Source organism: Astatotilapia calliptera, chromosome 7 (genome assembly GCF_964374335.1).
Source record: "Astatotilapia calliptera chromosome 7, fAstCal68.1, whole genome shotgun sequence".
Classification (NCBI taxonomy): domain Eukaryota; kingdom Metazoa; phylum Chordata; class Actinopteri; order Cichliformes; family Cichlidae; genus Astatotilapia; species Astatotilapia calliptera.
In genome coordinates, this window is record NC_137428.1 from 24,677,748 (window position 1) to 24,821,926 (window position 144,179).

General features: G+C 39.8%; 5 protein-coding genes and 1 long non-coding RNA gene across 9 annotated transcripts; 4 read left to right on the plus strand and 2 right to left on the minus strand.

Moving 5' to 3' along the window:
- Positions 1–7,948: 7,948 nt before the first annotated feature.
- On the plus strand, positions 7,949–31,360 carry LOC113025728 (splicing regulator ARVCF-like). 2 transcript variants are annotated; one of them, XM_026173817.2, is made up of 16 exons: positions 7,949–9,584; positions 17,647–17,823; positions 18,441–19,057; positions 20,394–20,872; positions 20,945–21,128; positions 21,228–21,345; positions 22,932–23,097; positions 23,890–23,907; positions 24,034–24,105; positions 24,917–25,044; positions 26,369–26,519; positions 26,605–26,797; positions 27,067–27,178; positions 27,509–27,596; positions 28,658–28,737; positions 30,418–31,360. In XM_026173817.2, exons 1-16 carry the CDS (start codon positions 9,564–9,566, stop codon positions 30,508–30,510), a joined length of 2,697 nt encoding a protein of 898 aa, XP_026029602.2. In that variant the 5' UTR covers positions 7,949–9,563; the 3' UTR covers positions 30,511–31,360. The 2 variants fall into 2 exon arrangements, with proteins under 2 accessions (XP_026029602.2, XP_026029603.2); XM_026173818.2 differs by lacking the exon at positions 24,034–24,105 and having other exon boundaries at positions 7,950–9,584.
- A 1,516-nt stretch (positions 31,361–32,876) lies between these two features.
- On the plus strand, positions 32,877–35,741 carry LOC113027307 (bone morphogenetic protein 10). The gene is made up of 2 exons (XM_026176923.2): positions 32,877–33,325; positions 33,572–35,741. Exons 1-2 carry the CDS (start codon positions 32,998–33,000, stop codon positions 34,618–34,620), a joined length of 1,377 nt encoding a protein of 458 aa, XP_026032708.2. The 5' UTR covers positions 32,877–32,997; the 3' UTR covers positions 34,621–35,741.
- Positions 35,742–42,441: 6,700 nt separating this feature from the next.
- smad4a (SMAD family member 4a) lies at positions 42,442–49,689 on the plus strand. 2 transcript variants are annotated; one of them, XM_026173821.2, is made up of 11 exons: positions 42,442–42,807; positions 44,157–44,449; positions 44,555–44,729; positions 44,965–44,994; positions 45,074–45,277; positions 45,509–45,616; positions 46,068–46,118; positions 46,228–46,411; positions 46,512–46,680; positions 46,842–46,980; positions 47,726–49,689. In XM_026173821.2, the coding sequence occupies exons 2-11, from the start codon at positions 44,210–44,212 to the stop codon at positions 47,935–47,937; spliced, it is 1,512 nt and encodes a 503-aa protein (XP_026029606.1). In that variant the 5' UTR covers positions 42,442–42,807; positions 44,157–44,209; the 3' UTR covers positions 47,938–49,689. The 2 variants fall into 2 exon arrangements, with proteins under 2 accessions (XP_026029606.1, XP_080160407.1); XM_080304281.1 differs by having other exon boundaries at positions 42,468–42,807; positions 44,094–44,449.
- A 4,126-nt stretch (positions 49,690–53,815) lies between these two features.
- rfx3 (regulatory factor X, 3 (influences HLA class II expression)) lies at positions 53,816–71,640 on the minus strand. Of its 2 annotated transcripts, none has more exons than XM_026173820.2 (17): positions 71,500–71,640; positions 65,872–65,984; positions 65,664–65,752; positions 62,954–63,212; positions 59,215–59,289; positions 58,720–58,901; positions 58,466–58,585; positions 58,219–58,343; positions 58,011–58,126; positions 56,617–56,732; positions 56,309–56,463; positions 56,097–56,194; positions 55,524–55,673; positions 55,204–55,412; positions 54,945–55,098; positions 54,739–54,781; positions 53,816–54,606 (listed from the first exon to the last, which is right to left on the minus strand). In XM_026173820.2, exons 2-17 carry the CDS (start codon positions 65,977–65,979, stop codon positions 54,326–54,328), a joined length of 2,280 nt encoding a protein of 759 aa, XP_026029605.1. In that variant the 5' UTR covers positions 65,980–65,984; positions 71,500–71,640; the 3' UTR covers positions 53,816–54,325. The 2 variants fall into 2 exon arrangements, with proteins under 2 accessions (XP_026029605.1, XP_080160406.1); XM_080304280.1 differs by lacking the exon at positions 71,500–71,640 and adding an exon at positions 71,040–71,171.
- A 1,036-nt stretch (positions 71,641–72,676) lies between these two features.
- Positions 72,677–89,098, minus strand: glis3 (GLIS family zinc finger 3). The gene is made up of 9 exons (XM_080304282.1): positions 88,681–89,098; positions 87,874–88,051; positions 86,647–87,793; positions 79,592–79,753; positions 79,380–79,490; positions 77,895–78,036; positions 77,621–77,699; positions 75,764–75,921; positions 72,677–75,071 (listed from the first exon to the last, which is right to left on the minus strand). The coding sequence occupies exons 1-9, from the start codon at positions 89,045–89,047 to the stop codon at positions 74,950–74,952; spliced, it is 2,466 nt and encodes an 821-aa protein (XP_080160408.1). The 5' UTR covers positions 89,048–89,098; the 3' UTR covers positions 72,677–74,949.
- LOC145430027 (uncharacterized) lies at positions 82,028–86,506 on the plus strand. Its single transcript, XR_013910403.1, has 3 exons — positions 82,028–82,095; positions 83,641–83,701; positions 85,927–86,506. It is a non-coding gene; the product is annotated as an uncharacterized LOC145430027 (long non-coding RNA).
- Positions 89,099–144,179: the final 55,081 nt, after the last annotated feature.

Below are 144,179 nucleotides of genomic sequence, written 5' to 3' on the forward strand. Positions count from 1 at the left end.
ATTATATAACAATTAATATTCAGTACTTAAACTATTGAGCTGTACTCTGTAATATATGCTTTGTGCCTCTGGATAAATGCTTCTTTTCTGCAGTGCTGCTGGTCTTCTCACATACATGTTATGGGGACTCGTGCTAACCTCTTTACATGATCTGATTTGATCCCAATCAATCCGGAAGTCGCCTAAATCTTTGATGAAACTTCTTCAATTGCAGCTGACTGACCTACATTCGTGCCAATGACTGTGGAGCGGTATCTTCCTCCCTCTCTCTCTATTTCTTTCCACCTCATTGATATGCCTGATGATCAGAGGCATCGCTGAACTAGCTGATTGTCATTTTCAGCTGCAGTGGCACTGATGCATTTCATTTCCCTCCCCGGGCTCTCTGTTGGTGTGATTAAGAAGTCGCTGCAGTGACACTCGACAAGGAGGATTTGGATTAATAGCAGCACTTGCTCTTTTTCTTTGTCAGACGGGGGCACATTTTATAATATTTACATTATTTATAAAGTCACTGGGAAGGGGATGCCACGTAGCACCGCTTGAAGCAAAGTTGCTCTCCGTGCAGGTGATGCTGGGAGGCAGCTATTGCTGTTTCTACAGGCTGCCAACGGGGCGCAGCATTTAGTCAAAGTGAAAAGTCAGGACACAAGGTAAAGCTTTGCCATCTATAGTCTGAAGACAGACTCTCAGTCTGACAGGAGCCCCTCTAGAAGCAGCAGGATTTGCACAGATTTTTTCTTCTTCTTAAGTTTCACTCGCTGAAAATAAATGTGTAGATCATCTTTAAATATTTGAATATGAAAATATGAAAGCTGACCTTTCTCTCCTGGAGCCGAATCGGTGACCTTTTCTGGTATTTCCAGCGTTATTATGCGCTCTGGGTGGCACCACCATCTGAAATATGAGCAGCATTCAACACTGCTGGCACCAATTTCCTGTGCTTTTTTTTTCTTTTTTGTAAACTCTTATAGATGTTTTGTCTCGGTATTGAAATGAATTAGCCTCAGCTGCACATGCCAGCTGAACAGAGCAGAGGTGGGTAGTGCGGGGGTTTAATTAGGACAGAAGTCTGCGTTGAACGTGTGCCTCTGTGCGGCTGCAGGAAAAGGTTGTGAAATGCCCCGCTGAGCACCAAAGACTGTGTGGGCATTTCATTGCAATTAATGTATCACAATACACAATGTAATGTAATATGTTTTCTTCTCTGTGGGTGTTTGTCAGCAGACCCTTCTTGCTGCACTGTACTGCTCAGCCTCAGTGTGTTTGTGTGTATAGATTATGGGCAGCAATAATTACATTCATCTCTGCCATACTGTAGAAGCAATTTAGTAGCCTTCATCACATGCACTTAAAGGTGGTGTGTGTGACCGCAGAAGTGTGCGTGTGTGTTTCAGATGAAGTAATAAACAGTGCAGAACAGGGTTACTATTCACTCTTTACTTTAGAAAACATAGTTTCATGTGCATATTTGTGTAAAGGTGTGGGAAATTAATAAAAGATGTGAGAAAATCTATGAGATGAAGATATTTCCTGGTATAACAGTTGGTCAGAGTCTTGGCAAATGCTCATATATTAAATAGATTCTAGGCACTCAACAATGACCTTAACTGATACTTTGTATTCGCCACAAAGGGTCCCGGCTTTCTGAGTTTCAAGGAAAGTCTTGTAATTCATCAGTTTGTGACAAAAGAATAAATTGCACTTGTTAGACTATTAAACTATCATAAAAGGCGTGAAAAAAAAATCGTTAAACCTTGAATCTGTGGAAAGTTTTAACCCTTTCATGTTGCGATTCTCAAAGAGGGACTTGTTTGAATGGCCTGTTTGTGCACAAAGCTGCAACAGGTAGAATTAAAAAGGTTTCTGATTTGTCATAGTGCAGTGGTAGTGTTATAAAACAATGCAGCTCAGTAGAAACATCTATTTATCTGACCCGAGTATGTAAAATAACGCATTTACCTATTGTTAGGTATTTTAGTACCATGGGAGCATTTACTGGATATTGTTTTATAGTGACATTATGCAGGAAAACTCTGTCATTCAATAAGGCCCCTTTGTTTCAGTGTTTTTCTCTTTGACCCAAGAATTGATGTGTGAGAATCACAGGCTGGTACAAGGTTGAAATACCACAGAGATCACTCCCTCAGCTACATTAGTTTCTTAATCTTTTAGACGCCTGTTGAAGGCCAAATGGTTTGTTTCAGATTTCACTAATGTACGAACTCTTCGTTTTGTGCCTTGAAAATATGTCGCTGAGATAATCACAATTGTAGCTGAACTAATAAACTACACAAAGGATGCTTCTTCGCCCAAGGGCAGGAAGACGCTCCCTTATCTTGGTCTGTACTGGTTTAAACTGATAATCTGCTGTCTCATGAATTTTACCCTCTATATAAACTGTTGTACTTGTGAATAAAGTTGAGTCACTTTGGGAAGACAATCTAAAGCAGTCTCTGTTTTCTTGTTCTCCCAAGCTGCTCCCGAGCTCGTACTAACACGCTGAATGGCATACTTGAATATTACTTGAGAATATATTTGACTGTGTTACAGACTAAGGGACATTCTCTGCTGATAGGTGAAGGTACATTCTCTGCTGATAGACGTCCACGCCTCGGAGGAAGCCGATCCACGGAGTAGGCCCTGGAAACAGTTTCCTTCACCTATAAACACAGATTGCCCCAGTTTTCAGTGATTTGTCTTTGTCTGATAGATGTGCAAACTGGATACAAATTTCTGCATATAGTGCTGGCTGTTGTATTTTTAGCAACGATAGAGTCCAGTTTTACATTCTGTTCCCAATTGCACTCATTGAATAAAGAAATATTGGAGACCATGGAAACAAAGAAGAGAGAAATCTCCTATTTATCTCAGAAAGTCAGTTCTCGTATTTCTAAACAACACAGCAAAATGATGGATTATTTAAACTCTCATAAATGTACTGTAGTCTTGCTATTATGATCTGAGATGTGCTTCAGGTTTAAGAGCAGTGTATCCCTTGGAAACTAAAGTAGAGTCACTGAATACAAAACCACACTGATAGCTGAATTCTTGTCTAGATGCATGGTGCAGTTTTCCACCATGATCCACAGACCCTGAGGGGATACTGCGAGACAGGTTGATGAACGTTAAAATAATGCGGCTGTTATTGCATTAATCAGGGTCACTGAATAAAGAAGTATAAACATAAAACATGGGAAAAAATGCAAAAAGCGTTTGCAAAGTACCAAAGACACATGAATAAATATGGCGAGGGAGGACAGTGAAAATTTATATCTAGTCCATGGACTAACACAGTATTCAATTTTTATGTATATAAATATATACTTGTGTAAGGCATATGCAATGTTTATGGAAGTCTATGGAAAATGGGGGATTGTACTTATAATTTTATTTTAGCATGGCACAATAACCTACTTTTCCCTCCTTTTTTGACTTTTTATTTGCATAATATCTAATATAAATACACTGACCTGTCAATAAAAGTTGTACACTTGAATATTTCATTAGACAGACTTTAGCTTTCATGGTGGCACACATTCGCTGTGGCATCGTTTCAATTAGCTGATGCAATGTCACAAGCTTGTTTCACCAAGATCTGCCATCGCGATTGGAGAATTGGGCCGCTGTGTAAAGTCTTCTCCAGCACATCCCAGATATTCTCAAATTTCCAATCCTCTGAGTCTCTTCGCTTGGCTGTGACTTCGCTGTGATTTTTACAGTTGACTTTTTACAATTTCAAGATTTTTTTCCAGAGCACATCTCTTCTTTGAATCTGCCAGTTCAAAACGATTCTTCCAAGTTTTAATAATGCACTGATAAGCTCTTAATCCAATATTTAGTTCAGCACCCTCCTTCGATTTTCCATTTACTTGATGCAGGCTAATAATGTGGCCCTCCTGAAATCGAGTAAAATCTTTTTCAACCCACCAGGTATGCATTCAAACATAATTAAATAATCTGTTGTCAGCAATGTATATTAATAACTCCAGTCATTATTCAGTGGTATACTTTCAGTTACTTAGTTAAATCCAGGCGGTGGTTTTACCACACAACACAAAACAAACCCACCCATTGATGGGTGTGTTTAAAACCCTTGACGGTACTGTTTATCTATTGAATAATAAGTAAAACAATGAATCATCACTCAAATCATGAGATGCAGGATTGTATATTATTAATGCTTTTCAAAAATAATACCAAATAAGTAACAGGAATGGAAACAACACTAGTAAGCTGTTGATTCAGGTTGTGCTTAACTGGTTCACGTCCTCTCTGATTAAATGAAAAATGTTTATTTAAGCAAAAAATGATCAGTCCAAGCTGGCCAGAGTGAGGCACTAATTAGGGGCAGCTCTGCTATGCTGATGACACCCAGGTTTATATCCATTTAAAGCCAAATGCTGCTCTCCTCTCTCTACCAGCTGTTTTCAAGCAAATTGTAAGTCTTGATGTCATTTTTGACAGTACAGTCTCCTTTGATGGTGTCACACCCCATCTTCATGCACCTGTTCCCCTGTTGATCAGACCTTGATTTCTTTTTTTCTTGTCACAAATAAAAGTCTTGAATAAAAGTATCCAAGAAAAAACATAATATTAATATAAAATTTCGTTAAAAACTGACAAATTGAAAGTATTTTCTTCAAAAATCTGCAAGCAGGTGTGTTGCACGCATTTTGCAGTGATTACAGCAGCAACATCATGGAAAATTCCTGAATGTTAATGTCCCCACACCCCCGCACTCTCTAATATTTAATGGCACTCTACAGCGTTTATGATCTGTTCACTAATTGATTAAACAAATAAAAATGCAGAGCAGCATCAAGACTTTGCTGATGTTATCGAGGAATTTGGTAATATTTCTTTTAGAATCAATAAATTCATGTCCCTTTTCAGTGTACCTGGACTACAGGAAATACTTTTATTTTGATGTTATTCTTAAGTAGGTGATTTATTTCCTACACATGAAATCTTTCAGCAACACCATTTCACACCCCCACGTGCTGTTTTATCAACAGCTGCTGAAGTATTGACGTCTGCACATGTTTGAGCTGGACTTTGCTGTCTGGGTCAAAGCAGAGAAAACTAATTTATTTAGCTGATGTGGCTTATTTATTACATCCTCATCCTCTTTTTTTTTCTTTTGCTGCTACTGTCATTATGTTTTGCTGTAGTACTGGATATTTATTTGGTGCTTATTTTCAAATGAATGTCATGGTAGATGAATGACACCTGATGATTAAACATGTGGCAAACCCAGCGGAGGAAGGTCTCCAAACACTGAAAATGTCTATGGTAGTTGGTGTGCTGAGGCTCAAATGGGTGAGAGAGGGTAAATGGTCACTTGGGGTTTGAATCCAGAAAGGCCACTTAAGTGGACGGACTGAGTAATGAGTTCACTGTAGGAGGGTTAATTCAGGCTGAAGTTAACGGCTGGAAGTTAAAAGCAGTTCAGTAAAAATGAAGGAGCCTGCAGGCAACACATGCTGTCACACTGAAAAGATGTGTGTATATCAGGTGGGTACAGACTCTTTGTGCCACAGCAGCTCTTACTGTCATTCAGCAGTGAAGCAATTTCTCTATTCAGCCTGTAGACAAAATACAGAAAAAACTCCTTGAGTGAAATTTGCGGTTTAGACTTATTTAATGCTTATGTGCAATCTGTTGCAAGTTTAAGATCTGAAATATGGAAAGAAGCCCACAGAAAAAGACAGATTGGCTCACAGATTAATACAGCTGGCATTCTGTACCCTTAAGTGTAGTAAAGTCAAAGTAATTTCCCAAAATTCACAACCTTGTAAATGTCAATAAATGTCATCAAATTCATTTTAAACATTAAAAGGCCTCATCCATCATAATTCACATTTAAAGAGCTCAGCAGCGTCATTCTCTCACACTAACTCAAATTCATCTGTCAGTATCAAATATTAAATCTGGTCACTTATAACTTGAAATAGGCCTGCATATATTCATGTTTTTTTTTAAACAAACTGGAACAAATTGAGACAAGGTTTGGTCAAGATGTAAGATTAAGATTTAATAGGTGTTTGGTTTAAAGAGCACTCTCTAGGTTTGTGAGCTTTTAAAAAAATCCATCTCCGTCCCATTCACAAAGTTTTGCGCCATCTGCTAACTGACTAATAATCATGTTTGGATTTGTGACCAAACCCTCTCTGAAATCCTGCACCATACTTTTCTTTGTCATGATCCCTGACGTGGTACCAGGATCTTGTGTTTTTATGGCTTGAATTTTTGTTTACTATTTGGTTCTTAGTTTTGTTTAATATTTTGATTCTGATTCTCATTCATTCCTTAGTATTTCAATTCCTTGATTATCTCATGTGTATAAATAGTCCTTCCCCCGAGAATTTGTCTTGTCATATGGTTACCATTCTGTTTGCTTACTTGGTTTTATGTTCTTTACTTTATTAAACTGTGTGTAGGACTTCATTAGTTTTGTTCATGGATTTTGCAAAATCCACATTGATTGACTTGTACGTTTATATCAGTCTGCCTCTTTGCACTCCTATCCAGACTCAACAGCTGTAATAGTTTTCATATCTACAGTGGATAGTGATAGTGAAGATTATTTTAGGGGGAAAAAAATTGGCAACAAGGGCATGGAGTTCACTAGAGTTTCACAGGGTGCCACTGGAATCCTCTTCCACTCCTCCCTGATGACATCATGGAGCTGGTGGATGTTAGAGACCTTGCGCTCCCCCACTTTCCATTTGAGGATGCCCCACAGATGCTCAATAGGGTTTAAGTCTGGAGACATGCTTGGGCAGTCAAGTACCTTTACCCTCAGTTTATTTAGCAAGACACTGGTCTTTATGGAGGCGTGTTTGGGGTCGTTATCATGTTGGAATACTGTCCTGTGGCCAGGTTTCTGAAGGGAGGGGATCATGCTCTGCTTCAATATGTCACAGTACATGTTGCCATCCACAAATCCATTCCCTCAATTTACTGTAGCTCCCCAGTGCCAGCAGCACTCATGCAGCCCAAACAATGACATCCTACCACCGTGCTTGACTGTAGGCAAGACACACTTGTCTTTGTACTCCTCACCTGGTTGCTGCCACACACCCCTGACCCATCTGAACCAAATAGGTTTGTCTTGGTCTCATCAGACCACAGGTAATCCATGTCCTTAGTCTGCTTGTCTTCAGCAAACTGTTTGCAGGCTTTCTTATGCATTATCTTTAGAAGAGGCTTCCTTCTTGGAGGACAGCCATGTGATGCAGTGAGTGGCGTACGGTCTGAGCACTGACAGGCTGACCCTCCACATCTTCAACCTCTGCAGCAATGCTGGCAGCACTCATACATCTATTTTCAAAACACAACCTCTGGATATGACACTGAGCACGTGCACTCAACTTCTTTGGTCGATCATGGCGAGGTTTATTCTGAGTGGAACCTGTCCTGTTAAACTGCTGTATGGTCTCGACCACCATGCTGCAGCTCAGTTTCAGGGTGTTGGCAAACTTCTTATAGCCTAGGCCATCTTTATGTAGAGTAACAATTCTGTTTTTTTCAGATCCTCTGAGAATTCTTTGCCATGATGTGCCATGTTAGACTTCCAGAGACCAGTATGAGAGTGTGTGAGAGCAATAACACCAAATTCAACACACCTGTTCCCCATTTACACCTGAGACCTTGTAAAACTAACTTGTCACATGACACGAAGGAGGGAAAATGGCTAATTGGGCACAATTTGGGCATTTTCACTAAGGGGTGTACTCACTTTTGTTGACAGCGGTTTAGGCAGTAATGGCTGTGTGTTGAGTTATTTAGAGGGGACACCAAATTTACACTGTTAAACAAGCTGCACACTGACTGCTTTACATTGTATCAAAGTGTCATATATTCAATATTGTCCCATTAAAAGATATAACAAAATATTTACAAAAATGAGAGGGATATATGTATGTACGTGTATGTATATATATATATATATATATATATGGATGTTGCTTTGATTTTCTTTTGCTTTTTTTTTTTTTTAATTTCATGAAAATGTTGTATTAAGCATAATCTGTTGATCTCTGAGACATAAAAACGAAGGCTCCTCTGGAAGAGCCACATGAGTGATTTCAGTAGATACTCCACTGATGTGTATATTTTAAATGAAATTGCACACGACAGGTTTTTCACTAACAAAGGATTACGTGAAATGACAACGAGGCAAGGATGATTGCCTTACTGTTAAAAGAAACACACTTCAAAGATGCAGATGTGTTAGATTAGAGAAGGACAAGCTGTAGACTGTGAAAGACTATGCAATATGAAAGATCAATGATAGCGAGGGGTTCTCTTAAATCAATAAGACAGACAGCTGGAGAGCACTGGTCTGTGGATGATAGCAAATCATTTTTTATGTGAATTACTGCTGTCTCAGTACAAGTGGTCTGGTGGAAAATTGGAAGATGTCCTGGACTGCTTTTTTTTTTTTTCATCTGAGAAAGTAAGTAAGACAGAGGACTTTATCATGATCTAGTCGAGTGGTGGATTATGCCTCAGATCAGCTGTGATATTCACAAAGGACATCTGCAATGAGTAACTCAAAATTTTATGGCGATGACACCTAAAAAAGGTGCAGCATTTACCTCACCTGCTGTTTTAGTGTGCTTTTTCTTTTTTTTTGTGGGGGGGAGGGGGGGGGGGGCATATAAACTAAATGATAATGAATTGAGCAGGTAAAGAATGGGGTGGCTTTGCTGGCAGACAGTGATAGGCTGTGAAAAGGGGCTTGATTTGTTTGTTTCACTTTTCTGAGCTAATCTTTTAGTTCACTAATCACGGAGCCTGTTCCTCTGTCCAGCGCTGCATGCAGTGTTTAGCCATGCTACCATCCCTCCACTGCTCAAATCCCCCTTGTTCCTTGTTATGCTGCACATGGGTGACATAGTACTGAACTAGTGCGGGCTGCTCTGCTCCAGCTGCATCAGCTTGTGAGCCCACAGGGAATGGTGTGTAGCTGCATGTGTGTGCATAATACACACTTGTAAGTGTGAGTGCATGTGTGTACACGTGTTTCCTTGGACCAGAGCTGGCAGAAAATATTGGGGAGAGCACAGGGATTGCGGGGCTCTGCACTTACCTAAGCTCGGCATCACACAGTTGATTCAGCACCTCGCTAATAGCACACACATTAACTGCAGTACAGATCAGAGGAGGAGTGCAGTAATGAGAGAGAGCCCCGCGTTCATTCTCGCTCAGAGCATGTGTGCGTGCATTTGTGTGTGTGTGTGTGAGAGAGAGAGCGCATGCGAGGGAACGTCTGTGTTGAGCAAATGTGTGCATGGTGCGTCTAGTGTGTGTTTGTGAGAGAAAGAGTAATAGAGGCAGAGAGAGGGAGAGCGGGAGGGAGAGAGGGAGAGAGAGAGAGAGAGTGCGCGGACGTGTGTTAGTGCAAGCAGGGAGGAAGGATGGCTGCTCATGTCTGAACTGCCTCAGATGCTGAAAGAGAGTCAAGGCAATATTCAGCAGAGGCAGAGAAACAGAAGTCTCACTGGGGGACGCATCTTGTTCATCATTTGTGGGGAAGCAGAAAAGGTTTGGCAATGCCTGCTGAAGTGAAAGAGGTAAGTGTGTGTGGTGGAATGGCTCTATTTGCTCTGTACCCTCCCTCTTTTTTTTTTTTTTTTTTTGGCCCATCAGTTTTTTTTCTTCCTGCAGAGAGAAAACTGTAGCAATCCACAGCTTTGCATTCTGCCTCTGTCATGATGAATGAAAGAGGCATCAGTAGCTTCACCTCCTTACCTCTCGCTGCTGGTCGGTGCGGTCTCCTTGCGTGCATGGGGACATGACGCTAAGGTCTTCATCAAGTGTGCGCATGTTTGTGAGTGTGCTCGTGTGAACATGCATGCTTTTTTTTGTTGTTGTAGGCAATATCATGAGGAGGATCATATCTGATTGCATTAAGAGGAAAGGTTGTTCCTCTTGAGGGGTGTGGGGGGTGGCGGGGGGGGGGGGGGGGGGGGAGTGATGCTGCACACACTCTGCTAAGTGCATTGCCATGATGTACTGTATCAGTGAGACATTAAATCTGACCATGCAGCATTTAACTATTTGAGGATCAGCCTGTGATCAGGAGTGAAATCTGGCTTCTGATGGAAATGTTGAGGAAGAATTTCCTCTCCCCATTTTTTTCACTCTGGATTGTCATTTTGAATCAGTATTTCTTTCAAACAGAGAAGCGTGGCTACATCAAGCTTAAACATGATGCATTGCATAATGGCCCTTCTGCAGGAAACTGGCCACAAATAAGAGGAGTTTATTAAAGCGTCTGCCATTTCAGTGCAATTATTCTGCACATTTGCGCTTAAGCATCACTGATTCAACAGATAGTAGAGGGCAGATGAGTTGTGACAAAGTTGTGACTAATGTCTTCTGACATCAGCAGGCTGATGTCATGTTTTATTATCCCGTGGCAGCATTACTGTTTCAATCCTCCGTTCGGATAAAGACAAGCTGTCTGTTTAAGCAAATTTATACCTCAGTTTGATCACTCCTAAATGACTTTGACCCTCACATGTAAATGCAATCAAGAATGCCTGTTGTTCTTTTTTTGAAATAGACCTGAGACCAGATTGAATCATGGCTTGTGTCTGTCATGCCCTTGAGCTGGTCACCAAAATCTGAACTTAGTCAGCATTAGATCAGCCTCTTCCTCCCAAAATAAAACCCTGAGTGCTGCTGCTGCTGGCCTCGATTCTGAGAGTTGATGGGAACAAGATTCTAATCATGTCATTCTGTCCCTGCACCACTGCACCTAACATCTATATACTATAACTCGTTTTTTCCCCCTTTAAATCTCAGTCGGATTCAGAATCATCATCTTGACCTATTTGGTTCTGCGAGCATACTTAGTGATGGTGCAGTGAGTTATTTAAATGAGCTTTGACTCACAGGGGCCTGGCCTTCCCTGGAGCTTGAATCAGACAGAGACAGCACACAGGCCACTGTCCAGCCTATTAACATCCTGCAAATCCTTAATCAAGCCTTCTGTAGAGGACAGTAGTACCCCTTCTGTCTTTTGGCCAGGCCTTCATTTAATGCTGCCTAACAATATCCAATCAGCCTCCCCCAGAGGTGTTCAGGCTAGGATCATCCCCTCACTGCCAGTTTCTCCTGGGTGACCCTTTCATCTCCACTCCCCACTGACACATTTTGCACATGGATATGAGGGGCTCTTGTGAGGTGAGGTGTTTGAAAGCGAATCAGGCTCTCTTTCGCCCTCTCCACACATTCAGTTAGCTGCTCACTGCAGCCTGATTTAATGCAGTGGGTTTTAGTTCTCGCCTCTTGTTCAGTTTAATGCCGCAGCCTCAGAAAGAGGAAAGCTTGGGGAGATTTAACAGTTTATTTTGTTTTATCTCAGTATATTGTGCATGTGCCGTTGAGTGATCACGGGGAAAATTGATTTCGATTAGTCGGAGGACTTGTTGAGGATGGTTCACTGATGATGCAGTTGAATGATTTTCTTCATTATAAAAGATTTTAATTGTACTCTACTGTTTTGATTGGGCGCTTTCATTATTGCCTGTATAATTTTAACTCTTCACTCAGAGGGTCTTGAAGACTCAAGGATGTACATTAGCCATTTATTACAATGAGCAGAGCCGTTAATCAAATTTCTGCAGACACATACTGAAATAAATGTGAAGTTTAAAGTCAGCTGAAAATGTGTTTACAGTCAAAAAGTTCCTCCAGTTATTTCTCAGACCAAGATGTTCAATAATTAATCCACTCTGCTTAATGAAACCAGTTTTGTTAAATTGGAGAGGAAATTTAACTTCTGCCTGAAATAAACAAGATTAAATTATGGAAATATCCACATTTTGTACCAGAGCAGTAGCACAGCTCAGGGCTCAGAGATGCTAAACCACGTTTCACCGATTTGTTTTAAGTAATTAACTGTCTGAGACTCGTACAGTGCCATTACAGTGTCGCTCTGCTCAGAGTTTTGCTAATGGGCCATTTCAAGAAATTCTTACTTAACACATTGTGAATAAGGTAGATACAGTTTTTAACAACACAGAGGAACCAGTATTACCTGCATGATGTTTCAGCCAGTGGAGCTGATCTGATGCATACTTAATTCTGGGGAACTCAGCATTATCCCATCCACTTCAGTTTGCAAGCACCGAAGATGGGGCAGTAATAAATATACAGTGCTGTAAAAAAGCTTTTTGCCCCCTTCCTCATTTTCTGATTTATTTATTTGCTGCATATTTCTCACACTTTCAAGATTCAGAATATCATAGAAAAAATAGTTAAGAATACATTTAGTCTAATTAACATTAGACTAAAATAACTTTAGTAAGCTCTTGAACTGATGGCTGGTGATTCTCCTTCAGGATTTCCTGGTAGAGAGAAAAATTCATGGGTCCATCAATTATAGCATATTATCCAGATCCTGAAGCACCAACACAGCCCTAGACCATCACACATGTATATTATTTTTAATATTTTCAAATCAGTCTTGGGGATCATCAAGATGTTTTTTGGAAAATTTGGGACAAACCTTTGTGATCTTTTTGGTCAGCAGTGGTTTCTCCTTGAAACTCTTCCATGGATCCCACTTTTCCTCAGTCTCTTTCTTATTGCTGAATCATTAACTCTGAACTTAGCCAATGTGAGCGAGGCCTAGATGTTATTCTGGGTTCTTCTGTGACCTCCTGGATGAGCTGTCCTGGAGTCATTTTGGTAGGCTGGCCACTCCTAGAAAAGTTCATAACTTGTTTTTTCCATTTTTTTGATTACGGCTTTGATTAGGTGGTTCGGGAAGTCCCAAAGCCTTAGAAATGGCTTTGCAACGCTTTCTAGACTGATAGATGTCACGACTTTGTTTCCTAGCGGCTCTTTGGTTTCTTTAGATTGTGTTTCCCCAGGTTATCTTTGTCTAATAATAAAAATAGTCTGATGATCTGAAACATTTGAGTGTGACTAGTATGTGAAAAACTAAGAAATCAAGGGCAAATACTTTTTCACAGCACTCTATCTTTGCTTAGTCTTTGAAAGCTTCCTTGTAAAATTACTGTCAAATATATATTTTTTTAATATTGAAAGATAATTTAGCTCCCTGAAGTCATAATGTTTTAAGTTTTCACAAGTGCCGAGAAAGTTGGCTGATAACTTTATCAGTTTAAATAAGGGGAGTAGTTTCTCAATTTTAACGGGAATTGAGTGTGAAAGTTCAGGAATTGCCTATTACGGCTAAAACAAATGGAAGCACACTCCAGTGCACATAAGTAAGAAAGCAATTATGCATATATCCAGGGATTCTAGATATTTTTGATTAGATTACAAGATGGCAGAAACAAGCCAACTGATTCTGTATTGTGCACTCTAGTATGTATATAAGGCTTCCTTTTAGGGTTCCTTATTATGTCGCTACGTTTCTTTTACTTTCTCTCTCTCTCTCTCTTTTTTGTGCATGATGGGCATGATCATGGACAGAACTGCCCTGAACCAGCTTGAGTCATTGTTTTCCCAGTGGACATTTTGCCCAATTAGATTACAGTTCACAAAAAAGCTCATACACAGAGAGATTGTTGTGTTTTTTTTCCTCCAGACTTATATTATTATTATTTATATTAGTCTAATTTAAAAAGTGAGTATATTTTTCATCAGGAATTCACAGTTTGTGTTTTGAATTACATAAATTACATGATAATTGAAAGGAGATGAGCTCTCAGCACTGACTCTGCTCACAACCCAACATTAAGTGCAGCTTCCTTATTATGTGCAATTGCTTTAATGACACAGTATGCTATCATAATGTTGTTTACTAAATTGCAATGTCCCTTTTAATGTATTGTAAGAATTATGTACATTAGAGCATGGACAGCAATATATTTCTCAATTTTAGGCAGTTGGATTTAATTATATACTATCAAATATGTATATGTAAATATATCCTATATATTCTTATGCATACGGTTGAATTTTGGTCAGACGTCTACACACTGTCGTCATGGGCATGAGTGTCATGATAATTTGGGGTGTTAAATGATATCTTCAAGTTGTTCCTTTTCCAGGGTGGAATGACAGCACATATCTTTAATCACTTTACAATACAAGAATAGGCTGCACAAGTGCACAAGGTTCTAAGTCTTTTAAATGGACAAGGCCAGGGCTTATTAAATTCTCATTAGTGATCATGATTTTCATGAGTGAGTTTCTCTTTGCCAGCATAAAAATGATTTGTTTGATAGCTCTCACTGGACTGACCAATAATCAGAACAATGAGAAATCCCAAGGAACTCAGTGAAGATCTAAGATGAAAAACTGGAGATTTATGCAAGTTAGGAAGGAGCCATTTCTAAAAAACTGCTTATTCCAAGATCGTTAGTGCAGACAATTGTACTTAAAACATTTGGATGTGTCACCACTTTCCCAAGGTCTGGAAGAAGACCCATCTAAGGAAATTGGTTAGATGTTCAGGAATAGCCAAGACTCAAGTGAAGTTTTATGGTCAAGAGACAATGGATGAGCTATTTGACAAGACGTATATTTGGAGGAGTACAGATGAAGCTTTCAAACCTAAAAACACGATACTAGCTGACAAACATGGTGGTGAGAGCCTTATACTGTTGGACAGTTTTGATCCCAGTGGACTAGGACTATCTCCAAATTCTTCAACTTCACCTTAAACCAACAGTTAGATAGCTAATAGCACTTTAGTTTGGTGTTCCAGCAGGAAACGATCCTCCCAAAAAACAGGCTTTGGAATAGATAGAGCAGGTTAGCATAAAGCTCTGGAATAGCCTTGTCAAAGTCTTGACCTCAACCTGTCATAAGGAGTGTGAAGGTGGAGAAAGCAGACTTCGAGGACTTAACTAAAACAAAGTGGAGCTTTTATTGGGGCTGAGGCAGGAAATTCACATGGCTAGAGTCCAGATATTGGAATAATGATGTGGAGGACACACAACAGTATGACACGACAAGGAACTAAGGAAAACTGAGGGCTTATATACACACACAAGGTAATTAGGGAGAGAAGACACAGATGAGAAAAAGAAGACACAGGTGAACAGAATCAGGTGGTACAGCAATATAAAGATAAGACAGGAAATGCACAAACAAGATAACATTGAAAACACTGGGTCCTAGGCCCAGGGGCCCAACCACAGTAAGTACTAAACACCAAGTGATTAAAGATGGAGAGCTGACAAAAAGACATAGGAAAGACATGATAATTAGAACTCAAGAACCAAAATATAACCTTCCAAAAAAACAAACAAACTATAAACTCCAGCACATAATCCAAAACAACATTACAAGAACATAGCAAATCATAAATATGGAAATTCTTGAAAAAGGACCAAGAATTACAAACTCAAACCCTAACTTGAAACTACAAAAATGTATGGACTACGCTTGAAAGCTGGACCAAACAATTTACAGTGGGGCAAAAAAGTATTTAGTCAGCCACCGATTGTGCAAGTTCCCCCACCTAAAATGATGACAGAGGTCAGTAATTTGCACCAGAGGTACACTTCAACTGTGAGAGACAGAATGTGAAAAAAAAAATCCATGAATCCACATGGTAGGATTTGTAAAGAATTTATTCGTAAATCAGGGTGGAAAATAAGTATTTGGTCAATAACAAAAATACAACTCAATACTTTGTAACATAACCTTTGTTGGCAATAACAGAGGTCAAACGTTTACTATAGGTCTTTACCAGGTTTGCACACACAGTAGCTGGTATTTTGGCCCATTCCTCCATGCAGATCTTCTCGAGAGCAGTGATGTTTTGGGGCTGTCGCCGAGCAACACGGACTTTCAACTCCCGCCACAGATTTTCTATGGGGTTGAGGTCTGGAGACTGGCTAGGCCACTCCAGGACTTTCAAATGCTTCTTACGGAGCCACTCCTTTGTTGCCCGGGCGGTGTGTTTTGGATCATTGTCATGTTGGAAGACCCAGCCTCGTTTCATCTTCAAAGTTCTCACTGATGGAAGGAGGTTTTGGCTCAAAATCTCACGATACATGGCCCCATTCATTCTGTCCTTAACACGGATCAGTCGTCCTGTCCCCTTGGCAGAAAAACAGCCCCATAGCATGATGTTTCCACCCCCATGCTTCACAGTAGGTATGGTGTTCTTGGGATGCAACTCAGTATTCTTCTTCCTCCAAACACGACGAGTTGAGTTTATACCAAAAAGTTCTACTTTGGTTTCATCTGACCACATGACATTCTCCCAATCCTCTGCTGTATCATCCATGTGCTCTCTGGCAAACTTCAGACGGGCCTGGACATGCACTGGCTTCAGCAGCGGAACACGTCTGGCACTGCGGGATTTGATTCCCTGCCGTTGTAGTGTGTTACTGATGGTGACCTTTGTTACTTTGGTCCCAGCTCTCTGCAGGTCATTCACCAGGTCCCCCCGTGTGGTTCTGGGATCTTTGCTCACCGTTCTCATGATCATTTTGACCCCACGGGATGAGATCTTGCGTGGAGCCCCAGATCGAGGGAGATTATCAGTGGTCTTGTATGTCTTCCATTTTCTGATGATTGCTCCCACAGTTGATTTTTTCACACCAAGCTGCTTGCCTATTGTAGAGTCACTCTTCCCAGTCTGGTGCAGGTCTACAATACTTTTCCTGGTGTCCTTCGAAAGCTCTTTGGTCTTGGCCATGGCGGAGTTTGGAGTCTGACTGTTTGAGGCTGTGGACAGGTGTCTTTTATACAGATGATGAGTTCAAACAGGTGCCATTCATACAGGTAACGAGTGGGGGACAGAAAAGCTTCTTACAGAAGACGTTACAGGTCTGTGAGAGCCAGAGATTTTCCATGTTTGAGGTGACCAAATACTTATTTTCCACCCTGATTTACGAATAAATTCTTTACAAATCCTACCATGTGAATTCATGGATTTTTTTTTCACATTCTGTCTCTCACAGTTGAAGTGTACCTCTGGTGCAAATTACTGACCTCTGTCATCATTTTAAGTGGGGGAACTTGCACAATCGGTGGCTGACTAAATACTTTTTTGCCCCACTGTAAATGAATTCTAACACAATTCTGCCAAGAAGAGAGTGATCAAATATCCACCTAGAACGATCCCAGAAGCTTGTCGTTAGCTGCCAAAAGCATCTGGTTGAAGTGCAACTTATTAAGGACAATTTGGTCTGGATGTACTACAGTTGCACTGTAGTACATACTTTTGATTGATTGGCAAGTATGTATGATTTTAACCTTTATGGATTCCACAGAAACTTCTGCACTTAATTCTTGTTTTTTTAGCATGACATTTGTCTATGATGAGTGTATTTAAGCTTTTGACCACAACTATATATAAAGATAGAATGCGCTATAGTTAGTATAGTGACAAAGCAAAATGATGGGCAATTGTTTAACAATTCATAAAACAGCCACTGCCTGGCTCCCCACCATCATCTGCTCAGCTGTGTTGATACACTGCTGCATGTGCTGCTGGACAAACTGTTTCACAAAACCTATTCTAAATTACTTTTTCTGAATAATGTTATGTATTTTTCCCCCATTTTTCATATTAATCAATGCATTTCCTAGTAACGCTGACTAATTGATTGGGTCGGGTTGTACACAATACACACCATTAATGTGATCACTGACAAAGCTTTACGTGGTTCTTTTTTTAAAATTATTTAGGAGCAGAGTGCAGAGGGGCCTCCTCCACTGTCTTTGTCCCAGGAAGCCAAAGAAGGAGCTCTGGATAACCCATCAGCCAGTGACGAACTGGACACGCCCACTTCCATTGCCTCTGTGATGACCTCGACCAATGAAAGCTCCACAGAAACCGACACCCCACAGCAGACAGACACTGAGGTTAATGACTTTAAGGTCACACTTTGCCACCACCTGGTAACTTAATGCACCTTGTTAATGTAGATTTTGATTGATTGGCAAGTCCACAGACTTAAAAGGTGTATTAATCATTGGTCATTGAATTGAATATGGTTAGTTTAATTTGACAATAAGTTATCGTACACTGTACAATCCAAGAGTTAAAGTAAAAATCAATTTACTACACCAGACAATTAAATTTCCAGCAATTGACTCTGCTTCCAAACAGTGGCTGGGCCTCAACTTCTTTTGCTGGATTCCAATCTGAACTCATTTTCAAATAAGGGGAATTCATTATCCTTTGGCAGAAACAAAGAAGTCATTATTTACTGTAGGCTCACTAAGCCAGGGATGTGCTAAAAAGATGATGATTGATCATCACTATAAGAAATGGGATATGCCGTAGAGTTAAAAACAAAATGATTAACACACTGCAGGTAACAGAAACAATTTTGTGCAACTGCAGTACATCCAGACCAAATACCTCCCGATGTTACTGTAAACATCAGTTTTCTGGGATTAAAAGGAAAGAGAGAAAAGTGGGAAGATTAACACAGATTCTGAAAAGACTGGGATAACAGCCGCGTCTATCTTTGTAGGAGTCCAAGGCTGTGGAACAAGAGGGTGAAAAGGCCACGAGTGAGACCCAAGAATCTACAGAGATACAGCAGGAGAACCTGCAGACATCAGCCTCACCTGATCTCACATCACCATCAGTGGTTCGAGATGACGCTACCACTGAACAACCTACTCCTGAAACAAGCACTCAGCCCTCTGAGGCTGTTACACCAACCACAACAACCATCAGCACTACCATGGCACCCCCACAACCCCAGCTGATAGTGCAGCCTTCTGAGCCTCAGTCAGCTAACCCAGACAGTCAGAGCGCAGTGTACGCCCTACCTGATGCCTACAGAGGTATCGGTGGTGACTTATGTGCAGGATATGGAAGCCTGTCCCGAATTAACCTCCATGGCTACTGGTCCGCCAAAAACTTCCAGTCAGGGGCTCACTACACCTTACCCTTCCTCAGAGACAGCTACGCCTCTGCAGGCCTGAGCAGCCAGCCAGAACAGGACGGCCACAGTGAACGGGGAGAAAACCCTGTGGATATGAAGACCAACCACCCACCTCTAAATTACCCAACACTGGGGGGAATCCACCAGTTTAGGCCAATCACCACCATGGAGCTTCTCAGGGAGCCCTCGAGAACCAGGTAGGTAATGATACATTAGATGACATGTTACGGATCCCACAGTGTGTTTCTATTTTTGCATTGTGGCCTACAGATGGGGACAAATACAGATCAGTCCTTATGTAGATAATTTGAGGGGAGAATTTGTAATTTGTAATATGTTCGTGTTGGTTTGTCAGTCAGTCTCTACACTATAGAGGTGAAGATTTAACAGGACATTCTTAAGTGAAGCAGTTGAGCGGGTTTGGTGTGGAGTGAGTTTATTTAGGGCAATTTATGTGTGTGTTTTGAGGAGGGGCTAGTCGGAGGTGAAGGAGCAGTTTGGTTTATTGAAATATCAAGAAGGTCTCTGGTAAAGAGTTCACCTTTTACAAATGGCCTCTACAAACTGAAGCTAATCTGAAAAGCCAGTTGACCTTTGACATTCATAGCAAGCATATATCCACACTACAACTGATTAGTTTTTCTAGCATGATTAAAGCAAAAGGTTATTGACACGTTTTCTAGAAAAATTCCTGACAATTTCCAAAAAAAATATTATAAATCTCACAACCTAACATTTTAAATATGTACATCTAATCTTTTATCAATGATAATACTATATACTAAATTATTTACCTGCACAAACATCCAGATTCTGTCTTTGCTCCAGTCTCGAGTCAGCCTGGATAATAGAAAGACAGATGGACAGCAGTTAAGTAGCAGCTGGTATCAATCGGTGATGGCAGCCTGCTGCAAAGTTGATAAATAAGGAGGTTTCACCTGTTATTGGCTGCCAGAAGCTTTTCCTTCGCTCGCGCAGACAGACAGAACTGTTTACCAAAGATACAACACTTGTAAATTTACTGAAGCTCAATCTATTAGACACAGTGATTGTAATGTGAATCTGCTTAATTAAGGCTGTTGAATTTTAAAGAATATGATAGTTTTTGGGAAATGGTTCACTTTCTTGTTGAGAATATGCAGACGAAAGATGGCACCTCACATACAGTACTATGAGTCTGAAGCTATGTGATTGTTAGCATAGCTAAGCATAAATTCTGTATGCAGGAGCAAAGAGATAACCTGGCTTTTGTTCAAAGGTGAAAAAAAAAAAGCTAAAGTTTTAAATTTGTGACCACTACACAATCAAAAGGCACAAGCAAATTTAGGCACATTGTTTATTAAGCTACAGAGGAAGAGGTAAGCAGCTACTGGCTAATTTTGGTACTGGTACTAGCTAAAAAAACGCTTATTAATAATCTCCACTTTTAGCAAGGAAGTAAACACATGTTCCAGATGACTTGATAAATGAGATGTATTTTTTTATCAATCCTGATACACACATGAATGTGTGTGTGTAAATCTGTCTCTATAGAAGTGGCTACGACGACGCCTTCATGGCACAGCTGGAGGGGAACCTGAATCCTTTCTTTCAGGCCATGTGTCGAGCGCAGACCCTGCAGTTACCCCACAAACGAAGCAGCATGGTCAGCCTGGACAGTATCCGAAGAGACCCGCGTTGGAGAGATCCCAACCTGCATGAGGTGATCTCCATGCTCAGCCACCCAATGGACCCGGTCAAGTCCAACGCAGCAGCCTATCTGCAGCACCTGTGTTATGAGAATGACCGAATAAAGCAAGAGGTCCGCCACCTGAATGGAGTGCCAATTCTGGTGGGACTATTAGACCATCCTAAGGCAGAAGTCCACCGCAAGGCCTGCGGTGCACTGCGCAACATATCTTTCGGGAAAGACCACAATAATAAGATGGCCATCAAGAACTGTGATGGAATCCAAGCTTTAGTTAGGCTGTTGAGGAAGACCAGCAGCATGGAGGTCAAAGAGTTAGTGACAGGTATTGCTGATTTTTTTTAAAGCTACTTCTTCAACTTTATTCTTTATTCATAATTGTATTCTATCACTGCAGGCACCCTGTGGAACCTCTCATCACACGAGCCACTAAAGATGATGGTAATCAACCACGGACTTCAAACACTGACTGATGAAATCATCATCCCACACTCAGGCTGGAAGAGAGACTTAGTAGACCCCTCGAAACTGCAGAGCGCCGAGTGGACCACAGTCTTCAAGAACACCTCTGGGTGTCTGAGGTAACCCTGCCGGCCGTTGTGGAACATATGACAAACAGCCGGTAAAAGCTCACTTGTGATGGAGTTTGTGCAGCTTTGCAAACAAAGTTGTTTCTGCAGGAACGTCAGCTCAGATGGGGCCGAGGCTCGACAGAGACTGAGAGAGTGTGAGGGGTTGGTGGCTGCGCTCCTTCATGCCCTTCAGTCAGCTGTTGTCAACAAGGACACAGACAATAAGGTCGCTGCAGTCACTACTCTTATTTCAAGTTTAAGAATAAATAAAAATCTAAATGTAGCTTCTAATGATGACAATTATTTCTCAAAGCTGCAGAGAAATGTAACCATGCTTAAAATTGTGACATCATAACTGGTGATGCTGGTGACTCCTAATATACAACAGTGTAGCTGCATATTTGTGACATTATCACTGACTGCATGTTTATACACCATATAGTTTTTTACCTTAATAACCCCTATAGCTACTTACACCTCTACTATACAGTCATATACATTTTTATCAACCACTGTTTATCAACCCTTTAACAAAGTAGTGAGGTACTTATAATTGTGAATCCAAACAGGTCTGTGGGAGTCACTTGATGGAATGATTAATTGCTTGTATCGCTCTTGGGATGAAAAGATGTACTGGACATGCCCAACAAACGTGCCCGACAGATGAACTTCAGTAACTCTTCAACACTACGAGTCATGCTCCAAACTTATTTAAAATGGCCTTTAGTATTGTTGCAATTCATTTTACCCAGCTGACCTGTCAGTGCTTGGGCCAGTTTGGTAAACTTCACATTTACTCCACCATTTGGACACAGAACCTAAACGTCTCAGCCATGTACCCAAGAAATGTAACTAAATATTGAACTATTTTTTCCACAGCTCTGCCAATCTTTGTACAGTTTTAGCCGCATAATTTTGACTTTTAAATTCTATGCCCTTTTCCTTTTAAAATGACTTTTCATGACTTTTAGCAGTAGAATAAACATAGCTATCTATAGTGTTCATTTATAAAATATTTATCTACTACTTGACTATTACAGTTAGTAAAGTATTTTGAGTTATTTTGAACCTGCACAGCACAACAAGTACACCATGGGTATAAATACCCCTCTTTATGAAATGCCCATAAAACTTAACAAGGGGGATTTCAAGTGCTGCTCTAAACAACAGTTTGTAGAAATTCCACTTAGGGAAAACTGTTTGTGTTGCTCTCAGTTTGTTCGTTTCAGTGTCAGTGGACAGGTGATGGATGGGGTATATCGGGATGTATTGCTCCGGGCCACAGATTTTTTTTTCTCTGATCCTGCTATTGGGAGACCGGAGCATAAAATCTTTAAACCCCGGTCATGTTGGCTTATTACTTGAGCTCATTGTTTAGGGGTAAAAAATGCTTTATTAGTGTCTGTCTTTCTAATTAAACCCGTGTTTAGTCTCTCTTACTGTTTAAGTGGAAGTTCTGCTTTTATTTTATTTTTTTTAAATGTTCTGTCTTTTAGAGTTTAGGGATGGTTTGTGAGTATATTTATTGAAGTACTTTAACTATAAAGTACTTGAAATAGAAAATCCACTGAAAGTCAAGTTGCTTTAGTCTCAAATTTAAGTTAATATTGGAAACAGCACCAGATTCAGCCGGTTATTAAACGTCATCAAATCTAGGTATGGATGAGGTTCTTCAAAGCTCTTGAGATTTTCTCAAAATTCTCCTTTTTATAAGGAGACTCTAATCTAATGTCTCTGATGTGGTATTTAAAGAATTATTTTTCTATACATCCTTTTTTAAACTGCAATCTTTCATCACTGCTCTTCACGTAGTCGGTGGAGAACTGCGTCTGCATCCTTCGGAACCTGTCCTATCACGTTCACAAAGAAATACCCGGAGCGGAGCGATTTCAGGAGCCCCACGGAAATCATCTCATGAGATCCATCGGGCATCCAAAGAAAAATGAAACGGACTGTTTTTCAGGAAAAAGACCCAAAGGTTGGTAAGATACATCATAGCATGTGTGACTCAAAACTAGGACTCTATATGCTGTATACAAGGTGAAAATGTCTAAAACATATCCGCAGTAATTTTATGAGGGATGGACAGTTTACTATCAAAATGTTTATTCTCTTCTTCCTCCCTTTTCAGTGCTTGGCACACATTTTCTGTACTAATATTCAGCGGGATACATTTTGTTTGTTTACACTTTACAGCTGTAATCTCTGACCAGATCGTTCGTTTTGCCTTTTTTGCTGTTAGGCCTCACATTTCTTTATTATCCCTTTATGCCTCTCAGAGTCTGAATATTTCATATTCCTGCAGACAGAGGAGCTGATAATAGATTTTACTTTTTGGCTGGAATGCAAGGTTCAGAAATTGGAAAACGCCTAGATATGTTTTGTTACATCAGTTATGCAATTTTTGCACCATGCCACTGATGCAACAATAAGGACAGCAAAGGCTGGACCATTATTTTTAACATTATATACCTAAATAAAAATTAGACATGTTGCTGAGAATTAATAGGCTGCAGCACTCTGTGGAGAAGGAAACAACTTAATGGGGAACCATTAGGGTTTGAGTTAACAGTGATTTAAAGTTTTATGGTTCTCAGCAATGCTAAAGCTGACAAAGACCCCTGTGAGCAAAACATTAGCCTGATGAGTTGCTCAGTGTCTCGCTACACGGAGGAGCCATGTGTTTTCTGCTGATGTGTCCGTTTTTGCGGCATAATTACATTGTTCTGACATTGTTCTTTCTTCTTTCCCTTCAAATCACATTAATCAGAAGAGTGGTTCAATCAAGGTCAGTCTGCTTATTCCTCCAGAATCTTTCCGTAGCGGTGATGTTGTGATACCATGATCAATTTGTTGACATTATCTCTGACTAAAAACCGGTGTTTGTGTGCATGTGTGTATCTGTGATGTGCAGGTTGGAAAAATGGATTTATGGACAGAAAATACAGTACATTGGATTTGCCAAAATGTACAGAGCTAATGAAAGGTATCCAATAATACAGTAATAAGCCTCACACTGCACTTTAAATATAACAAAAGTAGAGTACCTTTGCATCAGGCTTACTGTAAATAGCTGAAAGGTAACTGTATTGAGAAGGACTTCCACTGTCTATCATTATTATCAGTCATCAGTACCTGCTTTCTGCGTTACATTAATTGCTGTGCGAGCATGATTTTGGCATGGCCTCAAAGAGAATTCATTGAAATGCAAAGCCACACATCAGCACCTTTGCCACTTGTAGAAAATTTCATTACTAAAACAAAATAGCCCATCAACTCAAAGACTGAACGTTTTATCTGGCGTTTGCTCAAAACACTGGATGACCCACATGTCTTTATGTGGTATTGTATAAGATAAAAAAAAGAGAAAAGAACAGAAATCGCTATTGTACCGTATGCTTGAATACTGTATATGTGGATCTGGCTGTCATTAGGAAAGAGATCAGAGAACAGCTTATGCCTCCCACGCTGCAGTCTGTGAATGCAAATCAGAATGACAAGCATGTTATGGTTCAGGGTCAGCTTTATTATACTTGTCAGGCATCCAGCAGCCTCCGCTCTCCTGGCTTAGTACAGAAAAAAAAGTCTCTGCAGTAGGGAGTGAGCTGGAGTAGTAATTTTCTTCCACACTCTTCCATTAAACAATATATATTTAGCCCCTGACCTACCAACCTGCTGACCTGAACTGACCTACATAGACAAACGTCTTGAACACAAACATATATTTGCAAACTGGTTTGGGATCTTCTTCTTCTTTTTGTTTTTTAGAGTAATATTTCTCTGACTTTGTGTTCAAGGGTTGGAGCTGCTGTACCAGCCGGAGGTGGTGAGGCTTTACCTCTCTCTTCTCACCTGCAGTCACAACCAGAACACCCTGGAGGCAGCTGCAGGAGCGCTGCAGAACCTCGCTGCGGGACACTGGGCTGTGAGTAGATAGAAGAGTTATCTCTTATACGCACAACTACCTGGGTTGCTGTTGTGAAGTGTTTAAACTTTAAATGAATGCAGTTTTAATGTGACACTTGCTTTGATTATACTCTCTATTGTTATAGAGAAGCTATAAAGAATATAGCTAAAGAAGAGCCTTAAAAAGGGGTGTTGAAGAGGTTGGCACTGTCGCTTCGCAGCAAGACAGCTCTTGGTTCATATCCCAGCTGGAACCTTTCTGTGTGGAGTTTGCTCTCCATTGTGCATGCTCCAAAGACATGCATGTTAGGTTGATTTGTGTGCTGTGGATCTGGGTTAGATGAAGTACTGCGTGACTGTAATGCTTCAAACGTGACTTGCTGTCTGAAATGCTTTGAGTGGTCAGTAAGATTACAAAGTCACTAAATAAATGCACGTGTATTAGGAGAAGAGAAGAAGATGCTTAAAATAAAGTTCTATCCTAAAGAAATACCGTAAGTGAATTAAACTGGAGCGATCGATTTACCCTCTATTCCAATCACTGCAGCAATCACAATCAAAAGAGACAACCTCTTCAAGTCCTTCCTTGGGGATATGCGAAGCTTTCTTTTCTTGACTGGTTGGCTTTGTTTTTTCAGGCGACATCATTACGCAGCTTACTCTCTAGTCTGACCGTGTCATCGGCATCCAAAATAGCTTTTGCCGCTGTGTCCCCCCCCCCCCCCCCCCAAGTGGGTCCATAGGTCTTCTAACTAATGTGCTTTGTAACATATAGTGCACCATGAATGTCACTACCATTTAAGAAGAAGGCCGCTCCAAAAGTAAAATGACTTTTTTCTTTATTTTTTATTTTTTACAGCTAATCATGTCAAAAGAGAGCAGATAAAAGTGCATAATTGGATTTCTTATTCATTTATGTATTTATTTTTAGATTTTACCAGTGTAGTGGTTGGCACATTCGCCTAACCATGTTGATCCCAGCTGGAGATGCAAATCCCTTCAGGAAGGGCATCCAGTGTAAAACATTTGCCAAATCATGTATGTGGAGCTACCCGCTGTGGTGACCCCCTTGTGAAGGGAGCAGCCAAAGCTGTATTCTACCTTACAGTTTCAAAATTTATACACTTAAAAATCTGGTTAAACCCATTCAGTTTATACCAAGCATATTTTCCTTATTCAGTCATTATTTGAATAAACAAACATTTATTTTTTATATTTCAGTGGAATTTCACTGGAAAATATTGCTTCATGTTTATGAGGGCTAAGAATTAAGACTGACCAAACAATCAAAAACCACGACGTCTTCCCTCTGCTATTTTTCATTTCTGTGTTTCCATCTGAAGTGGTCCAGCTATATCCGGGCGACAGTGAGAAAAGAGAAAGGTCTGCCTATTCTGGTCGAGCTCCTGCGCTCAGACGTGGACAAAGCTGTGCGAGCTGTGGCCATTGCTCTTCGCAACCTGGCTATGGACAGAAGAAACAAAGATTTAATAGGTACAGGTTTCTAACGCCTGTATACGTTTGGCTCTATTCGCATAGCCGAGCTAACATTTTCATCTTTGTCTGTCTCTGGTTGCAGGGAACTATGCTCTGAGGGACCTCGTCGGTAATCTGCCGTGTGGGCAGCAGCATCCAGCGAAGAATCTCGAGGGGGATACGGTGGTGTCCATACTGAACACGATTCACGAGATCATCACAGATAACCCAGAGAACGCGCGGCTGCTCATTCAGGGTCATGCTGTGCAGAAGCTGGTGGCCATCAATAAGTCAAGGTTAAAAACCGAATCTTATACATCTACACATTTTTAAATATATAAGCTTAAATAATAAAAAAAGGCTGATCAACTAACATTTTTATAGATAAAACAGAAAAAAGATAGTATCATCGTAGTTTTATTGGCCGTAATATCTTCTTAGACTTCTGCCTCAGTGCATCGTCTCGCCGTGTTCCAGTGCATTTAGAGTTTAATCATTGAGACGTTACTGTCTTAGAGATTTCCTCTGCTTATTTTATACAATATCTAATATGATCCGTTGTCAGCCAATCAGCGCGGGAGACAAAGGCAGCCTCCCATGTGCTTCAGACAATATGGGCCTACAAGGACTTGAGAAACACTCTGAACAAAGCCGGCTGGAACAAGAGCCACTTTAAGGTATCTGTGTTGATTTTGTGCCAATTTAAAACTTCAAGAAAAGATTGATTTTAACACAAGCATGATCATTCAGACCTTTTTACATATGGCAATGCATGCTGCCAAATAGTTATAAGGAAGAAACAAGAAGATCTGTGTGGAAAAAAAGTAAAGAAAGAAAGGTTGAGAGTGTATTTTTGGCCTTGATTTATATGCAGAAAAGCAGTGTTTATAGTAAGCTTTAAGCCACTTAGCAGAGGATTTCAGTGTCGTGCCACTTTATAAAATTAGAACATCACAAAAAGCAAACCATCTGTCATCCAGTAATGTTACGTTTGTCGTCTTTCAAAGCCCACAACTACCGGAGTGCCAAAAAAACCCAAGAGCGCAAAGCAAGGAAGTGATGACATCACTTTGCCTCTCATGGACAAAACTCAAGGTCAGAAAATTGCAGCGTGCATTCCTTCAGTGAATTTTTATTAAATCATCATCTAAATGAGAAAAGTGTCCTCTAGCTCTGGGAGTAAAAAAGCTGTCAAACACACTGAGGTTCTTCTCATGTCACGGACAAAGACATAACATTCGCAGTCCTGGACTACATTCTTCTTAAACACTGCCCCCAAACCAGTGATGTGCCGCCAAGGTTATCAGTGCACAGACTCGGCTTATTAGCCTGAACAGTCTCTCCTGGAGGCAGGACAGGCTCATGCATCACCAGTCACATTTGATTTCAGAAGGACACCCACTTTCCCACGTCAAGAGCGACCTCTAGCTTCCCCTTAAACAGGTTTACTCTCTTCTCTCTCAGGGCTGTTTTGCAAAACATAAACACCACTTAAATATCCTTTAGGGGTTGGTGAAGGGTGGAGGATTTTGGGCAATCTTCTCAGTGAATGATTGCATTTAAATGTTTTTCTCTGAGCTTTTTGGTTTTAAATGGCACAAAGCAAATTTGTAAGGTAAAAGTTACACACCTTTTAGCGTGTATGTGCCCCCCCCCCCCCCCCCCCAACACATACTAAATAAATGAATAACATGCATAGAAATTGACATGAATATAGTTTATCTTAATTGCTTATTAGTAAAAAAATCCTGTTGAGTGAAGATTTATGCATTTAAGATGGGATTTTTTAGATTAAGACTGCCACACACTGACTGAAAACGTGTCTGATTAATGGTTATAGATTTTTAGGCTACTCATAAACTCTTATTATCACATCATCATGTCTAAGTGTGCAATTATCTTCACTTTAGTGGCCCCCAAAATGTCTAAGGTGAGGTTAAATTCTAGTGTTTGTGTAATAGCCTTGTCCTTGTTACTACTGGGAGAGGCTCGAGCCCCTCAGTGACCCTGGAGTGGAATAAAATGGATAGATGGTGTTATCGTAATGCTCACAGCACCATAATGATTACAGCTGTCACTGGAGATGCAAAACGAAGCTGATCAGTATCAGTTTCAAGAAATGATACTATTGATATAATAGGATTTTTCTCTTGCAGATGTTTATTCAAGCTTGGAGCCAAATGATAGAATTGGAGATGGAAAGGCGCCCATTGTTGTGGAAAGAGACACTCTTCAGGTAATCCGGCTTTTTAACATTTAACACTGACTTTGCTTGGACCCTTCTGGTGCTAAATAGATGTAGTATTGTGCAGAAGTCTTGAGTAACCTGTTAATTTCATTATATTTTGCTTCCAAAGAGCCACAGGGGTCTTGAGCAATAGTTCTCTGGGCTTTCCGAAGGGCCTTCATAGTTTTTCTTTGGACATTGGCTGCTTTCTCACTCGTTTCTAGTCCAGTCCTTGTACCTGACCATTTTCACAAGGTTTTTATTTGGCCCTTCATCAGAAATGGTCTCTATGGAAGGATAACTGTCAGGATGCTTTTCTTAAGGAAGGGAAACAATGAAGTATTTCCCAACTACAGAAAAGTAGTTGGGGAAACAGAAACAGTTGCCTGAAAGTCAGTGGAAACAGAAGTTATGGAGTCTCAACTCTGAATTGGAAATTTCGGTTTCATCTAGCCAACACACTCGCAACGCAGTAAAAACACATACGTGCATAGAAAAACAACAACAATGACACCCTATCAGTCGTGGATTGGCCACCCCAGAGCCCCGACATCAACGTTATTGAAGTTTGATCTATCTGACAGAGAACAGAACAAAAGGCAGCTAACATCCGAAGAAGAGCTTTAAATGATACTGGGCTGTGCATCTTTACAGGATAACAGTGCACAAAGCCTAAATGTTTAAGTTCTACTCATTTTAATGCTTTCATTTAATGCTTTTCTGATGCTTTAAAGAAAAAAGCATTATTAAAACCTTGCTCTGGATGCAGGTTCGGTTTTTCCATTTTTTGAGAACTATGTGAGTCCTGTAGTTACTAATCAGTTATTAAATCAGTTATGCGAATGTTATGTCTTTGAGCCCTGCTCTCATTCTCAGGGTAGCTGATGAAATGTTTAATAAAGCGAAAAAGAGAAGGATATATCATCATAGTTTGAAAAAAGACACGAAAATAAATTCAGGTTACTCGAGTCAGGTGCACACAGTCAGTTTTATTGTGATAAACTGTTTATGGAGATTACAGTAGGAACAATATATGACAACCAACCAGTTTACAGCACCTTACAGTAAATCTTGTATTCAACAGAGCACAGTGCAGTCATTTTTCTTTTACAGTAAGAAACTTTCACAAATGCACTTTGGACATTTTAGGAAGAATCTCATCAGGATAGTTTATATAGTTGTCCTTTCTCACATGTAACACACAGCTTCATGGACATTCATACTCCTTGAAATGCTGTTTGTGCTCAATCGGCCGTTTGCATAGACCATTCAGGAGGCTGACCACGTGACAATATAAAATATGTCTGCAGTAATTGCACATTGGCACACTCCAATATCACATTATTTTTTATTATTAGGTAGCTGACAGGTTAAAGACGTGCTAATGTTTGAGATCTCAGCACCAGACATTTGCATTCTCGTGTGCACTTTCTGTCATGTGATGCCTGGAAGCCTTCTGGGCTGTGGGCTGGGCTACTTGTGTGAACGGTGCTTTATGCAGTCAGTGCACTGAAAAAAACAAAACAAACGGTTGCAGCTGAAAACTGACAAATATATCTGCCATTTTACTGTAATTTAACAGAGTAACTGCTACAGCATGTAGGATTAGCAGATTGAAACTTGGTTACAGAATTTTGTTTTGAAGGATTTCTTTCTTGTGGCTTGTTTTTCTCATGCAAATCGGCCTAGGCGATAAGTGAAAGAAAGCACTTCATCAGAGCTGGCAGGCCTGCTGTGGGCCTCATGGATAACAAACCTCCACCACTGGACTCCTGGGTGTAAACGTAACAGCACGGCCAATCAAACCAGTCAAATCCTGCAGAGACATTTTCCACTGAGGATACCTGGACTCGTGCCACCTGAACATTCTTGTACAGAGAAACAAACAGATCCACTTAAAAATGATTTCCTTTGTTTACATAATAATAATAAGATGTGCCAAACGCCTACATGTATCCTTGTTTATTTGCTGATAGATTTTATGGCTTTTTGGGATGCTATAGGTGTACTGGATTCCTGAAATTTACGAGGGATTAAGTATGACATATGAAATAGCCCAAATATGCAAACTGCGGTGAATCATAACTCCAAAGAATATGACATGTGCAATTTGTATTTTACTCCTTAGCTACAGTATACTTCTTGTTTCTCAAGCTATTCAATTCTAAAATAATGTGGATTTGATGTTGTTCACATCAGTAGGTTTTGGGGTTACAATAGATTCTGATCTAAGTTCATTTCCGAACTATTTTTGTTAAGTGTTTGAGACATGTAGGAGGATTAAGGCTATCACTGACCTAACCATCAAAAATATACTTGGAATTTTGTTTTTCTCGATTAATCTGAGTAAACTGTATGGCTATTTGCCAATCTCTGTGTCTCTATTCCATTTGTTTCATGAGAGGAAAAATGGGATTGTACATGTGTAACAAAGGACTGTTAATATTCTAAATTTAGGCATTTATATTGTAATGTTTATTGTAATACTCATGTTATTAATTAAAAGTTATTTATGTGTATTAGCAAAGACCAATAAGCGATCCTACATTCAATACAACTCTGCTTTGCAGTGTTCCTTTTTGCATTGCGATGTTGAATGAAAATGAAAATAAATTATGTGCATAATTTCTCATTTCTGCTTTTCTTTTTATTTTCCAGACTGAAGTTTATGCCGTGTTCGGTTTTATCAGTGTGCACCTGTTAGATTAAACACCTCCCACTAGTCAGACAGATTTTTTTCCCGAATGCTTAAACAGTGATTATTGAAGCCGTCTTTCTGAAAGCATTCACACTATGACACTAATTTGTTTACCAAGCATGCCGAAACTGAATGCTCATTGTCTGCTTTGCACTCAGTTTGCAATTTTGCGACACTCTTTTCTACAGAACTTTGAACACAGCAGCACTCCAGGCGATGCTTATAATCTGCCTCAAGATATCATTACATATGATGGGAATGACATTTGGCTTTGGTTTTCCTTGAGGAAAGCTAGGAGAATAATTTAAGCAAAAAAAGAGTGCCTATAGTTTCAAAGATAGTGTCAAAGACATCAAAGATTATTTAAACAAGCCCATTAATAGCTGTATTAGACAGGTAACAGATGAAAGTAATATATAATATAGACATTAGTCTTTAAAATATCTCATAAACCAGCCTACATACAAACAGTATTTTGAATTTTTTCACACGTGTTCCGGAGCAGGGCTAATTCACAAAACTACTCCGCTGTGGATACAAAAATCAAATAAAACCATGCACAAAAAGGATTATGATTTCATCACCCTTGTAAAAATGTTTAATCTTATTTAAAAGGGCAAATCAAAATTGAGACATTTTGTGAAGATTGCAAACCATAAAATGCTGATACTTTTTATTTAATATTAATAACAATAATCGAATTTATATATAGGTGCCTTTCACCACACTCAAGGACACCTTACAAGGACTTCAAGAACAAAATCACAGCACAGATAAAATAACAGTAGGAAGACACAATAAAAATAACTGTCAATACATCAGTCAATTTGTAATCTATTACCTGCATTTAGTGGGTCACAGTCATGTTGAGATCAGTCTCAACATCAGGCAGGAAGTGGGGATAAAAACTCTCAAAGGCAAAAACTGAAGTCATTTCCAGTATATTTTATTTTTAATTCGTTTTGCAAGTGCAGTCAAAGTCAAATTCCACTTTTCTCTTACTTCTGCAATACGTACAGAATGTACAACGAATTGAAATGTTTCACGCAACTCAGGGGGTAAAGCTTGAATAAATAAATACAAGACATCTATGAGATTATAATAAGTATCAAGTATAAATATGGGTTGCGTCAGTTATATGAAAGCCTATGTGCTATATGTAAAATTCAATTTGTGGTTAAAAAATATGCAAAACCACCCAAATCACACGGAAGATTATTTGATTTCAAAATGGAACATTCTGCTCTGATTTTACAACTTTTTTTGGCCTAAATTCACTGCATGTAAATGAGAATATCAGTGGACTAAATGTCATAAGATCCTTGTGCAGAGAGAGAGGGCAGCCCATGCTTTAGCGATCTCCAAACATGCACAGCACATTGGTCAGCACAGCCCTGCCCTCAGAACCTAACCACCAGCTCAACAAGGGCAAAGCTGTTTTCCCTTTGTCCCCAACTGCAACCTGTTGGCCTTTAACAGAGAAACCTCTGGAACAAGGTGTTTTCTCCAAAGGCTCTCATCTTCCTTTCTGATGTCTACTCTTTGGAATTAAGCATTTCCTCCATTCAGCCATGATCACTTCACTTTTCTCCAACCTTGGGTTTATCTACTTGCTTCTGGTGATCATTCATCTGAGCTTGAGCAGTCCTATCAACCCCGCTGAGAACCATCACAGGGCAACACTTGGTAGTGTTGTGGTTGATAATCCACTGGTTGATGCACGGGACTTTCTAAGCCAGTTTCTGTCTACGCTGAACCTCACAAAGCTGAGGCCCCAGACCCGGCAAATTGCTGCTCACAAAGAGCCGCCAGAGTACATGCTTGAGCTGTACAACCGATTTGCTAATGACCGGACTGCTGTGCCATCAGCCAACATTGTGCGCAGCTTCAATAATGAAGGTACAAGCTTCTAAATATTACCACTTACATTTTTTCTTTCTGCACACTCTTGTCACGTTTAATGTTGTGTTCAGGAATTTAAATTATTCAACAGTTTGACTTATGGAGGAGAAAGTGATGTACTGTAAATGCTAATTATCATTGTTTTATTTCATCCTGACAGTTTATGAGTGAGAGTGCCTTAAGTCTGATCACGCACATTCATACAAAAAGTTTGAAGCACGCTTTTTCATCCTTTAATTTCAGATTCATCCCCCTACGGTATAACACCCAGGGGTATAAGGATATATCCCTTGCTGTTTAATATCTCCTTGCCTCACCACGAACGAATAACATTAGCTGAACTTCGACTTTTCACTTTGGTCTGGAAGGCCCAAAGACCATCTGCTGGCTTTGATTGCAAGGTGACAATTTACAAAATACATGAGGGAGTTGTTTGGACTAAAGAGGTGGGGAAAGAAGGAAGAAGGAGGGGTAAAGAGGAGGTGTTGGAGATGAAGGATCTGGAGGAACTGGTGACAAAGCATATCCATGCAAAAGATAATAGCTGGGTGTCATTTGAACTGACGCATGTGGTTACACTCTGGTGGAAGTCAGGGTGTGCAACTCACAGACTCGAGGTTCATCTTGCATGTATGGGGTCAGAGGATGAAGGGGCCACACAAGAGGCCACAGAGGAGGCAGAAACCTTGGTGGACATTGACAGGAGCTTGGACGGGAAACAAAATACAATAATGATTGTGTTCTCAGATGATCAGAGCAGAGACCGCAAACAGGACAAACAAGAGCTCATCCAAATGATTAACCACGAGAATGACCTTCCTGAGAACATGGGCAGGGGCCAAGAACCCTTCTGGGAGCATGTTAATCACAAGAACAGCCATGCTAAACAGGACGAGCTAAACCAGCAGTCTCTCATGCGACCGCGGTCCAACCTTATCTATGACGCACCTCCTCGAATCCGTCGCAATGTTAAGAGCGAGTCATGCAAAAGAACACCTCTCTTTGTGGATTTTAAAGACATTGGCTGGGATTCATGGATCATCCAACCTCTGGGCTACGAAGCGTACAAGTGCAATGGCGTATGCAACCCGCCTATGACTTCTGAGGTCTCCCCCACCAAACATGCCATAGTGCAGACGCTGCTGAGTATAAAGAATCCAGATAGAGCACCGCGTGCCTGCTGTGTACCCACAAAGTTGGAGCCAATCTCACTACTTTATCACGATAATGGTGCGATTACTTTCAACCACAAGTATGAAGGAATGGTGGTGGCAGAGTGTGGCTGCAGATAGTCCTCAGAGTATTACTTATTACTAAGACTGTGTTGTGATGGATCTAAAAGTCATCATCTTAGAAACATCTCTATCTATCTATCTATCTATCTATCTATCTATCTATCTATCTATCTATCTATCTATCTATCTATCTATCTATCTATCTATCTATCTATCTATCTATCTATCTATCTATCTATCTATCTATCTATCTATCTATCTATCTATCTATCTATCTATCTATCTATCTATCTATCTATCTATCTATCTATCTATCTATCTATCTATCTAAGATCTTATGCATTGGTGTGTAAAAAGCACAGGTCAGGACTTAGTTGTAAATTAGAAATGAACACATGATGTAAATTTGCAATTGTATAAAGATAAATCAATAATCCTTATATTAATGTAGACTATAAGCCTTTCGATATAATGCTGCAAATCATTAACCACAAACATCTATTAGTCAAAACAAGAGAGAGGAAATGATTGTCTGACAGCAAATATTTGAAAATCAAAGTATAAATGTTGTTCCCGTCTCATGCCACATCATGAGGAGTGAGCCAAAAAGCTAAATAATGCAGACAACAGCAATAACCTTCTGAATATTTTGGGATTCTTAGAGAAATTAAACAAAAAACTTCCTTTGTAAGTCTCCACATTTTCTTCAATATCTATATTTATTTCAATAATTTATACATATTTTATGCACTACATAAACTGTAATGCGTATTTTTTTAAATTATGAAAAGCCTTATGTGTTATTTGAATAGCAATCCTGCTGAAATGCTTTATATTGAGATATTCAGCCACAAATTTCTAAATGACATAATTTACTTCTTTGCCCTGTGGCATGTTGGAGCCAGCCAGATGATTTAAAGACTGACATTTTTTCTCCTATTTGCTTGCCATACTTGCAGAAAATGTATTTTCGATGGCTTTTGACCAGGAGAGGATTTTACGGTATGTTGGAGCTCTTCGGGGGCTTCTTGTCTGAAAAATGTTATTTCTCTTGCTTAATCTTGCAGTCGACTGCTGTGAAATCATGCTTTATACCAACCATTCATATCTTGCTTTTTGGCTTTCGACATAAATGCTAATACGGTTGGGAAAAAATAAATAAAATATCTGAAAACAAATATGTTCACTGAGCAGTTTTTGAGCTTGTGCAACATATTTCATTGTCAGGTAATCACCGCACTCCCCATCAGTCAGCCGTAATCCCCGTCCCTCTAGCGCCACATGCCTGGCGGGCCTCACTCTGCCTGCTTCCATACCAGAGTGATAAAGAGGTGTCAGAGCCTGGAGTCTTGTAGGCCATCACTCAGGATGAGACGCCACTCCAAGTGGTAGCATTTGTGAGAAGGTGGTGTCAGATTCCTGGTCTCGAGCGCCAGCTTGTCCGAATGACAATTCTGCCATCAGGTTCCCTGCTGCCCTCTGAACCCTCCCACTTCCCTTTTTTGACACTGGCATGCTTACACTCTTATCAAGGCCAAGGCAACGGTACAAATGGAAAAAATACATGTCACATCATCACCTAGCTTTTGCTGTTAACAGTCGGAAGTAGATAACAATAATGGAATAACACTGTGGAACTTAATAGGATCCTCACGCAATGAACAGATTTACATGGGCCAAGTGTGCAGGGCAGAGATACGGACCGGCAGTGAATGGATTAATTTATCGTTGTGGAACTTACAGTATTTAAAATGGATGTGAGAAATATTTTATTTTACAGTTTTTCTCAGTCGCTTTGGTGCTTTTCTCACATCACTATTAACATTTGCACAGCAGTTAGTGTAGTTCTCAAAACAATTAGTGCAAACTGCAAAACCTAGTGGATAACCTGCAAAAGCAGGTCACTTGCTCAAAATCGATGATCCATTCCTCAAAAGCAAGTATTCATGTCAATGAAACTGTCAGTGTCATCAAAATGAGAAGTCTTGACACCATCTTGATGAACAAGATAATCAAATGGCTTTGTCATGTTTTCATTAGGACAGTGTACAGTAGTCTCTCAGTGTCTTCCAATGCAAAAAAAGGTCAGAACTCGGTGACACTACCTAAAAATGCTCAAGAGAGCACTATACATTTTTTGCACAGCCATGTACAGTAAAATATACAGTAAAGTTAGACATTCCTGTAGTTATGGAAGTAAGTGAGTACAAGACACTGAATACGTATGTTTCACATTTTTACTGTGTAGGATTTTTGTAATTCTACAACATTGTGCAAAAGAAAAATACTCTACAGTCACGTATTTAGAAAAAACGTGAGAAACACCCTTTTGGTAGAGCTGTGCACAAATGCGAACAATATAACAGTACATATTGTAACTGAACATACGTAAATCATTCTGGCACATTCAGACGTTCCTGTCTGTCTGGCCACATATTCTCATCTACATCACAACGCATATCATCCCTTGCAATGCAGCGAGGAAAGTATCTCCTGGAGTGGTGAATCCACCCTCTGCATGACTCTGCTGTGATGTCGTCACATGCTGCATCCATGGCCATTTGTGCATGTGAGTGCCGGTCATAAACCTTCCACCTCCAGGCAGACAAAAACTCCTCCGTCGGATTAAGGAATGGGGAGTAGGGAGGGAGATATTCAACAGGTATTCTGTCATGTGCTGCAAACCACTGTCTGACCAGATGTGAAAAGGGACATTATCTGTTAGGTTTATAGCTTGAACCTATTCGCTGGAACGTTAAGACAATATAATTACACTGCAAGCAAGACGCAAGTAGGCAAAGTTCTTCATGGTACTCGTGCACGGGAGAGACTGGACAGAGCGCCGTCCCTTCGCTTGACCCCAGTAGCTCTCGTCCGTCCTCCCATACACTATCCTTTTATTGAGGTTACATGAATATGCATAGGTTCATTAACATACGACGTCTACATACACAAAGAGTACCTTGCCTGTGTGTGTGTGTGTGTGTGTGTGTGTGTGTGTGTGTGTGTGTGTGTGGGGACTGCTGATCAAAGGGTCAAACATCCTTGGTCAGGAAGAGGGTAGCCTCCCCCTCACCCTAGATGGTTCATCCTAGATAACACGGTGAGGAAGTCCTGCAGTTCATCTAAACAAAGAGCACTTAGACTAGAACAGACGCAACTACGTTAATCCTACCATAAAACAATAAGACACGGTATGACCTCTCATGCTCCCAAAGTGCTGTTTAATACACACAAAGTTTGCAGACTATCAAGGATCAAAACCTCTACCAATCTACAACTAATTACAAAACTCTAAGCATATAGAAGTAAATATTTCTAAGCATAAATGACAATCAACAATACAAATCTAACATTATCCCACACAACAAAATACTTGTTGAGTTGACATCCACCCCTCTCATTCTCAGGGAGTATGGCATGAGAGAAATTGTTCAATTTCAAGGACAGGAAAAAATAATGAAAAAAAGGTATAGCATTTGCTTGACAGCATTTGAAAACGAATTCACCAATTTTATATGTAATGACTCAAGCAATGAAATAAAGACTATTAGTTTTATTGGAAACTACTATTTAGCATCCAAAAGTATAGTTCATTTTGACTGACATGACATAAGCAAATGATAATGTTGTCGATGGCAGAGAATTGTATGAAAGCACCTGATACATGTCCAAGAGCATTTGCAATTTGTTCAGAGGAAGGAGAAATTGCACAAATGACTAAAAGTTGCGGAGGTTGCATTAATAGTTTTGAGAATTTTCATTTTGATCTGAGAAAAGCACCAAAGTGACTGAGAAAAACTGTAAGCATAAAGCATGAGCCACAAATATATACCAAGAATGAAGCCAACAGGAGAGCTTCAATGAAAATTCATGACAAGAAAAAGTCTTACTGTTTGTTTTTCTTATCATTAAGAACTTTCATTTCTGCAAAGTGTTTTTTTTTTTAATTATAAACATAATCTCATTAAGGTTAAACATTTTACATGTAAACACTTTCTACTCAGCCTAAAATATCTACGAAACATTCATTAAATAGGCTTTCCTTTCTTCCAAGGCAGCGAAACCCATAAAAGGTCAAGCTCGCTGTTACAGCAGTTGCAGATTAAAGGTACAGAACGTGACATTTGAAAAGCTTTCTGTTCATGTTAGACCATTTCTTTTATGTTTGCTCTCAGCTGCTTTGGCACGTTTCTTGGCCCCCTTTTTAGATTTCTCAGTACTGAACATGCACTTTCCACAACAGTTCATTCATGAAACAAAACACTATTAACCTCCAAAATGTTTTAACTGTCAAAGTGAAATTTTACCCGCTCAGTCACAGAATTACTTTGATGCTGTATAAAACCAGGGTTGTAAAAATGCATATTCTTTCAGAACAATAGTGGACTGTGTAGGTGTATTCTTCACCTTCTAATTCCATAATAATTGTGTGCTGCATATGTTGACTGACACTGAGTAGCTGCTATTACAGACTATTAATGTTGTGATGATAGCTGACTGCTGTTGTGTTTTTTATTGTATTGTACTCAAAGAAATACTCTTCAAGAACACGTGGTTCTGCATTCTGCTTTATTCTGCCATTATATTTGCATATAATGTAAAGGATACATCGTTCTCTCGTTCAGTGTAATGCTGGCCTAACAGCACTGTGTGCTTCAAACATCATCTGCAAGTTTCTATATATTCTTTTGATCGAGTTGCTTTCGAATATTTCTGCTGAAGTTTTCAAAATATGTAAAATCCCCCTAAACATGTGCTCATAATAAATAATAAGGCAAATGACTAAGTGCAATTGTTTACAGTGTGAAGAGTTACAGCCTGCTTATGTCTCTGTGAGCGAAACAGACATTTATATCAGTTCAATACTTTAATCGTCCAAATTAATGCAGCACTATCGCATTGTGTGAGTCATCATATTCAGAATAGCCTGTTTATTTGTCAAAATCTGCCAAACACGCACATTAGAAGTCATGAGTATGAAGACTGTAAAGCATTTTTATAGAGCTTGAGCGCAGCAGAGTTACAGTAATTTGTGGTGTTGGAGGAGCTGCTAAGATAAACATTTAATGCAGGCAACAGCCTGCCCATAAGAATAAGGATATGTGATGATATAGCAATGTAAAGGAAAGTAAAAACAGAGCACAACAGTATAAAGGAAGATGTAGGAGAAAAGATCGTGGATGAAAATCTGCTGCCCAGGCAAGCGTCAGGATCACCCTCAATTTCCAGTTGTTACTATAACGTACTATTGTACACAGTAGGCTTTGTGTCGACAGCCATGCCTTACATGTTGCAGATCATTAGGATTTTGTTCTGTGCTCTGTACAATTTCTGTCTTTTTCTTACTGTGTCTGTCGTTTCCATCCATGTAAAAAGGTTTTACCAGGATTTCTATGAAAAGCTAAGTATGGCCTGTTATTGTAAAACCACCTTTAGTATTAATAACTCGAGATGATTGTTTTCTGTATGACTGTATCAATTTTCACACTGTTATGGAGGAATTCTGGCCCACATCATTTTTAATATTGCTTCAGTTCATTAAGATTTTCTTGGCAACTGTTTATGCTCAGCTCCTTTAAGGTTGTGCCACAGGACTTCAGCCAGGTTGAGGACTTGTCTGGGACATCTTGATTTGTTTCTTTTTCAGATTTCTTTGTTAGATTTGTTGGTGTGTTTAGGATCATGTATCCATACACACTTAGCTGGTGTATGGATTTGTTTGTGTATGTGCTATTAATTTATGGAAACTGTGATGGCACTGCTGTCCTGCTTGGCCAGGACATTTTTAGTCTCAAGAGTTTTTTCCCCCGGTTAAATAAAGGTTAATAATAATAATAATAATAATAATAATAATAATAATAATAATAATAATAATAATAATAATAATAATAATAATAATAATAATAATAATAATAATAAATAACCCTTCCTGCTTCTCCAAGGTCATTGTTGATCTCTTTCCTCCTTGGCTTTGGGTTAGCACACAGCTGAATGTGCTCAAACTTCTTCTTTTATAAAGATGCAGCACTAAAAGAAGCAATGAAAATCTCCTTAGTTATTCACAGAATTGCATTGAGTCCTGTGAAAACGTTCTTTTTGACATGAAAGCTAATTTTTTTTTTCCTTTCCAACCTTGCTTTTGAATGCAACATTTCATAACTACTACAAAATGTCAGTTTGTTATACTCAGAAAATTAATAGTGTGGCACAGCAGGAGTTCAATGTCAGTGAAGCGTTGCAGAACAAAACTCTTAGGAAATTAGACAATGAGTAACACACTTCAAGAGTCATTGTGACAAAATAGCTAACCCCTGGTTAGCACTGTGCCAAAGGAATTTTTTATTTTGGCTGCACAGACTTATACGCTCATGCAAAAATCTTGATTTTGACACATGAATCACAGATTTGAGATGAGTTATGGTCTTTTGCAGTTTATATATACATAGTGCTATGCTGCATGTATGAGCTGTTTTAGGAAAAGTATATTGTTACTACTGTAAAATGTTTTACAATACATATTTGAGTTGTTAGCATATTGATTGATTTTTGTCATTTAGATCACCTGACTTACACAATTGATGATGTCTAATTTGGGAGGGTAAATGAATCAAAACAACTGAGAAAAACAACTGAGAAAAACATCACTAAAACACTGCTCTGTTAATAGTGGGAATTAGCTTCATGTCAAAGCTGACTGGGACATGATTGGTCATGCATTTACAATAATAGTGGATTGGATTTATATAGCGCTTTTCAAGGCACCCAAAGCGCTTTACAATGCCACTATTCATTCACACACTGGTGGAGGCAGCTACAGTTGTAGCCACAGCTGCCCTGGGGCAGACTGACAGAAGCGAGGCTGCCATATCTCGCCATCGGCCCCTCTAGCCAACACCAGTAGGCAAGTAGGGTAAAGGGTCTTGCCCAAGGACACAACGACCAGGACAGAGAGCCCAGGGATCGAACCTGCGACCTTCCGGTTACAGATGCGATTCCCAACCCCCTGAGCCACGGTCGCCTCTGCAAGGTAGAAACTAGTGGCATGCAAAAGGAAATAAATGTTTATTTGTATGCAGAACCAGAAAAGATCTTCCTGGAAAAACTAGTGTTTAAGTGTCCCAGTTATTTTTAATCAATTATTTGAAATCATAGCTTTTGTTTAATGATTATAGTTTGATCCACCATAACTGAAAATAGCTGGAGACATAAAGTAAATGTGAGTAGATACAATTAAATGATCTCTCTGTGTAGCCCATTTAATTTACCCCCAACCAAAGGTCATTTTTCACAGTCCCAGATTGAGACATGACTCATTGTCTCCAGTTTAACTCTGCATCTGAAAAAATGTTAAATACTTAAACTTATATATGTAGCAATGACAGATATTAATGTTAAACATAAAGCAATTTCACAAAATAAAGCCAGCATATGTAGCATACAAATAAACCCCAAGACTAATGTGTTTTTTCTATGCTTATATGTATTCTATGCATCTCTCAGGAACAGTTAATTGTGGCTTTGATCACAAAGCCATGCTGTTCAAAACATTGGTTTGCTAGGGGTAACAAAAGAAAGCCTTATGACAGGAAGTCATGGTATGAATAACATAAATAATATCTGATCAAGTACAGAGGAACACATCTCTTTTTAAAAATTTTTTTTAATATTTGGTGCAGTGTACACGTAGAATATCCTAGAACTCACTGAGACTTTGATACTTGAAAAATGAATAGGTTCGCTGTGACAATTTAGTCACTTTTCGCTCTCAGATATGAGCTTTAAGCTCACAGCAGCGCGGCGATTTTCACTGTCTTTACTGTAAAATAAACAAACAGCACCGCAGCGGCACGCCTGTCATCTCCTGCGTGGGCATGCGCAGATGGAGCGTGGTGGGTGGAGATTTTTTTTGTTTATTTTCGTGGCTAACTAGCTAGTAAAACGCGTTGTTGTTAGCATATATATTCCCCCTCACATTATCAGTGAAGTATAAGAAGTCGAACATATAAACGAGTGCGAGTTTAGCGAGTATTACACTGAAACGTTTGACGAGGTTTTTAGGTTTGGGTCCATCACAGGAGACCCTCGCGAGCTAGGCGTGAAGTTGATGAATGTTAGCGTGTGCTAGCAAGCTAGCCGAAATAACGCTAAGGCGAGCTAGTTAACGCTGCCACTTCGTAGATAAAGTAAACCATATATTATCTCCTGCATCCAGGAACAAGGCTACAGCTCGGTGGTATCACTGTAAGTGCGCAACATTTCCTCTTTGATTTGTGTTGTGATTTATATATAGAATTAGTTGACGAGTAACCCAGTGTTAGCTAATGCTAACAGAGGATGAACTGGAAATTGCTGGCTCTCCTTATTCTGTTCATTAATTGTTCATTTGCTAAACGTGCATTAATATGAATACACAGTTATTCATGATCACGAGCAGTGTAGTACCGACCAGGCTGGGCTGCATCATACTGGGGTATAAGGGATAGAGGAAATATAAAGTTACCCGCTTCCATTAGCTATATGGTGATTTCATCTTAAATCACCAGTTTTAAAAACAACAACAAAACAAAACATTTTTTTGCTCATTCCTCTCCGATATGCCTAAAAATGTAATGATCCATAGTTTGTACAGGTATAATTGTGGGTGTGAAGTTTTAGCTAAATATGTGTAATACTTTTAAAGACACATATTTTTCAAAAATCTGTCAACTTTCAGCACGTTTTCCCCACTTTGAAATTTGAGGCCTTGTTTGAACACGAATATATCAAAAACTATTAAAGATAAAAGCCTGAAATTATCACTAGCCTCTTTTAGCGTTATAGGGAACTAGGGGTTGTAATTTGTGACCGATACCAAAAACAGACAATTAGAAATGTGAACTTTTCTTTTATCTTAGTCCCAAATTGCAGACTCTGATTGGCTTTTATGGTAAGAAAATTTCATGCTCGTATCTCGAGCATGGCCCCAGAGTTCAAAGAAAAACATATAAACATTTAAGTTCAAATTTTACAAAGTGGTCAATCAGAATGTTTACACTGATTTAAGATGGAATGACTTTATTAGGACAAAGGCTAGTTACATTTTTTTTGTGAGACTGTAGAAATAAGTAAAACTTTAACTGAGTATCAATTTATTTTTTCAGAAATTGAAGTTATTTTGCTCCCCGTACAACACACTGTATTTGTCAATGCAGTGTTGCTAATGGATGAATGGGAACTTTGAAGCAATGGTTACAAATTAATTATGTGCCTTACAACTCAGATGTCAGAATGACAACATTGTTATCAGCACCTGTTCATATGTGCATAAAGTTTTGAATCAAAGATACAGAGACAACCTTGAGCAGTCTTCTTTGGAAAAGTTGCCAGAAAAACTCTTCTTTCTGTGGCCAGTACATTGAGTATTATGTCAGTTAGTTTTCTTCCCCACCTGAGGTGATTCACAGATTGATTTTTACTTTATGAATTGTGGTGTGAAATCCTGATTATCATCTCAACTCTCACTGAAGACAGTTCTCCTCCTGCTTTAGGTTGCTAAATTTGGGCAACAGTGACTCGACGGTAATTTTACCTTCTCATTTCTTCTGGTAAAGGTAAAGAGGATAGAGCTGGAAAGCCTCCCCAAGGTTGAAACCTAAGGAGCAAGATGTCAATCACAAGCACCCCCACGAGTAATGATGCCTGCTTGAGCATTGTGCACAGCCTCATGTGCCACCGTCAGGGAGGAGAGAGCGAAAGCTTCGCTAAGCGAGCTATCGAGAGCCTCGTCAAGAAGCTCAAGGAGAAGAAAGATGAGCTGGATTCCCTTATTACAGCCATCACTACAAATGGAGCTCATCCTAGCAAGTGTGTCACCATACAGCGGACTCTGGATGGACGCCTACAGGTAAAGTAGCAAATTCATACTTCTGTGTTTGTTGGTGTTACACCCTGTGATTGTAAATTGGAAAACTTAAGGACCTGTCTAATGTGATGCACCTCTTTGCTCTAGGTGGCGGGGCGGAAAGGGTTTCCCCACGTTGTCTATGCCAGATTATGGCGATGGCCTGATCTACACAAGAATGAGTTAAAACACGTGAAATATTGCCAGTATGCGTTTGACCTGAAGTGTGACAATGTTTGTGTCAACCCATACCACTACGAGAGGGTTGTCTCTCCTGGAATTGGTGAGTAGATTTTAATTTTTGAGTTATTAATATATATATAGAGTACTAATAAAGGGCTTATATAAGAATGTTACGGTTTATTCAACGTGATCATTTTCTTTGATGTCATATCTCATATTTATACATAATATTTAGTTAAAATATCCAAGTTTCTTGCCTAATTTTTACTCTTGATTATTAAGCCACACTTAGAGTGATGCTGATTAAAATGTCTCGCTGTTAAATGTGTTTGCAGACTTATCAGGACTGACCCTCTCAAGTTCAGGTAGGGTGAGCATTTTCTGTTTGCTCAACATAGATTTCTGTGAATGTTCTTCAGTTCTAACCATGTCCTGTTCTGCTAGGTCCACTCTTAGTAAAGGATGAGTATGACTACGATAACCAGCCATCTCACTCCAGCTCTGAAAATCACCTGCCGACGATCCAGCATCCACCGTCGAGGCCGGGCCCACAGGAAACATTCAACAGCCCTGCTCTACTTCCCCCATCAGAGGGCAGCAGTTCAGCTTCTACTTCTGCTTTCTCGACCATTAGTGCCGGACCCTCAAGTAAGTCACGAAACAGTGTCAGCACCTTCTGCAAAATTAAAATAATGCAGCTACTTTAAAAACACTGTGAATCTAAATGTTGCTGTTTTACACTTGGGGTTTGTTAGATTTAAATAAGCATTTTTTAAGGAAATGAATTAATTTGATTACTTATTTAGCCAAAGTTACTTTTATTTAGTCTTTTGTTTTAAGCTATTTATTAATGGAGCTGTTTTAAATGTATGCTTACAGATCCTACCCCGAACTGGAACAGAAACCCCAGCTTCACCCCAGCGGGGCCTCAGCACCAGAATGGGCACCTACAGCATCATCCGCCCATGCCTCACACAGGGCATTACTGTGAGTGAATATAAAACATGCACAAGTTCTGCACAGCTTGGACAAGTCAAATCTGATAAATTCATCTGTAATTTTCTGCGTTCAAGCCAGTGGAGACAAATGTGCTTTTAGGCTAATTAACCCTGTTAAGTAGTTTAGTTAAAGACTGGCTGCTGTAGCAGAACACATTAGTATTCTACAGAGACGTGAAGCCAAATAGGTGATGGTTTATTTATGAGTTATTGAAGATATTAGAGATAATACTTCTGTGTGAGTGGAGTTAAGCTTATCAAATTTAAAAGTTGATTTGAAAATTAGTAAAATAGTCTTCACCATCGATGTCTGGTCAGTGCATTATGTTTATGAGTTAGCCTCTTTTGGTCATTTCTAGCTGCTATGTGTTCAATACTCATTTCTAAATAAAATGTCTCTGTTTAAATACACGTGTAATTATTTTCAACATGATTTACAGGGCCTGTTACCAATGAAATTGCATTCCAGCCACCCATATCCAACCACCCTGGTAAGTACTAAGAAGAAGATCAAAGACAGTTTGCTTTTTAAATTTTTTTTTATCCCTAATATCCCCAAGTGAACTTGATTGACCTCTGGTTGCTTGCTGGTTGTTTCAGCTCCAGAATACTGGTGTTCGATTGCATACTTTGAGATGGATGTCCAAGTTGGGGAGACGTTTAAAGTTCCATCCACATGTCCAATAGTGACTGTGGATGGCTATGTCGATCCATCAGGAGGGGATCGCTTCTGCTTGGGTCAACTGAGCAATGTCCACAGGACGGAGAACATAGAGAGAGCCAGGTACTATGTCACACACTTTAAAATATATCATGATATTGTTTAGTGAAGAAATTCATGTCAAATATGGTTACTATTTACTTCCTGTCCTTCATGTCGTTAGGCTCCACATCGGCAAAGGCGTGCAGCTGGAGTGCAAAGGTGAAGGAGATGTCTGGGTGCGCTGTCTGAGTGATCACGCAGTGTTTGTGCAGAGCTATTATCTGGACCGAGAGGCTGGACGTGCACCTGGCGACGCAGTTCACAAGATCTACCCCAGTGCTTACATTAAGGTGCGAATAGCATAATTATGAGATTTGGACTAATGATAATCTCAGTAGATTATGTGAAGTGTCCCTTTTTCGTTGTACTGGTAGAGAATTTTAACCATATATACACGGAGTCTCTCAATATTTGTAGACAGATTTTTAGCATTTGCCTTGTCCCCTGCCAGGTGTTTGACTTGCGTCAGTGCCACAGGCAGATGCAGCAGCAGGCAGCGACGGCTCAGGCAGCAGCTGCAGCGCAAGCAGCTGCAGTCGCTGGGAATATTCCAGGTCCAGGCTCCGTGGGAGGCATCGCCCCTGCAATCAGTGAGTCTTCTTACTACCACTCTTAGCCTTGAACAAGTATATTGTTATGATTACTTGTGTTTTTATGACAAGCTCTATTTTTGTTTGGTAAATGTTAAATATCAGATAAGAAACTCTGACCAGAGCACTTTTGAGCTAAAATGTATTTATTCATAACCTGTTATGCACAGTTCGTCTTTTTATGCATTAAAGCAAACAATGTTTTCCTTCCTTTATTTGTTGGTTTTGTCAGACTGTTTTGTGAGACTTTTTAAAAACAACTTCATTTTCTTTAACTGTCAATGATAATGATGATAATGAAAGAAACGTCTTTATAGCTGACCGGTGGTGCAGTGGGTAGACTGAGTCTTTTCTGTGTGCGTCTTGCATGTTCTTCCTGTGCCTGTGTGGGCTTCATCTGGCTACATGCAAATTTAGCTCAATTGTGCATGGATGAAAGGTAGAAAAAGTGCTTGAAGGGTGTAGAGTAAAGCACTGTATGAATGGATGACCTTTAGTCTGCAGTGCTTTGAGTAGTCAGTAAGGCTAGAAGGCTAAATTAAATTTAGTGGAAATGCAGTACAATATGCAACCTGATGTGAGTGGGACGAACGAGTATATTAGTAATAGTCTCTGTGTGGTAACTGTACCTACTTAGTATGTTCCACACAGACACACGGATTCAGTTGCCTCACGTTTCTCTGCTTTGGTTTGGCCTGTAGTGCCACGTCGATCTAAAAATTGCCGCTTGTAATTTCCCCTGCAGGTCTGTCAGCTGCTGCAGGCATTGGGGTCGATGACCTGCGCAGGCTGTGCATCCTCCGGATGAGCTTCGTGAAGGGCTGGGGGCCGGACTACCCACGGCAAAGCATTAAAGAGACACCCTGTTGGATTGAGATCCATTTACACCGAGCCCTGCAACTACTGGATGAAGTTCTGCACACCATGCCCATAGCTGACCCTCAACCTCTTGACTGAGTTAAAGCATAAGAACTGTATTAGGAAAAAACTAAAAAAATAAATAAATGAAAAATAACAGTTAAAAACAGAACAAAAAAAAATCTGACTCTACTCTTAAGAGAAAAACTCCAACTATAAGCCTGGAGTGCCAAAGGAGGACTGCAAAGGAGTAGGAAGGAGGACATGAAGGCCAGCAGTATACTCCAAAACACACTTCTTTAAAATCCAGCACTGCAAGCAGTTTCCAGAATTCTGAGAGACTCCAGGTTTGCAGTTTCAGTGACTTCCAAACAGCTGGAGGAACATGTGAGTCACACTGGGAGGACTCGCAGCGCAGTGGAAGACGACGGCCATGAAAAAGGAGGCTGATTGTTTACTAAGTGAGGCTGCTTAACATCAAACGAACACGGCCTGTGCCTCTCTAACCTCAAGGCTGAGGTTACAAAAACACTCAAGGTACAATGATAAGAATTAAAGAAAATATTTTCACTGAGAATATTAGTGCAGCTTTAGTGTTGATGCTGTGCGAAGCCAATCCATCCATTTTCTTGCGTAAATTATTTAGTGAAATATTCGGCTCTCAAACAATTTAGGTGTTTGATCCCAACTCATCCTAAATGTGATTTCAGCTGGAGTATACGGCCGGTCCAGTCCTCCTCTTATGGCTCTCTTATACGGCTTCATGTACCTGGAGTTATTTCCCCCTCACAGATCTGGACATTAATGTAAAATTATGTTCTACATTACCCATGCTCTCGTAAACTGTAATCTTGCTTATTTTTCCAGTGCTGGCAGTCCTTGTTTGATGTGCTATGATTTATATTCTCCTTTTGAATTTTTTTTTTTTTTTGTAATAACAGAGCATTTTGAAAAGCCCATCTTAGATGAACTCTGTTTCTCTTTCAACGCCATAAAACTTTTCTTTTTTTTAACAACCAGTCAAGGCTGTTCTAACCCTGAGAAAGTAATGGCTTGGACTGAAAAAGCCAAATTTTCATTGAAATTAGGAAATAGTAAAAATAAAAATCTCACGCCGGTGTTGATATGTTACTGTATTTCTTTTACTAGCTTAGTGTCTTTTAGCACTTTTATTAATTTGTAATTAATTTGTCTTTTTCATAGTCTCATTTGTGGTTACTTGTCGTAATCATATAATGTTAGCATAGCTGAAGGGTTTTCATTTCAAACTACTTGCGGTTTATGTGCTATCTGCCCAAAATCTGTTTTTACTTTCAAACACTCACCCGCAGCAGGTTTGACTGGTGTATTTGGCTGACTTCAATACTTTAGAGACACTTTAGGTGGAGTATTTCTTTAAGATGGCTCACAATTACCCATTTTTATTTTAACGTATTCTAGCTGAGTAACTGAGGGGTGAACTGTGAGAGGAAGTGTAAGCCATATTGATGCCAAAAAGCGAAAAGGTTATTGGACCGTAGTCATTTCAGTATTATGTCGCTTGTACAAGCTCGGTTTAAATTATCAGAACCAGTCTAGTTTTGTTCAGCATTATTGATCAAACAATATTTTTATCTGGAGCTCTGTTTACCTACAGCTGTTGCAGTATTTTATACTCTTTTTGCTACTTTTACAGTGATGAACCACCCGTTCTAAAAAAAAAAAAAAAAAAAAATGCTGTACAATTTTCAAGAAATGCAACTTCATGCTTTTCTTTACAATTCTGCCATACAATCTGAATACATACAGAGTTCGAATGCTATTGATGTTTATATGTATGCATATGGTTGAATAAAATTTAATGGGCATCGCTCGGTGAGTGGATCAAGCTTGTTAAAAAGGACGCCGGCTTTGAACAAGAAAACGTTTATTACTGCAAAGACAAGTCACAAATTTTAAGAAAAACAACACTAAAGCTAGCCTGAGCTGAGATCTGAAATATTCAGAAAAACAAACTACATGTGTCTTTAACAGTTTCTATGATCATCAATACGACACACTAAATGATAATGTCGTAAATATAAAAGCCCCCGAATCATCCTTTTTTTTTTTTTTTTGCTTTTTTTTTTTTTTAATGCAAAATACACGATACAAATCATCCTACACATGTTGGTTTGCTTTGCCAATTTTGAAAAATATACATTATATGAAGAAAACTTAACAGCACACAAAAGGAAAGTCACATGAAGTTTGTGTGTATATATTATATCAGATACTATACATTATCCAAAAAAAGAAGGGGGAAATGTAATCACAAAAGCACTTTGAGCCAACATATCAGATAAAATGTTCACCAAAAGAACAAATGAAATAGTTAAGACACAAATAAATATACTTTTTCTGTTTTTGATATATACACACTTTTGTCTAGGGTGAAGCCAAATAGAAACCTTCCCTAAACGCCACTCCCAAATGCTTGTGCTTGCATTAGAGGGTGCTACAGATGGCCACGACTCACTAGACTGTCAAATGGCACTTAGAAAGAAAAAAAAAAAAAAAGAAAATTACAAATCTCAAAACGGGTCACAGCATTCAGAAAATATTCAAAACAAATCACGATCATGAGAAAAAAAAAAATTAATGAGAGAGCATTTTACTTACAGTTTTTATCATGGTTCATTAACCAGTTCTGTACAATAAAATGCAGGCAATCTACCATGAGCAACATGAGCGCGCGCGCGTGTGTGTGTGTGTCAAATCCAGTAAATAATCAGGAGTCCAGTCTGAGGACGTCTTTATGCTTCCTCAGCATTCTTAGTGGCAGCACCTGTGCAAGGAAATGTCTGCTCTGTAGCCTCTATCTGTAGCCCACCAGAGACCCAATAGTCACCAAGGCCCACTGCTCTGGCCAGGGTGAAATTAAAGGCACTGGAGTCCGCTATGGGTCAGTGAAGCTGCCATATTGTTCAGCTGAAGAGGCAATTCTCAGCTTTCACCAGGGTCTTATTTGGAAATTTGCAAACAGTGGTTACAAAAACAATCTTTATCAATCTCAAAGACACTCAGAAATAAAGTATAATAGTGTTGGCTGCATTAACATTGGTCCAGCTTTTGGGAAAGAGGCAGGCTTTGAGATTGAGAAAGCCAAATCAGCATCTGGCACAATCTGGTAAAAGTAAACTGGGTAAAGAGCTAAACTTAGTGAGAGAGATACAAAAATAAGAAGCTTCTAGCAGCACATGGCAGGGTGTGCAAGACCAGAAAGCACTTTTGATCCTAAAGGAAAACCAGTAAATCCATTTTAAGCCATTTTCACTTCGAATGCACAAAATAACTTTTCATCTCTGAGTGATAACATAATCCAGCTGGAGAAAGGTAAAAATGCCATTGCCAAGCAAAGAAGAAAAGTATTCTGCAAAACCTTTATTCCTAACAGTACACCCAGATTTACAACAAATTTGGACATTTTATAGACACAACCCCATGAAAGGAGCCTGTGGGAATGGTGCATTTCATTTTTTCAATTACGTGAACACATATTTATATAAGGATTTCCACAATATAAAAGAGATTAATAAATTCTCCATTTATTGGACATTTTTCATTACTTTCTCTGTTCTCTTAAGTTGCACTCAGTTTAATATTGAGAGCCAGGGCGTCAGTGTCTCGTCCGACGCTCTGTTTGCTTGGCTCTTTTTGGAGACTTTTCAAGCTGTTCCTATTCAATACAGTTAAAATCTTGGATTTATGTGAGCCTAGTTCTACAATACGATCAGTGACTTTTTTTTTCTTAAGCCAGCAGGACAAGTGCGGCTAGTGTTACACGTTGGCAGGGCAAGCAGGGCTAGTGTTACAGATGTAGCATAGGTTTAATTGGTGAGGAAGCTAGGTTTGGAAATGTCAGAATTTACTTTTCAGATATCCTCATCCCCAAAAGGCTGAACATCAAGTAGAGTCCACTGACCCAATAGCTGAAAAGACATTTGCACTTTCCCACACTTCCCTAATGTTAAGCATGTTTTCTACACAGGCACACAAGCAAGGCTAAAAACAGAAAGTACCAGTGTACTGCTAGCATCTAAAGATAGCCGCTGAAGGGCTGTGATAACAGCATTTTTTTTTCTTTACCCTTAAATCAACATAAATGACAAAAAAAGAAAAAAAAATAGAAAAGAAAAGAAAATCCAGCCTTTCTGTACAGGTCTGCTCTTTTTTCAGCGGAATAATCAAGAGTTATCATTAGTACCCATTATAACATATGCATAAGCAATTTAACAAAAAGAAAAAAAAATCACAATAAATATCAATAAATAAACATTTTTGCAGAGAAATTGTACAGAGCATTTCAACAAGCATGAAAAAATAAGAACAGATTTATTTTAGTAACAAAATGTTCCTATTTAGAGGATTAATCTCAATATTCTCCACAACATAGAAGGCTATAACAGTTCAAGTATAGATGTAGTCTAAGGAATCAGAAGTTAGTCACCATGCCTTTCCCATTTCACAGTCTATGAACTAATTACAGATGAGCTACCATAAGAAACATTCACATAGAAACAATCAGATCAACCACGTTAAAAAAACAAAACAAAACAAAAAAAACTCCAACAACAAATATATGTAGTGTATCATCATTATATATACTATACATATATATCTCTCTATATCTCTTTGAATATCAGAAAATATCTACTTTTGGTCCACTGTACAAAGATGATCTTTAAACAGGGAACAAAGAATGAAGCATGTCACGGGCTAAAAATTGAAAGGAACGTGTGTCAGAGGTGAGAGAAAAGCAATGCAGACTTTCTCTATCGCGTTGAGATTTGTGCAGTACAGTGGTGTGTGTGCAATAAGGTTAGGTGACTGTGCTGCACGCGTCAAAGGGCTGGCACCACTGGTTTGAGGTAGGGTGACTGATGGATGTGTTCCAACAAATACACACAAGCACACAGACGCACAGGCATAAACACACACATGCGTACATAAAAACGCAGCGCACACATAAGCATCCATGTTCACAAACACGCACGTTCACACACTTCACACAAAAACGAAGGCTAATAATGCAAGAATAGGCCTTGAGAGGGCAGAGTGAGGGCAGGGGAGAGGCTACAGACCACGATTCAGATAAGTAGCGGGCTAAGTAGAGCTGAGCTGGAGGAAACAACGGGCGTGTCTGCGCCTGCATCCCTTGGTCTCAACACTGATGAGCCAGCCCAAATCCAGCCACGAGTCACCAGAAAAGCCAAATCTGTGGCTTGGACAATGCAGAAGGGCTGTAGGCTCTCTACAGCACACAGTCAGGACTACACGGGCAGCTGCATTTAAAGATAAGGCACTATGATAAAGCCGAGGTACATTAAATCCCTGACATTCCTTCTGCTCTGCAACATGGCACTGTTGGACAGGAAACAACTTCTGTGCGGCCCCAGTTGGCTCACTCTTCAGTTTCCTTGCGTTAGTTTTTGGTCCACTGCAAACTTAAGGAATTTCATTAAGACAGAAATTGCAAAAACAGGGGAACGTGTCGGGTGAGTTGTTTTCAAGATTACAGCTTGTCACATAAACAGAATTACAGAGCATCTAAAATTAACGAAGGCAAGCGTTATGCACAGAGTGCATAGAAAAGCTAGCATTAGAGACTTTTTTTTTCCTTTTTAACAGCCTTTCTTCTCAATTTCCTATATACAAGAGTAGCAGCAGTGACATCTCTTTAGGGTTTTTTTTCCTTAGTTTTTAATGTGGCTAAAAGCTATAAGTGTCTATCGTTGAGTGGCTACTAAATCATTTTCAAAGGGAACGGAAAAAAACTGCCCCATGATCCTTAATTTAAAATCATATATAAAGTTTTGTTAGCTACATACAGAAACATTTTTGTTCAACCAAAAGTGTATCAGCAGTTGGAATGTGTGACAACATGAAATCATACTAAAATTAGGAGGATTAACTAGAAAATTAAGGAAAAACTAAACAAAAACCCAAAACACAATGATAGCACCATGATTTCTTTTTTATGTAATATTAATTGAAATTATAGCAAAACTATTATGTACAATAGGTAAGGTCTTGAGTCAATCAATGCCTTTGCTCCACTGGGACTAGTGACATGGATTTGAGCTCTGAGACATCAGTAGTTATCAGTAGTAATTTGTCTTCGGGATAAAACCCATCTGCATACACAGACAGAGGCAGAAACGGGAAACATTTAACGGGTCGAATTAGTCCTTTTCCTTCAGGTCCCTTCCATCAGCTGCCGAGCACAGACTTAACGAGCACATCCAGAATCTAAGCAGTAAGACAAGGACAGAACAGCGTGGCCGGTGTATCAGCACTTCATTGCTCCTCCACTGACCCGGCTGGAAGAGGAGAGCACATCCACACCGGTGCAAACAGAGACAATGTGTGAAAAAGGACACAAACACCAAGACTTACAAAGAGAAAGATATGTGAAGAGTAACAGGGCAAAAAGAGGCCAGACAAGGTCAGCTGTGCCCCCAGACCCTCAAACAGAGGCATAGGTGTTGCCCGTGGTGCTGCAGTGGCGGATGGTCGGAGTACCAACAGAGGGGGTAAGGATGTGCTCAGTGTGGTCCTGTGGGGGCTGCGGCAAAGAGTGAAGTACACCAGGCTGGACAACACCCACCACAGGGTGGGACCCATCTTCTAGTGCCCCGACCTGGATCACCTGGATTACCTCGTGCTCCGACTTCTCCCGCTTGGCAAGAGGCTCCCCGGACTCCTCCGTGTCCTCTTCTAAGTCACTGTCCATCCCACTTGTTTCATCTAGACAGGAGAAAACAGCAAACAAGCATTAAAAGGAAGCTTTAGAGACGACTGAAGATGCAGAAATCATCACAATTCAATGACATAAAAAAATCTCACAATATTTGTAGCAAATATTATCATTTTACATACCTTTGTCAATGTTAGTAAGGGATAAGGTGTTGAGACTGTCAAACTGCAAAGACAAACAATTATCATAAAGAATTTTCTGTTTAGTTGTTTTCTATGATTTTACAGGTTGTTATTTAATATAGTGTATGACAACGGCACTAACTATGAAACATCATTTTAAAAAGTCAGAGAGAGTAAAGAGAAAACAAGATATGCAACATCTTTACCTCCCCCATGACACCAATAGGTGTCTCTCCAGTAGCTTGAGCCACACGATGTTCCACCAGGTAAAACATGTATTCGTCATACAGCAGTCGAATCAGGTGGAAGGAACCAAAGCTGGCAGCACTGCGTAGGGTCAGGTCCCTGATCACCATCGAGCTGCAGAAATATAAAACACCAAAGTGTTTTTGTCTTTTCAAAACAATGCTGCACACTCTCATGTGTGTCTCAGAATACACTTATTTCCCACCCTCTGCCACAGACCTGTAGAAGGACCATTTTAGCAGGAACTGTCGAGCTGCCCTGGGGAAGCTGGGCCGGTGCTCGTAGGGCTTGAGGACCTGAGTGACCACATTGTCTAGCCACGCTGCCCATTGCTCCAGAGAGCTTTGCTGCTGTAATGTGGCCTTGAAGTCCTGCTCCAAGTGCTGAACCATTCCTTCCTCACACTGGCACACCCACGATGCCTGCTCCTATGCAACAGTCACACAGGGGTTGTATTTGGACATTTTCAGAAAACAATCGACAAAAAAATGAATAAGTGTCTATTCTTTGACACAGTAGTTAAGATCTTTAGTTCTTACCTGTACATTGGCAAAGTCAACACGATTGAGATCGCTGAGCATCTGGTTGATCTGTGATGTGTTTTGCAACACAGCACGTGCCGCCTGAGCCAGGTGGTTCAGAGATGTATATCTGCGCAATGTTTGCGCAAAGGCACTAACAGCGGCAATCTGTTAAAAGAAACAAGAGCCCAGATGTTATCTTTTTTAAGTACACATGCATACGTATCGTAAACACATTAGTCTGCTCTAGGTATTCATGTTATCTATTATTAAACCGTAGTGTTATTACAGCCAGGCCTTGAAGTTACGCTCAGTGCCAGCCACCATAATTCAATTAAGTTTTATTTATGTACCTGATAAGCTTTAATGCATCCTACTGCAAATCTTACTTTGTTAGAACTACTTCACCTTAGTTAGCCTGCACACAATTGCTATACATCTGCAAGCCACTTTACAAACCATCTCCTTGCTGTTGATCTCAGTCTTTAGGTTTCGATGTATGCATACTTAAGGGTGAGGAACACACTCATGTTTTCTAAGTATGTGATCTGAAAGCCATACAGCCAAATACAAACATCTGCAATAACATACCTTGGTCTGGATCATTCTCTGTGGAATGGCATTCATGGCATTAGTGAGCCAACTTTCCAGGCTTTTGGCAAAATTGCGAATGGCTTGAGTCAAGGCACCTGACAAATGATACAGAAAGGCAAATCTGACAACACTGCATTAATGATTGAGCTGTCATCAACATTAACACAAACAAACAAATAAAGCATGAGTCATGTGTGACTGTGGCTCACTGGGAATGGGTCTCAGGACATCAGGAATAAGGATCTCCACAAGGGCCTGGTACATTAAATGGTCGCAGGTGCTCATCCACTTGAGTACAGTTTCGTTTCTGCACAGCACCAATAGCTGTGATTTGGGGAGCCGCGCTTCAATCTCACTTATGCTGCTACAAAATGAAAAACAAAACACAACAAAACAAAAACAACCCCAGATTAACCTGTTTTTTTTTTGTTTTTTTTTTAAATTTCTGACATTAAATATTTTAATATTTATCCTTCAGACACAACATACTGCATGTATATCATTTACTTGACCTCACCTGTTTTCTGTGACAGTAGCACCCTCTACAGTGTCCGGGGGAGAATAACGCCAGAATGTTTGCCACAGCTTCTCAATCAGACTGAACTGGAGGTTGACAACCACATCCAGGATAGCCTGAAATGAAAAGAGAACATTCATGACTGATACTGCTTTCTTTGTTCTTTTGAAAATAATGACTTCTAAAAACTATTGCTAGTCAATTCTGTTATATTGTCAGTTTTTTTTCCATTGCACTTAGTGCTAAAATGAAATTCCATTCCTTTTGTATTAACAAGCGGAAACCTTTAACACGGACATTAAAATACCAAACTATCTGCAAGGTTACACACTACTATGGGTTTGTAAGGACATTTTTTTTTTGTTTAACTTTTTTAATTTGGATAAAATGAAAAGTTAGAGCTGTGGTCAACACTTGTGGATGATTTGATCCCTAATTTCTGGGTCATTATCAGAGTTGAGGAGAATGTTCTGTTTCAAAATGTCAGCTGCTGGCATTTACAGATCTGTCACACCTGATCTTTTCGAAAGTTCCCCCACTCTCAATCCAAAAAAACCCAACAAAACTTTAAATTCACAGACTTCTTTAAATTAAGCAAAACTGTACTTTACTGTATTTTTAGTATTAGCAGCTTTTTGTGGGGCGGCCGTGGCTCAGATGGGAGAGCAGGTATACACATTTGAAGGTTGGTGGATCGATCCCTGGCTACTCTAGTCTGTGTGTCGAAGTATCCTTGGGCATGATACATCCATCAGAGCGTAAGTGCGAATGTCAGATTTAAAAAAAAAAACATTTCAAAAAGTGCTTACACACTGATCGAAAGAAAGAAAGAAGAAGAAGAAAAAAAGCACTGTATGATTGTGTCTGAGATTGGGTGAATGAGACTTGTAGTGAGAAAGTGCTTTAGCTGCTCAAAGTGAGTAGAAAAGCACCATGTAAGTAAGAGCCCATTTACTGTAGTTCTTGATTAAGAAAAAAAGATGGTGTTATGATTGATAAAGAGAACAAAACTGACCTTACTTTGACAGAGAAAAACAGTCTTATTAGAAAATAAGTGGAAAACATAATATGGGCCCTGCAGAAATTAAGTTAAGCCCAGGTTAATAGTCACACACACACACACACACACACACACACACACACACACACACACACACACACACACACACACACACACACACACACACACACACACACACACACACACACACACACACACACACACACACACGATGACGCATCAATGAAGGTGATAACATTGAAAGGGATTACTCAGCCATCTTTTAGCATGAAAGAGGATCCTGACCCGTTTCCTTTGTGACATCAACTTAAGTGCCCAGTGTGCCGTGTGTGTGTGAGACGCTGCATTGAATATAAAAAGCACTTTGTCTAACCTCACAGTGCTCTCTGTAAAGGGACTGGAGAGCTTTCACATCATCTAGGCTGATGTTCTCTGTATTGCTCTGTCCAAGGTCCAGCTCTACAAAGTCGGGGAGTGCCCGCGACGCATCTGTTGGAAGTGAACACAACAGAATCATCTAAAAGACATAATAGCCAGTATATGTCAGTTCAGACTTTTGGATAAAAAGAAAAGCCGCTGACCTAGGAACTGCTGGTGGTGCTGGCTCTGTGCTATAACTGTCTGCTCTGCAGCACCAGGATGGTGCTGCCCTCCACCTGAGTAATTCTCCCCAGAGCCACCATCAAACTTCTGCACTGGCTTGAACCTTAAAAAAACAAAACAAAAACAAAACAATAACAAAAACCCCCCAATACCAAAATCACATTGCTTCCTACCTACTAAAACTACAACTTGCTAATATTTCAGTCCAGGCTGTGTGTGCTCTACCTCTGTTTCTGCTGAACAGGCTGCTGTCTGAGTGCCATGTACTGCATGTCTTCTTGGAGTCTGTTGAGTGGGGAATCTGGTTTCACACGTATACCATAGTAATGATATTTGGAGTTCCCTCTGCAACACAAACCCCAAAGTTAAAACACACTGATAGACTCACAGTGAGGAGGCGGGCATATTTCTAATAGATTAAAATGTCAAATCCCTAATGTAACAGCTTTTCTTTACTTAAGAAGATAAAAGGCGCTAACCTTGTCCCGAGGCGTCTTGTACGGAGACCCATGAAGATGGAGCGGATGAGTTTGCCAAAAGAAGCTGCATTTACAGGGTCCAATTTCTGCTCCTGGCAATGGCGCAGATAATGATTGTAGAGAGTAGATCGTGGCAGACTTACTCCCTCTGCTGTCTCGTAGTTGTCCAACAGCCACTGGAGCTACAACAGCAAGAAAGAATTGTTTTTCATGACATTTTTTTTTTATCTTCCTTTTTAACTTAACAGACTTCCATGTTGGTCCTTACAAAAACCTTAGGCCAACAGTTAGTAAATATAATACTGCTCCATCACTGCTCTGCAAAAGCTTCTATAGCAGCCAGAAAATTTAAAGCGGTAATAATTAAAACCAGCAACGAAAATAGCAGGCACCACACTGAACTTAAATGTACAGAGACTGGAGGGAGGCAGCAAGAGAGCGAGTTTAGCAAAAGTTAAGGTTAGACGTGGGCGAGCGTTCATAAAAGCAACTTACATGGCTGTTGAGCAGCGAGCTTCTCTGACTGGATAAACCCTCAGATTTTTGGAGAGTCTCAATCGCCATTTCAATCTGATAAACCACGAAGCACAGGACAACAAAATGTAAGAGGGGAAAATGAAAACAAAAGCAAGAAAAATAAAGAGTTGATGTACACACATGAATAGGCCACAAGCGAAAATAAAAAAAAGGCAATCTAGAAAAGACTCCAAAGCAAGCACCGCTAAACCCAAGCAGAGCAGGACAACCTGTCATTCAGGAAAACCTTTCGAGATGACAATGACTCTGTAATACCAGACTGGCTCTTATTTTACAGAGAGGGGAGGCATGAACACGAGGCATAAAGTTAACCATTCTCAGTTCAAAACTATTTAGTGCTCTTCTGGTAAATATGTGCTGTGTCTCAGCGTGATTCCAATAGAGCTGGGCGATAGAACGATAACGATATGTATCGCGATATAACTTTTACTCGATAGAGAAATTAAGCTATCGCGATAGACCTCGCCGCTCTTGTCCTCTTAAAATAAAAAAATTAAAAAATTTTTTTAAAAAAAGGTCAGCCAATCCAAACTAAGTAGCGCAGAGCCGAACCAATCACAGCCGCAGCGTCACGTCGCGTGACTTGCTAAGTACAGAACAAGTGCCAAGCCGCACGTGTTTGTTTGGGAAGCAGCCAGCGCGTAATGGAGGAAATGAGTGTGCCGACTAGAAAAATCAACCGAGCGTGACCGAAGAGAAAACAGATGATGGTTCCAACGCCGGAGAGATTGTCGAACGGAAGAGCCATAGAAGTTCCGTAGTGTGAAGGTATTTCGGCTATTTCAAGTCTGACAAAAAACAGAGTAGCGTGCACTGTAAATTGTGCCGAAAGCAAGTCTGGAAATACAATAAACTGGTGCATGCGTCACACTGTGCGCCACGTTATTGTTTCGGTGAAATGAATTTCTACAATACTGTTACTGTTAATTCTACTCTCTGCAGTGTTTAAATGCTTACATATACACACAGTTACTGTCCGTCCACACATACGACTCGGTTCTGCTTCTATGCCCCAGCTTTGTTTACTTTTTCCCACCGAGGCTTCTAGACTTCTGATTGGCCAACATTTCTTCACGGTTAGGAATCTAGCGCCACCTGCTGCTTTGGCATGTTCATAGCAGCGTTTTTCTTCATTTCTGCCTTTATGTGTGGACGGGATTATTTTTTTAAACGGAAAATCTCCGTTTTCAAAAATACCCGTGTACGTGTGGACGTAGCCTCAGTCTCTGACTGGAAGCGCTAATTCGTCATTCGGCTTTTGTCAGACTAAAGTAACTGTTAAAACTGTTTGAAAAGCTAAGCTATACAACAAGGAGAGATTGAGAATTTCCTTTTAGTTCTCAGTTTATTTGATATTGACAAAAGTTAGTCAGTTTTGTCTGTTCTTCTGTAAAACAAACTAAGATTTATTTTTAGAATTAATATTTTGTTTCTAAGTGGAATTGACAATTTAGTCTGTTTCGTTTGTTCTATTTTGAAACTTAAACGCTTTAGCGGCTGCCTTTTGTGTAGTTTGCAATATTTGCCTTTATTTACCTGAAAAAGTCTCATGTTCCTTAAGTACATCTACCCTGTTGAACTTATTATGGGAAATAAATATTTAAATAAAAACAAGCTGCTGATTATTTCACATTTTACTTGTGAGCAACGGCACATTTAAATCTTACAAATATAGTTATTTGGCTTATATCGTGATAGATATCGTTATCGCCTGAAATGAAAAAAAAAACATATCGTGATATGAAAAAATCTCATATCGCCCAGCTCTAGATTCCAATAGTATAAATTAAAGTAAAAACCAAACACTTAGCTCAAGTGAGGGTGATTGCATAGTATGTACGCCTGGCTCTTAGTTCTCAGCAGGTCATTGTAGTGCAAGAACATTTACTTCCAAAGTGAGATATGCAGTAGTTGGAAATATGACTCTTAAAAGACTGTTTGAAAGCTAATAATTTAGATGAAGTGTACATAACAGTCCAGGAAAAAAGTAAATAGACCCAGTGATTCAACACCTTGTAGAAACATTTTTAGCAGCAACAGCTTTTCAGTATGACTATCAGTGTCTCTCAATGTTATGGAAAAATTTTGGCACACTCTTCTGTACAGAGTTGGTTTAGTTCTTTCTGGTTTGCAGATATTTAGTTATGCACAGCTCTCTTGCATAAAAGTCCAGATCTCATTTAGACTGAGGGCTGGACTTTGACTAGGCCACTGTAACACCTCCATTCTTTTCTTTTTCAGCCATTCTGTTATAGATCTGGTGCTGGGCTTGGGCTCATCATTGTGTTGCATGACTCAGTTTGGGCAAGCTTTAGCTGTTGGACAGATGGCCTGACACTTGATTCTAGAGTATTTTGGTCTACAGAGGAGTTCATGGTGAAGTCGATCACTACAAACTGCAAAACAAGCCCGAATCCTCAGCCCTCCACCACCGTGCCTAACAGCTGGTATGAGGTGATTGTGCTGATATGCTGTGTTTGGCTTTTGCCAGATGTGGGGCTGTGCTATATGGTCAAACATCTCCACTCTGGTATCGTCCATCCAAAAGATAGTGATGAAGAAGTCTTCTGGTTTGTTCGGATACAACTTTGCAAACTGAAAACTAGCCACCATGTTCTTCTTTTTAAAGAGAAGAGGCTTTCTCCTGGCGACCCTTCCCAACAAACCATACTTCTTCAATCTTTTTCTAATTGTGTGGTAATGAATTTTCTTCTTCTTCTTTTTTGCAATTTCTCCAATTATTGCACAGTCTTGGGGTAAATTGCTGGAAAGATTGTGACATTGTGTTAACCCACACCTGAATGCTCCAAACCAGCAAACTTCTGCTTTCATAGAGGTGCTCACACTTGCTGATGATCAATTAATAACGTATAATTAGCGACACCTGGCTGCTACTTAGCCTCTTAATTCCTATGCAAAGCAATAAGGGTGCACGCAGGTCTTCATAGACTTGCATAGTCCTGTGAAACCTGACTGCACATGTTGTTTTATGAGTAGATATTTTCTAAAATGCAAAATATTTTCTTACAGTGAATTCAGATCATCATAGCAAAATAAAAAGGCTACGATTTTCCATAAGCATGCCCTAATTTCCCCTCCTTACTGCACCTGTCTCTTAGCTCTTATCACTTCCCTGTCTTCTTCCTCAAAGATTGGGAATAGTAGACATATAAAATAAGGGATAAAAACAAACCCCTATATTGCTCAAATAACATTAAAGATGATAGTGAACACTGCCGGTAGAAGTTACATCACTCCAGAAACTCCCAGCCTACACAGTGCATTTCATACATTAGCACCACATAATGACCAGAGATAAAGCACACGCCACACAATGAAGGAAAAGTAGCACGCTAAAATTGTCTATGTATGATATGGTACAATATGTGCACACATGAAAATTTTGCACACATGACATAACTTCAAAGTTTAAATTTGGAACTCTAATTAAGAAATGGCCGATCCACATTTCGGATCAAACTCGTGCATAGATAGATGAAGCATGACAGAAACAGCATTTATGCTAATAGGGAGATTCCAAGCAAACTATTACTGGCCTGGATCTTACCAGGCAAAATTTATAAGTTACCAAATCACAACAAACTACGTAACACTACTCAGATCAAGAAACAAACACACAAATGCAAAGAGGGAAAGGTAGACCGAGGACCCACACAGTCGATGCTATGCAACTTACAGTAGCTGGTGAAGCTCGTGCGGTCTGGGTTGCAGGGTGGGGTCCAGCACTGTCCATGAGGTAAGCCCCAGAACTGCTGCTGATTACCTGACCCCCCGCCAGACCCATGCTCATTCCTCCAGTGCCCCCTCCTCCATTGTTGGTCATGCCATGTGACGTCACCACAGTGGACACCTGTGCTGAGCTGCCCTGTGTGTCAAAGTAGTTCCCTCCACTGTTCTGGCTGTATAGCGCTGGCTCTGAGTAGGAGTAGGTTCTTCTGTTTAGAAGAGATGACAACAATCAGCCAGTGTGCCCAAAGTAAGGATATAAAAACTACAAACGTTTATACATGGTAAATTTATTTAACAGACAATTTAAAAATAGGTGTTATTGTGGATTTTGTGCTTTTAAGATAATTAAGTGCGACAGTGGTGCACTGGTTAGCACTACACACTACCTAATTTGAAATGTGACTCTATTGAAACATCAACCACCAGCATGATACAGTGGGGCAAAAAAGTATTTAGTCAGCCACCAATTGTGCAAGTTCCCCCACTTAAAATGATGACAGAGGTCAGTAATTTGCACCAGAGGTACACTTCAACTGTGAGAGACAGAATGTGAAAAAAAAATCCATGAATTCACATGGTAGGATTTGTAAAGAATTTATTCGTAAATCAGGGTGGAAAATAAGTATTTGGTCACCTCAAACAAGGAAGATCTCTGGCTCTCACAGACCTGTAACGTCTTCTGTAAGAAGCTTTTCTGTCCCCCACTCGTTACCTGTATGAATGGCACCTGTTTGAACTCATCATCTGTATAAAAGACACCTGTCCACAGCCTCAAACAGTCAGACTCCAAACTCCGCCATGGCCAAGACCAAAGAGCTTTCGAAGGACACCAGGAAAAGTATTGTAGACCTGCACCAGACTGGGAAGAGTGAATCTACAATAGGCAAGCAGCTTGGTGTGAAAAAATCAACTGTGGGAGCAATCATCAGAAAATGGAAGACATACAAGACCACTGATAATCTCCCTCGATCTGGGGCTCCACGCAAGATCTCATCCCGTGGGGTCAAAATGATCATGAGAACGGTGAGCAAAGATCCCAGAACCACACGGGGGGACCTGGTGAATGACCTGCAGAGAGCTGGGACCAAAGTAACAAAGGTCACCATCAGTAACACACTACAACGGCAGGGAATCAAATCCCGCAGTGCCAGACGTGTTCCGCTGCTGAAGCCAGTGCATGTCCAGGCCCGTCTGAAGTTTGCCAGAGAGCACATGGATGATACAGCAGAGGATTGGGAGAATGTCATGTGGTCAGATGAAACCAAAGTAGAACTTTTTGGTATAAACTCAACTCGTCGTGTTTGGAGGAAGAAGAATACTGAGTTGCATCCCAAGAACACCATACCTGCTGTGAAGCATGGGGGTGGAAACATCATGCTATGGGGCTGTTTTTCTGCCAAGGGGACAGGACGACTGATCCGTGTTAAGGACAGAATGAATGGGGCCATGTATCGTGAGATTTTGAGCCAAAACCTCCTTCCATCAGTGAGAACTTTGAAGATGAAACGAGGCTGGGTCTTCCAACATGACAATGATCCAAAACACACCGCCCAGGCAACAACAATTTTTTTTCACATTCTGTCTCTCACAGTTGAAGTGTACCTCTGGTGCAAATTACTGACCTCTGTCATCATTTTAAGTGGGGGAACTTGCACAATCGGTGGCTGACTAAATACTTTTTTGCCCCACTGTATACAGTGACATAGCATAAGTCAAGTAAGCACAAAAGTAGCCTAAGCAAGATTTTCCCTGGACATTAGAAGTAAAATAGGAAAAAAAGGCTCAACACTGATTGTCACATTATATACTGAAAAATATTTTCTATTTGGGATGTTCTATCTTGGGTCGAGCTTTTTAACCAGCCGCTTAAAGTCATGCTTTTCTACCATGAAACCGAATCAATAATGTCCATCCACACTTTGTTCTTCCTGTTCCATGTAGTGCAACTAAAGAGTGCAGATACTGATGCTTTCTTGAGTCATTTGTTTACTTTTGGGTTGCACATGACCAGCTGCTAACATCCTCTGGAACAGCCTGGTTGTGCTCAACAGTATGTTTTTCCGTCAAACGGTGAATCATGTTTGTTGTTTAAACTTTGAGTGGAAAAGGTTTTTTTTGCATATTTTGCAAAGTATTGTGTTAGAGATAAATCGACATCGGACGCTGAGATGGGCCTCACGCAATGACATGACTGTGCTTGTGTCACTGCTGTACATGCTAGGGAACATTAAAGCATGTAGTTGCTACAGCGACGATGTCATGATAAGACACTTTTATATCCTGTATTATCGCAGCTGATATAACACGGCATAGCCGTACTTCTGCATTTTGTTTGCGTCACATATCGGCTTGGGCTTGTTATTGAGTGTGGATCTAACTCTATTCCCTAGACTCAAGAGACTCTTGGAAAGCCTCACAATTTAAAAGAAAAGACTACTTCAGGTCATTTTCAGGTGACTAAGCACCATCAAACACAGGTCTCCACACCACAAAGAAAAGAAATCTAACACAAAAACAACCATGCACTCCCACCAACATCATGTGCTTGTGACATGAATGATGGTGTGAAGAGACCAGGGAGGAGAAAGAACAGGCTTCAGAGATTTTACGTTAATATCTGTGGAGTGGTGTATGAGAAGTCTGGCTAAGTGACTCACATGGTGCCATTGGTGAAGACGCCACTGTTTTCCTCGACATACTGCACCTGTGCTGGGTAAACATGCTGAACCTGTTGAACAGTCTGGGCCTGGAAAGATAAATCGCAAAGGTTATTAATTAATCAACTTGTTTACTACACTTCTATATTGAACTAAGTAATACAAACATCCATTTCATGTGCACTGGCACCAGGCAGGCTGGACATACCTGCTGCTGGACGGGGACCTGCTGGGTGGAGCCAGTAGGCTGGACAGGCACAGTGGTCTGAAGAGGGACAGTGGAGGTGGAGTCAGCGCCTGCCTCAGGGGTCTGCATGGCGCCTAAATAAGAAAGGGAAAACACTAAATCATTGTAGACCAGATGGTCTAACCTGTAAAGCAGCTTTTTACAGAAGTTTAAAATTAACACAGGACAACGTTTTGTTAATTACAATGTATTTAATCTAATATAGTGCTGAATATAAGAAAAGCTATGCTCAAAAATGTGTGCAAATTTTGAATTTGGCACCAGCAACACATTTAGAAAAAGTTGCGACCAGAGCAACAAGAGACTTGGTAAGTTATGTAAAGATAAAACCTGGTGAATTGTGTCACTTCACCAGCAGCATAGAGGAATCCTTGAGCGTGAAAGACTTTTATGGACAAATAGGTACAGGTTAAAGCTCATCAATGTAAAAGTACAAGGAAACTGGGGGGAGTTTCATCATCTGTGATATAAGGCTGAACAGACAAGACCTTCAAGGCCTTGTGAAGTACTGCATTGAGGACAGGGACAGCTCAGTTGAGAAAATGAAATCATGGACTCATGAAAACTTAATGTCCTTGAACACAGTTTGTTGATGTATTTAAAAAAGAAAAAAACACAAATAAAAAAAGAACAAAACAAACAAGAGACCCTGTATAATCATAGTGTTTTCTGTATGGGAGGACGGATTGAGGTAAAGTGGAAAGAGGTTTGACCAGGGAAAATGATTTTTGGAAACAGCAAACACCTCTGGAGTGAAAAAAAGAAACAGACCATTCAGCTTTTTAAATGCAAACACTTCAAAAGCCAAGCATGCCAATATGGCAGTGTAATGCACATCTATGGAATACACATTAATGCTGAGTGATATATATAACTTTGAGGGGAAAATATGTTGCGATTTGGGGAATCTTTTTACAGAAAAGGGTTTATTTCCTGCCTAACCACATTGTGCATCATAATAGCATGGTTATGAGTTCAAATCTGCTAAACTGGCCTGTCTGTAGTCTGGACCTGGTGACTCGATCATCTGGACCATTACGAAAGCAAAATATGACAAATAAGGCCCCAAACTGTTTGAGTAGCTAAAAAAAAGCCTACATCAAGAATGGAATACCTGTTTTGCTTGCTCCTCAAATTTAACGACTGACTTTTCAGTCAACATGTATAGATTGTTGTTAAAAGAAAAGGTACTGTACCTTAGTGTTCATCATGCTTCTGCCCACCCCGAAAAAACAAAAAATGTAATACTCTATTCACAGCTAAATAGGGGGTTTATATTACTTGTAATTATCAGTGTAGCACACAGCTAATACTAGTGTGCAATCAAAGATCAATGAACACCAGTTCTAATAGGCAAATACTTTTGATGCACCACCCAATCCACATGATTTGGTTAGGCCACGACATAAAATGTAGGAAACCTTAGGTACCATCACAGAGCCTTGTATGTTCTACTGAAATCAATGCTAATAAAACAGCTCTAGACCAATCCTACGGAAACACCTGTTTCTGCCCTCTGGTACTCAGTGTGCCGAGAGCCTCATGCTTCAGTGACGCATGATCCTGTCTCCATGTTCACAGCCATAAACCAAGTTAATATTTAACAAACTCCAAACAGATGCTGCTTCTCATTTCTCTAACCGGCACTACTTTTACAGGTTTATGTTACTTAAGACTTGCATGAAATAGTATTAACAAAACCCCCCAAAACAAAACAAAACAAAAAAACTGCCAAGAACAAAATACCTCATTACAGATCTTTACCAGATGGGTTTAGTACTAACCAGAGACCTATATTCTACATCTATATTCTACATCTTAAATTTAAGACTGCATTTATATACCTACTAAGACAGACTTTGTGAAATTAAGGACAATAGGGAGAACAAACCCGATGGTGAACCTGTGTTTGTGAGTTAATAATAGTATGGCTACACTCGGCTCCATTCCTTTCCTTTCTAGGGAAAGGCCACCTCCTTCCCACCACAGTTTCCATGAACAAGCCTCTCTTGGTTAATTAAGCTGGGTCTCCCAACAGCTTCAAATCTCTGCAGGGACAGCTCGATCTGTCCCTTCACCTGACACTGGCTCCTCTCTTTAGACAAAAATTATCACTTGATTCTTGTTGAGGTGACTAACCTCAAATGAAAACAACCGGGTAGAGTCAACAGTAGTAGGTGCAATGAAAATGAAAGAAATAGCAGGGCAAAAGGAAAATCTCCTTAAGACACTGAAAGGTAGGACAATACGCTGACATTCTAACAACAGGATTAAACCTTTACATGCATGCTACAACAAACCAGTAACTTGGTTTAAAAGCTGGTGAATCCAAGCTACCAACCCTATTAAAGGGCCACACCTCACAAACTTCAGCTTTGAGTTCATAGGAAAAACCATGATGGTGTCTATCACAGGTGTTTAGCCACCATTTCCTCACACGGCTTCATTGTGTCTTGATTTTATTCCTGCAAGACTCTGTATCTCTAGGACTGGCATTCTTCCCTCATTTGCTGTTTTGGTCATGGTGGCACAGACTGTCTAACACTGTCCATCAGAAATCTACAATAGATGTTCAAATGATCTGGTTATGGCAAGCCGCAGTTAATAATTCACATTGTTTTCATACCCGCTGATCTATTTGGTAAACTTGTTTGCCCTTGTGCAAAGGGGAGTCTGATATTAGAAAACACCACTCCCTTCAAAATAGAAATGTTTCATCATAAGATAAAGGTGACCACTTGGAATAACTTTGTATTGATTTGTAGTGACCTTTCCATCTAAGGGGGCAAGCGGACCCAAACCGCATCAGCAGAATGTCCCCCACAGCATAACAAGGGTCAAGGGTTTAGGTTTTTCCTTTAATCTGTCAACCATCTGCATATGAATGCTGAGAAAGGAACTACTTTGAGAGAGGACGTAGGGTTATATTCCACAATGCAGGTGGAAATCTCAAGTACAACTGATCCCACCTAATCGTAGGAAAATAGACCCTGCACCGCAGCACACTCTTGCTGCCTCACCTCAGCCCCCTCCATAAAGACACACACACACACACACACATTCATACACCTCCTGCCACACCATTCAGTCACTCCCTTGTGGCCCACTTAAATGCTGTGCTCCACTGAGCAAGTGCAAGCCCTACAAAGACTCAGAGGAACAAAAGCCACCAAGGAGTGCAACATTTTGCTCAGAGTTTTTTTCCCCTCCTCAGTTTCTCCCACTAATGCCACAGGCAACAAATAGTAAAGCAGGAAAGGTTCACAGTCACAGCTACCAGAAAATACAAAGAACTATAATTTGCCTCTCTAATGATTATGTATGACAAAGTTGGAGTTCTTATGCATTAAGCCAAGACATAAGAACAGGTGAACAAGCTTGAAAAGTACACCACACTCAAAGTCTCGCTTTCTATCGCTCTTTCTCTTTCTCACACAAACACAGCACCACGATCACCGCTCATACAGCACCTGTGAGATGTAATTGGGAGCTGAAAAGGGAGGGGGTAGGGGGTATGCAAAGTACCACGTTTGTTTAGGAGCTGTGTTCTAAGATTGTAAAGCAGGAGTTGTTTGTAAGGACTGCCGATTCTGATTTTGATGTGAAAAACCTGCATAAATAAAAGGCAAGCATTAAACATTAAACCACTGATATGCCCAAAAACGCATAGCTGGAAAATTAAGTGCTGATAACTATGGTCATCTAAAATCTAAATGCATCCTTTATAATCTTTATGTGTCCCCCTTTTTACATTACTATTGAAAAGCTGTGGCAAATAACAAAACAAACGTGCTGCCGAGCGATGAAAATGGCTGACTGAATAATTGAATTAATCAGCCCCTCTTTAAGTGATTGGAAATGCAACAGGATCCAGGCAGCAGGTGGCATGGTACTATTTCTGCCCTAGTGGACTACAGGTAAGTGGTAACATGATCTTATAACTAGCAGTCTCCAACATCCTGTTTATGTGTGTGTGCATTTGGTGGGAGGGATGACCTATTTTGGGTTGTATATGCAAACAGATTAATACATTAACATTATTTTGAGCTTTAGCTTTTATTTTACAGGTGGTATGAATTACTCTGGTGCAGTGAGGTCCAGCTGCAGGTGAGAGACAGGCGTTTCTCGTACAAAATACATAAGCAATCGCAGTGAAAAAGCCAAAGATGACCAACAGTTGTTGTGTATTGTTTCTGGATGCCCTCTCTATGACGGATGCATACAAATAAATGAAGATGGTAAAGAGTCCCCACAATGCTGCAGATGTGCCCATCTTTCCCTTCTCAGCGCGCGCGCGCGCACACACACACACACACACACCTGTTCTCTTGCCTAAGGGAAATCAGAGGTTGCAGGTGAACAGGTGGACTCGAGAGTAATTGTGATGCAACGTTAAGAAACCTACTTTTTTATAAGAAAAATCTGCAATCAGATTAAGGAATGTTCAAAACGTGAATGAAATACAAAAACAGAATAGTTTTACTCAACTCAAAAGCAGCCTGGAATGCCCACAAACAAACAAACCCCCAAACAACCTCCTTTCTGTTGAGTGCCATAATAAAAACAACACACTTAACCCTCCTTCAATTCTTTGATACTCAGGGTACAAAAAGATGAATTATAGAAATACAAAAATGAATTTCTGTCTTTAACACGGAATCAATAATTCTGCATTATTCTTATTGTGAGGATGGGGTGTATTAACTGTTACCGGTCCATTTGCTGAATCAATAATACAGATTAACAAAACGAGTCAAGAAAACATCACGCTGTTTAAAGGATAATCCGTTAAGTGTTGTTTTCCTCAAAGCTGCCCACTGCAAAACTTAGCCTTGCGTTATCAGTCAGCTTATCATTGCCATCTGATGCCACAAAGAGGGCAGATGGAGAGCTAGCGAAGCTATCTTGCTCCCTAAGACAAAAGGGAAAGTAATGGCTTAGCTATTGTCAATAGCAGTAAGTGTGTGTGTGGAAGGCTAGCTCACAGCACTTTCCATTGCTAATCGACGCACTGATCTTGTATGAGCAAACAGCTGAACCACCCGAAACACAAACTTGCAATATCCCCATAACGTTACCCTCTCCCCCCCCCCCAAAAAAAAGAAAAAAAAAAAGAGAGAGATACCAACAGGCATTGTCAGAAGGCATCGGTGGCGTTAGCAACAGACACCTGCTCCTGCTCCAGCTGACCAGTTAGCATCACTGACTAGCCAAGACCTACGCTACCATTCAGCATGACAAGTTTAAACAAATAAGTTACGCAGAAAACACAATTTCCAGTCCAGCTGGACGCGTTTCGGCCAGTTTTAGCCTCACACAACGCAGTAAGAGGCCGTAGCTAGCTAACGGTAGCGAACAGGACCTCTCACAGCAGTGGGCATTACAGGCAACGTTAGCAAGCAGGCTAACACGTTACAAAGAAACACCCTCGCTAGCAAACTACCCCAGCGATTCATCGAGCCTTCATTCATCAGCAGACAAACATAAACCCGAGCGATAATATTTTCTTCAAAAGAACCAAACAAACTACAACGTGACGCCAGAAGAGAACTGTGCGTTGGCTAAAAATAGTAAAGAGTTTAAGCAAACCTGAGCTGTGGACTAGTTGATGAAGATGAGGATGGTGGAGGAGGTGGTAATGATGGAGAGAGAGGTTGTTGTTGGTGGGTTACAGTCGCCAGGACTACGGTGACTATGGCGCTGCCTCACTGGGCAACAGTTGCTATAAAACTGCAGCGCGCAACATTACAGGCAGGTGGGAGGAGATTATAGCGCACCTAAAACTTAATTAAACACAAAACCATCTAATCATTTATTTCTTCATATTATATATAAGGATGTTAAATAAAAAAAGAAACCAAGAGATTACTAACAATTAGTTTCAGGTGCAAAGACGATGTTGTATTCTTTTAATATAAGTCTTTAACTAAGATTTTTGTTTCTCTCAGGCAAATTTTATGAGGATATCCAACCACGATTTAGGACCTCCATAATAACGCTAATAGTGTGACTTCATTACTTCGTTTCTGTACTATCATAATTATGATCTGGCCATATGCTGATGGTGATTCCAGCGTGTAATTCTGTTGTAAGCAATTTTGCAATTTGCAAGATATTATTGTTATTATTTGCATTGTGATCAAAGATAGAGATAGATTAATATATGGTTAATTGTAAATTTTAATAATCCCAGTAACTATTATTTGTTACAGCAAGAATCAAAGTTCTCTCTCATTGAATGTGTTTAGTTTTCTACAGATACATGTTTTTCCTTTTGCTATTGTGTTTAATCAGACTCAGAATTTAGAGAAGAAATGCTTGTCACTGTTTTATGTTTAGAACAGGCCATGATCCTTTTGGGACCATTTATACTGACAAAACAACAAAAACAAAAACAAAACTAACAAAATATAATAAAACGTGTTTGTTAGGATAATCAAGTGCTGGGATATAATGGGGGATTTTTTGTAAAATTAAAACTGAGTGAATCACTCAATTTATTAACCTGTTAATAAACTGCAATGGGTGAAGATTTGTATTCATAATTGTCCACAGTCGATGCTTTGTGTGTCTTACTCACTACTTGACAGCCATTCTCCACTGTTCTCCTTACTATTTACTGACCACAATTTAGCATTTCTGCCAAAATTCTTACTATCCATTGCATCTCACTTTGTGAACAGATATGTTGTAGTGATGCATATTGTTACTGTGCTACCTCGTGGTCTTTGGTTATGACCTTTCTGACATGCTGCAAAACAATTGGTTGTTTTAGTTAAAAGTCCATAGGCTGTTTTTTATTTTATCGTCAACAAATCACAGGGCCTATGCTAGTAAAAATTTTCAACTTGAAACATGTTATTCACTAAGATCAGATGTTTGATTCAAGTGTTCTGATTTAATTGCTCCCTTAATTTTACGAGGAGCATTTTGGTAATACCTGCACAACTTTAAAACTGGGACAAGTGAACAAACAAAAGACAGCATTGTTAAGAGGCTTCCTACAGTGTAGAAAGCTTAACCAACCACCTGTGCCCACTGCACACTGCACTGCTTTTTTTTTTTTTGATTTACAGTACTAAACAGATGCTTTTTAGAAAAGCTGTTGTTGTTGTTGCTAAGCAACTACTGAAACCCCCATCTGAAGCATGACTCTCTTGCTAAAAATTATTTTCAAGTAAAACAGTTTGTTCTTTCAATTTCAAACAAGAAGAAAGCACTGCTGTGAAGACTGTAGCCAAATGGACCCTTGCACGCTTTTTATACTGAAGCACGGCAGTTGGCAGTTAATTATTTTTGTAATTTACATTAGCTTATTGCCTTCATAATTTCCTTGTAATACTTATCACAAAGGAGTCGATCTCTTGTTCCTTTTAACTTTGTCTTGTTTTGCATAATGCAAATGAATCTAGGTATAGTTAATAATCTAACAGAGTCAAACACATAAGAACTGTTACATGAGTTTTCCTTTGAATAAGATTCATCGCTGTTATTTAAAGCAGTTTTATAAATTCACTATTCGTACTTTTTCACATGGTTTCGTGAGCCACAAAAACTCAACAACTCGTACCTTTAATTTTGTATTATATGAGTACTGTGATATTGAATATGTAAAAGCAAGCGTGTGTCCTTGTAAATGATCAGTGTGGTAAGTTTTCAAAAAAAAAAAAAAAAGTCAGTCAGAAACTTGAATGAACTGACTCACACAGTGTTTGAGAGCTGCCTAGCAAGAGAACGTTTGATTTACCTTCTCTTTCACAAACTGCTCCCAGTGTAATGATTGCATTTATGTGCCATTGCTTTTGTAAGTTATCATAACCACCAATGTTTTAAATTCTCCATTGGTGTGCCACTTTCATGTTCTATAATATAAATGCTTATAGGTTTGATCTGTGCTCGCATGCATTTGTTTTTGAGTTTTCTTTTAATGTATATACATGCCATAAACCTGCCTTAGACTGCAGATGAAAATTAGCCTGTTCATTCAAATCATTTACACATTTGACCCAAGCACTCGTGTTAATTACTCTCCACTGTTCCTAAAACAAGCAATCCTCCAAACAACAAAACACATAAACACCACGTCGGTGGTTTTGCATGCAAGATGTTAACTGATTTTGAAATCATATGGGTTGCTGCAGATTTAAAAAGTACCTTTATGTCAATTGCGAATACAATATATTTTTGTGCTTGCTTGTTTGCGTGGTAATAAAACTTAAAAACCCTTCCACTACCAGCTCAACCCAAAGCAACCCCCCCCCCCCCCCAAAAAAAACAAAAAAAACAAAAACCCAACAACATGTTTTTAGATGTCCATTTAAAATCAGTGGTGCAGATGAAGGTGTTAGTGTTTGATACACACCAAAGAATCTTCTGAAGTGATCCACATGGTTTATCACAAATAGTAAGGTCATCATTTTCACAAATTCTGGCACACAGGCTCATTTACCAGTTGTGGGTTCCACAATGTCATTTTCTTGCTGTGTGGACACAAACTGTAGTAAGGAAAAAGCTTAATAAAAAATATTTAAAAACATTTAAAATCATTGTTCACTCACAGCTCAAACAACAGCTCATGAACATCATAGTCAAAGGCATTCTTGCTACGTAGTTACACAGCCATGATTCTAAGAAAAAACCTTAATAAACGGTTCCTTGCATACTTTGATCGCAGTGTTCAATATTATGCAAAATGCCAACATAAACTACTCAAAGTGCTCACTACTTGTTGCACACAAGTGAGGAAATAACCTAAATTACTCTAAACATAAAAATCTTCGAGGCACAGACATTAATTTACATTGATTACTGAGAATAGGAGCCTGGGTGTTGAGTCAGACAGTACGGTACATTTACAGGAATTTAGTCGCAGTTGGGTGTAAGAGTCAATTCCTCAATTTTGACTTAACTAGGGGAGCTGTTTTATGATCCAATGTTCTTTTGTAAAAGAAGCTTCCTCCAGGTTCCAGTGTCACGTATGTCTTCTTCTCATTAAACACAGAGCGGTTCAAAAGGAAAGGAACCCACACGTGAGCCAGATCATCCCTCTGTATAGATGCAGGAGATGTGACTTGTGTCCTGGTCCATCACACTGAAGAAATCCCCTCCATGTAATTCTTGATTAGCAGCTAAAGTTTCTGCTTGATAGTGGACACCAAATCCTGCACACACACACACACACACACACACACACACACACACACACACACACACACACACACACACACACACACACACACACACACACACGGAAATATAAAAATACATGCATTTATGTAGAGGTTATTTAAAGATTTGCTTGATTCACATTGTTAGGATGATTACGAGCTGAAGAGAGGCCGTCATTAAAGGTATGAATGTGCATACGGTCATAAGCAAATATTCCATTAGAGAACAAGCCACATCACCCTTTCATTCTTACTATGACAAAGAGCACAATTTAAGAATGTAGTTTTTAGATACTATAATGCTATAATCCAATAGAAAAGCAGCATTAAACCTAAAAAACAGTTTCTGAACACCTTATAAACAACACCGTCGTTGTTAAGACTGGGAGGGGGGGAGAGGTAAGGTGATATCTATTTAAAGGTACACAAAGTGAAGCTGCCTGATTATGTCTAACTAGAAAAATCACCAGCCACCTGCTACACATCATAAAAATAAAGATAAACTGCACGATTATTGTGCATGTGAGAAAATCCATTTAAACAGACTGTCAAACCGCCCACACATTTGCTAATAGGCTCTTCACATTCTCAGAAAAAACAACAACAACAAAAAAAAACCTCCCTTCGGGCGTAACTGCGTTTACATGAGTATTTTGACAAACTTGAAGAATAATGTGATTTCAAACCTGGGCTGCGATTTGCCATGTCAGGAGGCTGGCTAACCTGCTTCAAATCACAGCTGTTCTGCAGGGATGTCCCACAGGGAGGATGCGGGAGGCAGGTGGAAGAACAAGGTCTGCACTGGTCCCCAGGGAAGAGCTGGCAAGGGGAAGGATCAACAAACCTGAAATATTTCACAGTAAAATGAATACTCTTGTTTGTAGAATTAAGATCATTTTATATAAATTAGCTTAGCTTAGCTTTTTTTTTTTTTTTTTTTTTTTTATATATTGCTTGTATTTTACAAACCACTTAAAAGAATGGAGAACATCTCCTGCTGTCATCTCAAACTCAATCTTTGCTACATTCATGTAATGAATGAAGAATTACAGCTTTCACTTCATATGTGGCACGACTTCCCATGCAGCTGGCTTCACCTTTTTCTCTTTTTAATTCTCTGCCTAACATAACTTTTGTTCGCCAGTGAAGACACGTGCGCTCTTTATTTTCTGCTCTGAATGGAAAAGCATGTGCAATGCTGCTAATCTCAGGTTTTTAAGTTACAGAGTTCATGCAGATTCATTCGCTGTGATTGGTAGTTCGTCTAAGCATAACATATGTACTCTGTCGGTACCTAATGATGTATTACACCATGCCATCTACACACTGCAATCTGTGCAGCACAAGCTCATTCATGCTATTATCAACCATCACAGTGTAAGCAAAACAGTCTGCCTGCTTTACTCCAGGCAACGTGCATTTTCTTTTAATCTTCATATATTACTTTCTACCAGTCAGAAATAGTCATCAACATTACTTTTATAAATATACAGGGTTTTTTGTAATTGCAGAAAGAGTACATTTAAATATCATCCAAGGCCCACTGCAGTCTACTCCTCTGCTTTTATTTGGGCCAAGTAACACATTAGCATGTCTGCTTGTGTCTATCAAGTTTATCAAGTATAAACAGGCCAAAGCTTGCAGACAATCCACAGACTGAGTGGAAACTGAAAGGAAACACAGAAAAGTGTACAAAAATGGCAACCAGGATTTTACAATTGATTTAACGTCTAAAAGGTAATTACAGCACCCTCTCCTCCCATTCAACCTTAAATTGTATTTTTGGGGATTTTATGATTCACTTATTGAATTCCTCAGCTACTCTTGTCGGTGGCTATAGCATCCATTAATGCTAGCAGTTGAGACCAATGAGGCAAAGTAAGGTTTTCTTTCACATGCTGAATGTCCACACCGCGTCCTGCAGTGAATGCTTCGGCCTACCGCTGATATTAGGACAATAAATGCCAGCAAGGAGTCGTGAGCATCTGGCTGCTCGGGACGACAGAAATCCTTTATCACATGCATTGAAGTGTATAGATGAAGGGATGTTTTCCTATGGGTCCACAAGTAAAATGAGTTGCTGGTCATCCCCCCCCCCCAAAAAAAAAAGAAAAAAAAGAAAAAAAAGAAAGAAGCCTCTCCTCTGCCATATGATCCACCCACACACCAAATAAAAAAAGAACGGCAACAACAAGAACAAAAAACAACTAGCCTTTGGACTCCTTCATCAGGGTGGTTTCTTTTAAACTTATTCTGATTATGAGCTTAGAGTCTTGAATCCATGACAACCAATGTTTAAGTCGACTGTTTCAGTTAATCAAGAGAGAGAAACAGAGAGAGAGAAAGGTTTGTGAAGAATTTAAATCAGTCATGGTTAGACTTCTAACTGTGCCAGTGGGAATACAAAATGAAAAGACGACACCAATACTGAAGCTAATGTGTTTTAATTTCACAGTATTAAATATAAAACATGAAAATGAAGCTATTCCTATAACAGTGAGATGATTATAATGACATTAAACAAAATCTAGATGGAGCAGTACCTATAATTATCTTGCAAGGAGGAGGAGATCAACAGACCCAGGTGAGGATTGCTGCAGGAGTCTTCTCCCTGTGGAGCAGCTGAGGAACAGGGATGACAGACACTTCAGGGCTGTCCACCACAGCCTAAATCTAATGGATAAACCTATTATGTGCACATGGTTGCAGGGACATATGCTTACTTTACACCCCCCCCCCCCCTTTAATGCAAAGATAGAGATATATATATATATATATAACTTTGCATTAATGCAAAGAGCTACAGCTTACACATACCGGAGTATGACTCATGGGAGGCACCAGGCGATAGGCTCAAGTTGTTGTCTAGCTTTGCGAGAGGAGAGAGGCTTGGCTGCAGAGGGTGGATGGTTAAACAGTCTGTCAGGGTGTCCTGGGTCACATCAGCAGTGGATTTTATCTATACAAATAAAAAGTAAGCACAAACAACATAAGGAGTGATGATAACAGTTCAGTATTGGCATTGTTGTAATAGTTAGTGTCTAGTTCTACAGCTATTAAACATTTATAATGAATAGTTTTGAAATGTTATGAAATAATGTGTGATGAGCTTTAGTTTTCTTTTTATGTGTGAGTAAAACACCTTCAAGTCTCTCATATTTGACATTATTTTCATGCCTGATGTGACAGGTCACATTGAGCACTTGTTATTTTTTGAATGTTTAAATGCTAACATGGAAAGTCAGTCATACAGAGTGAAGTTTAGCTATTATTTTCTATGAAAATAAACAAAAGCTATATTAAGGTTAATTCAAAGCATCTTCAGTGGGAATCCGGCCAAGATATGACGCATGCCAAACCATTCTGGACCTAGTTTCATCACTTCAGTATCTGAGAAAGCCCTTTTAATTGTACTTTGGACTCAAGCCCATTTACGGCCTTCATAAATTCACAAAGACGGAGAAAAAAAAAGGCTATAAGATCCTCGTGAGTGTTGCTATATTGTATATGGCAAAGATTCTGCACGTGTCGTTAATCTCAAACAAATATAAAATCCAGCTGTTCTTGAAAATCACATGTACAACAAAGATTCGTTATTTAACTTCTAAATGAAAAAAGTTGAGAAGATGCAAGACTTTTATAAAGTGTCACCTTTTTTTAGTAACAACTTATCTTCTTTTGTCCGTATCTATGGCGACAGAAACTTTGGGTGCTAAAGAGCATCGCTCCCATTCGTGGCAAAATCCAAACTGCAACACTTGTGGGCTCTAAAGAGAAACTATATAATGGAGTGGCCTTAAGTGTAAAATAAAGGCTGCGAAATAGAACAAACTACAAAACTGCATGTAGCTTTTGTGCACGTTATGCCAATGTTAACATAAGTATATTGCTAGTTATTTTTATTTAACAGCTTGCACACCTACATGTAAGTTAATAAAAGTCAAGTTGAAGTGAAGTACATTTTTCTGCGTACGTTTAAGTTGCAGAGTAAACAGAGTGGGATGGAAGGCACTTCACATTGAGTTAATTAAGATAAAAGAAAGCACAATGAAATGAAACGTGTAGCTCTCTCATTAACGTGGTCTCTTCTCTCTTCATAATTTAACAATTGAAAAAAAGTGTGGTAGTCCTCACTCACTGAGGTTCACATAAGGTCTTTTATTAATCCAGTTTAATTTTTCAGTCAGTGATCGGTACGTTGTTCACTCAGTGTGATGTTTCTGGGTATTAATACTCTGCATTGTAGGTAATGTATTGGCAAGAACAACTCTCTTTGCAGTGTTATGGAGACATGGTACTTGCCTTCTTTCGTAAGTGTCGTTCTTTTGTTGAGTGGGATTTCATATGTTTCCTCAAGGAGCTGGGATCAGTGTAACGCTTTGCACAGCCAGGCACCTGGCATGCATATGGCTTCTGCACAAGCACGTATAAACACACACGTAAGCCCGCGATGATGCAAATTACTGAAATACCATGCATAATTGTACATATGTTGTTGCTGGGTTGCCACTCACTGTGTCCAGGTGTGTACGCTGGTGCTTAGCTCTGTCACTCGAGTTGCTGAAAGCCTTGTGGCAGCCTGGGTGTTGACAAAGGTAAGGTTTTTCCCCCGTGTGGCTACGCAGGTGGATCTTTAGATTTTCGAGCCGAGAGAAAGCCTTGTTGCAACCTTCGAACTGAAAATACAGTAAAAGTGTTTTCACAGATTAGCAGCATTTTAAATAGCACTTTAAAAAAAATAGTCCAATGTGTTGTTGAGTATGTGTTTGGCATATCAGTGTCTGACAAAAGGCAGCTGACCTAAGAGAGCGAAGAAATACTGAACAGAAAATTTACTGTCCATTATTTTTAGCTGACATTCAAGTAAGCCTTACTGTTCACTGCTAGTTTCATGGATGACTGGAGATGAGCTCTGAATCAGTAACACCTCAGAATGGACAAATACTTGGGGGAGACTGAGGTGATTTTACAGCAAGTTTGTTATGTAATCAGAATTAGAACTTGCTGTAGTGAACTGCAAGTTCAGTTTTTAATATCATGCAAGAACACTGTCATCTACGTACAAAGGTTGTAATCATTGTGTGGAATTGTACATATAAATCAAATGTTTTGAAAAATGGTCTTGAGTGTTTGGAAAGCGTTAGGATTTATTTTTGTTGGAAAAAAGGCACATACAACTACAGTCCACTGAAAAAGTATTTGATCCCTTTTTCATTTCTTAGTTTTTGCACATTTGTCACTCTTGAGTGTTTCAGATAATCAAACAAATTTTAATATTAGACAAATATAACCCAAGTGAATAAAAATGGTTTTAAATAATGATTTTGGTTATTAAGGGAAAAAAAACTATCCAAACCTACCTGGCCCTGTGTGAAAAAGTAACTGCCCCTCCCCTCCGAGTTAACTGCTTAACCACATTTTTTTGGGGGGAAAGCTGAGTATAGTGACCTTTTTCACATATATAGGACCTGGTAGCCCTGGATAGCTTTTTTCCTTAACAAAATAAATCATAAAAGCATGATTTATATAGCATTTTGTATTTACTCAGGTAATCTTTCCTAATATTAAGATAATCTGAAATATTTAGGTGTGACAAATTTGCAAAAGTACTAGAAATTAAGAGGAATAATTATATATAATTATATATAAAAATATAATTAATAATAATAACAGAATGGTAATCCATTCAACAAGCCCTCGCTCTCTATGCTCAACCTTGGGAAACAGTAAAAGCTCCTGAAAAGATCATTCTTTGTCAAAATAAACTTTTTTTTTTTTTAAATAAACCCTTCTCCTCTGAAGCTCTGCATCATAGTCCCCCCCCCCCCCCCGGTTTACATTTCTCACAAATACAAAATTTGAGGTAAATTAATACCTTTGATGCTGGTAGCAACACCAGCAGGGGTCAGTGTTTATACACTCATACATCTATTGTTTTTGTTCTTGTGTGTTTTCAATCTTCTGCCTTGTATCACCTTGACAGCAGTTGGTTGCAACAAAAAAAAAAGAAAAAAGTAAAAGAAAAAAGTTGACTTATTAGTAGACTTGATAGATTTACTGTAAATCTGATGACTAAAAATTAAAGAAATACACTGCAACAGCATCATACACATGACCTCCCACATGCTCAGTGGCTGGAGTTTCTGGAAAATACTAATGCCCTGGTAATTCCAACGAAGAAAACAACTACTTCTGCAGTATAATGTGACCACACTGACTTCATTGTGGAAATATGTGACTCATCAAAGCTTGTCTTTGGTAAGGCCAGGACCTTACTCTCCTTCTTCCTGCTCACAGGGGGGTTTGGAATGTCTTTAGTAAGCCTCATGGACAAAACACATAGACCATGTCTGATATTGTTATTTTTCCTCCAACACTGAATTCCTCACATACTGATACCTCTCAGTCATCACTGCCGAGGCTAAATTAATTGCTAATCTTTTTTCATCACGACTGCTAATTATTATCAACATCTATTCTCTAGAACACTAACGAGCACATACTGTTTGCAATTAACCTCACAACAACATATTTTTCACATCACAGTTTGCTAAATGTTTCCAGCAAAACTATTGTTCCAACTCGCTGTTATGCCGATCATTTTTTGCACGTTGCACGGAAGCTGGAAAACGCATTTGGTCCAGGCTGCCGAAGACCGGATACAAAGAATTCGTAATAATTTCTTCAGGCAAATTCACTGCATTAAAAACGTAACAAAACGGTACAATGGAACAACCAATCAAATGCTTTACATAACCTCTTTCAGTGCATGAGAATAATGGAGCACTCTTTCCAATTCTGATTGTTCCCTTACAAAGGGTTGCATTGGCAAAATAGACCAATCCTAAATACACGGTAAAGAAAAGAATTAACAAAATACCCCCAAACCAAATTGCCTCTAGAAAAAAAAACAGCACAGACAGAGATAAATAGTCTCTCAGAGCCACAGTGGACAGACAAGTGAGAACCAGCATGCAGCTGAATCCCTGCCAGGACTCCAGGACTATCTGAAGGGAAGGTAACTGTGTAACTCTCTTTCTTTCTGTCTGTCTCACGAAGCTCTCATAAAGCATAGGGGGCTTTTTAGTCTGTAACAAGGGACATTTGGCCTGAAAAGAAAGCAGTATGGCTCCTCAGTGTTGATGAGTGTTACAGCCAGCTTCTGACAGGCCCTGGCAGGTACTAATGCCCTGGCTGAACAATGACAGCTCCAGTCTGTGCCAGCAGACTCTGCCCGGTGCCCAGTGTTACTCTGAGGTCAATTCACTCTGGAATCCACTCTTCGCTGTTTCACAAGTGATATTTCTGCTCCTTTCTTGATCGTATTGACTACTATTGTTTTTTCTCTCTCTGCCGTCACTTACTTCTAAATTTCACATGGAATTTAACATTTTAAGTGAGACTCTGCAGCCTCTCAGAAAAACACAAACAAACAAAAATAATATGAATTATTTTGAAGTGATGACTGAGTTAGATCACTCTGAACTATTGTAAAAATGGCTCTTAAAATGTTGCCAGACCTGAAATCTCATCAGGCATGCCTTTAGTGGCATTGGCAAGTGATCAGGTTACAAGTGGCTCATGTAAGGACATTTAAAGTGAAGAAACTCCAATTTCATCATCATACATCGAAAAAAGACACTGGCTGATATTGAAGGAAAAGCAAGAAAAATTAATTCTTTTTTTTATTTGATATACACTATTATCAATCTGTCATATTTCAAATTCTGATTAATGAAAATTAGGTAAGGTAAGTAAGATGGATATATTTTTTAAATTATTACGTTCAGAGTTGTGGTGATATTAGAAAACACTGCTTCCACAATGTACAAGCGACTCATACCAGAGAACGAGGCATGTCTCTACCACCTGAGGAGCCATGCAATCTGTGCAAACAGCACAGAATATATATAAAAAAACAAATAAATAAAAATAATCCTGCTGCCACATCATTGCTGTGAAAATCTGTTGTTTGGACTCAAACTATCCCTTTAAAATCTTACATGCTTAAATCATAGAGACGCACAAACCCAGGCATACATTAACAAACTCATCAATCATCATTAAACAGACTGTCAGATATCAGGTGCAAGTCTGGGCCTGCCCTATCTTTACTGTGTAACAAGAGCTACCTCTTTGTTGTGGTGCGGGCTTGAACATTTCATAAACCTATAAAGCATTTTTTTTTTACCTGCCAGTAATTCCCTGAGAAAAGCAAGGCTCTACATCCTGGATGTCAGTTTCTCTAAATATAAATGTATCAGTTGCTCTCCTAACTTTTCTCACTTTGTTCTAATATCTAGCAAAAACCTTATTAATAACCTTTGAATTGTTTTCTGGTTAATGAATATGTTCATATAAGCAGAGAAAAAAAAGAATGAATTACAGCAATAATGTTTAGCCATGACCTTAAATAAAAATATCTTATTAAGGCACATGCGCAATACGTTTAAATGTGTTTTCTCCATATTCTTAGAATTATTCTGTTGCAGACGTCGTATCAGTTCTGCTTTTAGGAAGTAGGCTGTACCCACTGGATTGAATCATTATTGAATGATTACAGGGAATGCAAACCCATCCAATGATTGCAACCCCATGGCAACAGACCTGGTTTCAACTAATAAGTGAGTATTTTGGATCAAAAGGTCGACAGCAGGCATGCACGCTGTTAAAAATTAACTTGATGAAAGCAGCGACATGAAGCATGTTTGGCCGGTGGTTTGTTAATTAATCAACTTACTTTGGTATTTTCACAGCGAGAGTGATGACAAAGCAAAGCAGATAATACAATTCAAACATTTTATTTTACCTGCCTGACTATAAGTAAAAGTGAAGAAGTGTTGATAGTATCAACCTTTTTATTACTTTGGTTTAAAATTTAATATTTCAACAATTACCAAACGTGTTGGGTCCAGACATTTAATGGTCCGAGGTAACATATTCTACTGATTTTAGTAGTTTGACATTTATGTCTTTTCATAAAACATCTCAACAAATAGTGGCTGAAGAGAGCCACATTATCCAGGCAATGAGTCCTCACTACTTCAGCGATCCCCTTGAACCAACCCTCATTTCTTTATATTTTGCCAGACTTTGTTGTAATTTTTTTTTAAAGTGGTCTTGAGTAATAGTTCTCCAGGCTTTCAAAGTTTTCTAATTGCTTTTTTAAAAACTCATTTTCAGTTTTAATCCTTGTACCTGTTTCTTAAGCCACTTGACATCGATTTATGAATCATACAAGACTAAATAGCGACCTTACTCAAGGGATGAACAGGTTGTACTCAACAAAGAACAAATTTTAAATTGTATCTTTGTGAACTTCTTTACTAGCAGCCTGTCACAAAAACATGTAATTTGTTCCCATTTCTTTAGTAAAACTGAATAACTGAAAAAGATAAGTCCATGGAAAATGCCAAAAAATAAAATTGTATTTTTTTTCTGATGTGAAGGACAAAAGAAAAAGTTGCAAACTTAAAAAAAAAAGGCCAAACTCTAAAGCAGAACAGTATCTAAAAGTCACGTCCTTAAAAAACAGAAAAAATTTCCAGCAAAAACCGGGCATAGGACCTAAGAGATCCATCTGGCCCTTCAGTTGGTCCATCTACTGTTCATTGAAGCCTCATCAGAAATTCTTAAGGAAGGGAGAAAAGGGTGAAGTATGCCAAATTACACAAGAACTGGCCTGAAAATCAGTAGCAACAAGTCTTGTGAAGAAATTGCTCCATACTTTAAATTAAATTATTTTCCTCACCAATATGAAAAATGTCAGGAGACAGGTACAACAGTTAGTGCCTATAGTCATCTGTCTCTGTTATGGTGTTGGTGATGGTCACAGTGTCAACACAAAAAATACTATCACCAAGTACCAGATTTTAATCCACCATGCAGTGCTATATGGAAAGGAACTGACTGCCAGTGGCTTCATATTCCAGCATGACTCTGATGGCAAACACACTGCCAGTTCAATGAATGCATGCCCAAACTATCAGTCATGGATTGGCCTCCGCAGTGCCCGGAGCTCGACATTATTGAAGCACTTTGGGATCATTGTGAAAGTGAACAGAACAAAAAGTAAAACGCATTGAACGTCCTCCAAGAACTCTGTAGAACTATTACAAAGACTACTTAAATAAATCACATGAAAGCTGCCTAAGAGAGTTCAATCCATTATGAAGAATAAAGGTGAATAACAGCGATCATACCAAATATTGATTTTCAAGCTCATCAGAATTGTATAAACTGTCTTTTTGCCTCATGAACTAATTTTCCATGTATGTCTGAGCATGTTTAAATTAGTCACTGCGCCTGTTTCCAATTTTCCAAGCAAAATATAAAGAAATGCAGGGTGACTCAAGCTGTTTACTACAGGAAATTGTCCACTGAAAAGGCAACATAAAACTTGATATAACTAGACATATTGGCTATTGTTATTGATCATCAACCTTTTTCTCCTGTACTGCCAGACATTAAAAATTTTAAAGTATCTTTAGACCTAACCTTATTATAATATTTTCTTATGAGGATGACTTGTAACTACCATTATCCCAACAGGCCAATTTAGAAGAAACTAGAAGATGTTATCACAAATTTTTGTATTACAATTTTTCTGTTAAAAGCTTATGAAAAGATAATATCTGCTTAATATTTACATGTTATCATTTAGCTCAAAGCACAGCCTGAATTGAAATCTCTGAGTGAATACAACAACGGCAAAGATGGTGGTAGAAGTATAATTTTTTACTGGTAAATGATGGCTGCCAAGTTTTGTGACTTACTTCTAGAAGGAATTTGGTGCAACAATGTGAATATGGACTCATAGACTTGTTTTTACATTGGATTTTGACTCTAGGATGGAAAAAACAACCAGTAAATAGATTATTAAACCGCAACAGATCTAAGAGAATTACATCACTTATCTCGGAGACACAAATCTTCAATCAATAATCATGGATGGATAAAGTCTGTCTCACTAGCCAAACAGCTCCTGACTACAGGGCATCAACCTCCCCAGAACCACCGCCAAGTTTGTCAGATGGTGACCTGGCAAACTCCTGGCAGCTGACAGGCAGAGTCGCTACGAGAGGGCTGTGGTGCCATGCCAGATCTAAAGTTCTGTTCTGTGCCTCCTTTGTGCTGATATAATACGGATATAATGGAGTTAACTCCCATGTCAATTATCACAGAGCTGTGCTAATTATTCCATGGCTTAAGTTAGAAGAAGAGAGGGACCCTATATTTCTGATCTAAACACTGGCTATAAACTCAGAGCACATGAAGGAATTTGCTGGAAACTAGGCACGGTGGCTTTGAAGCAACAATCCGAACTGAAAGCAGCGAGCCTTGACATTCATTGTCTACTTGCTTTGACTGTATTTACTCAGTTTTTTTCACCAGTTGAGTAAAATAAATATTCATCTGATTAAAAGCAAGCTTTGCTATCTGCGTGTTGTTTCAAGTGAGATAGCGTGCAGCATTTTTGTTTTTTCAAAAGGCAATGAAAAAAAAAGTAAAATATTGAATTTAGTTGCATGAAAACTTGAATGAATATAGAAATGTCTGCAAGATATACCGAGCATTTGTTGGGTTTTTCTCCTGAATGGACCCTCATGTGGATAAGAAGCTTGTATCGTGCATTGAATGGCTTGAAGTTGCGTGGACAGGCTGCCCAGTAACATGTGAAATCCTCAGCCTTCCGCTGGTCCACATGCAGCTTTTCTATGTGCCTTACCAACTCCTCCTTTTGGTCATAAACTGCATTGCAGTCCAACCACCTGCAGCAGTGAGCCCCATACTCCTCCAGTTCTCCTTCTTCTTCCTCCAGCATTGGAATCTGGGGTAAAAAACTGACCCCGTGCCTGGGATGGACTGGGGGAATGGCACCCTTTGTGACAGGCTCCTGAGTAAGGGGCTTTTTTTTGCACTGATGTCTGGAGAGGTGAATGTGCTGGTGTGAGTAGTAGGGTGGTGGAGGCCCATGTGGAGGAGTGGATTCTGAGACAGGAGTCAACAGCGATGGGTCTAACTGTAGAGGTAGCAGCATTTTATTGGCGGCTGGGCTGCAGCTGTCTGAGGTCTTCTCCAGCACCCCTTCTTCATCTGGGAGGCACTGCTGTTCCACCACCATGTTAGCCATCTGGCTTTCCAGGCCCATTCCCTCCTCAAGCATCTGCATATTTCCACATGTCGACTGCGGGGCCAGAGCTTGTGAAGAGCCTGTCATGCTGTACAGATGGCTCTGTGGGATGCAGCGGCCTCTCACGCCCAGGAAGTGACCGTAACTCTCGGACTGAACAGGTGAGAGTGTGGGGTGGGAGGCTGGAGAGGTATAACCGTTGATATATGCTACAAGTGAGGTAGGTGATGTGCGTATAATGGAGTTAAAATCTATACCCATGACATCTGACAAAGGCGACATGGAGAGTGCTCTCTTCTTAGCGCGTGTCTGTCTGGGGCTTCCGGCCTCACCTGCAAAGAGGTATGAAGGCAAGGAGGCAGAAGTGCTTGTGCCACCGGATATGGTCGTGCCCGACATGGCTGTGCCAGGAGAAAGGCTGAGCTGCTCGCCGCCCTCGCTGGCTTGGGCAGAGCACTGAGGTAATCCCAGAGGAGGAAGCACACGGTAACCATATGGCCAGTCATGTCTGCCACTAAACATTGACTGTGTTTCAAACAGACTGAGGGTGGTGGATGCCAAGGATTCTCTGGACAGTAAGGACCTGAAAAAAACGGTTGTGATTCACTTGAGCAACACTCTTAACTCTTTTATCGGCACATAACATTTACTGATATCACTCACCTGGTGTCAGAGTAGGGAACCGGCACACTGTGAGACTGCAGAGGAGGGTGAGGCACTGCGGGTCCTGCAGTATATGGCTGGCCTTTGACAAGAGCCATGGGACTGCTGGTCACTGTTACATTAACAGCAGCTGCTTGACCAAATACATCCATGGTAGGCCCAGACAGAGAGCAATCTGCTGGACACAAGCCCAGAATTAAATAAGCAAAATATCCACAAGGGATATGCAAGCTAAGCAAAAACAAATGTTCACAAATCAGTTTAAAGCTTTGCAATAACATTACGCCACTGTCAGGAAAAGCCACTGAAAACAATAATTCAAACTGAAATACCGCACATTAAGTGGGCTGTTCTTTAACTAATATTATAGAGCAGATTATTTCCCTCACCAACCAGGACAGAGACACTATCTGCTCTGTTAATCACTAATGAGCTCTTCATCTGCTTGCACTTTTCTGTGGAAAACTGCACTTTTAGGCCCTGTGCTTGGTAAATTGTTAGTAAATATGAGAACAAGATGTCTAACAAAAGGAAAAAAAATACAGAAGATGTCAAGAATGCAGAGGAAAAGTACACCTTTGGCTCCAGGGAAGGGAAGAAGTTTGAAAACATTATTGCTATTGTTTTATTTTTTATTTTTTTATGGGATATGTGCACCCTGATTTCTCAGTTAAAATTGAGACAGATTGTGTGCTGAGCTGGGCTTTCAGAGTATTGCACTGTTTTAAAGCTAGAAAGTCTCATTTACATTTTCCTCACACAAGTGGGTTAGTTACAGTTGGGTAGACTTTTTTTTTTTTTTTTTACCTTTAAAGCTGTCAGAGAGTCTTGTCTGTATGGCAGTTGCCCCTTTTGTGTTTATAGGATGTTGAGTAGGTGGTTGCTGGTGTGGGGATCTACTCGGCATGTTGAGATGTTTTCCATTGGTCAACACCTGTCTGCGAAGACTCAGGCTTGGCAGCATAACATGAGTTTCACCCTGTTCTTCAGAGGCAAAGGAATGAACTGTCCCTCTTTTCACTTTCTGCATTCTCCCAGAAGAGGAACTAAGGTTGCTCTGCTGAGAGGAAGATACAGGCATCCTGATGGACTGGGACTGGTGTCCTCTGATCACACTTAGCGATGGGGACACACTACAAGGTGACACCAGGAGCTGACACCCTTTCCCGCTCATGGCTATGACAGATTTCCCAAAAGTCTGGAGTGCAGAAGGAAGCTGATTCAAGTAGTTGTGTTTGCTTTATACAGAAACTGGTAAACCAAGGCTCACACCTAGGAAATAACCCAAGCACAACAAAACATAAAACATACTGTATGTGTGCAATAACATATCTAAATAAAGCATTTTAAAAGTAAACCAACAATGTATAGTCTGTGTACTTTGGCACAGAACCACTCAACCATAACTAGCTCTGTATATTTGTAATAAGATTACAATGTTTCCTCTTGAAAACCTAAAAGCATATTGATCATCAAGCAAAGCTATCCTAGAATAAAACATGGTTAATTCAAATAAAAACATGATCAGTAAGTGTTAATGTATTCAGGACCATAAACAGGAACTTTCTTACACGTAACGTAAGCCTATAGTGTTTTCACTTTTCTATACTGAAAGCATCTACTCATCTAAGAAAGTGCTCAAACTGGTTAAAACTATGACCTCTGCAGTGAAGTTTTGGGTTCGCTATAATTCATGACGCATGAATTTACCTGCGGCTGCTGCTGTTGTTGTTGTCGCAAATACTTTCCCCTCAAGTTTCATGTCAGGATGAATGGCTCCTCCAGTCCTCCGCTGTGACTGTAATCCGGGTAACTACCGGGTGATCAACTGTCGCGTTTCTCTCGGTGTGCGCGGAGCAGGGCAGCGAACCCTCTGCGGAATCCGCGGCGTCCCAGCTCACTCCGTTTCCAGGAACTTTCCCGATTACTCTTTTGCCCTTGACACGGCATTATATCAGCGACGTCATTTCAGACTGAGTGCACCTTAAGAGTCAATAATTAAATTTTTTTTGTAGCCCTTAATGTGCTTGTGAGCGTGCACGCGAGGCAACGCGTTCAGGTGAGCGCACGCGCCACCGTGATAAATTTTTAACACATATTCTTTATCACATATATATTTAAATATGTACTTGTTACAGAAAAACTCTCAACTATGTATTTATTTTTCTAAAGTCGTTTCAATTTTTTTTCAGCGCAGAAAGATTTTTAAACATCCACCTCGCGCACCGATTTCACATTTTAATATGGCTTCAGGTAATCTTTGGTGTCATGTGAAAGACTTTGAGGTAAATCATCAGCTGTGAGTAAGGGAAAGAGTGTGAGCCAGCTCAGTGGCCTACTTTTTTTCTTTTTAAAGGTGATTTATTTATGTTTTTATTGCACGCTTACGCCGAGGATCTGAAAAAATCTTTTAAGTTTGCTCCGGGAAGGAGGAAAATTCAATCAAAAATCTTTTCCAGTGCAATTACTGCAACTCATACTTTGCTCAATCCAAATTGCAGAAATTCGTTCGTTTCTCCTGACGGACCTCTCCAGATTTAATTAATTTAATTATATTGATTTAATTATAAGTTTGACTCTACAAATCCTTTGCTTGGTTGCCATTCAGCACAAGTCATAATTTGTACGTTGCTTTGTGTTGCATGGACCTGCTGTACCTGCTTGCCCCCCCCCACAAACACACACCCACCCGCCCTCTTACGCTTTCCTTCTCTTCCTTCTCCTTCTCCAGTCCTCCACATTGTTGGGCTCTTTTCTGCTGGCTGCTGCAGTGTTTGCTCTGTGGATCCTGCTCCAGGCTGTCATGGAAACCAGAATGTTTATAGAAGGAGGGCAGGTGGCTGCCCCCCCCCCCCCCCCTTTAGGGGAAGATAAATTGAGAGGTGGTGGTGGGGGGGGGGGGGGTGTCTGATTCGCAATCTGTAGTAATGATGAACTTATTGTCAGACAGACAGCATGGACTTACTGAAAATGCAAGAGCAAATACAGCACACAGACTGAGTGCTGCTTGAATAGTTGGAGTCGACAGTCACTCATAATCACTGCTGTGAATCCATCGATCAGAATGGTGGGTTGTATAAGAGCCATTAATTCCTTATGTCTTATCAGCTTTTCACTGTATTATCCAAATAAAGCAATTAGGCGGCTATGTTGCTTGGTCTTTGTTTTGTTCTCAGTTTTTTCATTTTAATTAAACTGCATGCATCAAAACTTTTAAGTTTGCACCAGGAAAGCAGCTGATTATGAACTGGTTGATGATGTTGATGAATGAGGCTGATCACTCGAGTAGCCTGCCTAACTTCAGGGTCTCTAAAGGGAAAATATCTAATTGCTGCACTTCAATCTGTAAAAGCAAACTAGGCCCTGCATGTATTCATCACAGTGTTGCCTTTTACTCGACCACTTTACATATTTTTCACATCACGATGCCTTCACAAACATTTTATTTCCATCTTTTCAATAACAACAGTGAGTGCAGAACAGGTCGCTGTGTATGTGTTCCCTCTTTTGCCAGCAGGGGATACTGTTAGTACACTAATGAGTGGATCAAATCTTGTTGTGATGATAGCTCCACAGATTCTCAGATGCAGTAAGAAGAATATGGGGGAAAAAAGGGCATGCAACAAAGGACAAAGAATGATGTTTACGAAGGTCACAAAGAAAGAGACTGCTGCTTCTTTGCATAATTATATCAAATATACCCGTCTTTCAGGGATCTTGTTTGCTTTGAGCACCGATTTGGCTTATTCTTCTCTCGAGTGAGCAAGTCACAGTGTGTTTACAAAAAGTCATTGTGTAACAGGATGGCAAAACACCTGAGCCAGAGGCAGAGAAACAACAGAGATATGCACTTACTGTTCTTTTCAGCACCAAATGCTGCCACTTGGAGCAGTCAACAAGTGCTCTGACATATGCACATAATGGATGATATTTACAGGTTAGAGCACCTTGTGTCAAACATGACATCTTTCTGGAGGTTTTAAGAAAGTGTTAGGAGGAGAATAAGGAAAGGGGACTTAATGCAATACAATGAAAAAAAGGTCTGATGAGATTTAAGTGTTGACCATTTCTGAAGAGCTCCCATTTGTTGCAGAATTAATGCAGTAATAGACTCTCCACCACTTACAAAATCCATTTTCTGCCTCTTGATGACAGCATCAGCACTCCTGGAAGTAGCAAAGCATTCATTCTGGTGTCAAGATGAGAAATCATGGGTGATTTCTCTTTAAGTTATATTACAATAGTCACTTAAGGTAATGTACACCCCAGTGGACCCGCGATTAATTAATCTACTTTTGATTCGCTAATGACAGTTCAAGTCAAATACAAGGTTAGTGAAGACTGAGTCAATCCTTTTAACTGCTGCAGGAGGGTGTACAGTAGCGAGTGTAGGAGATATCAATTTATTGGTATCATCCCTCATTATAACGGCTCCTATTAGCCTGCGGCACCTCACATGCTTTCTCTCAGGATATTAAATCTTGAGTACAGTATTCATAACCGAGACTGCGTTAAAAGTTTCCCATAAAAATTAGCATTATTTATGTTGTTATATAGCCAAAAGTGTTAAATCAATGTTTTGTTAGATGTCTAAACAACAAAAAGAACTATTAATAGTGTGCTCTTAAGAGCAGCAGCACCTTTTGCTGCACATGAAGTACAGTAGGAAGATAAGACCCATCCATCCATCTCCTCCTCTGCTCCTCTGCTGTCAGAACCAGCACCCAGATGAAGATGAGTGTGAAAGAGATGGGCTTCTGAGCATCTTTCATCTCCATCCATCAATCTTAGTTGACTAGTCTAATAATCTTTACAGAAAAGTGATGACTGATGAAATAAAATAAAGGACAGCAGGGAATGTAGGCCTCCATGTTTTCTCCGCCGGGCTCCATCTTTTTCCCTCCCTCCCTGCTGTGTTTCTGAACAGGATGACTCTAATAAAAGACTGCTGACACATCAGCCCCCATGTTTAGAAGTGCTGTTAAGGCCATGGGCTTGTTTTTAATTTGAGCGTACATTCAGGGTGAAGCCTAAGGGTGTTGGTGCTATAAGCTCTCTCCTTCCTTTTTGGATGTTATTACCACCGAAGCTCTGGAATCACATCTAGGACGAAGAGGCCTGAGCTTTCGAGCACAATCACAGGGTTCACTCTGACACTGCCCAATCAACAGAAACATTTCCCAAGGCTTCAATACAAACACAAAGAGTGAAAAGAAGATCAGGCAACAGAAGTTGTGGATCAAAAGCGAAAAGGAATTTAATTTAAGTAACAGAAATCCAATTAAATCTGTGTTAGTCAACCATTACATGATGTGGCTCATTCACAAAGCCTAATGCTTTCTTTTTACTTGTAATACTTTTGTGCACCAGACCTAGAGCCTCTTCATGTGGGCACATTTGTAGTGACCCCTCTGATCTTCTCAGCATGAAAATTAAGCATACAACAAGATACAAGCATGCATTTCTACTCACATTTTACTTTTGAAAAGCTTTGAATAGCAGTTGTTTTTTTCATCATGTATGCTTTATAGGGTCTAAGTTTACTATAGTTTTAAACTGCTTAAGATGTGTGTCCTCACCATTCACCATTAAGTGACACAGTGCAAGCTTGTAAGTGTGTGTGAGTACTTGCAGTTTCAGGAAGCTTGTTTGAAGTCTTTGGTACAAGTGCGATTGTGAGGGCTGTCAGGTCATGTAAGACAACCTAGAAGGTCCAGACATAGAAGGATGTGTCATTAGACCCCTGCCTGTAGCCCCCTGGTCAGATCCTCCCAACATCCGTCTTCATTAAAAAGGTTGCTCTCTGAGCAGATGGTCATTAACAGCACCCCCCTCTTTAGTCTCGGCACCCACTATGCACTTGGACACTTCCTAGAGGGCACCCAGTGTCTCTTGGGAATTATGGGAAACTGCACTAAAATGGAAAAAAAAGTGGTGCCAGTTGGTAATGACCACTCTGGGATCTTCATAAATCTCTCTCTCTCTTTTTTTTTTTACCCCAGAAATAACAGAATACCCATGGAGCTCTAATGTAGCTGAATGTTCACTGTGGTAAACTAAGGTGGAGCGGTCACACAAATACACAATGAAAGGTCACAAACTGGTCAACACTGATTTGTGTTGTTGTGTCTCTGGGTTTCTTAGATGAACTAGAAGCTCATACTCTGAGACAACAAAGAATAAAATGAAGCCAATGACGCAGTGCACTAATAGCAGTTCCTCAAATGGCTACCTGAGGCTAACCCCAAAAGTTAGCCAAAGCTGCAGTTAAAAAAAAAGAAGCTAATTTCGACGACTCCCTTATTCACAAGGTATATTTTAAAATATAAAATGCAATGCAGAAATAAACATACTTTGAGTCTAGCATCTGTAACTCCTCCCTACATGAAATTTGTACAGGGGGTGATTTTCACCCATTCAAATTTGATCAGGAGTTAAAGTTTTGCATTATTAGTAGTATTGCCACTGTGAGTGACAGGTGTGCTGTCAAAGGTGGCTGTAACTGTTATATGTCTCACCACGGCTCACCACGGTTAATTTGAGTCACAGAAAAGGGCCTGCCCATTAGATCTATACTAGTTTGTTAGAGTGTAATACTGTATTTTACTCAAAGGTTACTTTGCACCAGTTAGTAGTGTATAGCTTGCTAAACAGGCTTGCTAGCATTAGCTGATGATGCATTAGCTAATGATTTGAGCCTCAAAATGAGACTTCACAAACCCATAATTGATCAAATTGAGGCTATATCTGTTTATCGTATACAATCTGTCTGACTAACACAACTAATACAAATGGCCAAAAAAGTATTTTGTTTTGTTCCAGTCTGTTTTATATGACTAGCATATCAGTGTTGTTTTTAGTATGCACTTGTGTCCAGACAGGTGTGGCAGAGGATTCCTGTGTGAGAAGTTTAGAGAAATCCCAGGTGAAGCATGTCAGAATCAGTTAGGTTCTTTTGCTTCACTGAGCCCATCAATTCTGAAGCTTTTTGAACCTGATGTGAACATATCTTAACCGAGTCCCCGAAAGCTCACTCTAGGAAGAATTTCTTATACTATACATATAAATCTACAATGAAAGTTCACAAATCTGATTTTGAGGTTGTTAGCGCTGATTTGTGGTGTTGTGTCTCTGGGTTTTAATAATGTAAATGTTATCTACATTGCAGTTGAGACAGCCTCATCACAAGCATCTCCAGTGGCAGCCACCACGGATCCCAATTACTAGAGTAATCACTCCCTAGCTGAGAGCGTGGTTTCAGACAGGGTAAAGTATTATCCATCTTCATCATATTCATTATCAGGCAGCAGACGCAGGTGTCCTGGCCTCCCACTGCTCCATGCCATTAGTGACTGATAGACAGAGATACTATAATGACTTCACAGAAAACACCCACAATAAAATAATTTAAAAGAACTCTTAATTTAAATAAATTGCTGAGATATGCATACTATTTTTTCTGATAATTTCAGATCTATTTTTCATTTTAGGCTGTAGCTATGCAGCGTCTGAGGACAGGCTAGCTTGTCTACAGTGCATGCACGGTCAAATGTCACGCAGCAGGGGATTTGCAGCACATCATTTGTCCTCTCCTGATTATCCTCTCCCGTCTCCTTAACAAAGAGGGTCGGTATGACAGACATATATGATCTGTGTTTGAGATGAGCACAGGACAAAAAGGTGACAGAGATCACTTGGAGAGAGTGGTGGTATGTCTGTCACATATCCATTCACCTTACACATACACATATATAGGTGTAGAGAGCAACCTGCTTCCCGCTGAAAGTACCTGTACACGTACACCCAGCAGAGACTGTCACTGATATGTGTCGTGCAGATTGTTGTAGGTGCGGTGTGGTAACAAAAATAAATCATCTAATCAGCCTACTCTCTAATGGGTTATTGTAGCACCAGGTTGACACCGTGTTCCAGTGGAAGCTCACGAGATTTCAAAATTCAGAAATGCTTTTGGGTGGGATCGTTTTCCTATCCTCTGGCACCTGGTCGAGGTCATTCTATTAGGAGGTTTGATTTACATATAAATTGAACACGCAGTATTACGCACCTCCTTAAACTCATCTGTTTCACCGCCGTATCCCATTATCTGTCTCACATATTTCAACAAGCATTTAATCTCATCTTTCATATTGTCTTATGTTTCATTATGTCTCGGGTGTTATTTATTAAAATTCATTTAGCTAATAACGCCCATGCGTGCGGCCCCTTCGTGCTGCACCGTACCTATTCTGATGCGTTTGGAGTCTGAGTATCCCTAGGTAAAATGGGAAATGTTGAAAATTCACTCGAATATGAAAAGCAATCACATTTTCTGTATCAGTAAGCAGGTCTGTCGTAGCTTGGGGTCATTCGTGCTCTCTGCTGTTGCTTGGGGAGGCATTTTGAATGATCCCCTAAGGCTCACCTAGTTAATTAAGTTTTTCTGATATTAGAACAATGTAACTTGTAATTTTACTGCTTCACAAAGCCACTTCTCTTCCGCTGCTGAGGTAAGACTTGATGGATGTTACGTCTTCTCTGCAACGATGCTCTAAGTGGAATATACCACCAGCAAAAACATTGTGTTGTGACTCGATACACGCCAATAACGTGCAAGATATAACTCTTACTTCAGTTGTATATTTCTTAAGTCAGAGATTTACATTCTTGCAAAAACAAAAGCAGAAGAAAAACTGAAGAAAGTGAAAGAAACTTCTCTGAGTACACTATGTGCACATAACTAGATACACACAACTATGCAGTGGCGTTGTCTTGGTGATATGAAGTTTGAATGCTATGAAGAGGTGGAAAGGAAGCTCCAGATATAGAAACGTGTGGGTGTGTATGTGACTTTATCCACTGCCAAGAAATAAATTAAGCAATAACATTGGCTAGGTGAGGCACTTATGAAGAGTGAGAAAACAAATTGATTCAAACCTATGTGGAAAAAGTGCAGCTGAATGGTTTTCTGCTCCACCAGTGCTAATAGTGCACTATTTTCTGCACCCCTTGAGCAGACGGTAGGGAAGGGATTTAAAAAAAAAAAAAAAGCTCAATATTTAGTCTTCAGAAGGTGAAAAGCATGGCCTTGCAAAATGTTTTCAAAGCATTAAGAACTCATTAAACCGCAGTGTTTTGTTGCTTTCTCAGATGAACTAAACTAATAGGATAAGGAAGAACACAAATTATATTCATTAAAATTTCATGATTTTTTTTTTGGCATTTTTTAAAGACATTTAAAGACAACATTTGATGTCCAGGTAAGACATACAAGAAGATGTATAATTATCACAAACCTCTGAAGCCAGGAATATTTTAGCTTGTTTTTTCTCCTCATTAATAAATAGCTTTTACTGAATTTATCAACCTGTTTTTTGGGGCTACAGAAATGAGGAATGTTCAGAATAAGACCTGAAAAACCCCTCTGTGCTCCTCCACCAATTACCATCTTACTGTGGTTGAAGGGTTTCTGTGTCCAAGTGATCTCAGTGACTATGACGTTAGGGGCAGTTCCCCCCTGGTAGGGTCTTCCAAGGCAAATTACTCCTAGGTGCGGGGCCACGAGACCCCTATAAAGAGAAAATTAACAGAGCACATCACCTTGCCCATGAGAGGCTGAGAGCAAAGCCTAGAGGGGCTCATGGTTGATTATTTGCTGGTCTTATCCCCTAAGGACAGCACTACACGGGTCTGTGTTCAACCTATGGAAAGGGCCCTAGGGCTTGGGTGTAATGTGGTCTGAAAAATCTTCAACTACTATCATTTCAAAAGCATTTTGAGTGAAATTTGGTTCGTTGAGTTTTGCAGATGTACTGCTGGGGTTGCTGCGCAGATCTGCAGATGGTCAGCACGCCCTGAACCACAGAGTGGACACCAGAGGTGAAGGGAGCCTGAGGTCGAATATTAATTCAAACTTGGTTAGCTTGTGAGACTGTGGAGACAGTTGACAGAGTCGGGCCAAGTGGAGTGTGGCTTTGGCAATGGCTGATGCAAAAACACTAGACCATGGAGAAAGACTTTCTACTGGCATTGAAATGACTCTGGCAAAGTGTCTGATGACTCAGGAGGGGGAAGCAGTGTTCTGCCGAATAGTATATGCAGTGACAATGAAGTGTTGCTGACCTCAGCTGGGGACATAGTCAGGGGTTGGAGGGAATACATTTATGATCTCCACAGAGTCTGGGGAGGAGGGGGATGACTTGTCCCATTACCAGGAAAGAGGACACTGAGAAAGTAACAAAAACCCCAAAACAACTGATACCGTGTATCCTAGGTGGGTGGAGGAGTTTCAATATCTTCAGGCCTTGTTCACATGTGGGGGGGAAAGTGGAGCAAAAGATTGACAGACAAGTTGGTGCAGGATGTGCAGTGATATGGATGCTGGGCCATCTGCTGTGCTGGAGAAGAAGCAGAGTGTTAAGGCGAAGGCAGTGATTTATTTATGTTCCCACCCTTACCTATGGCCAGGAACTGTGGCTAATGACTAAAAGAACAACATTATAGATACAAGTGACAGAAATGAACTTCCTCCAAAAGGTGTCTGAGCTCAGACTTAGAAATAGGGTGAGGAGGAGAAGTCACAGCTCCTCTCCATCAAAAGGAGCCATTTGATGTAGTTAGGGCATTTGACTTGGACGCCTCTAGAAAACCTCCTTGGTGAGATTTCTAGGGCATGTCCTACTGAGATGAGACCCCGGGGTAGACCAGGATGAGAGATTGTGTCTCCCAGCTCTAAATTGTCCCTTCTGAAGAACTGATGGAGGTGAAAATATAACCCAGGTATTTACTAGACAAAGCTATTTATAAGACTTTTATATTTTAGGACTGTGTAGCTGTTAGTTACAAATGGATTACTTTGTCTCAGTTGCCCTAGTTATTGCAGCAACTAGAGCGACGGGGCACAACATTAATACCACTGGTGAAATGAGTCACGAGACCATGTGATTACACTACAATGTTCAGCTAGAAAACTCAGGGTCCCGGCAATCTAATGGATGTTACTGTGCTTAAATATATTGCAGGCAGAGGTGGGGAGGCACAGGGATCCTTTTGGGCTGAGACATAATCCTATCTGCTGTGCAGTGTGTAATGGAATAAGACAAAGCTGGCCATTATAAAGGAAAAATTATTTAGACACATTCTTGGGGCATTTTTAAAAAAAATGAAGACATTAGATTGGTTCACAAATAATGGAGAAAGGTGTGATAGACTATCTGTGCTACGGACCACCAGACAAAATGCATTTTTGTCCCCAAACAAAATTTTCTTCAGTGCTGTTTGATGCAAATATGACTTCAGGCTTCTGAGTCTAAAATGTGGCAGCAGCAATTTCAGATACAAATATGTAATGAAAACATTATGTGACTGGCATGTTGTAATTAACCAATAACATATGCAAATGAGTGCACATGATCTGAATTTGAATACAGGCTGTGTTTATTATAAATTATCTCGGAGAGGTGGTTTGTTCGTGCCTACTCTGTATACATTTTTAATGTGAAATGGATTTTCACAGTTACAAACCACGTAACAAGAATTTCTGACTTACCTGGAATATCACTGATGAGATGCTTGCCGAGAAGACTAGGGTCAGTGTCTCCCAACCTCCACGGATAACAACCATTTTTTGTCACTGTGCTGCAACACACTTAATGATGTTGATTTGAATAGGAAGATATTTCCTTTTACATATGACCACCAATTACTGGAAAAAAACATCTCAGAATGCCAAACATTTGATGGTTACAAATGATATTGTAAATTGCAATGTTAATACAGTCTTGCAAATGATGCTGCGAGCCAACAAAACACAAAACAAGGAGCTAGAAATTATAATCAGTGATTTTATAAAATGGTTTTGTTTTGTTGCCTGAAAAATCTCTAACAGCAAGTCTGCATTGTAGTGACTTCATATTATTCCTTGTAATTTTCTATCATCACAGCGTGGTTCGTCCCATTGTGAATCACTTTGCTTCTCTATTTCGAGTCCTCGTTTTTTTGAATTTGGCACAAGCATAGTGCAATTTTTCTTCCTTGCTGTTTAGTGTAACAGTAGGCAGGGGGAAAAATAATCCCACAATGTATGAATTGTGGAAATGGGACATGACACATGTTGTATTTATTAGAAAATCAACCTTAGAACAATGATGATTATGTCATTCTAAAAAGATTTAGAGCGCATTTGCATTGTAATAAAAAAGTAAAGTCAGGCAGCAGGCATCTAACATTCTCTCAAGTATATTATTAATGACTCACACATGGTTTCTGACCTATAATAAATACTGTAGAGATCCTAGAGAGAAACCTCAAACGTTAGACGCGTACAATGCCTTTTGTTATATAATATTGCCTTTTTGATCTCCGTGGTGCAGTGCACATCACACAATGGTAACTGTGTATGTTAATGCAGACTGTGTTTTATGTCAAAGGTGCTGACATACTCCTCCACAGGAGGGCATCTGTCATCTTTCCATCTATCTCTCCTCAACAGAGCAAAGCTCTGCTGGCAGAATAATGAGGAGCCACAACTACAAGGTAGTTTTCTTCCCCTGCAGCAAAGCAGATTTAACACCTCTGCAACCCTCTCTCTCATGTTCAGCTCAAACAGAAGATGCAAGCTGAGGCTGACAAGTGTCTGAAAACAAATATGATGATAGACAGACTATCATGTTTTTTCAGCTAGAGCCAATAAAGTGGAATGTTATCAGGCCTCTCCTCGGCTTCACAAGAAGAAAACTCTCTTGCCTCTTATATCTGCAGAAATAGACGCCAAAACCACCTTGCTTTTGCAAGCATCAGAATTATTAAGGGAAAAAAATCCCCCGCATGTCTTTGGAAAAATGCACAAACAATTTTTTTTATATTAGTTGCCAGTTCATCTGCCCAACTGATAGGTAGAAAAATTTTCCTGCAGAAATATATGGGTACAAGTATACAACCCAGCTACAAGATTACAGGAAGCTTGTCATCTTGGTTGTCCTGAAACAGGATAAATAAGGAGAATTGTCTCACTAAGTGTATCTCGAATAAAATATTTACTAAATCAAACATGTGGATCAGGATAATCCATACAAGGCCCGTATGGAGGCAGACAGTCTACTGTGGCGACCCCTAAAGGAAGCAGCCAAAGGAAGAAGAGGTAGCAGAAGACGAAGCTGCAGGTACAACTGTACACACATTTATAGTGTTAGAGAAGTGCCAGGTAGAGCTGTTGATCAGGTCCATGGATGAGAGTAATAGATCCGTTTAGCGTTAATCAATGTCGCTCACAGGCTCATTGAGCAGTGCACTCAGCATCCCGCTTTTGTGTCAGAGAGCCTTTTAATCTAATTGGACATTAAACTCCTGTCATTATTCCTCATGCTCTGAGACTTATTTATGGCTCTCCTGCTTGCTTGTCTTTACCTTTTCATTACAGCATGCCAGTCTACATCAGCAAACTCATTAATGGAAATGAATCAAAGGAGAAAGCTGATGTGTGGCTGAAAAGTGTAATTTAATAAATGTGTGTTAGGCTGCAGTGCTCAGCACATCATTCATGTTGTTTACGGGCTGTAATGTGTTAGCAGGTGAGGGCACTTTAATAATAAAGGCCTTTCCACAAAGGCAAACATCAGCGGTGCATTTTAATACACGGACCTGCAGGGAGTGCCAGGATTATCAATGCTGAATGCAGCCAGCAGGAACGCTGGTGTGAATGTGCTTCAGGATTAAGAAACTTTCATGTTTCATTAAGTCTACAAATAAATAATGAACAGTAATGTGGCATGCTAATGTAAATTTGGTTATTTTGGGTTTTTTTCCCTCAACTTTTTTAAAAAATTAATGTTTTTCACTGCAAATGGAAACTTTATCTAGGCAATAAAGCAGATCCTTGGTCAGGTAAATCCACTTAGTGGTTCCACACCTGTGTACAGTTAAAAAAAAAATCGAAAATAAAGCAATTCATGGTTTTTAATTTTTGCAAATTTTTCTTATATAATTTTCATATAAACCTCTCTAAAAAGAAAGGATAATGCACCAGAAGATAATTAACAAGGCATTTTCTGCTTTTTTTTAATGCAGTTTTTTTCACTAGATCTGGTGTGACCACTAATAGCAGCTAATGTTGGTGTCACCTTTCCTCAGGCCACCTGCTCTGCTTTTGTTGCTGTGACAAGTCAATATGTATGATGTGTTAATGTGACAACCTAAATACTGGAGATGGATAACATTAATAAGAAACACTGGCAAAGCTAAATTTTCTTAGAAATCAGGTGGCTGAGGCTGATTCACATTTCTTGTAGCCGTCACCTGAGAAGATGTCAGCTGGTTTTCCCAGTGCATTAACTCTCTCGCTTTAAATCTGCACCTGTCAGTGTTTCCTTTCTGTTACAAGTGGGTCAAACGAGCATTGCCCCTTTCAGGTGGACTCAGTGAGCTAAAACCATTCCTAGGTTTGAGATCTGTTTGGGTCAGCATGTGTCAGTTGTTCCTCTAGGGTTTGGTCACCCATTGCAATCAAGAATCAAAACTATATCAGAGATACCAACATTTTTATGTCTTTACACCAACCTCTGCCCACACTGAGATGCAGGGTGGCACTAGTGTCACTGAAAACACTTTATACTACAAGCCATGTGGGTCCTTTCTATGTAGAGACACATCATACTACGTTAAAGTCCGAGTTATGTTATGCGTAATATATCTAATTAGAGAAATAGTACCTAACACTGCATTTTACCTCTGTTTTAGTATCGTTCGCCTCATTGTTTTGGTTTAATGGTCTGCAAGTTTTCCTGTTTGTGTTCAGCATCACTTTCACCTGTTTGGGGAACAAAAGCTCTGATCTGCTTCACACAATCTTTACAACAACAACAAATACAAACAAAGTCAGCAAATGGCTAGTCAGCATACTGTAGTGGAGTAAATATAAAAGGTTCAATCATTAAGTTCCTCATCTTCTCCATTAAAAAAAAAAAAAAAAACATACCTGATTTGAATTTTGCTGATGCCCACATCAGGGTAATGCTCCTGTGAAATCCTGGAACTCTTCCAGTTTTAAAGCTCAGTGTCCTTTAGTTTTCAGCCTTGAATGATGCACAGCCAGCAGGCCTTGATCATGTGACCTCAGGGTCCTGCTCAGGCTGTATGGATGTAAAAGATCACTGATGTATGCTGGTGCTTGTCCATGCAGAGCTCTCAAAGTCAAAACCAGAATCTTAAAGTGATCTTGATGGGGAGCCGGTGAAACTGGATTAGCTACTGCTGGATTAGCAGCTGTGGCTACAATGTAGCTTGCCATCACCAGTGTGTGAATGTGTGTGTGAATGGGTGGATGACTGAATGTAGTGTAAAGCGCGTTGGGGTCCTTAGGGACTAAGTAAAGCGCTATACAAATACAGGCCATTTACCTTTTTACCATTTACTCGCTGAATTATTGAAGTTCTGAACAACCTGCAGACATTCCAGTGGGGTTTTGTTAAGACAAGTGAACAATGAATTACAGTAATCCAGACATGATGGGGCATGAATAACAATCTCCAAGTCGGTGTGTGACACAGAGGAACTCAACTTGGCAATATTTCTTATGTGATAAAAGTAAGAGTGAACCAGAGGTTTAATGTGAGCATCTAAAGTGAGAGCAGCATCAAGAGTCACTCCAAGGTTGCTGATGGAAGATTTACCAAAACATGACAAGGGGACCTTGATTTTCTATGATCTCAGACAGAAATCTTTTGGAGACACAAACAAGGACTTTTCTTTTCTTTTCTTTTCATTAAACTGGAGAATATTATCAGCCATCCACTTTTTAACTGAGTCTAAGCACCTACAGTATGCATGGATGTGTGACCTCTTGGGACTTAAAAGAGATAAACAACTGAATGTCATCTGTGTAACAGTGATAGGAAATGTCCTTAAAATGCTCAAAATGTGCTGAAGAGGGAGCAGATACAACAGAAACAATAAAGACTCAGCCTATCAGGCATATTGTGATGGCCAGCAGGGTCACTGAAACTCCTTTTTTGACCATTTGCACGGACCTCAAACTTCCTCAGAGAATAAGTAAAGCAAGCAAATATAAAACTCACCCAACTTTCATTAGGGGAACATAACTGTAGCTTCAACCCATGGATCAAACAGCAGTGTTAAATTGCACTGGGTCATTAGTGTAAGCACATGAATGCCTGTGACAGTGTGGTTTGCACAAAATCTCCCCCATGAGGCTTCTGACGAAGTACATTTAGAGAAAAAAAAGCTGACGCTGAAAAGCCGCACAAATACAATCTTTGCTCACCCCAGCGATTTGAAGGGTGGCATTGTCTGTTTGTCACAGCAGAGGGGGTCCGGCATGGATCATGGACTCCCAAATGCAAGTGGTCAGAACTGGACTTTCATGAATCACAAAAAAATAACAATGACTGGAAACGTTGCAGTGCTGCTAAAGAAGACCACCTTAAGGGGGAGCTCAGTAAAATGATGATTTTATTCCATTTGCCTTTAAGGGCATGATGGAGAACTAAACCAAGATAATGAAAAGGGAATTTTGGACTTACATTTGCACAGACACATTACACTGTTTAAAGCAGAGCTAGAGAGTGTCATATGCTGTGGGAGTGTCTGGTCGGGTGTGGTCCAGGTTCCTGTTGTCCGTCCCCTGGGGTGGAGTTGGACAGCTCATCACCTGCTTCCAATTTCCGGGGCTCCATCTAGAGGGTTTTTAAGCCGGCACTACCTGCCACTCCTCGCCAGTTCGTCCTGCTACCACCCGTGATTCATCACCCGTTATCAGCAGCGCTGGTTCTGTTTCCATCCCGTTCTCCAGTCTGCCTAGAACCCTAGGACCACCCACTCACCTTCTCCTCAGCCTGCCCTCCAGCCCGTACTACAACTTCCCTGGACACCTTGGAACTTGGACCAGCTTCCCCACACTCTCAACCATCCCTGGGACGCTCCCACGGCAACCCCTTAGCCCGTGTTTTCAAGTAAGCACAAGACTCTCCACTAGTACCACTCACCTCTGCCCTTTAATTGTTTCCCATTCAGTTAAACCCTTCTCCTGTGTTTGCAGAAGTTCCCGCCCGTGTTCTCCTTGTGTTCAACGTCTGTTTCTCCGCCCTCGGGCCTCCCTCAGCTCCTGCGAATGATTTCTGTTAGACCTAGTCTTGTTTAAGTTCTTTTTCCTTTCAATAAATTGCACATAGTTCGAGCAATTGAGTCTGCTCTTGAGTCCACTGCATCCTTGTTTGCAGTGTTGGGTAAGTTACTTTAAATTAGTAACTTAGTTACATTACTAGTTACTTCTATCAAAAGTAACTCAGTTACTTCAAGTTACTCGTTACTTTCAGAGTAACTAGTTACTAGGGAAAGTAACTTTGGTTTTACTCAGAATTCTCTTGTTAATGTGTTGCTTCCGTAACTGGATACCCAGCAAGATTGCCAGTCTTCTAGCTTGCTTACTTGCTACAAGTGCACTGTGCCACCTACCAATAGAAAGGAAAAAATAATGTGCACATTTCCACGAGAGAAATCCCACGCCTGATTCTATCCTAGCCTGCTTTTTACATCCAACACAAAAACTGCAGTCGTGGTGCTTTCGATTGTACTCAGAACTCGGAAATTCTGCCTTCTGAATAGGAAGATGTAGGTAACACCAGACTGCAGATGAGCTGCATACAGAGCTCGACTGGGACAAAAAATTGGCCCAGGCATTTTGACTAGAGACCGTCCCACCATTATAGGAAAAATCATAAAGCCTTTGAATGAAAACAAACACTGTTGTGACAGTGATGTACACTGTTCTGATGGTATATATGTATCAATCTTTTTTAAAAGTGAGACATTTTAAATGAGAATAAGAAAGTATTTCCTTGTGCCCCCCTTTCCCTTTTAATGCCCTACATGGACCCCTGGCAACACTTTGCTAGACCCGCCCCTGCACAGTTACCAGCTGTCAGCTACTTAGAAAAGGATCCTGGTGTTATTTGTCTCTCAGAAACAGTTCATAACTTCCCTTCAACTCATTCATGTCACCAAAAGGTAAACCTGTTTCTCCATCACAGCTCTGATGATCCAGTAAGGACATCTCCTGGTTTCATCTTCATGTTTCCCTCTCATCACATAACCAAACCATATCATGACCAGCAGGTTTACAGCTGTGGCTCCAGCAAACATCAGCTGATAGTAGAAATTAATATTAAATAAATTCTAACAACAGCTGATCAAGGTTAAACGTGCTGCTGTTGTTTACCGCAACATCCGCTGGTTTCCTCTTTCTGGCGCAAAGTGGGCGATAAATAAAATGGTAAATGGCCTGCATTTGTATAGCGCTTTTCTAGTCCCTAAGGACCCCAAAGCGCTTCACACTACATTCAGTCATTCACCCATACATTCACACACTGGCGATGGCAAGCTACATTGTAGCCACAGCTGCCCTGGGGCGCACTGACAGAGGCGAGGCTGCCGGACACTGGCGCCACCGGGCCCTCTGACCACCACCAGTAGGCAAACATGGGGTTAGTATCTTGCCCAAGGATATTTGGCATGCAGCCAGGAGGCAGCCTGGGATCGAACCACCGACCTTCTGATTAGTGGCTGACCTGCTCTGCCACCTGAGCTACAGTCACCCACAAGAGAGAAAAGCTGATCAGCTGATCATTGATCAGTTTCATGATATAGTAGAAACAGGAGAGGGAGGGTGAGAGGATGAGAGAAGAAGAGGCAGCTGTGCAGCGTAAACACAGAATAACTCCAGCTTTGTGTCTTTTTCATTGTAGCTGAAGTCTGGGACAAAATGTTCCTTTTCACCTCAATAAGAAACCCGTAATATTTTCTCTGAATACAAGAAATTCTGTTTTTTATGGGACGGTTGGAAACTCTAATAATTAACCTTATGAACAAAATAAAGTTCAACACCAGTAACATAGCACCACCCAGCTGTATAGAAACTCCGTCATGCTAGCTAGCACGCAGTACGAAAAAGTCAGCATAAAATAAACTCCACCTAAACTTGGTTCATATCTGACCCAGATGGACTGCAGGTTATAACTTCTTACCTGAAGTTCAGTTCACCTGACACTCTCGGACCAGCGGCCACTTCGGGTCTCTCCTCTTGCCTCCCTTTTCCTTGCTTACGTCACTGTCATGAGACATTCTTGCAAAAAAAATCACGGTTTTAATAACGCAGTAACGCAGCGTTCCTACGGGAAAGTAACGGTAATCTAATTACCGTTTTTGCAATAGTAATCCCTTACTTTACTCGTTACTTGAAAAAAATAATCGGATTACAAGTAACGCTTTACTGGTTTTGGCATAATAACTAGTTACCGTGCTCGTTACCACAATAATAACGTAGTTACTGTAACGTGTTACTTAATAACGCGTTAGTCCCAACACTGCTTGTTTGTGACAGAGAGGCAAGGTGCTGAGGAAGAACATGGCCATTACAAGGCTTGAGGGTCTTAGGAGACCTCCAGCTATTACTGTGTGCGGCACGCCCGTAGAGCACCTCTTCATGGGTGTTTAAGCAAGCACTTTAAATGGAAATGTACTTGACATGTTAAGAGACGTAATCATTGGGTATTTGAATTGAACTCACTTTGCCCACAAACGTCTCGGTTTAACTCGCTCTCTCCCAGTCTCGTCATTCTTTGATGCTTTCTCACCTTTTGTCTTTCTCGTTTTGTTCTTGCTCTTGCTCTCCTCCTCCCACTCATTCTGGTACTAAATTATTTGTGTTCCTCACGGCATCCTTGCATTTTATGATTTGTCAGTGTTTGTTGGTAGTCTATGTTCATTCCCGAATTGTGAAATTGTCAGAGAGCGTGTGGGCAGTACCTTTTATAGTTGCAAGATTTGTGGTTATTTGGTGGAAATTACTATGCTGTAGCTTCAAGTCGCTAAATACGACTGTACGACCATATGACTTTTTCTGTTTCATGAGCAGAAATGTCTTGTCTCAAAAACCATAATTTTCGTGCTTTAATGAAGTACTCAGGACATGTTTAGTGAAAGCCATTGAATGACAAAATTATAAAGAAGTGCAGCAGTTTTTTGTGGGAATTTGGAAAATTCAATTATCAGATGTTCCCATATCGAATAATCACCTCTGGCTAATTTGAGTAATGTTCACGTCTGATCATTGATTGAAGTACAAAATTGTTCTCCAAAGGACATTTTGTACTATTTTTCTCAGCTACTGAACCTATTTTCTTTTGTGGAAATATAAAGTTCCAACTTTTCTAATTTCTTAAATTATACCTTCTCTACTTTCTGCTCTGCAGCCCTTAATTGCGGCCCTATGTTTCTCACCCTTCGTCGCAGTCTGCCCTCTCATTACACCAATTACAGCCTGTGAACATTTCATTAGTCTAATATGCCCAGGCCGGGACATACAGCATTATTGTGCTGAGCACACTGTTTCCATTACACTCTCATTGCACTGACCCCTCCCCTTGTGCCAGCCTCAACCCTTGCTGTCAACTGTAAAGCAGGAAAATTAATTGTGCGCTTGTCCAGTGTTTTCCTAACAAATCAATGCATGAAAATCATTATGTTATACTGTGATATTTAGAAGCGCTCATCTTATTTGTGGTTTAACTAGCAAACAGGGAGGAGCTGCCTTAAGGACAAGAGGTTTCCAATCAGAGTGTGGGTGGGGAACAAAGGTATCCAGAAAATCTTCCAAACAGATTCCAAACATGACTATTCCCACATGAACACTTTTCTTAGGAGAGCTCCTCCTTTGTTCTTTTTGCTGTGATGGCCTGTCATTTGGACTTGTCTTGCCAGAAACAGTCTGTTCCACATTAACTGCTTGAAAAGTCAAACCAGCTTGATCATTAGCCTTCACACGAGGCTCGGTCTCTCGCCCACATCTGCTACATTTATTTTAAAGTGCTCCTCATAACTTTGTGCCTTTCTTCTAGTTTCTTCATGTTCTCCTTTATAGCTTGTTTTTCATTTTCTTTCCTCACGCAATTGATGTTTGTTGTATTGGGGGTGAAAAAAAGCAAAAAAAACCCAAAACAAAACCCGTCCGAAACAGCAGCGGTCACACACTGCTGCCTTTGCCTATAATAGCTGTTTATGCTGCTGGAATAAAAAATAAAGTCAAATTGTATTAGACGTGTGTCCTCATGACAGTATTATATAGCAAAGAATTAAATATGATCATCATAAATGTAATCTTAAATAATGTGACTATCATTCCTTCTGTCATAAATTCATAAATCTAGCAATATGGCACAGTCTGCCTTTTTCTCCTTGAAATGGAGCCGGCTCTCCCAGCTCCTTGTGCATGGCCAATCACATACACATTGCACGGGAAATTAATTCCATTATTAAACATGCCGCACTTCAGAAATTTCAATTACCGATGGCAGCGTGAGGAGGAGAAAGAAAGTAATGCAAGCCCTCTCTAATGCATGAATATTGTATTAGGCCAAGAGAGTAATCACGGCTGATAGCTACAGAAGTCAAGTGTCTCCAGGTCCATTTATATACATGACTTTTGGCCAGATGGCCACCATAGACAACAAGTTCATTTCTGAAGGCTACTTATGCGGCCATCAAGAATTGAAATGTATGAAAGTGGTCAAGAGTGTGACAACCATGGGCTCCAAAACAAAATGGCTACTCTGCTTAATGGGTTTAAGTGGTATAATAGCAAATGCTACATAAGTGGGCAGCTCTGTTGCAAATGAATGAACACTGCTGACCTGTCTGCTTGGCAACAGCAAGAGTTTGAAATACAGAGGAACATTTTGTTGTCCACAATCATGCAGTCTGTATACTAATTTAATTTTCTCTCAGAACACAGTGTTGAAATCAACGTGTAAGCTTTTTCAGATGTCTTCTTGAAAAATTGGCAAAGCATAAACACAAGGGAACAAAGTGGTGCGTTTTGACCCCGTAGAGGACAAACACTTACCACTGTTAATTTCCTCGCTTGCCATTTCCTCATGTTTTGCAGACTTGAGCACTCTTTCCAGTTGGGTAAAATGTCCCTTGTTGCCATCGAGCCATGAGTCTGAGAGGAAAAAAAGGTCAAAGCAATTTATATGTGACACATAGAGTTTGATCGCTTTGTCATCGCCTCGGGGGCCAAACCTGCTGCTCTTATAAGTACACCCCATGCACACACACGCACGCTCACTTGTTATGAGTGTTGTGCCTGGGCGCGCACAGGGACACACTCATACACACATGCACAAGCAGATGTGTGCACATGTGTATGCACAACGCACACACACACACGCATGTAACTGCAATCTGCATAAGAATGTGAGAAAACAATTTTGGTTCAGCCTGGTTTCATGCCTTTGGCGTGTCTTTGTCCTCTATGTGAAACGCAGCGAAAGCATCACAGTGAAGAGGTTAAATAAAGGACTGATTTAAGATTCAACCTTATTAATAGATAATCTAGAAAGCGATTCTTTACAATGAGCAGCTCATTTAGTGAAATGCATTAATGTTTTAGATCATCCTTGAGCCTGGAATTGTGATTTTTTTATTTTTTGGCCTTCTGCTCAGTGAAGTGTAAGTCCTAACATCAGTGCTCGCTGTCAAAACGCATCATATCCCCTGGTTCGCACGAAAAAAGGTGCACAAAAATGTCTCACCACTGGTTTCCAAAACTGCAATAACAGATGTCACATTTGGCATGACAACTTGTGGAGAAGCATATTAATTTTAGCAAGCATCTGACATCAGTTGTTAATGAAATACTTTGACATTTGGGAAATATGCTTAACTGCTCTCTGGCTGTTAAAAAACGGAGCTGCAGCAAGCAGCCAGTTAGTTTAGCTTAGTTTCAAAATTCTGGTTAGTAGGACCTCCAATGCTCAGTGTGCAACTTTTTCTTGGCCGGCATCAGTAACCTCCCAGAGTCTCTGCTGGTTGCCTGGCAACTGCCTGTAGCCAAGAAATAGAAGGAAAGGCATATGTGTGCTGTATACATACAAGAAATTGCTATCAAGTGATGTCTAAAATACATTTTAGGTGTATTAACTTTTCCCTGCAATATTTATAAACAGTCAAACGTTTTGCAATTGATTCTAAACAAGCATGAATAAGAAGTGAATGTGGGAATAATCATCAAATGAACAATTATTATTATCTACAATGTCAAAAGCCAAGTAAAGAACTGTAGCCAGAATAAAGGTAGGTTCCCATAACTCACTACACTGAAATGTCAAAATACTGGAAGGCAGAAAAAAATGAAGTCGTCTCACAGGATAGTGACCATGGAATGTCTGCTCCAACTATACTGTAACAGATGAAATTGCCCAGATGTGTCATTATTTATCGTACACATCTGCTTGGGTTACTGGCGACAAGGAGAAGATGGAAGGGTGGAAAGACTGGGAGGCAGTAGCTGCCTACGCGAATACCATCATGCCAATTCCACTGTGATTTATTGAGTCTTGCCAACGCAGGGGACAAATGACCTTCACACATAGTTATCAGTGGAAGATATCATTGGACAGAGATTTCTTTATCGCATCCCTCGTTGCCCCAGGACCCAGTCTAGACTCCGTATGCATGTCTGTGTGCAGGTGTGCAAGTGTGTGTTGTTGTATAAAACTGACATTGAGCTGGGCCTCAGGGCGGAGGAACACTTCTTTTTACTTGCTGGTTCCACTTGTGGGTCTGTCTTGCTTGTAATACCATGTCTTCGTGTTGGGACAATAATGGCCAGTACCTTTTATTTCCCCTTTATTTTACTACCAATGAATGAATGATTGACTGAATGAAACTAACTTGACCCAGTGCGTCATGCCATATTGAAAGTTTGGACACTTTTGCTGCTACTACAGCACCACAGTAGTTCCATTAGGCTTATTTAATTTCAGCTGAGCATAGGGAAGGTTTATATAGTTTACAAATCATCACCATACATTTTTATATACAGCTTATGCAGGTTTACGGGTTTTGGGGAAAAAGGGTCTATACACTGAATACACTTTCATATCTGGTGCACAAAGACTAGAAATATCATACGGTCGTTTGCAACAGTCTCAAGGCACCCCTTATTTCCAATCAGATGTTTCCCATATGGTATTGCATGGTGGAACATTGCACAGAGGTTACTTTGCTGGCTTCATGATTCTACCAGTAAGATCCCGATCACTACTGAAGTTTAGACCCAGTTTAGAGCAAAACCCTGACAGTGCTTCACAGTGCTGCATATGTATTGATGATGATTTTGATGATTAAGATTTTCACATCACTCCATCTGCTGCCACTGGTTTTTGGTCCAGTTCTTGTGTAATTTGGCATAACCCAGCCCAAGAAGCTTCTTCAGTTCGGAAGCTTCTCGGATGAGAGGTGAAACGTTTTCAAGCAACTTAAAGAAGTCCAGATGCTTTTCGTTGAAAGCTCCCTTGACTACGATGATCTGGATGACTGAGAACCTTCACAGACATATTCCCTACACGTGGCTTCTTGACAGACACCCCTCCACTGAGACCATTTCTGATTATGCTTTGCTGAACAGTAGATGCGTGAAGGGTCAGAGGCTTCTCTCAGGTCCTGTGTCAGGTCTCCCGTGTTGGATTTTTTCCCTATTTTTTATGAACATGACTTTCTGATACTGTTCATCTGCTGTAGATAGGTTTTAGGTCTGACATTTTTTGCTTTTCCTTCACTTGTCTACTTTCGTCAAATTTTTTAAGGATGTGCTCCACACCATGCAAGATATGTCAGGCTTTTTGCTAATAGCACTATTATTTTTATGCTGTAGTATGCCTGTCAAACTAGGCTTTTTCTTTGTTCATAGATTAAAAAAAAAAAAGATTTAAGAGGCTTAAAACAGTCAGGTACTAGGACTGAACTGAAAATGATTAAAAAAAACACAGCAAGTGTCCAAAGACAAACTTTTAAAGTCTGGAGTGACACAAAATGACACAAAAGTTTCACAACTTTCCTCAACATCTGACTGAATTTCTCATCTGTGTGATCCTGTGTCTGTCACACTGTGGCCGCGCTGATTCTGGATGTAGGAGTACAAGCTGTTTTCCGCAACCCCAGCTGGTGCGTGTCATTATGTCCCCGACGTAGCTCCTGCTTGCTATTCTAGGTCTCGCCACACTGACTTTTCAGAAATGTTTTCATTCTTCTTTCATAAAAAAACACACAAAGAGTAAGCTTTTCTAAAATTATGCACTTTTTCAGACTATGATTATACCGTCATCTTGTAAAAATAATCTACCACATCTTATGAAACTAATCTACAGGATTACAGGTTCTTTGTTTGAACTGCTTTGAATGCTGATAATCGCTTAGAGCAATCACTGGACTTAAAGGCAAAGGTGCACTGTGCACTCTTTCTTCATGAAACTTTGTAAAATCTTTACAAAAACATTATTTTACATGCAGTGTTTGCTTCCATATTTATGCACTAGACTTTGCAGTCCTCCTTTTTATTGCCTTTGCTCACTCCTTGCTATATTTCTTGCTACATTACCTTCAGTTGTAGATCAAAGGAATAGTCTGAAGCCTTCACACCATCGGCACAGTCGAATGGCTAAATATAAATCTTCGTAAAACTTTGGTTCACATCTCTACTAGAGGCCAGAAACTTCACAGAGTACCTTAAAATTATGTCTAGAACTCATACTGAGTATCAGCTCTGCTCAAGATGTAATATAAGAAGTCAATAACATAATCAACTGTGCTTCAAAATACAAGGATGGAGTGCAGGAAGCTCTATTGTGGTGCCTTGCTCACAGCTAAATAGAAAAGATCCAGAAGAATGACTGTACTATACTTGCTTGCAGAACTCTTAATTGCATTTCTGGTCTCTCGCTGACATCATTATCTACAACATACAATAATGTTGCAGATAATGAGAACACAAACAGTTTTATTACCGCTAGTTAAGTTTGTTAGACTAATTCAGGATCTTTTTCCGGGTCCACATGTCTTTATTACAAATCAAAGTATTTCCTGCCCGGTTTTCCCCATCCAGGTGATACAAAGCCTTTCTCTTTCTGCAGACATCTCCAATATTTTCCCAGTCTTTATAACGACACTAAACGGTGCTAGAAATCGGTGTGTCTCATTTGTCAGCCCTTTTTACTGGAGGCTCCTGACACTGTAGTCCACAGATCACGAACCCAATTAAAGCAAGCAATTTGTGTTAAATTTATTACGCCGAGAACTGCACTGCCATTGGCTCAGAGCTCGTCAGGCCTCACCTTTATCACATTTAGCAGTTCAGCCTGGTCCCAGAGAGGTCTGTGGTCATTTTTGTTATTGTTCCTTTGATTTATCTTCCTCATAGCAGAGAAACTGGCCAGATACTGCCCTCACTGCCCACTGAGAGTAAAATAAACTACTGCTTCATTATGAACTCTCTTAAACTAGACTGTACTCATATACTGGCAGCAGTATGTAGAGGGAATCAATGCTGAGTCGTTCAAATGTCTTCGCTCATCACATTTTATCCCAATTGACCATGACATCACGTTAAATAATATTACATTTTTTTAAACTCAGTTACAGCCATGGTAAAATGAAAGTACACTCTCAGGTTTTACATATCTGGAAAAACTAAAAAAAAAAAACTCTAGTCCTTAACAGGTTTTAAAATAAGGTAAACAGGACCTGAGACAAACTACACATGAAAAAAAAAGCCAAAGAACTGTGAAAAGTAAGTACACCCCATGATTCGATGTCTTGCAGAGCCACTTTTAGCAGTAGCAGTGATTTGAAGTAACTATTTTTTGAAGGACTTTTTCACTCTCACATTGTTGTGGTCTGCTCACACTTATTTACAACATTGCATTAGTTCACTGTGGTTTGTAAATTTATGCACATCTCCTGCGCAGCATTTCAATCAGTTTGGGGTCTGAACTTTGGCCGGGCCATTGCAACACATTCATTCTTTTCCTGTTAAATCATTCTGTTGCAGGCTTGTTGGTGTACTTGGGATCGTAGTCTTATTTCATGACCCAATTTTGGCCAAGGTTTAGTTGTCAGATGTCAAATGACCTCACATTCAACTCTAGAATACTTTGGTATCCAGAGGAATTGACTGCAAGGTGACCAGTTTGCTGTGGCTGCAAAACAAACCCAAACCCCTCTTTCTCCGCCCCGGACTTGCCCTTGGAATCCCTGGCACCTTTTCTCCCTTCATCACTGTATATATGTATATTATCCACCAGTGCTGTACATAAACTGTTTGACTGCACAGTACAGAGTCCTGCCTAATAAGTCCAGCATCAGTAACCATGACAGGCCTCATCTGTCCAAAGGATATTGTTCCAGAAGTCTTGCTGTTCATTCAGATGCAATGCAGCAAAGCTAAGATGTCCTGAAACATCCTTTCAAACAAGCCATACTTCATTGGTCTTATTTTGAATTGTTCTGCCCAAAACCTTTAACTTTTAACATACTAACTGAGGCATGTAGAGTGTGAGATGTAACTTGTGGGTTTTTGCAGTTCCTCTGAGCATTATGATCTTAACATGAACTAGCTGGGATGTCCACTCCTGGGAAAACTGGTATTCTGTTAACGGATTGCTGGTGTTTGCTGGTCCCTGAATAATTGAGAAAAGAAAACTGCCAAAACTCCTGTTATTATAGAAGTCCACATACTTGCTGACAGTTAATGAATCAAGTGCATTTGATTAGCTACCTACCCTTTTATTTCCTGTGGAAGGACTAAGGCTGCACTTCATTACTTCTCCCTTTTTGCTTAATCACAGTTTAGTAAATAACAACACAGTATAATATTTCAAGTGTTGTAGCCCACCTGAGGTTGTATTTATCTCATATTAAGAGCTGCTAAGGACATATAACTTTTTATTATGTCTTCATTAGTAAAACTCTAGAATTTAAAGAAGATGTACTTTATTTTTAGCATGACTTCAGGTATAATGAGTCATTATATTATAATATCTCAAACATTAAATATTTGTTTTGCTGTGAGATAAAGATGCATTAGCATAAAGGGCACATCATTGTTTTTTGCATTTATTCTACTCGGAACCTCGATTGTAATGAGCGAGCGCTGTGGTCTGAAACGAACAGATTAACAGTCATTTTTAACATTCCCCTGATTGCCACAGTATACGAGCACTCGGAAGCAGCCTCATGAATGCAAGAGTTATTTAACAAATACTAAAACAATCTGCAGCTCAGGAGGGGTGGAGACAACGGTATTGTTCCATTTCAAGGTTGTCAGTCTGACTGATGACTTCTAGGCCTTACATCATTCCTCTCTTTCTTTTCATTGTATTTATGATTTGAAGCAGAGGAATTACAACACAGGAGGCCTGCAGAGTCCCTTCATTTATTTTAAATCTTCATTTGTCTGTCAACTGCAGCTGTAGTTACTTTTTCCTCTAAAGGACATACGCATTTAAACAATATGAAAACATGTACAAGATCTATAGAAGTAACCTGTTTTGTGCAGGCTTAATGCAATTTTCAACCATTTTTCAAAGCACACACAGTGTTTTAAATTTGGTCCCTGCCCTCCAGACAGCTATTCATGCTTTTCATGCAAAGATGCTGCATGGAAATCAAAAGACTTGAAACTTGCTTGAGATAGCTAAATCCATTCCAATGAACTGTGCCTAGTTTTTCCTTTTTTCTTCTACTTTTTTCACCCCCTTTTTTTTTCAAAAGTCCATTATCTCGGTGTGGCTATGCATTGATTATAAAGGTTTGCAGTGAAATGGATTCACTTTTGGAAGCTCTGAAGTCTTTGATTTGTCTATTAAAGAGCTTTTTTTTTTTTAAAGCTATGGCGACCTAGATAAAATAACCCAAACATTTAGTGTTTTTAAAGAGGAAAAAGAAAACCTTGGGAATATGTTTTAAATTGCTTACACAATGCATTGAAAGTCTTGAAACCAGTCTTCACGTGATTATAAGAGAAACAGAACTTTGACAGGTGTAATATATATATAGTGTCTACCAGAGGTGGGACCAAGTCATTGTTTTGCAAGTCTCAAGTAAGTCTCAAGTCTTTATCCTCAAGTCTCAAGTCAAGTCTCAAGTAATGTCAGGCAAGTCAGAGTCGAGTCTCAAGTCACTGGTGTAAAAGTCCGAGTCAAGTCACAAGTCTGAAACTTTGAATTTCAAGTCCTTTCGAGTCTTTAAAAAAAAAAAACGAAAAAATAATGTTGCAGTTATGCTAAATGTAAATATTAGACCATGTAATTTTTTAATCTGTGTTTTTCTCAACACATGACAAAATAGTGAACTTAGAAAATATACACAAATTGTGAAATTGCACCTCTTTAAAATGCAGCTCAATTAAACCTAGCTCCAAGAATAATTTTCACCGACAGTTCTGTGATAAGCTGCATGTTATTCTTGGATGCGGTTGTAGGACCGGCTTTAAAATCGCATGACAAAAATATCATACATATTAAAAAAAACTGAATCACCAACGTAGCCTGGAAAACATTTGCTAGTTAGATGAAGTCAGCTATCTCATCTTAGCATATTTATATGCATATTTATAATCATACGGTTCTTGGAGTGAGTGCACACACTCATGAAGTTTAGTAACTTCCGGTCACTGCAACAAGCCCAGGTACAGTTTACCGACGGATGGGTGCAGGACCTTGAAATGCACCGTGTAGAACGAAAGACCATCGTACGTATCATAAGTTTACCAGTCTCACAAATCGTCGTCATAAATACACATTCCTTAACCGTTTATTAATAGGACCTTTGAGCTCAACGGTAATTAATTAGTAGTGGAAATAATTTCTGGTAGCGTCACAGAAATGTAGCAGTGACAATAATACTGTATGCTGTAATCGTACTGGGCAATTAGTGATACAAAAAACCTGTTTTATCCTGTGAATAAAAGTATATGTTTTTGTCAATGTACCATAATAACAGAAGCGAAACGCAATATTGTGTCAGGACAATTCACTATTTATGCACAATAAACAAAGGAGCATAGCGCGACAATTTCTGTTCAGCGCCAGACTTGCTTGTAACCTATATCACTAATTATGTTATGAAAATGACGTATTAAGTACTAAAAGACACTGACCTTCGTGGAAATGCTTGGAGCAGACTAACCTGTGAGCTGGAGTGTTCTGGGACGTTATATTTGATCTTTGAATGGCTGCAATCCAGACCATCCCTCTTGTCTTTGTTACTTCGGAAACATGGCTCGAACAATTTCTCTTCAACGACGTAATCCGATAACAACCGATCTCTTTACCCGTCGGCTTCCCGTGGCTGTCATGCGACCGGCTATTGCAGTTAATAATACAACAGCTTCTTGACATTTTTGTGTTTCTTTTTATCGCTGTGTGACTGATTTCAATTGAAAGCCTGCGTGCGCTACTACCGCTTGCCACGAGTTCCCAGAATCCTTTGCGGTTCTACCCGTGAATGACGTCACATTTTCAATCTCTATATAATATGCATGTTAAATTTTATATTTGGGGTAAAATATCAAGTCTTTTCAAGTAAACCGGTTCAAGTCCAATTCAAGTCCCAAGTCATTGGTGTAAAAGTCCAAGTCAAGTCACAAGTCTTAGAACATTTTTTCAAGTCAAGTCTAAAGTCATAAAATTAATGACTCGAGTCTGACTCGAGTCCAAGTCATGTGACTCGAGTCCACACCTCTGGTGTCTACTATGATAAATGACAAAACTCAAATGGGTTTCACCAAGTTTTCTGACCGTACAGAAATGAACTGATGCTTGTTGCTGGAAGGCTGAAAAGAGTGCATTAATCAAAAATATTGTCCAATGTTGTTAGAAATTCTAAACTGGTCAAAAAAATCTATGAGGACACTCGATCATCAAAGTGTAACAAAAAGTTAGTTAAACTTCAGGGATACCAATCTGTCCAGTTAGCAAGCACGTGAAGCTGTTTCACCTGCTTTGGTGTGAATGAAAGTGAGAACAGGTAAACTGGAGAGGCAACAGCGCAATAAAGCACAAAAAAGAATGCTTTTACAGGTGGTGGCTGCAGACCACTGGTTACTCCTTATTACTTGCTTACTGAGTTTTCTCTAGTTTTGCTTTTCGCTAGCATTGTTGTTGCTGCTGGTTCCAAAAAAAAAAAAATGTACCTGCAGCCCATTCAGATTGCACAGACAGCCCAGGTTGGCACCCATATGTGCTAACACCAATCGTGGGGGTAATAAGTTCCAAAGTAACTGACAAATGTAACTGAATAACATTGCTAACACAACTTTGCTAGCATTTGTACAGACAGCATGCTAATACATGAGCAAAGAGCCCAGAGTGACGATAAATCTGAGCGCAGCCCAGCAGTTACAACCTGAAATTCAGCTGGTATTGAGAGCAGTGATGAGCATTCAGGCCTGAAGCACCGTAGCCTCAATTTCTACCTGTAAATGTTACTACAGTAGGACATGCTCTTGATGGTTCTTCTTTGTGCTTCTTTGTCTTCAAATTTAAACACTAGAAAGATTTTATGTGTCTTTGTTAGGATACAGTAGTATTGGCATATGGGATCTAGCCTTGTTAATTGGTAATATGCGACAATGCGTTTTAGGTCTCTAATTACTCTAATTAAATAAAATATATACACTGCTTTCCATTCCAGAAAAGTGAAGCCTAATGTGTAAAGCATTACTTGTTTTGAGTAATGGCCCTAACACTGATCATCACAGAATGTGATGAGTCTCCCTGAAGGATCTCAGGCCCTCACAGAGTCTGATTTTGACAGTTTAGCTGTAGGGCTCTGGTGGTGCTCCTCCTGTTTCTCCTGGCACAGAGGAACAGATATTGGTCCTGCTTTGAAGTTGACATCCTTCTACACCTCTGTCTCCCGGCGTCTCCTCCACACTCATGACACTGCTGGGAGATACATCAGGTGCAATGACTTCACAGTAAAAACAATACTTCCTTACTGGACAAATTGGTATCCTTGAATTTAACTAATTTGGTGTTAAACCGAGATGATCAAACCTCCCTTTAAAAATTTTTTGAGCATATTTATAGCCAAAATGAGCCAAAGTTGTGTTAAGGAGATACAGTGCCTTTTATCAACACTTATCATTTCCTAAAACGTGGGGCATAATGGTTTGCTCTTTGCTATCTCTGCATTAATGCAGTATGATGATTAGTCAGGTTCTTTTCCTTATAATTGTCACCTCATTGGTCCTTCCATCTTCATAAAAGACTGTCTGTCATTTAGTTTTCTGAGGTAAGCCTAGAGGAATCCACTGAGGGGGCGATTAACTGTGCTGATAAAAAAGAACTTTACACTATCCATCTGCTGTATATTAAAAAAGGAGCCATCAAGCAGCACAAAAATCACAGAATGTTTTGATTTTATAATTTTTATCTCAAGCAAGAGCAGACAGAAAGCACCGAATTTAATCAGGGAGCAAATCAGAGCAATCTTCAAAGTCACAGGGGAAGCATGTATTCTATACAGAGCTGTCAAGGAAATGATCACACATGAGCACACACATTTCCTTTTTATTGGCAAAATAAATAGAATTTGTTAAACAATTTCTTCCCTAAGCAAACACACGTGCATATACGTGCATTTGCACCAACATGTGTGTGCACTCACCCATATGCACACACCGAAACCGAGGCATTGCATTAAAGGAGAGTCCCATCTGGTAGCTTGTGCAAGTGTAGCACTCAGCGGACCCTGATTTCATTATCTCAGCGTGTTCTCTGTGACCCGGAGAAAAGTGACATCTGATTTACCTCAAGATCAATTTGTATGTAAATCAGTAAGAAACTGCGGGGCAATAGAGGGGTGGGATAACAAAAGCTGTTTTTCAGTCTGTGAGCATGTTTGCGAGTTTGGTGGATGCAGCAGTCCCCACAGAGACACTAATAGCGCTCATTTAAGTAATAGGACCCCTCGGTCTGTAAAGATAACCCCGCGCAAACCATGCTGTCACATCGCGTCCAAGAGCAGCGTGTTGGTGTGAAATATATGTAATTTTCTGTTTAATGCTCACATAGCTCATCATTTATAGACTCTGTTTACATGCTAGAAAGCAGTTTAACTTTCCAAGGTCTCTGCAAGTTGAAAAGCCAGCATTGCCCTTTTCATAATGTACTGATTATATAAAGATGCGTGGAATTATAGAGAGGTCACATGCTAATCACTCCGGTGACCTGCAGCCATGGTACTGCGAACAAGACACTGATAATACTGAAATAATTATGTCTTAGATGGTGAAAACATTTTTTTTAAATTTGCTGATGTTTTCATCAGTTTCTTCCTTATTCACTTGCAGCCACTTCATTAGGTACACCCCAAATATCTGATCAGCTATTCACATGGTAGCAGCTCAGCACACTTAGACATGGTGATGTGGTTGAGACAACCTGCTGCAGTTCAAACTGGGTATCGGAACTGGAGAAAAAGGTGATTTTAGGTGACTTTGAATGTGGTTGTTGGTGTCAGAAGCTGTGGTCTGAATATTTCAGAAACTGCTGATCTACTGGGATTTTCCCACAAAACCATCTCTAGGGTTTAAGAGAATGGTCCAGAAACAGCAGCCACAATTCTCTGAATGATCCCAGAGGTCAGAGGAGAATGAAAAAGCTGATTTGAACTGACAGGAAGACAACATTAACTCAAAAAAAAAATAAAAAAAAAATAAAAAAAAGTTCATTACAATGAAGGCATGTCTGAAAGTACAACACTTCAAACCTTCTCTGGTCAGCTAAGAACAAGAAACTGAGGCCACAAGCGCTCACCAAACTTGGATGATAAACTTGGATTCTCAAAATCTGCTGCAACATTCAGATCGTAAGGTAGAATTCAGCGTAAACAACATGAAAGCTTGGAGTCATAACAGCTCGGGCTGATGGAGGTGTAAGGGTGTGGCGCACTTTAGGTCTCTTATTACCAGTTCTTGCTGACCATGTACTGCCTTTTTGACCATATTCTGATAACTGCTTCCAACAGGATAATACGCCATGTCACAGAGCTAAAAATACCCCAGAAGTTGTTCCCTGAACACAACAATGACCTTACTGTACTTAAATGGTCTCCACAATCACCAGATCTAATTCCAATAGTGCACTTTTGGGAATCGCTTCATGGAAATCGGCAAATCTGCAGGAACTGTGTGATGCTATCATGTCAATAAGGGATAAAATAACTTAGGAATATTTCCAGCACATTGTTGAATCTGTGCCATGCAGAATTGAGGTAACACTGAGTCCAACCCAATGTTAGCAAGGTTTACACAAAAAAGTGGCTGTTATTGCTACATGTGGGAAGCTCTCATACGGTAAAATGTTGTACTAAAAGCCACAAGAAAATAGGAAAATCCATTTTTAATTTGTTAAATAATGTCTGTTTTTGGTATGTAATCTTATTAATGTCAGTTGTCGGTAAATTAAACAACCCGAGGCAGCGCTTCATGGGGATGTAGTTTTTGTTGTGTGACAATATTGTAACTTTATCAGCTTGAAACACTTTGTTTGAAGTCAGCAGACTTTCAGGAACTGTACAAATTACAGCTGGCTTCAAATGTAATGTCTGTATTTATTACACTTTTACATGTGCACACATGCGCGTGCACACACCCACATCAAACTGTCAAATCAAATATGAGCTTTTGGACTGTCCAACAAAATTGCATCAATAAATTATGTTGAAGGTAGTTTCATTTTATCTGCAAGGCGAAATGGCCAATCAAAGTGGGCCAATCCCAGGGACACGGTCATATAAAGGCTCTTTCTATTATTAAATGAGTAAATCTTTTCAGGTTGACACTGACAGTTCAGATGACAATGGCTGCATTAACAACAAAACACCTTTAACTTCTACATAAAGAAGAGTTGACTTACTGCTTGGTGATGTTTCCAGAAAACAACCGGATTTGTTTAAGTAATCAAGTTGTCTGTTGACTTTGCTAACAGCAACGCTTAGAATTTATTATTAGGCATTATAATCACACGTTATAATTAGTGATATTTTATGTTGTGGTATGGAGCCAATGTTCAACTGCAGACTTTTGGGACAAAGAAGTGAAGTTTCAGGCTGGCTGATTCTTTCCCCCAAACATCTTACTTTGATCATTACAGAGGTTTATGATGTAAAACTGTTTTTCATTTTAATATATACTGTATGTACACTACTGTACATCTCAGGTTTCAGTGAATGACTACAGGCTCACTTTACACTTTTCCAGCTCCTAAATGAAGCGCGCCCCGTCCTCTGTTAATGCATTAGTCTATTCTATAGAGCTTTACAGAATATAGGCATGGTGGACACTGTCGTCCTCGGGCCATTTCCTCCTCAGATATCACTCACTCTCCTCAGCCCAGGGGGTGTTCCTAGCACTCCATGGCTCTCCTGGGCTAAAATAAGCACAGACCACCCACAAAAAGGGCTAAAAGTTTATGATGACCTATTTCGGCTTCTCCCTTCCATAGGTTACTTCATTAATGTCTGCATAACAGGACCAATAAAGGCACAGCACTCAACATCTGCTTCTTAGGACTTGCAGAAAGCACGAGTTTTGGCTCATCAAGTATTACTCAGAATATGACCCAAAGGCACATGAAAAACTCAATGAAAAGCAGCCAAGGTGAGCTTTCTTCTTAAAATTAATAAAAGCTGATTTACCACAGCCTGACAAAATGACATTAAAAATGCAAAAACTAAACCTAAACACAGGGGACAGAGTGAGAAGCACAGGAACACAGCTGATGGACATCAAAGGAAAAGCAACTGATCAATGTCAAAAGCGACAAATAAAAAACAAGACTAAATATGCACAGAGGGATTAGGAAATGAGACACTGGTGGAAACACAGTACAGGCAGAACCAATTTAAAGCTGGACATACAATCAGGAACAAGGAGGGCAAAAAACCCCAACTAACCTGCAAAGCAAAACAGGAAGTACTACAAGACAAATAAGACTGAGACAGGGGAGCACAGAAGGTAGGGGGAAAAGAGGAAATTGGAGACATGAAGAGGACCGCGACACGTCACACAAACAAGCCGATAACAACAGTAGGAAGTTGTAAGGTGTTAGTTAGGTAACAGTATTGCACTCAGCGACAGGCTCGAGGTAAAACAGGTAATTGTGACTGTACGTAGTTAAATATTCATATAAAACAGAAAGAGTTTTAAAAACAAGCGCGCTCACGCTCACAGGTGTACACACGGGTGCTCACACACACAAACGACACCCTTTTTGGCTCCTACCTCAAAGCACACTGTGTGCTGTCGATATTACGTGCTGCACAATAATGTTTAATTTTTAGTATTTACTGTTATATTCCCATATATCATCGTGATGTTGTTTATTGTATTGCTCTTGTTTTCTTCTGCTTGTTTTCTTTTTTCTTTCTCAACAGGTGATCCAGGTGATTAATATATGTATTTTTTGTCTGCTTATTTAGTTGGTTTTTGTTTTTTTGCCCTTTATCCCCGTCCCTCTTCTCCGCTGTTTTCCCCCTCTTCCTTTCTCCCTTTTGTTTTCCTCATTGAAGTCTGTCCCGTATCTAGCAAGTGAAAATAAAAAATAAATAAAATAAACAATAAAAGGTGAATCAAATAGACCATTATGGCAAGGCTGGGATGGTCAGTTTGGTAAAGTAAATCCGTTGGGCATCTTTCCTTGCCTTTAGACAATAATTCTGATGGCAAAAGAACCAAATGGGACAGGCAAAAAAACAACAAACAAACAAAAAACAAAAACAGAAAGAGTTCAGAGTGGACCTTTTATGTGTTTCCATATTTTTAGTCTGCTGTGTTTCCAGCTCTATTCACGACGGCTGGCAGAATCTTCCTTAAATCTTAGTCACAAACAGAAATCTGCTTTTAAGTAATGTATGGATATCAATCAACTTTTCAGGAATTGCAAATATTTTGACACCGCTTAGGACTGTGTTCAAGTTTTAATGCTGTTTAAAATGCTTTATTGGTTGCAAAAAAGAAAAAAAAAGACATGGAATATAAATTTAACGTAATAATAGTACAGTCTATTTTTTGGAACCAAACACAGCCAAAAATCAGTATGTTTCTTTTTGCGCAGAGTCATGCTAAAAGATTTTCATGCTAAATGTGCTCTCCACTTCACTGTTCATTATCAGTTGTAGCAGGTCTTGAGCGCAGACTAGAGATGGACCGATCCGATATTACGTATCGGTATCGGTCCGATACTGACCTAAATTACTGGATCGGATATCAGAGAAAAATAAAAAATGTAATCCGATCCATTAAATATCATGAAAGCACCTCACAAAACTTGCAACACCCCGTAACTCACCTCAGAACGTTAGCACGTTGGAGCAGTATGTGATAGAGCGGCTGTGGCATGCGGGACCTGTCGGTGGTCTGGATAGCATGTGGAGCTTCGCTAGCAACCCGGCATTTCATCTCCGATAAAGTTATCCCGAGAGAAGTAAAGCAAGTGTGTAAGTCCATCTCTGAATGTTTGTAAAGCATTCCTGCGTTAAGCTTAACAAACGATATATGGAGCGACTGCCTCTTCTTGCTGCTACTTCAATCATGAAACTGCTTAACGATCAGCTGATCGGCTTTTCTGTCGTGAGTCCGTGACTCTAGTTTGCTTTTGGCCCACTTTGCACCAGAAAGAGGAAACCAGCGGCTGAACAACAGCAGCACGTTTAAGCTTGATCAGCTATTGTTAGAATGTATTTAATATTACTTTCTACTCCAGGATCTTTTTCTACGTAGCTGACGCTGGTAACTGTGCAGGGGCGGATCTAGCAAAGTTTAGCCGGGGGGCCGATAGGGCATGAACAGGGAAAAGGGGGCACAAAGACATACTTTTCTTTCTTATTCTCATTTAAAATGTCTAGCTTTTAATAAATAATTATCTGACACCCAAAGTTTTAATTTGATGTAAAATGAATAGAAGTCAATTACTGTATATAGTAACTATTAAGTCTAATATATATACCCTAGTAAGCTATAGTACTTTTTCCTTTGGGAAGGTACCATCTGTGCAGTCTGCAATTTTGTTGAAGAAAGATGTTGAATCTATTTAATATTTCTTGAAAAATAATTGATTTCTGTGCATTTTTTTTCACACTGCATCAAATTAAGGTTGATTACGTCGATTAAGCATCATGAGGTGGAGCGTGAGGGGTGGTTCCCTATTTTTTATTTATTTATTTTTATTGTTGCTGGGAGTTGGAACCCTATTAGTTAGGTTGCTTAATATATATGCTAAGTACTCTTTAAAATACCAGAATAGGGAGGATGGTGTAGGTTTAAGTTTATTAGATTGATCAGTATTGCTGAACTATGAAATGTTTTTTTTTGCATACAGGTATAACAGAATAGCTTTAGTGTAGTTGTTGTTTTAAACTTGAGTATGAACTTATACAAAATGCAGCAAGATATTTAAAAAACAGTTTTGTTGATTAAAAAACACTATATCGGATTCATATCGGTATCGGCAGATATCCAAATTTATGATATCGGTATCGGTATCGGACATAAAAAAGTGGTATCGTGCCATCTCTAGCGCAGACCTCACAACCCTGACACCTAGACCTAGATTTGCCCCCCCAACAATGTTGACTTAATGGCTAAAGTGTAAAAGCGGTCAACAGTAACAGCAGGCTAATGAGGTTATATTAGCATACTTAAAAGGGTTTTAGCTCATGTCTAACAAGCTATTTTTTCCCTACAGACAGCCCCACCCCTCACCCCAGGAGACTGGGGTAATGTTAATTCTTTTAGTAAGAAGAGGGAAGCTTTCTCTCATTCCAATCAATTTTATAATGCATATTTTTTCTTTGCTTCCGCTCTCTATGGCTTTAAACCACCAATTATTTATGACATTTTATTTGTGTGTTACATGAGTCAGTAAGCAGTTTATTGTTATGGTTCAATCACTGTCATGTGGGTTTTTTTTCTTCCAACTTTTAGTTTTAAACTTATTTGTTATGATAATCTTTTATTGTGTCTTTCATAGTGGTGGTTTGTGACACTGGATGATGAAAAACTTGAAACATCACCCCAAATTTGGACTCTTCCTGTTTAGGTACCAAGAACATCTAAGTTTAGATGTGTCACTCCCCAGTTGGTCATATATCACATAACCATATGCCCAGCCCGTACTGGTCGATAAACATACTGGGCACACATGATTTCAAATATTCTTATTAGAATATAAAATAAGAAAGTCATTATTTTTTAGATCCTTCATTTGGGTGGAAAAAGGGATTGGAATGAGTGCAGTGTGCACATCAAAGTATACATTTTGTTTTGAAAATAAGAAATGATGTTGTTGTTGTTTTTTTTTAAAAATAGGTTTCAAATCTGTTTTCAGAACCACTGCAATGCCAAGCCAAGAAGGAGGCGCTGACAAGCACCAAATTTTGTTTGCAGAAGCCGCAGACATCTCACGAGAGATTAGGAGCGATTATGATAAAATTGAACTTTAGCAGTTACTTACTGGAGCTGCTTTAGTGGAGTGACAGAATAAAAATCTGGAGCTGGAGATAAGCATATTAGGTCCCCTTTAAAAATCTAATTATGGGATTTGTTAAACACACACAAAGATCTATCTGTCCATTAGCTTTACCTGCTTTATCCTGTAGAAGGTCTGGGTAGGGTGCTGGAGTCTTTCCCAGCTGGCAATGATTGAGAAAAAAATATATAAACCGACTCCAAGAAATCATTTTAAATGAATCACAGAGGGGGGAAAATGAGCATTTCTAGAGCCCTCCCTCTGCTGCGTCTTTGATCAACATAAATCCTAAAAATGGAATCCAGTCTTAATCATTATTCACCATTTTGTCAATCATTACCATAAAATATTTGTTATGAAGGCTGTACATTGATTGTTGAATGCAATTCACTTTCATTTTCTAAAAATATGGGTCAGTGATACTGTAAAAACTTTATATCGTGTGATATTTTTCATTTGATTGTATAACTTTAGAACAAAGAACAAAGGACAAAAAAGGAGCCTGCCTATACATTTTTCTCCTCAACACTCCAAAGAATTAATCTCGCAAGCAGTTTTGACAAGTGACCCTGTGGGGGGTTGCTAATGTTATGGCAAGGGACCCTATTTAAGTAGTCCATGTCTTGCTTTTCTTTTTTTTCTCTCTCTCCAAACTGAGTGATCTAATTATTGCATGTTAAATAGGCATCTGGTAAATGGTGCATATAATGATGCGCTTCCACAGAATTAAGTGCCTGCCTCTCCTGCTGCTGGGCTAACGCACAAATTGGCCTTCCTCTGTTCTCTCCTCCTTTTCCCTCCTGCAATCCCTCATTTGAGTTCTGGGGTTAACCTCTTGCAGAGACATGCCTCAGGTTCTCCCCGGATTAATGGCACTAGACTGAGATGAATTTTGGTCTACAAGCCATGTCACTTAGAGGGGACACAACCTAACCAAATGCAACAGATACATGAACCGAATCCTCAAAATGTTGTATTTGTCCGATTTAGCAAATCTGTTGTGTTTATTTACATGCCGTACAGAAAGAAATACCCACCTTGATTGACATTTGAGGGGATCATTCGGCCTCTTCTTTAAATCAGCTCCAGGGCTGGACAAGAATTACTGTGAGAACCAAACCAAATCTCCCCCAATTGTTCACTAGACTGGGCTTTGTAAATATCAGCAGGCAGCATCATATCTGCTCCATTTCAGTATAAAGCCTCACCAATGTTGCTGACATTTATCTCTATCTGCTGCCAGAGAATAACCTTTCTGAGTTATGAGAAGCTGCTCAGACCTGCCTGTTTAAATGTCGTAACACACGAGTTCATTATCAGAACTCTGAGGACGAGGCTTAAATGCCCTTCTGTGTTACAAATGTAAATAAAAGGGGAGCCCTCCCCTCCTCCCCTGGCTACCAACCCTCAAAACACTGGATTAAAATCTATTTTTCGTTACCAAAAGAGTGATAACAACAACATTATTATGGCTATTGTCATTAAGCACCCAATAAATCAATAAACAGCTGTTTGAGCTCATCATACTCAGTAGGTGGGTGTGCAGGGGCTTTTGTGTGGAGACACGCTTTGTCTTTTTCATGCAGATTCATAATTCATCCACGTGCCTTCAGGGGGTGCTATTTTAGCCACTATCACTCTGTAATCCTAACTTGTGCCCCTCCACGTCCTCCTGCAGAGATCTTTTAAACTATTTATCTGAATGAATTGTATAAATGTTAGAAAAGTCAGTGTGTTTCACGCAGCAGCGCTGCAATAGGAAATGCATTCCAAACCAGCACAGATGGGACTCTGGATCCAAACCTGGCAGTCTCACGAGTGAGAGCTGTTCGCTTTGTGTCCGAAATCCACCCTAATCTAGTACAGCAGACTCCAGTGCAGTTCAGAAATGTGCGCTTCATTCATTAGAAAAAAATGCATGCAACCATGAAATTTTAATATAATCCATCTATTTGTACTGCAGCTAGGCCTAGCTGGAAAAAAAAACATTGGTATTGTTATCATGGATTTAAAAACTGCCCACTTTTGGACTACTAAACAACACTGACAGAAATCAACATGCACTGATCTGTATTTGAGGAGGTCTGAGCATCTGACCATGTGCTCTGTGTGGACCTTTTTTTGTCAGTATAAAACCAAATCACATGACCTTGGCCTGAGTGATTGATGACAGATACTGAAGTGTGCTGCATAAGCGTATTGTCTCATATCTCATTAGCTGACATGCCTATTAGTCATGATGAGCAACATGTTCATAGACACCATTACCCATGACAAGATTAGAAGATAAAGAGGTTTTTGTAACAGTATATAAGAGAATTTATTAGCCAGACTTATGCATGCTTTTATAAGCCTGTTTGAAAGGGATATAAAATAATCATGGGTAAAATATAGATTAAAGCTAAAACCACATTAATGCTTCTGATTTCTGTGGTGATTAAAATTAAGCAGGTATTCAAATATATAAACTGAGCAATTAATTATTTTTCTATAGGAATTTCAGAAATACTGTATGAGTAAATTCAATCACTTGCAGCTGTGCCCAAGGCAGATGGGCAATAAAACTTCCCATAAAACTGTAAGCGTACTATAAATGTTTCACACTTGTGTTTCTTGAACCCTTCCACTGTATGTAGTTCAAAACTCGGTGGTCTCATTTTTACATCAACTCTCAAACTAATGAAGAAATTGAGTAAACTGCATTTTGACCATAAAAAGCCAAACTTATTTTATTATTCTCAAGCTTTGTGAAAGCTTTGCATATAAATTAAATACCATCCATCCATCCATCCATCCATCCATCCATCCATCCATCTTCATCCGCTTTGTCCGGGGCCGGGTCGCGGACATAAATACCCTTATGTGAAAAAAGGTAAGAACATATCCAGGAAAATAGCTTAATTTTTGAGCAAAAACTATAACAGGATTAGTTTTTGAACAAAAGCAAGAGTTGGGTGACCAAGCCTGAGTCGTGTGGCGTTTGTATTCTGCCTGTGCCATGTCTGGCCTGGTTGGCGGGCCCAGGAGCGACTGGGAAACAAGTGAGGCCGAGGAGCAGCAGACTGGAGCTGTACACTCCAGTGCCTCTGCATGCTGAGGACAGCTGACACACGCTGGTATTAAGACAGACACATCTACAGTCCAAAGTTACAGAGAGGCGAGGCTGTTCCAAAAACCTGCCTGTTCCCCCTACATCTCTCACCTGTCCATGTATTCAGCCAAGTCCCCCGGGAAACATGCTCCATGTGAACATGCATACGTGCACAAAGACAAAAGGACATACGGCCTTAAACGTACACATGAAGGCGTATAGCTGCTGACATGAAGGCAGGGGAGGGAGGGAAAGAACACAAAGCCAAAAAATGACACACACACACACACATATGCGGTCACATAACAAATACCCTATTACTGAGTCTCACATGGTCCAATACAACTGTTGTCCTGACCACATGTTCTGACCACATGTATTGACCATATCTGTTGACCTGAAGTGCTGCTTGCATGGGGAGGGGGGTCACTGGCTGTGCTGCCACACTGGAATGGATTAGCAGACAGCAGGCCTAACAGCTTGGTTTGGTGCTATCCTGCATTGCTGCCATCCTGCCTTGAGCACTGCAGATGCCACCTCACTAGTGGGTAATGCGAATGTGCAGCGAAGGTGATACTTTACTCCTAGCAGACCCCGGCTTTCGAATACATTTTTTAACACTTCACAATACTCTTTTACAGCAGTCGTAAAGTTTTATCATATTATTCTGAGCGATGCTGTACAGTTAGAGCTGAAAAGGAGCAGAAATCATTCATACTGGATAATTCAAAGATTTAGTGATACAGGTTTTATTAAGTCACAGCTCAGTGCAAAAGGCTTGTGGACTATGGTTTTATTGGTCTAATAGCTATTACGCAGGCATCATAGTCCACCAGGGAATGTCTTATAGAGGAATTCACAGCTCAAGGTCGTTCAGGTTTACAGCATGCCCACAATAAACAAACAAGCCTCACATGCGCCAATCCACTCCTCTGATACTTCCCTATGGGAGTCTGTATGTCTGCACACACGACTAGTAAAGTTGCCTTAGCTGTGAAGGTCACCTTGAGTGGCTTCCCCAGGATTTTACCTGCACTCCACTAGTGAACATGAAATCCATCACCTGGCACCACCATGGTAATAGACTCATTTTTTTCTGGCGGCTGGTTGTCGGGGAGATTCACGAGGGACACAGGTGTATTTCCCGAGCAGTGAATAATTGACCCTGTGCCAGGGGGAACGTGGAGGTCATCGCTGCCAATGACAAAAAGGACGCCTCGGAGCCCGTGTTTTCTTTCTTCTTCTTTTTTGAATGGGGAGGTAGACACGAGAGAGGGCGTGGGGCAATGAAACCAAAGGAGAAAGTACGAGCAATAAAATTAGTGATGAGGAAGCAACAGCGGTGAAGAAGTTAACAGAAACAAGGAAAATAGTGGACTAACTCCATTAAGCAGGATGAGTAGCAGAGGGGAGAAAAGAAGCAGAAATATTTTGGCTAGTTATTATGGCCACCATAATTTCTTTTTATTTGATTGTTATGGCCATCAGCTAACTGCAGAGTGTCAAATATGTGAAATTTGTGTTTATTTAGGGTAATTAAATTTGTGATGTTTGCATTTTAAAAGGCAGAAAGCTGACTCACTGACCAAGAAGCATTACTTCAAAACTGCAACCAGTCAGAAAAAAAAAAGCCCAAACAAACTCCCATGTTTATTTCATTTTGCTCACCACAGAGTAGATGAAGAAAAAAAATCTTCTCAGATCGGTCATTCCCTTCTTTTTGTGCTGACGTGTTTGCTAAACAAGCATGTAACAGTTATTGCCCCTTTACACCACGCTGCAAACCTAAATTCATACATTAGGGAGGAGCAAGTGAAAGAAAAAATAAGAGGCAAAGGTTCACAGCCAGTTCAAAAACAGAGAGTCAACAGTACTATTTTCCCGGTGGACCAGAGAGCGGATATTACCCGATGTGTTGTGGATATTAACGTGCAGTCTGGTCTTGCGATGTATTTACCCAAAGGGCATGGGGTCCTTGCGTCTACACATGTGATGTGTGAGGGCTGTGGCAAGAAATCTGTGCCTGGCTGCAGAGCTGGCACACTATCCGAAAATGATGTCAGAATCGTGGCGCTCCCCTTCTGTTCACATATACTGTACACACAGCCATAACGTCTTCTTCTTTTTCGAAACACTTGTATTCCCTTTCTTCTGTCTTTTTGTTTTAATATTAAAGCCCTTCTTTCTTTGACGTGGCTTTAAATAAATAATTTCTGTGCAGATTAGACTGGCCACAGATAAAAGACTAATTGCATAAGCAGAGAGATGTTTATGTAGTAGTGTGATAGAATAATAAATGCCAGAGATGCCAGGTTGATGCTGTGCTTTTTTCTTCCTTTACTGCATAACACTTACTCAGACACAGAGAGTGTACGTACTCCCCCGGAATAAATACATTTCAACAGATGAAGGCTTTATGAAGCAAATTACTTTTCAAGTGAGCTCAACCTGGAGTATTTCTTCACAGATCCATAGTAGTAACAGTCAGCGTAATAGCTGACCTTTACTTATTAAAAGATGTTTTTATATCACTGTTATTGTTTAGTAGCACTTATGCCATTATCTCTGATAAATGATAAATAGCCTAACCTTAAACCATAATTAAATTGAGTTATCTACCTTTTAGATTAACCTTTCTTCTCCAGTCTGGATCCTGTCGACCTCTCTGCTGCCACAAATAACTATTTTTTACTTTATGTTTATTGTTTTTACTGCTTTTAAAGTTTCTTCTTCCCACCCTTTTCTTTACATTTTCTCTTCTTGTTCTGAACCACAACAGTCAAAAGTTAAAAAAAAAAGAAAAAAGAACATGCTAAAAAAAGCAGAAAATACATTTTTACATGTTTGTCAACAATGTGTGAACTTTGTGCTATTAAAAAAATCGCTTTTAAAAATCTAAGCTGCACCTGTTTTCCACTTACCCAACGCATGGCAGATGGCTTCCCTCCGTGAGCCTGCTTTTGGCGAGGTCTCATAGGTGATTTTCAGATTGTTGAGCTGCTATCTATAATTTTGTAGGGTCTTCACCTTACAACATAACTGATACATACAGTACTTTTCCAGTCTTTAGTCACTCCTCATCTCTTTACATTTTATACTCACTCTTTACATTCAAAGTCCATTTTGACCACCTTCCTTCCTAAACACAGCCTGAACTCTCTTAGACGAGCTTTCTTGTCGTTTCCTTAAGCAGTTTTCAGGAATACTTCTGCAGGCTTCTTTAAGGATATTCAAAGCTCTTGTTTCGGTGTTGGATGCTTTTTATCCATTCTCTGTCAAGATGATCTCACATTGCTTCAATAATGTTGTCGTCCAGACTCTGGGGAGGCCAATCCATGGCTGATAGTGTTCCACTGTGGGTTTGTCTATCCAAGTACGCTTTTACTGCGTTGCGAGTGTGTTTTGGATCATTATTGTGAACCAAAAACCTCCAAGTTTGGATTCATTTTCAGTATAACTTTTGATGGCTTCTTGACAGCTACCTTAAGACCTTAAGAAATCTTGGAGAACTATTGCTCAGGACCACTTTAAAAGAAGTCTGGAAGTCTGGAAGCAAAATATGAAGGGTGACTGACTTTTAGACAGTAGTGTACAACACTGATATTACTTCTGTTGTGAGTTTTGTGAGTATAAACAAGAATTGACCTGAACCTGTAAATTATATAACATAAAAATTTATATCATATAATATGACAGTCGTGGCAATACTGTGATAGATTTCCAAAGGTATGAGCTGAAGATTTATTTTTCACGGTAGCCTAAAAGTAACAGTGAAGGTTAGGTATTTAGGCCAGCAGCTGCCAGCCATTCGGTTTGCCCACCTCACTTCTGTGGTGACCGTTGACTGTGTTTAGTCCACTGCTGTTATGAACTTTGACATAATGTCCAGATTATCCACCTATGGGCACAAAACACTTTGACTTTGCAGAAATCAAGGGTATTTTAAAACCAGCTGTAATAATAATCCATCCATCTTACTAAAAGCCCATCCACCATAAGGCTGTGGGGGGCTGGAGCCTATCCCAGTTTTCATAGTGGGAAAAACAGAATAAATCAGGGAGCGTCTCGCTGTGAGGTGACAGTGCTGACCACTTACTTTGCCACCCTATGATAATAAAACTACACAATAATACAATAATATTAAGTATATTTCTATGCATTTTACACTGACTGGAGACACAAGTTTATTGTCTTTGAACAAGCTGAGTCACAGCATCTTCTGGTCACAGTCAGAGCAGGCACTCTCCCTTTTCCTGGATCTAACACCAGAAATGCTTCAGTGCACACTCCAGCTGCTATAAGTATATAACTGCTCTCTAGGAAAGGGCTTTGGGGAAAGTAGGACCTGTTCAAAAATAATGGTAGCAATATTCTAAAAATTACTTGAGTCCAGAATTGCCCCTCTTGATTTAAGACCTACAATGAAACTTGTGATTAATTGCACTGCAAACCTGTCCAGAGTTGAAGTATTCAGCAACTATTAATCAGTCTAAGAACCAGATAAAGTGTTTCTCCCTCTTTTTTCTGTTGATGTGCACCTTGTGCTGCTGATCCCAAGAGTGTAACAAACTCATTTGTTGTAATCTGGATTTAAATTTCCCTCTGTTTATGTTTTGTGAATATATATTTTTTTAAACCACAAGTTCTTTCTTAATTAAAACACGAGGTGTCCCCGCACTGGACAAAATTTCTCCCTTTTATTAAATAAGGATACAAAATGCGCCTGAAACATTTGTGGTATCTTTGATAAGGGGCACGTCTGGTCCTAAAGTACAAAAAGGAAGTCAGGTGTTGGGCTTGATAATGAGCCTCAGAGGGAGAACATATTACTAATCGAGATGTTGAGGAAAAGCTGCACCAGAGCTGCTTTAAACCAAAGTGAAAGTCAATACTTAAAGTCTTTCAGGTCTGAGGTTGATTTCAATAATGAATACTGCACGGTATTCAGACACTGTCTTTTCAAAGCCGGGGCTAACTTTGTCTGTACAAAGCTGAGATGGCTGAATGTGGAATGTTAATGATCAAATATTGAAGGTTTGTGGTCATGCAAGGGCTGTGTATTTAATAGACCTTTTGTTGACATTGTACAAAGTCTAATTAAATTTTTTTTCTTTTACAAAAATAAAAACTTGAAAGGCTTCAGAGCTGTCTTTGCTTTCATGGCTAAAGTTGTATAAAATCTCAGGTTACACAGAAGCTGGAGCATTTCAGTCAGATCCAGAGTTGGCTCAGTACACCTGCAAGCTGCAAAAACGAATGTTTGTAGCTGTAAATCTGAAAAAAAGAGAAAGATGGAAAGAAGGAAAGAAAAGCACAGTTTGATCATCATTCTAATGAGTTCGTTTTTTTCAGGTGTCTATCGAAAGCCATCATGTACAATAGTCGCATGTTGAAACTGAAGCCGTTACAGAGAATCGAAGTCAGCCTGTTTTTTTCCATTTTCCATTTAAAACTTTGCTTTCCCTACCGTGACACATCAAAATTTCCTCCGTAATAAAAAACATTTGGCCTGAATGAAAGAGACCATTTCTATCTTTTTTTTCATCAGTGCTTGAGATGTTCCTGAGAAGACTTCCTGTCAGATTTCCTGTCACTCAATTTGCATTTTCAACATTTTTGTTGTAAGTTAATGCCACAGTATCCTGGCTCTCGGGGGAAAAAATAAAAAAGTAACATGAAAGTGATCATAACGCTAACAAAAATAACTCAAGCCTTAATATCACGACTTATATGTTTCACTCGTGTCTCATTTCTTCAAAATTTATATACACCATTTCTTTTCCCATCCGCAGTTGTCTGTATGATAACAAACCCCCGTTTGCACAGATGTGCTGCAATAGCTGCCTTTTCTTGTGTGCGGAGCTGCTGGAAGGACCCCACACTGAGAAGCTCCATCTTAGCTCTCCGCTTCCACTGAGCCACCAGCTGCAGAAATGAGCAAAGCGGGCTCTTCACAACAGGGTTATTCCACAAGAGTCTGCCAATCCAGCCCTGGTAATAATGAAATCTTTTTACTTTTTTTTTTTTGTAAAAGAGGAAGATGCTGAGCTGCTGCTCTGTGGATATGCAGCTCGCACAGGACAGGCAGAAACTGGCGCACTGCAAATTGTCCTGATCCTGGCTGCAGCTTTATCACGTTTGACCACGAAAGCCGATTAGTGGATTTCACCCCAGCCTGGTAGAGCTGCCTCGTTCCCAGAAGAACTTTCTTGAGGAATCCAAAGCCCGAGCACTCAGTGTGGGAATGTGTGGATTCTGACAGGGAACCATGAGTGAGGGAAATTAATCAACCCAACTAAATACATAAAAGTATATGTCAGTCATTCATTGAACTGCCACAACTGGTTCACAGTTCATCACTGTGAACATCATTACCTTCACTGTTGCATGTTAAATTACTGCCGTGCAGTGTAGGTGTGGTGTAGATTTTTCAAATGTTAATCAACAGCTGATCACAATTACCACAGATAAATACTTTTATAATAAACACTAATATTTTGCATAGGTTTTAAAAAGAAATGTATCACTTGTGATGTTCAACTTCTCATGCGTATGGTGGAAATGAATGTAAGCTACTGCACTTTGTAGTAAATGGTACGGCCCTTTATGATGCTCAGCTATTTCCTCATGATTAGCAAGCTGAACAAACACTCACTCTCTCTCTTTAAATGTGATTTCCTTTCATCTTCATTTTAACTGAGTTGCATTTGTTCATTTTAGTAATGCAAAAAGAAAAAGAAGGAAAAAAGATGGGGTGAGTCGAAAGTCAGTAAATGACTGTAATAGAACATCCTTATCTTGTCTGTGACTCAGACTAGAAAGGAGTGTCTGTCTGAATGACCGTGACTGTGAAAACAACACAAAAGACAACTGCATCAGTACAGTTCAAAATGTGTATCTGAGGGGAGCAGCTAGGATCGGCACTGATAGACCCAGTTTTAGTTGCTCTTATGTGTTGTGTGCATCATGAGGTCTGTGTCTTAGTTATGCAGGCAGTAATGCTCCAGCTCAATTCAGCCGGACGTTTTTGGGCTTTTTGGGGGGTAATGTGCAAATGTACAAGTGTACAAAAATGCTGTTAATGTCTTGTTGTTACCTTTGATACTTATTTCATATTATTGAACCACATGAACGTTACATTTTATTGTAACCAGTCACAAAAAAGAGGAAAAAATCACTTTCATCATCTTGTTTCTTTTGTATAAGTTTAATTTTACTCATCGGATCTGACTGGCACCCCGACTCATTAATTAAACTGTCATTGTCACGGGCCATGATGTTTTTTTGAGTGTAACTTAAAAGCAGACATGTTTGTTATTTCCTACACTTCAGAGAATGTCGTTGCTGCCTTTTGTATGTCACCCATGCTGAGAGATCTTTATAGCCCACCTGTACACTGTCTGTGCACTGCCTCGCTGCTATTTACTGATATTTTAGTGAATATTGCCAGCATCTATTAATGTTTTACTTCACTCACTCACATGCTGTATATCACATGTCTGCATGCTGTTTGGATGTGTTTGGGTGCAAAGGGGCAAATACATTTTAAACATAAAAAATGTGTATTTTATTATGGATTCATTCTCTGCCACTTTACTTGTACAGACTTATAAGCTTTTGTCCGTTAATGAGTTATATTCTCCAGTAAATAAAAAGAGCTATGAACAATATTCAGTGTGTGTGTGTGTGTGTGTGTGTGTGTGTGTGTGTGTGTGTGTGTGTTTGTGTGTGTGTGTGTGCTGTCAGGTGCTTTCTAATTTCTATTTGTTTAGTATTGATTTTTTCCTACTTTTTCATTTATTAAAAAGATTTACTGAGCAGTAAATGCATTTTAGAGCCCTGTGCGGTAGAACATTAAATGCATTGTATGACGACACTTCTGTATTTTCTTATCACTTGGAAATAAAAAGTTACAGTGTTTGAATTTATATAAAGTGGTTAAGTGACTTATACTTGGGACTAATAGAGAGAAAATCATGGAGGTGATTGAGTGCTTTAGCAGTGCCACGTGGAAGGTATGCATTTCAGTGCCACAAATAAGCCTGTTCATCTATGGCCTTGTTTTTACTGGATAGATTCTTATAGCAGAACTCACTTCCATTTAAATGAGTGTGGGAAGTGACTTCTAGCCTCCTTTTGTACAACACAAATAGGTTTTGAAGGCTTGTGTACCATCTCAGCGCCCTCTTTGTCATGAAATAAATTGTTTTTCTGCAAGTCAGAGAGGGTTTTATATTTCATTTGTTTGTTTTTTAAAATTTACCCACTGAGTGCATTTTCTGTTATTGTAACATAAATGAATTGTTCTCACAGCATCTATTTAATTCAGCAGAATGAGAAAGGTTTCCTAAAACTGTTGTTTTGCTATGCAGGTAAGTTTCTTAACAAAAAAATTATAAATTGCTATGTATTAAGTTGCCTTTATGTATCGTGTTCTAGATTGTGGTGTTACATTGGTTATTAAATTGTTTTTACTTAATGTTAACTCTCTTTTTCTGCATGTATATATTATATACAAGTAGAACTGTTCACCGCCTTGTGCACCCTGGATTACTTTCAGCAGTTTCCCCCCCTTGAGAACTCTCTAAAAGAACACTTTTGTGTACACATCTTTGATTTTACCATATATCTCAGTGTTGCACAAAGCAGACATCAAACCTTTTGGTCAAACTGACCAACCTTTCAGTTTAGGATAGCCACTGGTGGTGAAACCTGGGTCTCACTGGCTATGATCCAGAGATCAGCAGCCTCCAGCAGAATAGTCCTGAGTGTCCAAACCCAAAGGCGGTGCATTAGGTCAAAAGCACAAACAGGAGCACTTTTATCACCTAAAAAAAAACATTAACAGGGTTGTGCACCAAGAATTCATTCCCCAAAACTGTCAGCAAGGATCTCTACTGTCATGCCCCCGAAGTGTCTGAGGGCACAAACAACACACATGCACAAACAGGTGCATGTGTGTTGGCACACTCTCACAGCTCATTTGAACATCATACGTTTTTTTAGTCACACAAACACATTATTCAATAACAATGTGGCTACTTGCCAGATTTGGCTCTCTGCAACTCTGAATCATTCCCAAAATGAAATTCAAGCTAAAAGCACTAACTGCACACGTCCAAAATTCTTGCGTTTTCAGTCCCATTGACTCGGGTGTACAAAACCAAATGCCTAGTCGTGCAGTCTGTCTTTACCATTGTTGGGTAAGTTACTTTAAAATAGTAACTTAGTTACATTACTAGTTACTTCTCTCAAAAGTAACTCAGTTACTTCAAGTTACTCGTTACTTTCAAAGTAACTAGTTACTAGGGAAAGTAACTTTGGTTTTACTCAGAATTCTCTTGTTAATGTGTTTCTTCCATAACTTTGCCAGTATTCTAGCTTGCTTACTTGCCACAAGTGCACTGTGCCACCTACCAATAGAAAGGAAAAGATAATGTGCATATTTCCACGAGAGAAATCCCACACCTGGACCGTCATTGACTGTTGCCATGATTCTAGCCTACGTCACAGCGTCATGTGCGCCTTTTACATCCAACACAAAAACTGCAGTCGTGGTGCTTTCGATTGTACTCAGAACTCGGAAATTCTGCCTTCTGAATAGGAAGATGTAGGTAACACCAGACTGCAGATGAGCTGCATACAGGGCTGGACTGGGACAAAAAATTGGCCCGGGCATTTTGACTAGAGACCGTCCCACCATTATAGGAAAAATCATAAAGCCTTTGAATGAAAATAAACACTGTTGTGACAGTGATGTACACTGTTCTGATGGTATATATGCATCAATCTATCAATCGTTTGTTGTAAGATTCAGATAATTATTTTTTAAAAGCTAGACATTTTAAATGAGAATAAGAAAGAAAAGTATTTCTTTGTGCCCCCCTTTCCCCGTTAATGCCCTACCTGGCCCCCTGGCAACACTTTGCTAGATCCGCACCTGCACAGTTACCAGCTGTCAGCTACCTAAAAAAGGATCCTGGTGTTATTTGTCTCTCAGAAACAGTTCATAACTTCCCTTCAACTCATTCCTGTCACCTGAAAGGTAAACCTGTTTCTCCATCACCTGTTCAGCTCTGATGATTCAGTAAGGACATCTCCTGGTTTCATCTTCATGTTTCCCTCTCATCACATAACCAAACCATATCATGACTCGCAGGTTTACAGCTGTGGCTCCAGCAAACATCAGCTGATACTAGAAATTAATATTAAATAAATTCTAACAACAGCTGATCAAGCTTAAACGTGCTGCTGTTGTTTAGCGCGACATCCGCTGGTTTCCTCTTTCTGGCGCAAAGTGGGCGATAAACAAACAAGAGAGCTGATCAGCTGATCATTGATCAGTTTTCATGATTGAAGTAGAAACGGGAGAGGGAGGGGGGAGAATGAAAGAAGAAGAGGCAGCTGTGCAGCAAAGACAGAATAACTCCAGCTTTGTGTCTTTTCCATTGTAGCTGAATTACGGGACAAACTGTTCCTTTTCACCTCAATACGAAACGCGTAATATTTTCTCTGAATACCAGACGGGACGGTTGGCAACTCTAATAACTTATGAAAAAAATAAAGTTAAACATCATTAACTTCATAGCACCCACCCAGCTGTATAGAAACTCCGTCATGCTAGCTAGCACGCAGTACGGAAAAAGTCAGAATAACGAAAATAAACTCCACCTAAACTTGGTTTATATCTGACCCAGAGAGACTGCAGGTCATAACTTCTTACCTGAAGTTCAGTTCACACTTGGACCGGCGGCCGCCTCGGGTCTCTTTTCCTTCTGCGTCCCCTTTCCTTCATCCACCTGCTGGCCTCCACCACTTGCTAATGTTACTGAATCTGTGGAAGCTCCGCGATAGCCACCACACGAAGTAACGTGTAACGACCCTATCTAAATCCCAGTAACGACTAACGCGTTCCTGATTTTGGCATAATAACTAGTTACCGTGCTCGTTACCACAATAATAACGTAGTTACTGTAACGCGTTACTTAATAACGCGTTAGTCCCAACACTGGTCTTTACTGTATAAACTTTGCAAAAGAATGGGTTGGGCTAAAACAGGGATGTCAAACATTAGGCCTGGGGGCCAGAATTACCCTGGCAAAAACTCCAATCCGAACCACTCAGCAGCATTAGAAAATTCAATTCAATTCAATTCAATTTTATTTATATAGCGCCAAATCACAACAAAAGTCGCCTCAAGGCGCTTCATAGATACAGAGAAAAACCCAACAATCATATGACCCCCTATGAGCAAGCACTTTGGCGACAGTGGGAAGGAAAAACTCCCTTTTAACAGGAAGAAACCTCCGGCAGAACCAGGCTCAGGGAGGGGCGGCCATCTGCTGCGACCGGTTGGGGTGAGAGAAGGAAGACAGGATAAAAGACATGCTGTGGAAGAGAGACCGAGGTTAATAACAGATATGATTCAATGCAGAGAGGTCTATTAATACATAGTGAGTGAGAAAGGTGACTGGAAAGGAAAAATTCAATGCATCATGGGAATCCCCGGCAGCCTAAGTCTATTGCAGCATAACTAAGGGAGGATTCAGGATCACCTGGTCCAGCCCTAACTATATGCTTTAGCAAAAAGGAAAGTTTTAAGCCTAATCTTGAAAGTAGAGATAGTGTCTGTCTCCCGAATCCAAACTGGAAGCTGGTTCCACAGAAGAGGAGCCTGAAAACTGAAGGCTCTCCCTCCCATTCTACTTTTAAATACTCTAGGAACAACAAGTAGGCCTGCAGAGCGAGAGCGAAGTGCTCTAATAGGGTGATATGGTACTACAAGGTCATTAAGATAAGATGGGGCCTGATTATTTAAGACCTTGTATGTGAGGAGCAGGATTTTGAATTCAATTCTGGATTTAACAGGAAGCCAATGAAGGGAAGCCAAAACAGGAGAAATATGCTCTCTCTTTCTAGTCCCTGTCAGGACTCTTGCTGCAGCATTTTGGATTAGTTGAAGGCTTTTCAGCGAGTTTTTTGGACATCCTGATAATAATGAATTACAGTAGTCCAGCCTGGAAGTAATAAATGCATGAACTAGTTTTTCAGCGTCACTCTGAGACAGGATATTTCTAATTTTAGAGATGTTGCGCAAATGGAAGAAAGCAGTTAAAATGTTAAAGAGTGCATAGATTTTGAACTTTTAATGGTAATTAAATATTTTTGACAGCTTTTCCTATTGATGAAGACCCCCATCCTTCACTGCTATCCATCCATCCATCCATCAAGTCCAAGGACATTCTCTGTGAACTTGGAAAACTTATATTCTAAATGTATAATTAGGGGGCAGTTCTGTAACTTTACACGTATATAATTTCCCTTTTTCTGGTCTGGTCCACTTCACATCAAAGTGGGCTGTATGTGACCCACAGTGTAAAGATCAGTAGCATCCTACAACCACTGTTGGATGTAGGACGCCACAGTTGTTTTAACAAGTCAGCTTGTTAAATTTCTTCCGACCTAAATATTCCACTATTAAGTGCAAGTGGTATTATCACAAAGTGGAAGTGTTTAGGAACCACAGCAAATCAGCCATAAAGTAACAAACCACATAAAGTTTCATAGCAGAGTAACTGAATGCTGAGGTGTATAGTGCATACTAACTGTCAACTCTCTGCTGATTTAGTTACTGCAGAGCTCCAAACCTTCGCTGACATTAACATCAGCACAAAACCTGTGAACCGGGAGCTTCATGGCATGTATTTTTTTCATGGATCAGCAGCTCCTGTTGGTGTAATGTGTAGGTAGCTTAGCACTTTTGTCTATATAGTATGGCAAGAGGGTGGTAGGTGAAGTGATCCAGTGATGCGCAAGGTACCGGGTCAGAAGTTCAAGTAGTTTTTGCTTTCTGTTGACTTTTTGTTTGCATTTTGTGTGGCACCATTGCATCGATGAATATACACATTTGTAAATTTAAAAAAAGAAAAAAGAAAGAAATAGGTAACTGTACACTTGAAGTATTTTAATTCTGGTTAAACATTGTAATTTAATCCTTAATGCCTTTCTACTCTAAAGCTTTTCACGTTTATGCTGTTACTTGATGTACCTTAAAAAAGTGTGTGCGTGTGTGTCAGTGCATGCGAGTCTGCTGTGTGTGCACTTCTAAAAGAATCTCGAGACTGATTGGAGGAGAGATAAAGATACATCTGATTGTCATTATTTTTGCTTAACTGACAATTTCCAGAGAGTATTCCAGTCCTTGCTCTCCAAACCTACTCCATCCCTGCTGTCATTCCAGTGCATGGGCCTCTAATTGATTCTCTCTTCCATGCTGCCTTCCATATCAGGCTGACTGTCAGAAGATGGGAAGCACTGAGAGGTACACTGCTGTTTCAGCAGATCCGATGGATAGCACAAACTGTATGGACTTCTGCATTGCAGACATGCAGAAGAGGAGAGCATCTTTGTCAGTGTGCTATTTCCTAAACTGCTCAGTTCTGTGTAACATGCAGAATGGCTTATTGGATTTAGTATTTCAGTCTACGTTGTCTTGTGTTCATTTTGTCCTGTTCTGCTGACACATGTTGTTAGAAACGAAACATTTGGTAATATTATTTTAATTGCTAGAAATGAAGTGAGGAAACTTTGCCGAACTTATTATTAACGAGGAAATAAAAGCAAACATTGTTTTAATTTTGACGGAATCTTAGTTGTAAAAAAAGTGTGCTTCCTTTTGTTTTATTTATTAATGTTTTCACTGGACATGTGAATAGGATCACCACATTGTGAAGTGTGCTGCAGCGACTGCACTTGAACTGATCCTGCTGCACTGATACCTCATTCATAATCCATGAGTGCAAATATAGTAGTGCAATAAGACTATAGTTATGCAATAT

What these genes read in the sequence shown, in the direction of transcription:
- LOC113025728 (XM_026173817.2), top strand. Translation starts at nt 9,564, where the DNA reads ATGCCTGCTGAAGTGAAAGAG. An exon ending in AGGGAGCCCTCGAGAACCAG is followed by an intron (nt 19,058 to 20,393) that starts GTAGGTAATGAT and finishes CTGTCTCTATAG; the next exon opens with AAGTGGCTACGACGACGCCT. An exon ending in GGTCAAAGAGTTAGTGACAG is followed by an intron (nt 20,873 to 20,944) that starts GTATTGCTGATT and finishes CTATCACTGCAG; the next exon opens with GCACCCTGTGGAACCTCTCA.
- LOC113027307 (XM_026176923.2), top strand. Translation starts at nt 32,998, where the DNA reads ATGATCACTTCACTTTTCTCCAACCTTGGGTTTATCTACTTGCTTCTG. An exon ending in GCGCAGCTTCAATAATGAAG is followed by an intron (nt 33,326 to 33,571) that starts GTACAAGCTTCT and finishes CTTTAATTTCAG; the next exon opens with ATTCATCCCCCTACGGTATA.
- smad4a (XM_026173821.2), top strand. Translation starts at nt 44,210, where the DNA reads ATGTCAATCACAAGCACCCCCACGAGTAATGATGCCTGCTTGAGCATT. An exon ending in GCCTCACACAGGGCATTACT is followed by an intron (nt 45,617 to 46,067) that starts GTGAGTGAATAT and finishes CATGATTTACAG; the next exon opens with GGCCTGTTACCAATGAAATT. An exon ending in AGGCATCGCCCCTGCAATCA is followed by an intron (nt 46,981 to 47,725) that starts GTGAGTCTTCTT and finishes TTTCCCCTGCAG; the next exon opens with GTCTGTCAGCTGCTGCAGGC.
- rfx3 (XM_080304280.1), bottom strand. An exon ending in TGTCCTGAGACCCATTCCCA is followed by an intron (nt 56,195 to 56,308) that starts GTGAGCCACAGT and finishes ATCATTTGTCAG; the next exon opens with GTGCCTTGACTCAAGCCATT. An exon ending in TTGACTTTGCCAATGTACAG is followed by an intron (nt 55,413 to 55,523) that starts GTAAGAACTAAA and finishes ACTGTTGCATAG; the next exon opens with GAGCAGGCATCGTGGGTGTG.
- glis3 (XM_080304282.1), bottom strand. Translation starts at nt 89,047, where the DNA reads ATGAGCGGGAAAGGGTGTCAGCTCCTGGTGTCACCTTGTAGTGTGTCC. An exon ending in GTTCCCTACTCTGACACCAG is followed by an intron (nt 87,794 to 87,873) that starts GTGAGTGATATC and finishes CGTTTTTTTCAG; the next exon opens with GTCCTTACTGTCCAGAGAAT. An exon ending in CATGGCAAATCGCAGCCCAG is followed by an intron (nt 75,072 to 75,763) that starts GTTTGAAATCAC and finishes GTGTGTGTGCAG; the next exon opens with GATTTGGTGTCCACTATCAA.